Raw genomic sequence first — 142,466 nt, 5'->3', positions numbered from 1 at the left:
CCTCCATTGTTTTCATACCAGTATCTTGTATGTGATTGTTGCATTGTTTTCATATGTGTAACTTGTCTGCGATGATAAGTACCTCCGTTGGCCAGCAGGTTCTCCTGGACTTTGTCTCGGCTGTCCTCCAACACATCAGCCATGTACTGAGACACCTTCTTCACCACACTGTGAACAGCCAGGAGACATTCACACAGTCAGGCCACAGTCAGCAAGCCCTCATCAAAAGGAGATTATAAATTGGATGATTCGAGCCCTGAATGCTGATTGGCTGACAGCCGTGCTATATCAGACCGTATACCACAGGTATGACAAAACAGTTATTTTTACTGCTCTAATTACATTGGAAACCAGTTTATAATAGCAATAAGGCACCTCGGGGGTTTGTGATATATGGCCAATATATCACGGCTAAGGGCTGTATCCAGGCACTCCGCGCTGTGTCGTGTGTAAGAACAAATCAAACTTTGTTTGCCACATGCGCAGAATACAACAAGTGTAGACTTTACCGTGAAATGCTTACTTACAAGCCCTTAACCAACAGTGCCATTCAAGAAGAAGAAAATATTAACCAAGTAGACTAAAATATAAATGTAACAATAAAAAGTAACAAAATAAGAATAACGAGGCAAGGCCTCCCGGGTGGCGCAGTGGTCTAGGGCACTGCATCACAGTGCTAGCTGTGCCACCAGAGACTCGGTTCGCGCCCAGATGTAAATTGTCCGGTGGTGATTTTTATTAATTGTTCAGCAGTCTAATGGCTTGCAGGTAGCAGCTGTTGAGGAGCCTTCTGGTCCTAGACTTGGTGCTCCGGTATAGTTGGTTGGCGATGTGGACACCAAGGAACTTGAAACTCTCGACCCGCTCCACTACAGCCCCGTCGATGTTAACGGGGGCCTATTTGGCCCGCCTTTTCCTGTAGTCCTCGATCAGCTCCTTTGTCTTGCTGATGTTGAGGGAGAGGTTGTTGTCCTGGCACCACACTGCCAGTTCTCTGACCCTATAGGCCGTGTCATCGTTGTCGGTGATCAGGCCTACCACCGTTGTGTCGTCTGCAAACTTAATGATGGTGTTGGAGTCGTGTTTGGCCATGCAGTCGTGGGTGAACAGGGAATACAGGAGGGGACTAAGTCCACACCCTTGAGGGGCCCCAGTGTTAAGGATCAGCGTGGCAGACGTGTTGTTTCCTACTCTTACCACCTGGGGGCGGCCTGTCAGGAAGTCCAGGATCAAGTTGCAGAGGGAGGTGTTAAGTCCCAGAGTCCTTAGCTTAGTGATGAGCTTCATGGGCACTATGGTGTTGAACGCTGAGCTGTAGTCAATGAACAGCAGTCTCACCTGGTGTTCCCTTTGTCCAGGTGAGAAAGGGCAGTTTGGAGTGCGATTGAGATTGCATCATCTGTGGATCTGTTGGGGCAGTATGCGATTTGGAGTGGGTCTACGGTGTCCGAGAGGATGCTGTTGATGTGAGCCATGAGCAGCCTTTCGAAGCACTTCATGGCTACCGACATGAGTGCCATGGGGCGGTAATCATTTAGGCAGGTTACCTTCGCATCCTTGGGCACAGAGACTATATGGTGGTCTGCTTGAAACAAATAGGTATTACAGACTCGGTCAGGGAGAGGTTGAAAATTTCAGTGAAGACACTTGGCAGTTGGTCCGCGCATGCTTTGAGTACATGTCCTGGTAATCCGTCTGGCTCAGCGGCTTTGTGAATGTTGACCTGTTTGAGGTTTTGTTCACATCGGCTACCGAGAGCGTTATCACACAGTCATCCAGAACAGCTGGTGCTCTCATGCATGCTTCAGTGTTGCTTGCCTCGAAGCGAGCATAAAAGGCATTTAGCTCATCTGGTAGGCTCGCGTCCCTGGGCAGCTCGCGTCTGGGTTTCCCTTTGTAGACCGTAATAGTTTTCAAGCCCTGCCACATCCGACGAGCCGGTGTAGTAGGATTCAATCTTAATCCTGTATTGACGCTTTGCGGAATTTGATGGTTCGCCATAGCCCTTAGCCATGATATATTGGCTATATACCACAACTCCTCTGGCCTTATTGCTTAAATACACCATGCTTTCACATAGCAAGACATAAAAGTCTAAGCAGACTGTTCATTGGGCAGGGTATGAGTGTTTATCCATCTATATTCTACAGCACCAGACCAACAACTGTGCACATTATACAGTATACATTTGAAATACCTTTTTAACGGAAAATGGACCTGTAGGCCAACTACTTATTATTCACAGAAATAGATTGTAACTTTTTTTTAGCACTGTAGTTGCCTTCACTGAACCAAAATGATGCGGATAATACTTGATATGATTACATTCCAATTGATGTGTGATCAGTGGATGACGGAGAAAAACTAAATTCCATGCAATGACAGAATGCTTGATGTCAATAAGCCTCAGGCATGTTTGCCTACACAACTGACACCTAAAAACTCTGTCAGATTAAGCAAATCCAAAATCAGTCTGTAAAAGGTGTTACTTCGGCATGAGATTTCTCATCTTCAAATTTCCTACAGACGAGTTCCAGAACAAGGCCGATATTGCCCTATGAGAGGTAACTGGGTTGCTAATGTTGGTCTTTTTTGAGAGTAAATGTCTACAGAGGAAGCAGGGCTTGTTTAGTATGTGTGAAAATTTGGACGTCAAGATATTCCAAGGATTATAAATAACTTCAAACCAACAGTAACACACAAGTCATGAGCCATAAATATGACTGAGTAAAGAGATGCTGGTGTGTCACCAAACTGTAAATTGCTAACTTTAGTCTGTGGGCCTGCTAGCCTCACGTTGGTATGAAATTCCTTACTGTAGCAAGGTTAGGGCCACGGAGGGATTACAGAATTGACTGGACTCTGAAGACATCAGACTCACACTGGTTTGTGAGGCACTTTGACAAAAATAATATGTCTATCACAACACATTCACAATGGACAAGGTGTATAAATAGTAATGAATTTGATATTTTGTACAGTAAATCCTGAAGTGATACTTAATGTTCAAAGGGGAAATTGCAGTGTAGTAAAAAGCCTACCCTTCAATAAAGGAGTCCAGTTTGGCCAGGTCATCTGACAGCCCAACTAACACATCTAGCGTCCCCACCTGTTAATGCAAAAAGGAAAAAAGGCCAAACATGTCAAAGCTTTAATTCAAACAATATTTCCCCTTCCATCATATACCCAGGGTGAGCCCATTTTATAGATGGGGTGAGCCCATCGGTTCATTGGCTTAATGCCAGAGGCCTAAATGTTGCTTTGAGGGCCTTTGATCAAACTAGGGCCAACTCAAACTAGGGCAAAGACTGGATGAGAGTCCTGAGGTCAGGGGTCTGGTTGTGCTGCCTGCCTGTGTTATTTTCTCAGTGACATCTGAGAGTCAGTCACCCAGCAGTGACGTTCAGGGGCCTGCGTGCTTTGGATGGCGGCGCTTTTGTCGGGACCCCTTCATGTGTTTCAAAATGTTCCGTCGCGTGCCGTGTACCCCAAGTGGCAAAGGGGTCAGCAGGGTCACAGAGGATAACCATCAACCATCCTCTAGGGACTCTGGATACTTTCCCTGGAATATAATGGCCATTGAATCATTTTGGATGGATGGCACTTCTGGAGTAATGAAAGGAGAAAGCCTTGACCCATAGCATTATTAACAGATCACTTACTGGGAGTAGTGAGCGGGGAATACTTATTTCTCTATAGTTGCTTTTGGAGTAATATTGGGAATATGATTTCATTTGTGAGTAAACTATGGCAATGTTTTGTGGAAGCCTTGACCCACATAGGAAAGTATACTGAACAAAAATATAAACACAACATGCAACAATTTCAAAGATTTTACTATAGTTCATATAAGGAAATCAGTCAACTGAAATAAATTCATTATCTATGAATTTCACATGACTGGGCAGGGGCGCAGCCATGGGTTGGGGAGCCAGGCCCAGCCAATCAGAATTTGTTTTCTAAAGACAGAAATACTGCTCTGCATACCCCCTTCCCTTCCTCAGATGATCCCGCAGGTGAAGAAGACGGATGTGGAGGTCCTGGGCTGGCTTCATTACACATGGTCTGCAGTTGAGAGGGCAGTTGGATGTACTGCCAAATTCTCTAAAACGGCAGCTTATGGTAGAGAAATTTAAATTAAATTATCTGGCAGCAGGTTTGTTGGACACTCCTGCAGTCAGCATGCCAATTGCACAACACAATGTGGCATTGTGTGTGGACAAAACTGCACATTTTAGAGTGGCATTTTATTGTCCCCAGCACAAGGTGCACCTGTGTAATGATCATGCCGTTTAATCAGCTTCTTGATATGCCATACCGATTTGGTGGATGGATGGATTATCTTGGCAGAAGAGAAATTCTCAGTAACAGGGATGAGAGAAATAAGCTTTTTTTTTTGCATATGGAACATTTCTGGGATCTTTTATTTCACCTCATGAAACATGGGACCAACACTTAACATGTTGCGTTTATATATTTGTTCAGTATAAGTTAGTTGGGCGATATGGCCATTTTCATTCAATCATTTTCTCAATTTTGATGGTATATTTGAGTAGTGCATGCAGGATAGCAACAAGTGAATTCTAAGTTTAAAAAAAAATTCAACCAAACTAGGAGAACTGACAGTGAAGTAGTAAGTTATTTATTTAGCACTGTCAACATATTGTTATAGACGGTATTGTAAAAATCCATACCGGTATTCACAATCTATTGCCCAGCCCTACAAGTTAGTATGGTAATGTAGTAGCTACTATTTATGGCTACTGCTGCATGCTAACCTTGAGGTCTGGGATGTTGAACTTGTTGTTGGTGGACAGGTTGTTGTTGCGGGTGGTGGCCACCATCATCTGGTCCCATGTCTGCTGGCAGGTCTTCTCTCCAGGAGCTGAGATCAACCAGAACTCTGTCATGGCTACACACGGATTATTACTACAGCCTCACAACAAAATGCACAGAGATGGGTGCTGTAAGACAAGAAAAAAACGGGTTTATTTGTTAAACAGGACTTCATTTGTAGTACAATATTATCAATCGCAACGTTATTTTCTATTTCATGTTGATACATCAATAAATAAATGGTAGCTATTTAATCAATCTCTGTCTCCCCAGACCTGTCTTATCTACGTGTTGCTGATGTATCTGGTTAGCTAGCGAGCATGCGAGATAAAGGATATTTGTCTTCTTATGCTTTACATCAAAAGTTAGCTAAACCTCCCTAACGTTGCTGCAAGTGACATTCTCAGTTGATTGAAACATGACCCATAGCTAGCTAGTTAGCATCACATGATATCAAGTAACGTTAGATTTACAGTAATAATTATAATACAGTTTTCACATTTCTTACCTGAGATCTAATGACAAAACTATTCGAACACTAATCAATTACTACCGTACAATTCCTATGGTTCAATATTCATAATTGCCAATCAAATCGTCAGTCTTGAGGTCTTTCCAGCAGCATCACATTCATGTCAGCTGATCAGATGAGGAACAGAAAGGCCCTCTCGTGGGGGAGGGGAACTTTTTGACGTCACGATATTTGACAGACGACCCCAGCTGGTTTGGAGGAGGTACTACAGCCTCGACGTTTCAAAACAGAGTAGGACGATTTCTTTCTGACAGAAATCGTTTACAAAAAGAAGCAGGGTTGGGGTCAGTTGATCCATTTAAATTTAGGAGTGCTATTTATTTACAATTAGTCATTTTAACCATTGAATTGGAGTTGCATGATCCCCTCAATAATGTACTGTACTCCTTTTGTTGGGTTACAGGCTTTGTAATTTCATAATCTCAGTGACATTCTTGCTATCTTAGTTCTGAGGACACAGACAGTCTCAAATGCCCAGTCAGCTGGAATTTGGGGTGTAGACGTTCTATATCTGGACAAGAGTCCAGCCGTTTCCTGACTCTGGGTGTCTCCCTGCGCAGAATTCAAGGAAAACCCCACAAAGGGACATGTTTATAGTTCAGTAGGTCTGGGGTGCATTGTTTGGGATACAATGCCTGGTCTGGCTGGAGCCAGCCGACCAGCCAACCCCTCAGATCAAACGACAGGCCAAGGACCAGGGTGGGCTGCCCACTGTTGGCCGCAGGCCAGTCTACAAGGACATTTCTGGGCACACGGACTGTAATCACTCTCATTTGGGCTACCGACATGCAGACTGGGTCTTTGAGTGGGGATGATGATGTGAGGAGAGGTATTAACTGAGTGTGTCCTCAACAAACTTCCTCTAATACAAGTTAGTCATACAGTGTGAGAGCTCTGAAAAACCTATGGATGAAGGTCATTGTTGCAACTTTGTGTATTTCAAAGATGAATGTCAACATTCTCTATCATTCCCATCTCAGTTACATGGTTTAATATATCCAAAGCACTACACAAAAATAGAGCACCAAGTTTGTTGTTGAGTCCTACCAACAGAAACATGTGTCACATGCTCCCTCTAGTTCTAATGCTTTGTATACAGTGCTTAACTTTACATATCACATGTTTGAACTTTTACCCGGGAGTTTGAGTGACCATGACACTGACAATACATCTTAGTACAAAAACATGACATGGTTAAACTGTAAATGACACAAAAATATACAACTACACATTCCTTATACTGTGTACAAACTTTCAAGACCCATATAGTGTCCTCAGTATCTTTCACTGTATTCAGGTTAGTTCTATTTTCCCAGCTAGTTATTCTGAGCCTTCTGAGGGACATTACAGTAAATCTAATCTAGTATGTCTGAATTATTATGGACTGCCTAGGGCAGAAAGGGGGAGGAAGGTTTTAAAGAGGAAATTGTGTGAGATAAGCATTATCTTGTATTATTGTTTCAGTGGCAGATTGGATCTATTTGTCAACCTCTCTGATACTAGTGTTACAAGGCCAACATGTCCAAGGCTCGAGTCCAGAATCAGACTAATTGACTTCAGGAAAATGTTAGAGAGACTTGAGAAGAGAGGGATACTGGAGTGCTTTTACAGTTTCCTTTTCAATGTGTCTATTCAGAGTTGTAACATGTAAAACACTTTTTATATATAGAATAAAATAGAATAGAATATTGGTATTTTATAGTAAATTAGCAGAATGCAGTAGCTTTTATTTACTATTATTTACTGGATTTACACAGTTTGACCCTTCTCAAAATTCAGCTCAGAGAAAAGGTCTGTGTTGAGGTAGTTTTACTTATCAACATTCTTTGGCAAATGCGTAAGGCTGAAACACCATGGTGTAACTCACAGCATTAGAAACAAGTACTAGATCAAGACCCATTGTATAATGCAGGGACTAATGATTGACTATATTCATTTGGATTTAGCCATTTCAACCTCCCCATACCTCTTCTACACAACAAAGAATGGAGGGATTCACATGAACTATCAAAGGCCATGCGCTTAGACAACCACTGTGATACCAGTTATTCAATGAAGAATTGAGTTTTCCACTAGGTTCACTAGTCTTGTGATGTTGTGCTTTGTTGCAGCATAACATAACACTATCTGAGAACTGTGAGGAATACCTTAATTTGTCCTCAAATGTAACTATTATATTTTTGTTGGAGGTGTAGTGATTTGAAAAGGCAAATAGGATGGATACTAATTACACAAATAGGTTTCCCTTTTATAGGAACAATAACAATAACATACATTGGTTATTGATTATTTTAAGTTCCACTATGATTTATTATCACAATTCATAGAGTCCTCTGATGAAAGAACATGGAGCTTTCATTGTGTGTAAAATATGTGGTGTTTGCTCATGCAACAGTAATTGTGTTCATATCATCTGGCTGTTGGTCATACTAAATAACTCTGTGTATATAATGTAGGCTTCAGTAGGGTGATATTTTGATGTAATCTGGCCCTGTTTGCAAATGAGAATTCCAGTTGCACAATGCACGCCACTGGAGTGTTTTCACTCACTGTGGGCGGTACACACTACGACAGCAAGTGTGCTCTGTGTCCCGGGCTATTATGATCACAACAATGGAAATCAAACATGATGTTTTTCTGGAAGCCACTTTAGATGCTATGTGTGATTATGATTAGACTCAATGCATACCCTCATCTACAGTCTTGGAGAACAGACACAAAGCTCGGAACAGATTCTTTTGTGTTGTGGTCCATAGGATAAACTTTTGCTCTCAAGTCTTGACAATTGGCCAAGAAACATTTATGTTTGAGCAAAACAAACAGAACCATTGTGTATTTTTCCCTTACCAATACACATAGCTCATCTGACATTATGAGTTCACACTCCTCTAACCACCGTCTATCTTAGATAAACAGGCCACATGTGTGGGTTTGGACTTTGCACATAAGCTATGTACCGGTGGCTATTCATAGGAGCTAAATGCATATCCTAAGCTTACGCCATCATTATATAATAAGGAATTGAAATCATATTTGGTCCTTTGCAGCTAAATACAAAGTGATCAGGGCCAATTGAAAATCATACGGGACCAATAATAGTCTCATAATTGTTCTTAGATATAAAGAAATGATGTACATTATTACAGTTTGAATTGCAATGTAATGTTTGAATTGTAATGCATAAAGAGACATAGTTATCCATATATTTCATTTCAATGTTCATTGTTCCCACCCTGGATGCCTCCAATTTTGACCATAGGAACATGTACTGTGGACATCTACTGTGGTTGCTGAAAATGGACATTGGCTACAAAACAAGACAGCTGATATGGATTCCTGTAAGACAACGTGTATGAAAATAAGAAAGGGTACAATGACAGTAGCCTGTTTTTATATATTCTAAATATAATATAAAAAAACAGTTCCCTGAATATACAATTTCATGAAGTGCTATTTTCATTCTCACATGCTCTTAGCCTATCAACCACTTGTGAAACCCTGTATGTGTGGTATGATGGTGGTGTCTAAGCCTTAGGAGCCATGACTAACTTCTAAAGGTGATCATAGCCCATACCACAATGTAAATGCATGCAATCTCTGTACGCAGAGAGCAGCATAGGTTTGTGGCTGCAGGAGAAGCAAGTGGATGGCTGTTCAGACAGATCCCTGAGGACTACACTCACTAATTACTCTATGAATCCCATTGTCTGTAAATAAATAGAAAATACATCACAACAAAATGTAACATTACCTACATAACCAAGTTATCATTGAGACAACAGTCAACAGGTAGATAAAAAAACTGTCAAATTAGTCAATTTGCAGGTACCCAGTCCTCCTGTCTGAAATAAAATTCATTTAATTTTTCCAATTTGGAATAGACCTCCTTCTCCACCAATAGGCAAGAAGGGTGGCGTGTAAATTCATCTGTGGGAAATATACTCCTTTGCGTCTTCAGAGGGAAGCAAAACTTCACAAACTCTCGGCAGACAAGGCTGAGGTTGTTAAAACATCTGCAATCTAATTCCACACTGTTGAACTTCAAGCATGTGTTGCCAGAATACAAGAGAGGAGTACCAGTGACAATTTGTGGACAACATTTACATTTATCGCGGTGCCATGGGAAAAAGCATGACGACGTAACCAAGGTAACTATACTATCTGATTGAGACTTTACATTCTCAGAACCGTAGTAGTCTATTCTGGCAATAATTTAATATAATATCAAATAATATAAATAATATAATATTAAAGGGGAAATCTGCATTTCAAACAATAACAATTCACCTATCCCGCCACTGTTTTGGTAAATAGCTGAGAAATGGGGCTGGAGAAATCAAATTCATAGACAGAGCTATGGATGAAATAAATGGTCTGACCATATAAAATTACTTTTGAGGCTTTACAGTGTTTGTTTACAAAACATGTGGTAAACAAGCTTATATTTCGGGTTAAGATAGGGTACGGCAGTTGAACTAAGCTCATGAGGCATTTATGAGTTATTTTTCAATAATCGATGGGTCGAGATCGTTCATTTAAAAGTACACTTTTTTTAATGTAGCAATCGCAGATTGCTCATTTCAACTGCTTATCCTTAATAAATACAAATGATAAATAATGAGTTTTATTAAACATAATTCTCAGCATATCAATAGCATAGGTATAATTGTATATATTATCACAAAAACTAGATATCACACATGAAGAGAATAAAATAATGCTTAGAAATAAAATACAAGCCAAACAATTTAGCTATCACTCTCATTTGCTTTGACAGCTCGAAAACCCCGCCCATCTGACGTTATTTTCCGCTCCCCTTTCTTTCCAAAGATTTTTATAACCAAACCAAGATAGACCACAGCGTGTCGTTTCCAATAGGAACAAATGAGTCCTAGTGGGCAGAGCAAGCAAGGAGGTGGGCAGAGCCAAGCACGAGCTAGCAAGATCCTTTTTCCCCGTTCTAGCTACATCTGCATATTTCCGTTAGGGAACTCCTACTATATGAAGTGCGCGTGTTCAATAACTCAATTCGCCGTTGCACTCCTTATAAGCAACGCGATTTTTAAAAACTTTTACAAAGGGAAAAGTCTACCAAACTTAGTCCACTCTGTTCAAAACAGATTCTAGTTTTGGGAACAGAAAACTGTATTGAGATCAAATGTTTAATCGATGAGAAAATTAGCAGAATTTAGGCCCAAATCCATCTCCATCCATCTTCTCCCACTGCTGGCCACTGGGCTTCCTCTCACTACCAAATTTGGTAGTCAGTGGAAACGCCAAGCGAATGCTTCACATTTATACATCCGGTAAAATATCTGTCTCATTGTTCTATCTGTGTTTCTTTCTCTCTGTCGACTTCGGCAGTTTTGCTCGCTGCGTAGCTACGAAAGGGTTCGATTTAGCTTCAAATCTCGATCTGCACCTCCGCTTTGATGTCATTTTTTCTTTCCTATAGTGCCCCCGCCACTCTTTGAAAATTCCACCTAAAAGGAAAAAACGATCCACCCCAAATATTGGGTTTTATTCTCACGTAAGTACCTTCTAGCTACCTAGCTTGCTTGCTAACTGGCTAGGTAAGTTGCTAACGTTAACTGTTTAAGGAGGGAAATTAGCTAGCGTTAGCCGCAGATAGCTACGTTAGGTAATGAACGAACTAGCTAACGACTGACAGTCATTATTGTCGTCATTCATCAAAGTTATTTAGCTAGCTATTTTAGTTTATTATATATTATCATAGCTAGCTAGCTGTGCTAGCTATATAATTAGCATTAGCTATGATTACTTTGAAAACGTTATCGGGTTGTTTCTAGTGAATCCCTAGACGCCATATAACTAGCATTCGCAATCTTATTTAAAGCCATTTATCACACAGGGTTAGCTAATGTTCGCCTGCTGAGTTGGAATGTAATATAAGTTAACTGGCTAGTTATGGACGTTTTGTTTTGACATTTTATTGTTGTTATTTTGAAAACCACAGTACTACAATCAATAGCTATTTAGTTAAGGTTGGAACTTCGTCAGGTCGCAATTGTAAATGAGAACTTGTTCTCAACTTGCCTACCTGGTTAAATAAAGGTGAGAAAAAAAAACATTTAGCATATTCGACAACATAAGGTATAACGTGGCACTTGAATTCATTAAAAACTGAGAAATTATTTAGGATTATGAAAACCATAACAACCTAAAAAAAACACACCTGTTATAGCTGTGAAAACCACCAGTCCCTAACGATCAATAAACCTATGTCTTGCTTTCCCATTCAATATTTTTTTTGATCTCATCTAATCCTCTGAGCCAGCTTTGCCTCTCCTTCCTCTTGACTCAACTGTATCTTGTCTTCTGTGCAGGTGTACAATTACTACCCAGAGGGCTTAGGGGCGGCTCTCCGCCGAGAGCCGTTCGACTTCAACGCGGAGCCACCTTGGGATCCTAGCTGATAGTGGGGGAGCTCCATCTCCTAACTCGTCCATGTGAGTAGACATCAGGTCGAGTAGGAGGAGTAATGATCTCTGTTCAGTTTAGCCTCTTAGATCATAATAATTATAAAACACTATGGACAGGGAGACCTTGATCCTAGATCAGCACCCCTACTCTGAGACGCTTTGTGAATATGGGTCCAAGTCACGCTGACACCATAATAACCCAAACATGTCCTTGTGGTGACTGTTGAAATAACAATAGCATAGTGTTGTGCTACTTTTATCTGATGCTCTCTGTCCCTGTTTTTACTGGTGACTGGTTAGATCCAGTAACAGAGAGGAGGGGCCACTCAGCCATAGTTGAAACACAATGTTTCCCGTCTTCACATGTAACCTAAATGTTATGATTTCTTTGTGTATGTCATGTTGTAAGCCTACTGTTAGATTTGTGATATGCTTTTATTTCCTCCCAAGTCTTTACCCCAATGAAGTTGGATTGTAAAGTTAAGCATTTTTCAGTCACACACACATTTTTGTCCATTAACCAAACGAGACCATAATTTGTGACCTTTGATCTTTTGTGTTAATTGTAGTGGGTTGTTGTCAGTGTTTTCAGACTGCTGAGATGTTGTTTTAGTCATGTCACTGCTGTCCTGTTTCTTAGAGCCATTCCAGCTTGCTATCATGAAGCTGTCTCTGTGTTTTTGAACTGCCAATACAAGGCTCCCAGCCACAGAACAGAGACAGGTATACAAGGCACCCTTATGATCACAATAGTCCAACCTGGCTGTGCGACACACCCAGGCCCACAGACCCAGGCCCACAATGCTCTACTGACTGACGTATTATGTAACATTATTGAATGCAGTGATCTGACATCCCATGCCGCTGGTATTGTACCCAGATAATGCCATCAAAAGAAACCTTAATGGGTCACTGCCAGTGGGATTAATCCTAATTGTCAGGAGTAATTGATGGTAAGGTAAACAAACTCCATGCCCCAGAGGTCTTGTTTTCACAGTGGCTGTCCAGACTCCCAGACCTTCCCATACGCAGCCCCATAATGTGATTTCCACCTCGACCTCTGATTGGCTGCCCTCACAACTATCTTGGTTCACAGCCGGTTGACAAACCATCCTAAAGGCTTAACTGGTCAAACTAAGTGTAACATGTAGACCAACTGCTTTAGCCTTTTTCTGTCAAATAATTCCTTTTTTTCTTTCCCTCCATTTTTGTAATGATTAGATGTAACTAATTTCCCCCATCCACTTCAATAGTTAGGGCTATATTTCACGCTTCTCTCTTCCTGTGTTTTCCAGTTTGCTGCATACTATCAAGGACCCCAGGGGCTCAGAGAGGGACCACTTCACCCAGGGGCTCAGAGAGGGACCACTTCACCCAGGGGCTCAGAGAGGGACCACTTCACCCAGGGGCTCAGAGGGACCACTTCACCCAGGGGCTCAGAGAGGGACCACTTCACCCAGGGGCTCAGAGAGGGACCACTTCACCCAGGGGCTCAGAGAGGGACCACTTCACCCAGGGGCTCAGAGAGGGACCACTTCACCCAGGGGCTCAGAGAGAGACCACTTCACCCAGGGGCTCAGAGAGAGACCACTTCACCCAGGGGCTCAGAGAGAGACCACTTCACCCAGGGGCTCAGAGAGAGACCACTTCACACAGGCATAATTCTTTATGACTGGCAGATTAGCAGACAGCAGTTGAGATGAAGGGACTAGCTGACGAACCAAACTATTCCGTCGCCCTGCTGGAGGGAGCCACGGCCCTCAGCGATGTGGTTGAGAATCACATTTATGAACAAACACTGGTAAGTACTGTGAAGAGACATTCTCTGTACATTAAAATACATGCACATTTTGAAGTCTAGCTACTTTATAGCGTATTAAAGTTGTGCCCTTGGAAATGAGATTAGTTGATTGCCTAATCCGGAAATAGATTGATAAATTGTAGCAATCACCACATAAATAAATTGTTTGAGTATGTGACAAAGTACAATGCTGCTGTGTAAAACTGTGTGCCAGTCTCGCCCCACTTGGTTGAAGTGGCAAGTTAATGAGTCATTAACGCTGACCACACTCTGTATGCTTTCAATTCACACCAGTGGAAAAATGAGGTTGCAGATCGCTCTTATGTAATTGTATGGTGTTTGATGAGAGACAGTAAGAATAATCAGTCATGGTGTACTTGACAGATTCAGGTGAATGATGTCATAGCATGCCAGACAGCCAGTAAACCTGTCGTGTCGTGTTTTTCTTCCCTCAGGCTGAGAAGAATGCGTTCTTCGTGGCAGACTTGGGGATCCTTATGAGGCAACATGTTCGCTGGCGAACCCACATGCCCCAGATGCGTCCCTTCTACGCTGTCCAAGCCAACAGCAGCCTGGCTGTCATTGAGATCCTAGCTGCTCTCGGCACTGGCTTCATCTGCACCAGCAAGGTGCCCGCAGCGCTCTCTTCCACTACTACTGTTATAACACTGTATAACAAACAACCTGTCCAGATCAAATTGCATTTTAGTGTAGACTAACTTACTGGTCCTTTTCCACAGCTTTAGGATGTTTTTCAGTTAAATACATTTTTATAGATTCTTGGCTTACATCAGTTGCAGCTTCTCACAGCTCTGATTACCATAATTTTGTTGGGCCAATTACTGCTTTATAACGGCTTCATAGTCAACTGGCCTCTACTCACAGAAAATAGGGAGGAGCGCCATCTAGTGGAGAAATGTTTCGCTGCAACAGCGCATTGCTCCTTCACAACTTAGAGCTGTAATATCAACGTTGATGTTTTTGTGTCTTTTCAGTATGAGTTGGAGCTTGTGCAGGGATATGGCGTTCCCTCTGAAGACATTATCTACAGCGGTGTGTGTAAACAGCTCTCCCAGATCAAGTATGCCGCTAAGAACGGCATCGACTTCCTGGTGTGTGACAACGAGGCCGAGCTACGCAAGATCGCTCGCTGCCATCCCTGTGCCAAGTAGGTGTCCATGTAACTGTTATTATACCGTTATTTTAAAAGTCTATATTTCATACTCTACAATACAACTACAATGGGTATGAATATGAAATACCTGAAAACGCTAATCTCCCTCCATCTCTGCTCAGACTGCTGCTGCAGGTGGCCACAGAGGCTTCCAGCGAGGGTGATGAGATGGGCATGGCGTTTGGCTCCAAGCTGAAGGACTGCAGACACCTGCTGGAGAGTGCCAAAGAGCAGGGCCTGCAGGTGGTGGGGGTCAGGTGAGTCCTTCTGCAACGTCACCCTTCCTCTCGAGTTCATTATTATATTCTAGGTTTTTCTCTCTTTTTATTGTCTTTTAATTAAGTGCTAAGAAATTAAACTGTATGCTAACAGCAGAATTGTATGCCTGTCCAGTACTATTTTCACCATGAGGAGAAAATATTTTAGTGTATCATTGGGGATTGACCATTGGACAATTCGGCAGTATTTTTTGTTTGCCTGAAGAATATGGTCACTTGCCCGAAAATGTGAAAATATTTGTTTACACCCAAATTGCCTTAACTTGTCGGTCACGTAACAATAGGGAGGAAGTAGAGAGATCTGTTTTACGGGCCTGCTACATTGGACGTATAATTTCAGCAGAGTGTGAGACACTTATTAATTTCAACAAAACCCTGGGTGTAAGCATGTTGGCTCCCTAAGAGGTTTGCACTGATCTACGTTCTGGTTCTATTTTCAAGATTTCAACGTGCAACTCACAGCCGAGATCAATAGGCCATAGTGGCTGGCGCTCTGACCACACGTTAAACTTCCAGTTAATCAGGTCAGAATCGCCAGTGTCGCCCCTATGCTTGGCTACTGGAATTCAGTTTTTTTTTTTTTATCACCTGCCTAATGAAGCTGCCGTATATTTTCCGTCTTTCACTTAAACAATGGAGATAAACTAATTGTCTGGTTCTAGGTTTACTGGAGTTTTTAGCAGTTTTGTTTCACTTTTTTTCTCACTTTGGGTGACCTCCAAGCACGCTCAACTTGCCCGACTGCTCAGTTTCCGTTCCTCAGTCAATCCCTGATTTATATGGTATTCTCATGACATCATCATTATCCCCATGATGCAGGTTCCACATTCCCAGCTCCTGTGACGACCCTCAGGCCTACAGCCATGCAGTGTCTGACGCTCGCTGTGTCTTTGACATGGGGGTGAGTTAGCTAGTGCTTACGTTATGGGACATTGAATGTGCATAATATGTGAAGGAGACAGACATAAATATTCACCACCCTGCTGTTATATTTTGAAGTTTACTTTTTATTTTAATGTTGTTTTCAGGAGGATATTGGCTTTAGTATGACAATCCTGGATATTGGAGGTGGATTCAACGGCTCAGAGACTCAGCTGAAACAGGTCATTATTGTATGATAGTTAGCTCGTTACATAATACTGATTTAGATGGTTTACTTCAGCTGAATTAATACGTGACTCAGTCAGTCAAAGGTCACAAACCACTTCACCCTCTTTCTGATGTCAGGCCTGTACTAGTAATGTATTTTTCAAAGGAAAGCCTTCACCCAGCTTATCTTTGAATTTGAACATTTACATTTCAGTCATTTAGCAGACGCTCTTATCCAGAGCGACTTACAAATTGGTGAATTCACCTTCTGACATCCAGTGGAACAGCCACTTTACAATAGTGCATCTAAATCATTTAAGGGGGGGGGTGAGAAGGATTACTTATCCTATAACACACTCTACACACTCTATAGAATGCCTGTTAGGCTGAAGGTGCTGACTGTTTTTTCCTCTGGTAACAGATTAACAGTGCAGTCAGGCCGTTGTTGGACCTGTACTTCCCTGCATCGTCTGGCGTCTCCATCATGGCAGAGCCTGGCAGTTACTACGTGTCCTCCTCCTTCACCCTGGCTGTCAACATCATCGCTAAGGAAGTAGGCGCCCGGGATCTTCATGGCATTCTCGGTCAGTGGCAGTACCTTCTCAATACCTAGCATATGAAGCTGGTCAAAATCAGTGATCATGGTTCAGCAGACCTAGATGCTCCAGCAGACCAGCACACACCTTTTCTACTATTTTTGTCTCATGACTCTTGTCTGCCATACCTCTTTACAGATGAACCATCTCCCAACGATGAGCCAGAGTTCCTGTACTACATGAACGATGGGGTGTACGGCTCGTTCACTAGCAAGCTAGCAGACAATGTGATTCCAGCTCCGGCTCTGCCCAAGGTGAGTTTTGGCTTCAGGGCTTAGTAAACTACATTTACCAAGCTATGCGTCCTCCGAAACACAACCCAACAAAGCCGCACAGCGCGCATCCAACCCGGAAGCCAGCCGCACCAATGTGTCGGAGGAAACACCGTGCACCTGGCGACCTGGTTAGCGTGCACTGTGCCGCCACAGGAGTTGCTAGTGCGCAATGAGACAAGGATATCCCTACCGGCCAAACCCTCCCTAACCCGGACGACGCTGGGCCAATTGTGTGCTGTTGTGTGCCATGGGCCTCCCGGCTGCGACAGAGCCTGGGCTTGAACCCAGAGTCTCAGGTGGCACAGTTACCATTTCCCTAGACCACTGCGCCACCCGTGAGGCCCTAACAAACTACATTTTAAATAAACAAAATTACTAGTGAAATGCATGAAATGACAACGATTCTGCATTTTTGTGAATTTTGCATCACCAAGCAAAGTTAGGACGTTTAATTAAACTTATCTCAAGCACCCTGGAGTGAATATTAGGTTGCATCCCAAATGGAAACCCTATTCCCTATTTACTCATAAGCATGGCCCATAAGTCTCTCTAAATGACTCTCTGTGTCCCTGGATGTCCCAGAGCGGTGTGTCTGAGGAACCGGTGTTTGCCAGCAGTCTGTGGGGTCCGTCGGGTGATGAGCTGGACCAGGTGGTGGATCAGTGTCTGCTGCCAGAGCTCAGTGTGGGAGACTGGCTGATCTTCAACAACGCTGGGGCCTATAGCCTGGGCCCTCCGTCCACTTTCACAGATTCACCCAGACCCCCCGTCTACTACACCATCTCTACTGGAGACTGGTAAGAGACAGGCGAATGTCAGGCTGGCACTGTCACTGTTTGAAATGGGGAGCTGTTGAGGATTTGATTTGATTTATTGTTTGAGGTGAGTTTCCCCCATTTAATGTATGTAAAGTGCTTTCACCACCTGGAAAAGTGTTATTCATATTTATTTGGGACCTACTGATTTTTATTTTAACAGTTGTGTGCTGCCATCGACCTTTTGCTGCTGTTGTTTTTCTATATTGTTTTGGTAGTCCTTTGAAGATAATTATTTTCAACAAGTTTTGTTATTTTGTTGTTGACAGGTTTGAGATGCAGGATGCTGGTATCACCCAGGACATCAGCATGAAGAACTTCTCTCTGGTCCCCTACTTCCTCCACTCCAGCCAATCAGATGAAGCCCTGTCGGTCCCAGCTTAGGCTAGCTGAACCAATCCCATGTCCCTGCTGTGCTGATCTCACCTGGTCAACATTCCAATGGGAGGAAAATATTGAATGGTGCTTGCTGGCTAAAAGCTTTTTATTATTCATTTCATAAGGAATTGAGCTTTTGGGATGGGGGGGGGGGGGGTGAAAAGCCCTATACAATATGTTGTTGGCTCTCTCAAGGAATAGCACAGGTGTTCCTTCCTTTCCACATTCAGTAAAATAGTATGCAACAAAATGGATGAGTCTGTAGGGATGGAACTCCCACCTGTGTGGGTATCCCATGCGGTTACAGTTTACATACAGTAAATACATACAATGGAATTTAAAGTTAATATTTGAAACATGTATTATATTGCCTATATGTCTCCTTTTGCCAGTCTTGTAAATTCAATTGTCTACCTATTCAAAGTGGAGCAGTTAACAAAACCTGATGTTTTAAAGCCATTTTTGGATGCTTTGCTAAAACATATTTATGTCTATTTATGGTTTTGTTGGTTGTCGTTTTTTTTGTTTTGTGTGCTATGAATATCTGGTCCCCTGGCACTTATGATCAGTCAGTATTTAAAAGGCAGCCAATGATGCATCCCCCTATTCCCTATTTAGTGCAATACTTTTGACCAGATCCCTATCTAGGGAATAGTGTCATTTGGGATGCATATAACAGTGCAGTGCCTCAGATGAAGGGGAACTCTTTGATTCAAGCAATATGAGTACAGAATATCATTCACTTAACATCTCGTTGATAGGGAGCTTGTGCTCACACTAAATATAAACCGTCTTGAGACTATTATCATAATGCAACATTGATGTTTCATTTGTTTTTTAAATCCCTCTTCCTTACACGTCTCTGTGGAAAGAATTGTCCAACATCTGTGAATTGGTCTCCAGTTTTGTCTAAAGTAAATTAATATAAAAGCTCTCTGAATCATAATGTGTATATGTTGTTCTTGCTGGTAAAATGTGAATTTTCACCCACCGCTTATTAACAGCACTGTAACATGAGCCACTATACTCAAACATACTCAGTGGACAGTTTATTAGGTACACTCATCTGGTACTGGGTCGGACCCCTTTTGCCTCTAGAACAGCCTGAATTCTTTGGGGCATGGACACATTGATCAATTGGTATCAAAATAAAATGTTATTGGTCACATACACATTTAGCAGATACTATTGTGGGTGTAGCGAAATGCTTGTGTTCCTAGCTCCAACAGTGTAGTCGTATCTAACAATACACACACTGGGTGAACAGGCCGTGGCTTGGGTGCTTGATGATCTTTTTGCCTTCCTGTGACATCGGGTGCTGTAGGTGTCCTGGAGGGCAGGTAGTTTGCCCTCTGTGATACATTGGGCAGACTGCCCCTCCCTCTGGAGAGCCATGATGGCGTAGCAATTGCCATACCAGGCGGTGATACAGCCCGAAAGGATACTCTCAATTGTGCATCTGTAAAAGTTTGTGAGGGTTTTATGGGTGAAGCCAAATTTCTTCAGCCTCCTGAGGTTGAAGAGGTGCTGTTGCGCCTTCTTCGCTGCATTGTCTGTGGGTGGACCATTTCAGATCGACAGTGATGAGTACGCCTGGGAACTTGAAGCTTTACACCTTCTCCACTGCGGTCCTGTTGGTGTGGATAGGGGCGTGCTCACTCTGCTGTTTCCTGAAGTCCAAAATCAGCTCCTTGGTTTTGATGACGTGAGAGGTTATTTTCCTGGCACCACTCCCAGGGCCCTCACCTCCTCCCTTTAGGCTGTCTTGTCATTGTTGGTAATCAGACCTACTAATGTTATCATCTGCAAACTTTATTGAGTTGGAGGTGTGCACGGCCACGCAGTCATTGGTGAACAGGGAGTACAGGAGGGGGCTGAGCACGCAACCTTGTGGGGCCCCTGTGTTGAGGATCAGTGAAGTGGAGGTGTTGTTTCCTACCTTCACCACCTGGGGGCGGCCCGTCAGGAAGTCCAGGACCCAGTTGCAAAGGGCGGGGTTCAGACCCAGGGCCCCGAGCTTAATTATGAGCTTGGAGGGTACTATGGTGTTGAATGCTGAGCTATAGTCACTGAACAGCATTCTTACATAGGTATTCCACTTGTGAAGATGGGATAGTGAAGTGCGATGGCATCGTCTCTGTGGATCTATTGGAACGGTAAGAAAATTGAAGTGGGTCTTGGTGTAAGGTAGAAGTGATATGATCCTTAACTAGCCTCTCAAAGCACTTCATGGAACAATGGTGGACATCTTGAAGCAAGTGGGGACAGCAGACAGGAATCGGGAGAGATTGAATATGTCTGTAAACACTCCAGTCAGCTGGTCTGCACATGCTCTGAGGACATGGCTAAGGATGCCGTCTGGGCCTGCAGCCTTGGGAGGGTTAACACGCTTAAATGTCTTACTCATGTCGGCAATGGAGAAGGAGGACCCACAGTCCTTGGTAGCGGATCGCGTCGGGGCAATGTTTTATCCTCAAAGCGGGCGAAGGTGTTTAGCTTGTCCAGAAGCAAGATCAAGAGACCTTACGTGTGCCAAGAAAACATTCCCCACACCATTCCGCCACCATCCTGTACCATTGACACAGAGCCATAGACTTGTGCGGCTTACTCGAAATCCTGACTCTGCCATCAGGATGTCGCAACAGGAACCGGGATTCGTCAGACCAGGCAAAGTTTTTCCACTCTTCAATCGTCCAGTGTTGGTGATTGCATGCCCAGTGGAGCCTCTTCTTCTTGTTTTTAGCGGATAGGAAAGCTGCTATAGCCCATTCGTGACAAGGACCGACGAGTTGTATGTTCCGAGATGCGTCCTGCACACCACTGTTGTACGCTGTTATTTGCCTGTTTGTGGCCCACCTTCTATCTTGCACGATTCTTGCCATTCTCCTTCGACCTCTCATCAACGAGCAGTTTTCGCCCACAGGACTGCAGCTGACTGGATATTTTTTGTTTGTCGCTCCATTCTTGGAAAGCCTTAGACACTGTCGTGCATGAAAAGCCGAGGAGGACAGCTGTTTCTGAGATACTGGAACAGGTCGCCTGGCACCGACGATCATAACATGCTCAAAGTCGCTTAAGGCCACTCGTTTTGCTCAATGGAACTGTGACTGGATGCCTGTCGGCCTGCTTTATATAGCAGGCCACATGAATCAGTCTGTGTAGGAGCAAACCAATTTCGGAAATGTGTTGATGTACCTAATAAACTGTCCACTGTGTGCATATTCCAATAGAACAGGATGTGTTGTCTATTTTTCACTGAGGATAGCAATGTTGAGTAAATGGTTGTATGTTTACACTACACAGAAAGTGAATGCCTTTCAATGGAAGGAAACTCTGTTGACCTCTCACCTACTATTCAACACTGTCTTGAACTGACACAGATATGTGCCCAGAGAGAGGGGTATACTACAAAGCAGGATCAATGAGCTTAGGGCAGCTAACTTTAATAAACAACCAGAAATAACAGGTGATTTTCTGGTTCATTAAGAAAGCTAAAAATAGATACTTATGTATATAAGGTGTATGTGGACACCACTTCAAATTAGTGGATTTGGCTATTTCAGCCACACCTGTTTCTGACAGGTGTATAAAATCGAGCACACAGTTATGCATTCTCCATAGACAAACATTGGCAGTAGAATGGCCTTACTGAAGAGTTCAGTGACTTTCAATGTGGCACAGTCATAGGATGTCACCTTTCCAACAAGTCACTTTGTCAAATTTCTGCCTTGATAGAGCTGCGCCGATCAACTGTAAGTGCTGTTATTGTGAAGTGGAAACGTCTAAGAGCAACAACGGTTCAGTAGCGAAGTGGTAGGCCACACAAGCTCACAGAACAGGACTGCCAAGTGCTGAAACGTGTAGCGAATAAAAAAAAAAATATCTGTCCTCTGTTGCAGCACTCCCTATCGAGATCCAAACTGCCTCTGGAAGCAACAACAGCACAATAAGTGTTCGTCAGGAGCTTCATGAAATGGGTTTCCAGCCTCACACAAGCCTAAGATCACAATGCGCAATGCCAAGCATCGGCTGGAGTTGTGTAAAGCTCGCTGTCTCCATCTGGCAGTATAACGGACAAATCTGGGTTTGGCAGATGCCAGGAGAATGCAACCTGCCCCAATACATAGTGCCGACTGTAAAGTTTTTTGGAGGAGGAATAATGGTCTGGGGCTGTTTTTCATGTTTCGGGCTAGGCCCCTTAGTTCCAGTGAATGGAAATCTTAGTGCTACAGCATACACTGAATCTAGACGATTCTGTGCTTCCAACTTTGTGGCAACAGTTCGGAGAAGGTCCTTTCCTGTTTCAGAATGACAATGCCCCCGTGTACAAAGCGAGGTCCATACAGAAATAGTTTGTCGAGATCGTTGTGGAAGAACTTGACTGGCCTGCACAGAGCCCTGACTTCAACCTCATCTAACATTTTTGGGATGAATTGGAACGCCGACTGCAAGCCAGGCCTAATCGCCCAACATCAATGTCCGACCTCACTAGCGCCCGTGGCTGAGTGAAAGCAAGTCCCCGCAGCAATGTTCTAACATCTAGTGCATTGGTATTCAACTCTTACTCTATGAGGTCCGCTGCGTGCTGGTTTTCTGTTTTACCTAATAATCAATCGCACACACCTGGTGTCTCAGGTCTAAATCAGTCCCTGATTAAAGGGGAACAATGAAAATAAACCAGTGGAAGTGGCTGCGAGGTTGAGATTTGAGTTTGAGGGATCAATTGTAAAGCCTTCCCAGAAGACTGGAGGCTGTTTTAGCAGCAAAGGGGGGACCAACTCCATATCAATGCCCCTGATTTTAGAATGAGATGTTCGACAAGCAGGTGTCCACATTCTTTTGGTCATGTAGTGTATGTGTTATTGGTTGTTGAGTCAATTAGACCATGGCCATTTCAAGTTTATTTTTCTAGCTGGCTAACTCCTTTATCTTGCTTTGTAGTTTACCCCTCAGTTCAGTAACACAACACATTTCCTCTCACAGTGTGGTGCCAGGGCAACAACCTCGCCCTCAATGTGAGTAAGACAAAGGAGATGATCATGGACTGCAGGAAAAGGAGTGCCGCACGCCCCCATTCACATTGACGGGGCTGTAGTGGAGCGGGTTGAGAATTTCAAGTTCCTTGGTGTCCACATCACCAACAAACTATCATGGTCCAGACACACTAAGAAAGTCATGAAGAGGGCATGACAACGCCCTTTCCCTCTCAGGAGAAAGAAAAGATTTGGCATGGGTCCCCAGAACCTCAAAACGTTCTACAGCTGCACCATCGAGAGCATCCTGATCGTTTGCTTCACCACCTGGTATGGCAACTGCTTGGCATCCGACTGTAAGGCCCTACATTGTGTACAGTCCAGTACAATTTTTACGCTGCTGCTACTTGCTGTTAATTATCTATGCAGTCACTTTACCTCTACCTACTTGTAAAAATGATCTCTTTAGTAAATATTTTGTTAACTATTTCTTAAACTGCATTGTTGGTTAAGGGCTTGTAAGTAAGCATTTCAATGTAAGGTCTACACCGGTTGTATTTGGCACGTGTGACAAAAACATTTGATTTGAATTCAACACAAATACAACAAACTAGTAAAGTTTTACACATTTTATTTCACCTGTAACATCACAATGAAAATGTATGTAATTTCGTCAAGTTAAATATACAAACTTTTCTCTAACATTCTTTCTTTGGCCAAACAATTCTCATGAATATTAAATATACAGTGTATTGAACACATTCACTAGGTAGAAAAACAATTAATGTACAAGATCTAATAGTTAAGCATAGTTTTGCAATCCATAAGAGTAAATGACTTATTTGGTAGGCTCAGAGATTCAGAAAGAGTCTATCCAAGCCTCTAGTTGTTCACAGATTTGACTTCTTCATTTCTGTACCTTGCTCCACACTTTGGAGGTTGCCACAGAAAGAGCGGACAGTTGCCACCACTACAACCACATGCAAAGAGGTTGATCTTGTCTTGTCAGTAGTTTAAAGCACAGTTGTAAACAATAATATTAGTATAATCTTCAACAAGTAAGAGTTGATCAAACGTAATGTAAATGAGTAAAAACCCTGCTATCATTCATCACACATTAAACTGCCAACAACAACGTAATCTCAAGTGGACCTGAATGAAATATGAATCTGTAAGTCAAGGATCTTTAAACATGTCAAACAACTTTAGTTTTTAAAGAATTCAACATGTAATTAATTGCATTGATGTGCATTGAAGTCTTCAGTGAACAGTATCACAGTGAATGAGTTCCCATCTAATGACGAAATAGCCTATTCTACAGTGTCTTTAAGGCAAGAGTTTATTCTGGGCAGAGGATGAAGGAACGGTGCCGAAAACACTGCATGTGTAACATCACCGCTGTGACAGACTCCTATCTGCCAACAGGGCACCTTCTTGGTGGCCAGGTGTCGACGGGCGTGCTTGGCCAGGTGGTCGCTACGCATGAAGCGGCTGTGGCACATGGGGCAGGCGAAACGCTTCTCTCCCGTGTGGGTTCTACGGTGGCGTGATAGCTCATCGGATCGAGCGAAGCGTCTCTCACAGCCTTCCCACCTGCATTTGAAAGGTTTCTCACCTGAGCAGAACACATAGAGGAAAGACTAGTGTTACAGCAGGACACACACACACAGTCAGCCATACAGGCTAAGAGGGTGATTACCTGACCTTGTTGTTACGGTATGTAAGGAGGTCTTTGAACGTTGTTGCTTTAGTGCAATTACAGCACCAATAAGGTAGCAAGAGGAAGCCAAAGAAAAGAACACTAACTTTAAAAACCTGAGATAAACTCTGTTGTTATTCCTACAATATGTAATGCTTGTGTTACTTGTAAACAAAAAGGCCACTACCTGAATTTGTAACATTTAAACCACACTCCCCACAAGCCCTGTCTTACCTGTGTGAGTTCTCATGTGAGCCTTGAGGTGGGAGCTCTTAAAGTAGGTCTTGCCACAGTCCTCGTGGGGGCAGATATGGCTGCGGACTCTGGACACCTCAGCAGGCTGCAGGCTGCTCCGCTGGACCACTGAGGTGAAGCCTGGCGCTGGGGCGATGGCTGGCAGCTTGGTGCCACCAGATGTCAGCACTGATGGCTGGATCCCGACAAGTGTCCGGGGAACCAAGAAGACGATAGGGCCCTTTGTCACCTGGTCACCCATGAAGAAGACTGAAGGAGGACCAACTGCTGCTGACTGTTGTTGGTGACTGGTTGCCGCCACCATGGTGGTGGTAACCATTGGAATATGACTGTTCGTTGCAATTGGCACAGCAGGTAGTATCTGGCAATTAACCGGAACAGGAGAAACCCTACAGTTGACAGGGGACACCGATGTAGGTTGGTGGAATTTACCAACAGAGGCTGGCAGAGTTACAGTAACCGGAGCCTGGATGGCAGCCGGTTCAGCAGACGAGTCAAGGGGTGTCATGTTCCCTTTGGAGCCCCTGCCAGATAGCCTATCTGCCAGGGGGTTGTTGATGCTGTCTGGGCTTGGCTGGGGCTGGGGAGGCAGGGGTTGGTTTAGTCTCTGCTCCAGGGGGGTGGCTGGACAGATGCTCCAGCTGCAGTGCTGTGCGTCTGCAGTGTGACGGATCACACTGGTGGCCTGTGATCGGGGCTGGCTGACCATCTGTGGCTGTGTCAAGCCCTGCTGTGCTGGCTGTGGGTTATGTCTCTGGCACCAGGAGGTCTGTACTGTCTCTGGAGCAGGATGACTGTGAATGGCCTCAAAGTTTGGCGGGCTGTATGGTGGGGTCATACACTGAGACAGAGGGGGGGAAAAACCTGAAGTGGTTACGAAACGATATAATCTCTACATTGTGTGAGGTTATATTTATTACATTTCACTTAGTATGGAGGATTATCACAGTGAATGCATGTGACAGAACTTGAGAGAACACACACAAGTAACACAGGAAATTTACCAGAGACTCACAAACCTCAGCCGGGTCAAATGAGAGATGAGAGTCATCCTCTGAGAAATCAGGGGAAGGGGTCAGAGGTCGGAACTGTCTATGCTTGAAGCTCCTGGAAGTTCTGGCTTTCCAGTGGGTGTTCATTAACATAAGAGCCTCCACCGCCTCCATGTCTCCCACGGCCATAGGGTAACACTGGGACTCTTCATGGTTCTGACTGCCAGGATAGTACAGCTCATCAACTTCCACGGTGTCACTCTGTTAACAGATAAAGGAAAATACACTGAGTGTACAAAACATTAAGAACACCTGCTCTTTCCATGATATTGACTGATTAGGTGAATCCAAGTGAAAGCTATGCTCTCTTATTAATGTCACTTGTTAAATCCACTTCAATCAGTATAGAAGAAGGGGAGGAGACAGGTTAAAGAAGGTTTTTTAAGCCTTGAGACAATTGAGACATGGATTGTTTATATGTGCCATTCAGAGGGTAAGTGGGCAAGACAAAATATTTCAGTGCCTTTGAACGGGGTATGGTAGTAGGTGCCAGGCGCACCGGTTTGTGTCAAGAAATGCAACGCTGCTGGGTTTTTCACGCTCAACAGTTTCCCGTGTATTAAGAATGGTCCACCATCCAATGGACATCCAGCCAACTTGACACAATTGTGGGAAGCATTGGAGGCAACATGGGCCAGCATCCCTGATACAGGACCATTGAGGCCCAGTTCGCTACTTTTGTGGGAAAATTATATATATTTGTTTTATTCTGATTTTTCAGGCAGTGCTGCAGCACCCCTACTTACCGCGACTTTGGTTGTGAGGGGAAAAGGGGGGGGTGCAACTCAATATTAGGAAGGTGTTCCTAATGTTTGGTATACTCATGTATCTCATCATAATGTCATGTACCTAGTCCCTGTGATCCATAATTATCCTTTTTCCAAAGACATACAAGCTCATTAGACATTAGTTGAAAGGTGATATTATAAATATCAAAAGTTTAAAGTGAAATATGAAATTATTTTTGTCAATTACTTTTCCATCCATAAAGAAGCAAAGAAAATTATGATTGGAACAACTGTCATTATTCTTCAGCTGGTTAATAAACAATGCTCATGATGTGTCAGTAGCTTTTCTCTATACACTTCAGTAAATCTTTAGATACCTTAAATAATTGATTTACTTGTCAACCAATACTAACAGAATATGTCAATCAGGGATTGTCAACTGGCATATTTGTAGGCTTCAGGATCATGGTAAAATTTCTAAATTTGGTTGTGCATCAGCAGTTTTTCTCTTGATATGTCAGTCACTGACAGTCACTCAATTAGCAATGTCAGCTAACAATTTTTTGAATGTTATGTTAGTCTTGCCAACTATCTAAACATAGTAATCATGGCCGAATACCAACTGGGTACAGAAGGCACGTGCCCAGGGGCCCTAACCTCCAAGGGGCCCCCATTGATTTTGTTAGTCACTCTCACTCAGATATATATATATATATATAAGCATAGCATTAGTCATTGCAAACTTTAAAATTGCTCAAATCTCTCTCCGCCCCATTGAAAAATAAGTAGAATTGCATGAAATTTGTTAGAAAATGTTGACATTTTCTCTCTGCCCTATGACAAATGTGTTGCAGAAAACTTGCTTTAAAACTGCAACATTTACTCTGTTTTTATTTAACTAGGCATCTCAGTTAAAAACAAATTCTTATTTTACAATGACCGCTGGGCCAATTGTGCGCCACTGACCCAAATTAACTTTAAAACTAAAAAAATATATCTCTGCTGTCAAGTAAACAAGTAACATGTTTTGCTCGCATAGGGCCCGAAAAGCCTAGGGCCAGCCCTGGCTACTGGTATAATACATTTAATATAGTGAAGAGAGTTCAGTCATTTAACTTCACAAATGGATTGATTGCTCAAATCAGTTGACTGCATGTGTGGGTATGGATGTGGTTACACAGACCCGCCAGCCACTGCGGCCCCTCATGAGGAGTTCAGAATTTGTGCCCCCCCTCCAACAAATTCAACTAAATCTCAACATCCACTTATTATTACTAAACATATCTCAAAAAGTTCTGTTTACATTCTAAACGTATTTCAAAGAGATAGATACTTATTTTTTAAATTAAACAACATTTTATCATCTAACATCACCCTAACGTTAGTGATTTCCTAAAAGTCTTCAGTGAGAATGAGGATTGTAGCTACTTACATTGTTGTGGCGCTTGACAAAGGACGACATACATTTTCTCATATTCGAAGACAATGTATCGAATGTAACTTCACTGTGTTAATGAAGTGGTGTGTGACAGTCGGACTTGTGGTAAATGTTACAATATATGTTTCTCTTTTTCTTTTTCGAGTTCCATTCAGCCATAATTTCCAATAAAGTGGATACAGAGGGGCCGGTCTCTACTTTCAGCCAATCAGACACAAAGGTGTGCAAGACAGGAACCAATAGGAGAAGAATCAACGCGTGATCAGGGGCTGATGTGGTCCGTGGAAACAGCGTGGTACACAACAGCATCAGCGTGTGAAAATAATGCTGCGAATCCTCCTATCCGGAGTTGAGTGAGGGACATAAAACCCCTAACATGACGAATTGCCGAATTTTGAAAGATCTCAGTTTTTCAAGTCTACTGAACTACATCTGATGATACTTTTGTTGTTATATTATATTACATCCGCTTACACACATTATATTGTTATTACTTTCTTTTTTTGAAACATTCATTTTTTTAAAGTCAAGAAGACTTTACTTTTAAAGACTAAATGCAATATTATATTGCAGACTGTTCTCATAGACTAGACATAATATAGTAAACGTAAATCCGGGATACCAAATTTGTATGATATATTACATGGTATGGTTGCATAAAACAGAAGGAGGGTGGTTGGGTAGGTGTATAACATGAACATCTAGCAACTCAAAGATTGTGTGTTCAAAAACCATCATGGATCTCTTCAGCATTTTAGCTAATTACCAACTTTGCAACTACTTACTACTTTTTAGCTACTTTGCAACTACTCAACATGTTAGCTAACCATTCCCTAACCACAACCCTTTTAGCTAACCCTTTCCCAAACCATAACCCTTTTAGCTAACTCCTAACCTTAACCCCTAACCCCTAGAGCTAACGTTAGCCAGCTAGCTAACGTTGGCCTTAGTACCCACCTAGCTAACTTTAGCCACAACAAATTGGAATTCGTAACATATCATACGTTAAGCAAATTCCAAACATTGTACATTTTTCAAATTCGGAACATGTATGAATTGCAATTCATAACATTACATATGAAGTGTAATTCATAACATATCGTTTGAAATGGATGATGGACATCCACAAATTAACACATAATTAATTTGTGGATGTAAGATATCATACTAAATGGATTGTCTCTGATTTACAAACAGATACAGAATAATACTAAATGCTCTGAGACCACATTGCATATACAATATCTGATTTGGATATCTGGTTTCCGACAAAATGAGAGAGTTGCTGGTTTGAATTCCAGCTGACAAGAACAATCTGGTGGGAGTTCAAGTGTTCCTGTCATTGTCCCCTTGAGCAAGGCACTTAACTCTACCTGCTACAGACAACAGCTCTTTTACATTATTCCTTTTAACCTCAAGGGATTTTAACATGGATAGATAAAGGCTAAATTGTATTTATCTAGGCAAGTCAGTTAAGAAACATTTTTATTTACAATGACAGCCTACCAGGGAAGGTTAACTGCCTTGTTCAGGGGCAGAACGATAGATTTTTACCTTGTCAGCTCAGGGATTTGATTCAGCAACCTTTTGGTTACTGGCCCAGCACTCTAACCACTAGGCTACCTGCCACCCCAACGTGGCTGTGTACAGAGAGAGACATCACCCCATTAAGTGTCTGTGGTTTTTGGACTGCTGCCCTCAGTAGGTCTGGTAGAGTGTTCTATCCTGCCAACAGAGATGGGGGGGGGGGGGTTATCTGTTCCCTGTATGGATAAGGTAAGTGTCAGATGTCTAGACGTTCCTCCACGGGTCAGAGACTGGGAACAATGGGAGGCTGCAGGGAGAGACAATTGTGAAACATACACACAGACTGCCTCCCAAAAGGCCCCATGTTCCCTTAATGCACAACTTTTGACCAGGGCCCATAGGCTAGTGCACTATATAGAAAATAGGGAGCTATTTGGTACACAACCACAGCCAGGCTTCACGGCATCTCCAGGCCTCTGGGTGGTGGTACTGTCTATCTGACACTGAATTATACATTTGAACATCTTACCTCCATTAAAATAACTGACTATAAATCAAATAATAAAATATTTGATTCAGTCCAGTCAGTTGTGACTCACTGAACTCTTTCCATCAAGTACAGTGTTCCTTAAAAGAGTTAACTCCATTACCAGTTCACTGTATCACAGTATCATGTAGTGTCAATGCACGGTCTCCAGACGGCCAGCGGTCTCTAGCTCTGGGTGCCAAGCTTATGTACTGTACATCTCGGCCAAATAGTGTGTCCTAGATTCAAGTTGTAATGCATATAGATGGGGTCGTATCTGGAGTGTTGGGCTAACTTTGAGGCTTGAGGCAACTGTGCCAGTACAGTATCTTGTGATCAGAACCTTATAGGCTATCTGAGCTGCTGCTGTTCATCTGAGATTATTGCTGGAATGGAGGTGTGGCAAGAGGGCCTGGGCACAGTCCCTGAATTTATCCCTTTTTCTCAGAAGAAGAGACCAGGAAAAGCCCAGCAGCGTCCATCCCTCCCCCTTTCTCACGTATATGCCAGTAGTCACATTACCCTGAACTCTGAAGCTGGGTTGCTTGTGAGATCGTAATGCATGGGGGTAGAGTAGTGAGAGGTGGTTGCATGCCTCTAGACCTAGACAGACCCATACTAGATTACTAACATTAACACTAGATGCAGACTTATTCCAGTTTATCCCACACTGACCGGTCCTAAACTAAATATTTTTTTAAAAGTCCCAGCGAGCAGTACAGATCAGTTATTTTAAAGCCTCACTCCTTAGTGAGCTATCTTGTTACTGAGCTGGAAATAACCCATATTTGTGCTGGCCTGAGTGACAAGAGCTGGTGTCGTCACAGCTGATGTGGGCTGTTTAGTGGTGGTGAAATAGCAGTGGAGAGAGGCTCAGGGTTTGGTCTTCAGAGTGTGCATTGGAGGACTGTAAAATGTAAATCCTGGTGTCACGAATTCCGCCGAGGTTGGCTCTCCTGCCTGTTCGGGCGGTGCTCGGCGGTCGTCGTCACCGTCCTACTAGAAACTACCGATCCCTTTTCATTTGTCTGTTGGTTTTGTCTGATTGGTTTCACCTGTGTGTATTTTAGTTAATTAGTGTCTGTATATGTAGTAGGTTGTCCCGCCCTTGTTTTGTGCGGGATTGTTTTGTCTTCATGTCATTTTGGTGGAGTACTTGTGGTTTTTATTCTCCGGTCATTTTATGATCCTGTGTTGGATCATTCACCCGGTGTGTTGGGTTGACCGTCGTTTTTGTACATCGGAGAATAAACTGTCTATTACTGTACCTGCTCTCTGCGCCTGATTCCACTCACCTTAGTACACCGTAACAGAATCCCGCACCACCATGGAATCAGCAGGAGCAGCCGCATCCCCTCTCCCATCGATGGAAGAGAGGGTTCTCCATCACACCAGCGTGATTCACAGGATTGGTTCTGCCATGGACCAAATGATGGAGAGGATGGATCGATGGGAGAGGAGTGGCCTTCCCACCTCATCTACAAAAACCCCTTCTTCAGCACCTCCTGTTCCTGCGATCACATCTGGCTCCGGGGCTCTTCGGCTGACGCTCCCACGGGAGTATGACTGAACGGCGGCTGGGTGCCAGGGTTTCCTCCTTCAACTAGAACTATACCTGGCTACCGTGCGTCCTGCTCCCTCCGGAGAGGAGAGCGTGAGCGCCCTCGTCTCCTGCTTGACTGGGCGAGCCCTCGAGTGGGCCAACGCAGTGTGGAATGGTCCAGACTCGGCGAGGGATAATTACCCAGAGTTCACCCGCCGATTCCGAGCTGTTTTTGACCATCCACCAGAGGGTCGGGCAGCGGGTGAACGGCTGTTCCACCTGCGTCAGGAGACGAGGAGCGTACGGGACTTTGCTCTGGAGTTCAGGACCTTGGCCGCAGGAGCAGGATGGAACGACAGGGCCTTAATCGACCATTTCAGATGCAGTCTCAGGGAGGACGTCCGCAGGGAGCTGGCATGTCGGGACACCACATTCACACTGGATGAACTCATTGACTTGGCTATTCGTCTCGACAACCTGCTGGCTGCCCGCGGGCGTTCGGATCAGGCCCTGTCGTTTCCACTTCCCAGCCCTCCTGCCCCTATACCTATGGATTTAGGAGGAGCGGCTTCGAGGGGGACCGGAGGAGGAGTGTCCTCCTGCAGCAGTTGTGGTCGACGAAGGCACACGTCTGACTGGTGCTGGAGGAACTCTTCTGGGAGTCAGGAGGGCAGGCGGAGCACTGTTCGATCACCCCAGGTGAGTAAGCACCAGACTCACCCAGAGCTTCCTGTCGGTCATGTGTATGTGTTGACTTCTTTCCCTGTTTTTTTCCCCTCTCTCCAGCATAAGGCGCTAGTCGATTCAGGCGCAGCTGGGAATTTCATGGAATGTGGGCTTGCGTTAAGGCTAGGGATTCCCTTGGTGTCGTTAGACCTACCTTTCTCCGTGCACTCCTTAGATAGCCGACCATTAGGGTCAGGAGTAATTAGGGAGGCTACGGTGCCGCTGGACATGGTAACGCAGGGGGATCATAAGGAGCAGATTAGTCTGTTCCTTATAGATTCACCTGCGTTTCCAGTGGTGTTGGGGGTTCCCTGGTTAGCTAAACACAACCCGGTGATTTCCTGGCGACAGGGGGCTCTTAGGGGGTGGTCAGAGGAGTGTTCAGGTAGGTGTATAGGAGTTGCCATTGGTGCAACTACGGTGGAGAGTCCAGACCAAGTTTCCACCGTGCGCATTCCCTCTGAATATGCCGATTTGGCTATCGCCTTCAGTAAAAGGAAGGCGACCCAATTACCACCCCATCGTAGAGAGGACTGCATGATAAACCTTCTGGAGAACGCTGAACTTCCTAGGAGTCACGTGTATCCATTGTCCCAGGAGGAGACGGTAGCGATGGATACATACGTTACCGAATCGCTGGGACAGGGGTACATTTGGCCCTCCGCATCACCCGTCTCCTCAAGCTTCTTTTTTGTGAAGAAGAAGGATGGAGGTCTGCGTCCGTGCGTTGATTATAGAGGTCTAAATTCCATCACAGTGGGGTTTAGTTACCCACTACCTCTCATCACTACGGCGATGGAATCATTTCACAGGGTGCGCTTCTTCACAAAACTGGACCTGAAGAGCGCGTATAATCTGGTGCGTATCCGGAGAGGAGATGAGTGGAAAACCGCATTTAGTACTACATCTGGTCATTATGAGTACTGCGTCATGCCATACGGGTTGAAGAATGCTCCAGCCGTTTTCCAATCCTTCGTAGATGAGATTCTCCGAGACCTGCTCGGGCAGGGAGTGGTAGTGTATATCGATGACATCTTGATCTATTCTGCCACACGCGCGGAGCATGTATCTCTGGTGCGTAAGGTACTTGGGCGACTGCTGGAGCATGACCTGTATTGCAAGGCGGGGAAATGTGAGTTTTTCAAACAGTCCGTTTCATTCCTGGGGTATTGTATTTCCACCTCCGGGGTGGTGATGGAGGATGACCGCGTTACAGCCGTGCGTAATTGGCCGACTCCGACCACGGTGAAAGAAGTGCAGCGGTTTTTAGGGTTTGCCAATTACTACAGGAGGTTTATCCGGGGTTTTGGTCAGGTGTCTGCTCCCATCACCTCACTGCTGAAGGGAGGACCGGTGCGCTTGCGTTGGTCAGCAGAGGCGGGCAGAGCTTTCAGTCGTTTGAAAGAGCTGTTCACCAATGCGCCCGTGTTGGTGCATCCGGACCCCTCTTTAGCTTTCATAGTGGAGGTGGATGCGTCCGAGGCTGGGGTCGGAGCCGTGCTGTCCCAGCGCTCGGGCGTACCACCCAAGCTCCGTCCGTGTGCCTTCTTTTCGAGCAAGCTCAGCCCAGCGGAGCAAAACTATGATGTGGGGGACCGGGAGTTGTTAGCTGGAGTCAAGGCTCTGAAGGTGTGGAGACATTGGCTTGAGGGGGCTAAACACCCTTTTCTCATCTGGACTGACCATCGTAATCTCGAGTATATCCGGGCAGCCAGGAGACTAAATCCACGTCAGGCTAGATGGGCCATGTTTTTTACCAGGCTCCGGTTTACCCTCTCATACCGGCCAGGCTCCCAAAACACCAAAGCCGACGCTCTGTCCCGCCTCTATGATACCGAGGAGCGGTCCGTTGAGCCAACTCTCATCATTTCACCGTCATGTCTCGTGGCCCCGGTGGTATGGGAGGTGGACGCGGAGATAGAGGAGGCCTCACGGTCAGAGCCGGCCCCCCCAAACTGTCCAGTGGGGACTCAGTACGTGCCGAGGGGGGTCCGGGACAAGCTGATCCGGTGGGCTCATACTCTCCCCTCCTCGGGTCATCCGGGCATCGAGAGGACAGTGCGGAGTCTGAGAGGGAAATACTGGTGGCCCACACTGGCTAAAGACGTGAGATTTTATGTCTCCTCCTGCTCAGTGTGTGCTCAGAGCAAGGCTCCTCGGCACCTGCCTAGAGGGAAATTACAACCCCTCCCCGTTCCACAACGAACGTGGACACACTTATCGGTGGATTTTCTTACCGACCTTCCCCCGTCCCAGGGAAGTACTACGATCCTGGTCGTTGTGGATCGGTTTTCTAAGTCCTGTCGTCTCATCCCGTTGCCTGGTCTCCCTATGGCCCTGCAGACTGCAAAGGCCTTGTTTACCCATGTCTTCCGGCACAATGGGGTGCCTGAGGACATCGTTTCTGATCGGGGTCCCCAATTCACGTCCAGAGTGTGGAGGGCGTTTATGGAGAGACTGGGGGTCTCGGTCAGCTTAACCTCAGGTTTTCACCCCGAGAGTAATGGGCAGGTGGAGCGCGTAAACCAGGATGTGGGCAGGTTTCTGCGGTCCTATTGCCGGGACCGGTCTGGTGAGTGGGCAAGGTATGTTCCCTGGGCTGAACTAGCTCAGAACTCCCTACGCCACTCCTCAACTAACTTGTCCCCTTTTGAGTGTGTGTTAGGTTACCAGCCAGTCCTGGCCCCATGGCATCAGAGCCAGACCGAAGCTCCTGCGGTAGAGGAATGGGTACAGCGCTCCAAGGACAACCTGGAAAGCAGTTCAGGACTCACTACGGTTAGCGGGAGAACAGCAGAAGAGGAGCGCTGACCAGCACCGCAGTGAGGCCCCCGTGTTTGCACCAGGGGACAGGGTCTGGCACTCGATCCGAAACCTGCCCCTCCGCCTGCCCTGTCGGAAGCTGGGGCCGCAGTGTGTGGGGCCGTTTAAAGTCCTGAGGAGAATAAACGAGGTGTGTTACAGATTACAACTTCCTAGGTATTACCGTATTAACACCTCGTTTCATGTGTCTCTCCTCAGGCCGGTGGTGGCTGATCCCCTGCAAGAAGGTGAGGTGCCTGAGGTCCCTCCGCCCCCTGTGGACATCGAGGGGTCCCCGGAGTACACAGTTCGGGGCATTCTGGATTTGAGACGCCGGGTGGGGGGCCTACAGTACCTCGTGGACTGGGAGGGGTACGGTCCGGAGGAGAGATGCTGGGTTCCGGTGGGGGACATTTTGGACCCTTCTCTCCTGATAGATTTCCACCGCCTCCACCCGGATCACCCAGCACCTCGTCCTCCGGGTCGTCCTCAAGGACGGTGGCGGCGCGCTGCGGGGGCCGCGCGTCAGGGGGGGGCTACTGTCACGACTTCCGCCGAGGTTGGCTCTCCTGCCTGTTCGGGCGGTGCTCGGCGGTCGTCGTCACCGTCCTACTAGCCACGACCGATCCCTTTTCGTTTGTCTGTTGGTTGTGTCTGATTGGTTTCACCTGTGTGTATTTTAGTTAATTAGTGTCTGTATATGTAGTAGGTTGTCCCGCCCTTGTTTTGTGCGGGATTGTCTTCATGTCATTTTGGTGGATTACTTGTGGTTTTTATTCTCCGGTCATTTTATGATCCTGTGTTGGATCATTCACCCGGTGTGTTGGGTTGACCGTCGTTTTTGTACATCGGAGAATAAACTGTCTTACTGTACCTGCTCTCTGCGCCTGATTCCACTCACCTTAGTACATCGTGACACCTGGAGACATTTGCACTGTTTACTGATGCCTTCCCCCTGTGTGAATGCGCGAGACCTCATTTCAAATAGTATTAGTTTTCTTTCAAATACTTTTGAGCATTTCAATTAGTCCACCTGGAATGCCAGATGGGTGACGTTTGTAATTTTGGGGCTATTCTATTGGTTCCATTGTGCAAGGCAAGCTCAATCAAGTGCAGCTAAAGTTGTTGTCTATCATTGTAAACAAATTATTTGAAACCAGGTGTGGTGTGGATTACTTTAAGTAAAGGACACCAGGGTTTTACTCCAAACACTACCCACACAATATGGCTCTAACTACAGTATTCCTCCACTTCTTTACTGCCCCATCAAATTAAGCTTTAAAGTGGCTAGGTTGTAATCTGATCTAAATTGTATAACCAATGTGAATATGTGAGGTGAAAGTTGAAGGATGTGCACTACATTACTGCATTGTATAATGCAGTGCATCCATTGCAGTGACACAGCAAGTTTCCTGCTGTTTATTTTATTATCAGGGTAGCCTAGTGGTTAGAGCGTTGGACTAGTAATCGAAAGGTTGCAAGTTAAAATCCCCGAGCTGACAAGGTACAAATCTGTCGTTCTGCCCCTGAACAGGCAGTTAACCCACTGTTCCTAGGCCGTCATTGAAAATAAGAATTTGTTCTTAACTGACTTGCCTAGTAAAATAAAGGTAAAATTAAAATTAAATCAGTATGTCCATATTGATCCCCATTTTAGGCCATTTGATAACACATTGACCTGTAATCTAAAAATAACAGTGATATTTCTATGTTCTTGTTTGACTTGGCTCTGATAAAGGGTTACATTTAGGATTTTGACTTGGCTCTGATAAAGGGTTACATTTAGGATTAGTGGCAACAGAGTGGTACTGGCATGGAGTTCAACCACCTCAGGATAGGAATACACAGAGGCACACAGTGGATTTCTGGAAGAGCAACATGTTTTGACGACAGTTCCACCAGTTATACAATCTCAGTTAAACTCCTAGTAATGATCCTGCAGGTGACATTTTTAGGAAAATGTCTTGTCCAACAGTTAGCAAGCTATATACACTACCGTTCAAAAGTTTGGGGTCACTTAGAAAATGTCCTGGTTTTTGAAAGAAAAGCATGTTTTTTTGTCCATTACAATAACGTAAAATTGATCCGAAATACAGTGTAGACTGTCACGGTTGTCGTAATGAGTAGACCAAGGCGCAGCGTGGTATGCGTACATTCTCTTTTAATGAATGCGCATTGAACAAACCAACAAAATTAACAACCAAAACACTATACAAACTAGTGCTGACAGGCAACTACACATAGTCAAGATCCCACAAACACAAAGGAGGAAATGGCTACCTAAATATGATCCCCAGTCAGAGGCAACGACAAACAGCTGCCTCTGATTGGGAACCATATCAGGCCACCATAGAAATACAATTCACCTAGATGACCCACCCTAGTCACAATCACGCCCCAACCAACATAGAAAATAAACAGCTTTCTTTGGTCAGGGCGTGACAGTAGACATAGTTAATTTTGTAAATGACTATTGTAGCTGGAAATGGCATATTTTTTATGGAATATCTACACAGGCGTACAGAGGCCCATTATCAGCAACCATCACTCCTGTGTTCCAATGGCACGTTGTGTTAGCTAATCCAAGTTGACCATTTTAAAAGGCTAATTGATCATTAGAAAACCCTTCAGCTGTGCTAACATAATTGCAAAAGGGTTTTCTAATGATCAATTAGCCTTTTAAAATTATAAACTTGGATTAGCTAACACCACGTACCATTGGAACACAGGAGTGATGGTTGCTGATAATGGGCCTCTGTACGCCTATGTAGATATTCCATAAGAAATCAGCCGTTCCAGCTACAATAGTTATTTACAACATTAACAATGTCTACACTGTATTTCTGATCAATTTGATGTTATTTTAATGGACAAAAATGTGCTTTTCTTTAAAAAACAAGGATATTTCTAAGTGACTGCAAACTTTTGAAAGGTAGTGTACATCATCTGAAGAATCAGTGTTTGCCTTTTTTCTGTCATCCAACTATTTTAACAACATCTTAATAATGTATTTAATAATTTAAACTAAGCCCCCATATATAATGTGGCTTGCCACTGACAATTCAGAATACAAAAATGCAGATTACCTGAAGTGAAAGTTTAAAAAAACGGTATATTTGTTATTTACATTTACATTTAAGTCATTTAGCAGACGCTCTTATCCAGAGCGACTTACAAATTATATAAACCTGTTATAACCATAGACCATAGAGGTTATAACACTACATAAGAAACTAAAACATGTTCACCTCACATTTACTTTATGTGTATGCCTAGTACCAGACCAATGGCCACATGAACCAAATTTGTCCTCATGTTTTTCTTTTTTGTAGAAACATTGCGCAATACCGCTGGGAGAATTGTCAACCAGCTGTACCAAATCTAACTTCACTGAAGAAAGCAAGTGAGTGTGAAGCAGATCACAGCAGCTGACTCTCTGGGAATTTTGTAGTTTATGTTGATCCTGAGAGAATGAGAGAGTCTGTCAGATGAAGGAGTTTCTCTCCACTCATTCACCTCAGGGGCAGGCAGAGAGAAGTGGAGCTCTCTATTCCCTTCTTTTACACTCCTATACTCTAAGGGGCTGTACGGTCATAAATTTCAGAGTATTAGTAATTTCCTCTACTGTATATGCTGATGATGAAGAAGAAAGTGATGACGAACAGACAAACCTGTAGCATTACCTATGTGCCTCTCTTTGTCATTCAAACGAGGTCTCTAGGTTTCTTCCTAGGTTTTGGCCTTTCTAGAGAGTTTTTCCTAGCCACCGTGCTTCTACATCTGCATTGCTTGCTGTTTGGGGTTTTAGGCTGGTTTTCTGTACAGCACTTTGAGATATCAGCTGATGTACGAAGGGCTATATAAATACATTTGATTTGATTTGAAACGAGCAGTTGTATACAGTTTAGATCATTTTATACCCTGAGAACACAGATGTATCCTTTTCCATTTGTGTTGATTTTTAACACAGAGCATATACTGTATCTTTTCTTTTTGGAGAAATATAGAAATCTTTATTTTTTGTATTAAATGCCTTCATAAATAAATTCTTCTTCTGAAACTGTGATCACAAAAGACAATATTTCTTGAAAAGGTACTATTTTTTAAGAAACAGGCAAATACGTGTGATTTGACAAAGCGTACTAATCAAAAGGGTATGATTTGGGCCCTGTCTCTGGGATACTCAATCAGCAGCCAACAGCACACTTGTCAAAATGTGAAAAAATAAATAAAATAAAAGGTGAAGGACAAAGCCTGCCATCTGCTGGTATAAAAATCTAACTTAAAGACCATAGGTCTGTCTATAGTTCTGAAGCTGTCAAAGCTGTTTCTAGATGAGTATGTATATGCAATCAATGCTTCTGCTACATAATAGAGTTATCTAAAAAAACTACAGCAGGTCTATCAAAATGTTTTAATTATTTTTCTTCAAAAATATGTACTTTAACATATAACAACACTGGAGGCGTAGCGAAAGACGGTCATCATGTTTTATTGCTGTGTGGAAATGTAAAAACAGGCTAAAATAATTATACCATTGGTTCCTGCTGCCATGCTTCTTTTTGGGATTCTGCCATAATTAGGCCAACACAGCACTCATATCCAGGGAAACATGAATCAAGCAACACAGGACTGACTTTTACTGTAGCGAGGCTGGCTTAAGGTTACTCTGCTTTTCTATTGTCAATTTCCCTAATTTCCAATTATTTCAGGAAGAGGAATTGCATTTATAATCTGTATTGTATTTTTAACTTACCATATCCAGTGTCCCTTTGGTTATTCTGGCTCTTTAAAATATTACATTTTCATGTATAGATATTTAAATATTAATAGGGCCGGATTACTGAACAGGAATGCAGGGCTCCGACCCCCAGGGGGCCCCCAACCCCCACCAAAAAAAATAAAAAATAATGGGTTGTGGGCCCCCTGTAGGTCGGGGGGCCACCCAGATAACTTATGATAGCAAAATGTGTAGAATTTAGAACTTCAAAATTCTCTCTCAACCTCATGGTAAATTGTGAGCAATAGCACATTTTTCTCTCTGACCCATAGAAAAATGTGTAGACATGCAGGAAATTAGCTTTAAAACTACAGCGTTTTCTCATAGCTTCCTGACAAAATGTCTAGAATAGCATTATCAACAGCAAATGTTTTCAATGTGTTTAAATGGAGGAAGTAATAAATAAATAAATGCATTAAAATAGAAAACACTTTTGAAAGAAAATTGGACACGTATGAATTTGACAGTGGTTACTGAAGGTCTATAGACAGGTGCTATATCTGTGGACATTTTTCATTACGCCACTATACCCACTGGGCAAAAACTGGTTGAATCAACATTGTTTCCACATCATTTCAACCCCCAAAAATTATGTGATGACTGAATCAATGTAGAAAACTGATTGGATTTGCAAAAAGTCATCAATATAAGAGAATTTCGTATTTTATTCACACAACTTTTAACTTAAATCCTATGATAGGGTGAAATGTTGCTTGATTTCACGTTGAATTCATCTTAGTTGACAACTCAACCAAATGTAATTCAAAACTAGGCGTTTAATTGAAGTCTGTGCCCAGTATGTAATTCCTCTCTTGAGCTGTGGGGATGTCAACCAGCAGAGGGAGCATGGGGATTATACATGGAATGGGATACAGTCATTGGTTAATATACACCTCCACAAAATTCATATTGGACAGTGATCCTCAATCTCCATGTTATAGTATCCACATACCAGATTGCATAACGGAGAATGTTAATTTTTCAGAAAAGTAATGACAGAGTGGAAAGGAAATGTCTGAATGTAAGACAAGATTTTGTTTGCTCTATTGACCCAGTTTTGTCATTGTCAGAGGAATCACCTGTTATCATTGTTTGCTAAATCCCCACAGAGCTCCCAATTTATTATGGATTACCTCAAACATCCTTGGATTTGTTGGCAGCGTTCCTTTGTGTATCCTTATCTTGTACCTGGAGGCATTGTGTATAATCTTCCTTCTTCTGGAGGAGGTCAGAGACCTGGCCGGGTGGTGCCAGAATAACAATTTATCCCTCAACGTAACCAAGACTAAGGAGATGATTGTGGACTACAGGAAAAGGAGGACCAAGCACGACCCCATTCTCATCGATGGGGCTGTAGTGGAGCAGGTTGAGAGCTTCAAGTTCCTTGGTGTCCACATCAGCAACAAATTAGAATGGTCCAAACACACCAGTCGTGAAGAGGGCATGACAAAGCCTATTCTCCCCCAGGAAACTAAAAAGATTTGGCATGGGTCCTGAGATCCTCAAAAGGTTCTACAGCTGCAAGATCGAGAGCATCCTGACTGGTTGCATCACTGCATGGTAAGGCAATTGCTCGGCCTCTGACCGCAAGGCACTACAGAGGGTAGTGCGTGCGGCCCAGTACATCACTGGGGCTAAGATGCCTGCCATTGAGGACCTCTACACCAGGCGGCGTCAGAGGAAGACCCTAAAAATTGTCAAAGACCCCAGCCACCCCAGTCATAGACTGTTCTCTCTACTACCGCATGACAAGTGGTAACGGAGTGCCAAGTCTAGGACAAAAAGGCTTCTCAACAATTTTCACCCCCAAGCCATAAGACTCCTGAACAGGTAATCAAATGGCTACCCGGACTATTTGCATTGTGTGCCCCCAACCCCTATTTTTTACGCTGCTACTACTCTCTGTTTATCATATATGCATAGATACTTTAACTATACATTCATGTACATACTACCTCAATTGGGCCGACCAGCCAGTGCTCCCAGACATTGGCTACCTACACCTGTTGTATTCAGCGCACGTGACAAATAAACTTTGATTTGATTCTAGGAGAGGAGACTGCCATAATTATCCTATCTCTTGAGTCACTGGCTTACTGGGGCTCTCTCATGCTGTCCCTGGAAGGGGTGCGTCACCTGAGTGGGTTGATTCACTGATGTGGTCATCCTGTCTGGGTTGGCGCCCCCGTTGGGTTGTGCCATGGCGGAGATCTTTGCGGGCTATACTCAGCTTTGTCTCAGGATGGTAAGTTGGTGGTTGAAGATATCCCTCTTGTGGTGTGGGGGCTGTGCTTTGGAAAAGTGGTGGGGTTATATCCTTCCTGTTTGGCCCTGTCCGGGGGTGTCCTCGGTGGGGCCACAGTGTCTCCTGACCCCTCCTGTCTCAGCCTCCAGTATTTATGCTGCAGTAGTTTATGTGTCGGGGGGCTGGGGTCAGTTTGTTATATCTGCTGCTGCTCCAGTTTCAACTGTTCTGCCTTATTATTATTCGACCATGCTGGTCATTTATGAACATTTGAACATCTTGGCCATGTTCTGTTATAATCTCCACCCGGCACAGCCGGAAGAGGACTGGCCACCCCACATATGCTCTCTCTAATTCTCTTTCTTTCTCTCTCTCGGAGGACCTGAGCCCGAGGACCAAGCCCCAGGACTACCTGACATGATGACTCCTTGCTGTCCCCAGTCCACCTGGCCGTGCTGCTGCACCAGTTTCAACTGTTCTGCCTTATTATTATTCGACCATGCTGGTCATGTATGAACATTTGAACATCTTGGCCATGTTCTGTTATAATCTCTACCCGGCACAGCCAGAAGAGGACTGGCCACCCCACATAGCCTGGTTCCTCTCTAGGTTTATTCCTAGGTTTTGGCCTTTCTAGGGAGTTTTTCCTAACCACCGTGCTTCTACACCTGCATTGCTTGCTGTTTGGGGTTTTAGGCTGGGTTTCTGTACAGCACTTTGAGATATCAGCTGATGTACGAAGGGCTATATAAATAAATTTGATTTGATTTGATCAGGACCAATTAAAAAAAAACAGTAGCAATTTCCTTTAAACTGTAGTCTACTAATCCTAGACATCATATATGAACACATTCTTGTCTATTGATGTTTTGTATTATGTCATTCTGTGTTACGTTTCATGTTTTGTTTGGACCCCCAGGAAGAGTAGTTCCTGCTTTCGCAACAGCTAATGGGGATCCTAATAAAATACCCAAATAACACACACTCAAACTCTGAGTGAACCCTTGCTGTTATTTTATTGTTCATTTTTATTTAGGGTAGATTTAGAGACCTATAATAGGGAGAGGCTCCAGACAGTGTCCCTGGGGGAACTCTTTTTGTCTTACTTGATAGACTGTTGGCAAAATTGGCAACCAATGTATATAAAAATGTTATTGAGACCATGTCTGTAACAAAACATAGATCATGAAACTATTGCTTTCTATCCAATAGACTTATCACAATCCAATAAAAATGTTAAAATAGCAAGAGCTTGACGCCAAGAAATGTTCATTTCCTTTCTCTTCATTGCCTTTCTTCTTTAAACCAATCCCGTTCCGTTTAACATATTCCCTGTTTCTGTTCAGGTCCAACCAGCGTCCAGTTTTCGTGTGTGCTAAGGTTAATCAACATACAGAACGAAAAAGCTTGGTAGAGTTAAGATGGCGGCATGTGGGTGAGGAGGCTGTAGTTCTAAGCTCGGGATTTTTTTGTCATAAAATATTTACATGAATCCTTACATATACAGATATCGAGAAAATAACATTTCCTACACACTTGACACATTTGTGTGTTAATTTGGATTGGATCCATGACATCCATACACTTCGTGGTTCACCCGTTGCCCGGGACTGAGGACCAGCTCAATGACAGGTATTTGTTGCGGGCGTGGAAAATAAGGGTTTAAATCAATATATATGTGTATGGTGTGGTACCCGACGATTATCTATTTGTTTCGAAGCAATATTCATATTGTCATGTGTATTTCAATCAAACAATTTTCGACCACATTACCGTACTTGAAGCAAGGCCCGGCATCTTGAACAAGCCTCTTCAACGTATAGCTAACGACGTTAAGCTAACAAGCTAGTTAGCCATAGCTAGCAGCAGTTAACGGAGCTGTTTCGTTCGTTCTCTGACTCTGCCTGGAATGATTGGCCGATGGTCAAAGTTGAGACGGACAATGCGGGTTGGGGGATGGGGAAAAAAATAAGTAACGTCAGTGATTAATGCATTGTAATGATCCGTCATTGTTTTTGTTTTTTTGCATTTGACATTGTATGTCATGTCAACTACCCTTTGGATATCTTATTGTCGACTATCCAGCTGGCTAGCTCAATGGAACCATTGAAGATGTAGCTAGTTAGTTAAGTGGCTAATAAGCTAGCTAATGTATTAGCTAGTCATTGCTAGATAACGTTAGCTAAGCTAGCCACACTTGTGCTAATATGTTTGCTTGCTAGTTAGATACGGTTATCCAGCCAACCAATTGTAAGCTAACATTGGATTGCTTATTTGCTTCGATTTAGTAATCTAGCCAACCAACGACGATAGTTAGCTAACTAACGTTAGTCGTCCAACTAACATTGTTCCTCGTGAATAAACATAAGCTCGTTTCAACCTCATATTCTTAATCTACGGTATGAGAAAACAGCGCTTTTCTATGATCTGTGGTTTAAAAGTATAACGGTCCTAAAAATGCGTCTCTGTGACCATTGCAGGTAAGATTAAAAGTAAAAAATAATGATTTTCAAAACCTGCAACGAGTTTCTAGGCCATGGGGGTATTTTATTGGTCCCCATGTCACAATGAATCACTGTTGAAGATGTCATCGGGTAGCTAGAACTTTTTAACTTTATTATTTTATAAGTACAAAACTTAGAAATGTGCCGTTTTCACATATATGCTGGACAAATTAAAAAAAAGTGGTGGAGTTGGCCTTTAAGTTACAACACATTTTTGCAGACGTTAGTTTAAGAGGCAAGGACTAGCTATGAACAGTTGACTGTGTATTGTGACCTGCATTTTGCTCTGCAGGTGATTTATAGTAAACCAATTTATATCATCAATTGATATTGAACTGATTAATGGGCCATTCTACTTTAAGACAGAGATTGGGACGTTGGAAAAGCACATCTTGAATGACCTTGAATGAAAATCCAGGATATGACATTTGAAGCAAGGATTTTGTACTTGTCGAGAGTCCAGGGTCTGTACTGTTGACCACCTGCTTGGGCCTCATTGACCAAGATGGTTCAGTGGACTTGACTGGTTCGTAATACAATCATGTTCACTCATCTTGCGATAGAATTGGCTAATGTGTAATGACAATCAATCCCCAAGTAAGCCATATCTTTTACAAGCTGCTAGCACAGGCAATGGCATGCATTCACATTTGCTATATGGTCATCATGTGCTAATATATCCTCCTAATGCTCAACTGCAGTTGTTTGTCTTACCAAAGAGGTGTTTCTTACCTTAGTTGTCAAGAGGCAAACTTTTATCCCAAATAAATAAGATATTTGCTTACAAGATTAGGTTGTGACTCACAATATGCCAGTCTTATGGACTGCTCGTGCCTCGACTGTTTAGGATGTCTTTTCATGACCCGGCTGAGGACACATTCTTCTCTGACTCACATGGCTATAACTATTTATTATTTTTGTAGAGGTTAGGAGGGGAAGTTAGGTTTAGTATACACAAACACATTTATTGCAGACTAAAAGAGCCCTTCTGTCCTGTTGATGTTGGTTATTAATGGCTCTGGATGGTGTGCCTCATATCAAGACAGTGTTGCTGGCTCGTTGTTTATCTTCTGCAGAGGGACTGGTTACTGTCGCTGGACAACCGGCCGGGCCATGCTTTTTAAGTCATTGCCATCCATTGGCTTGTCCATTGGGCTTGCTTGACAGGAAATGTCATTTGGCGTAGGCCTATTACTTACATTTTCACCCCTTACAGCTTGCATGCAACTGTCTGATATCCTTTCCTCCCTTTGCAACAGGTAATATTGCATCTTTGAAAAGATTTGTCCACTTTCTGTGGCAGACTTTTTGTACGATAACAGCCTTTGTGTATTGACTTGCGCCCTTGAGTATATGGATTAATTAAATGTTTGTTCACTTCACCTGTTTCCTGTCACCAACCATTGTTGTACTTAAGCCATTAGAATCAATGCTTTTAGTAGTGTAGCCAATAGCAGTTGAAGCTCTGTTTAAAAAAATTGTTGACCCTATTTGACCCGTCATTTCATAGCAGGCAAAACAAGTAAGGCATGCGCCTAGTTCACTCATTGAGAGAATAGATGCTAGAGCTGAAACAAGAAGTAAAGCTGTCAGCCTGTCATGTTTTACGTGACATGTTTTTTAAACATTGCTACAATCAAAGATTTTGCTGGTCTAGGATGGTGACAGTTATGGACTTGGAGTTGTACTAAATACTAACTGCTCAACTTGTACTAAAAAGAATGGTCACAATAGTACCGATGTCTCCTCTGTTGGATGTAGCTCCGCACATGCCCTGTTTCTTTGACTGGGGGAATGACCTGCCCACTAGTATCCTCTGCGTGAGTGAAGGCAACAGTGCCAATGCAGTGCAGATGGTTTTACACACCATGCTCTAACTGTTTAGCTTTACTGTTATTTAATGTGTTTTTTTTTATGCAGCTGGTGAGTAATTTTGATACTGTTGTCATCAGCATTCATGTATTTGAGATTCTCATTGGACTTCTTACTAACGTCATGTAAGCAGATGCCATGCTCCTTATAGTCTACACAGAGTACAGACTAGTAGAAATGTCCTTATTGGCCATGGATTTCCAGACCATTAATTGCACAAATTCACACCGTCAACGGAAATGAACGATCTCACTGTCAATGTTTTTTATTGAATTTTTATACTTAACAGACTTCGTGAAGTGTCGGAGAAACTCAACAAATACAACTTTAACAGGTAAGACATTAATATTTTTAAAATTTTAACTGGAATTATCAGCAAATGTATTATTCAGCTATGTCTTTCAGCAGGGGCCACACTCCACAGATATATAGCGATCTTATAGCTTTTCTATATGTAAACATTCACTACATTGTCTGTCTCCAATGCAGTCATCCACACCTCAACCTGCTGGAGCAGGCCACCTTAAAACAGTGTGTAGTTGGACCAAACCATGCTGGCTTTCTGCTTGAGGTAACGTCGAAGGATTTATGTATATTACAATCAATAACATTTGAGCTGTACTGCCTCTACATTTTTGACAGAGATTGTGACTTCAAATGGCACCCTATTTCCTATACAATGCACTACTTTTGGAGGAAAAAAGTAGTTTCCGCTTATTTTTTTTTTTTAAATGAATAGGAGCGCCATGAATTAATAAAAAAAACCTTTTTTTTTAGTGCAGTCTTTTGTGTGACATGCCATAACCTTTTCTGTTTTGATAATATGGAATAATGTCTTTCTTTCCAGGATGGACGTGTGTGTCGGATCAGCTTTGCTGTCCAGCCTGATCGTCTGGAGCTGACCAAACCAGATGGCAACGATGGGTGAGACTGTTTACACTAGGGAAATAGTTTCATCCTAATGGAGTTTAAGAGAACTTTCAACACCAGGGGTTGCATTAGCTTTCAGAAATCGGCATTTTCAAAACATATAATACCATAACAAAATCTGCGTTTTAAACCATTTCACCTGTGTTTTTATATTAAAAGTCTAGTGTTTTTTTTTGCTTCGGTAGAGTGATAAGGGGTGTGCAACTACGTAGTTTTCCTTCACACAAAATACATTATTGCAACACATTCTGTATAATTTTTTCATCATATGACCACAGAAGTGCAAAGCTATTTGGCTAGTGAATTAGTTTTCAATGAAAAAGCAAGCAAAAACGATGGGTGGCCATCATATTTGTAATGTTTGTCATAGAAAGAATGTAGCCAGCTACATTTCCTAATGTTTTGCTTGATGTTAATCTTGCTTTGTAACTTGTTACTGTAAATACTACACCGGAGGAAAGTACCGATCACATCAGTCATATCGCTGTCTGGCGATCCAATGAGAGAGCAAAGATATTTCATCCGAGTGGAGAAGTGCAACTGAAGCACAAAATGAGTCCTTTTACATTCTTGATTTTGAGCGAACTGAAGCCGAGCAGAATTGACAATAAGAACTGTTTTAGATCTGCATTTACAAAACACGGCAAGATATTTTGTCTGCCTTGACTCCTGTATGCTGAAGCCTTGCAATGGTGAGCCCTGCGAGTTGAGTTCCACTGAGGTCTTACTAAGTACTTAGGCCTACTAGTAGAACTGTTTCATGATGTTATTACTTGGTCACTTAACACACTATGACAAATGAAAGACCAGAAAGTGTTGACTGTGTTAAGGTGTTTTGCATCATGGGAAATGTATGTTTTATAGATAAGTCATTTGTATTTTTATTCCCTTTCTGCAATTAAATGTACACCAGAAAACTAGGCAAAACAATGCTCGCAATGGTATCTTAGCATTTAGGAAATCTAGGCCGCTTTCTGAAAGCCAATTGCATTTATGAATCTGCTCTTTGCTTTTCTTTGTTTTATTTTGTATGAGCAATAATGCCTTTTTAGCTGTTGCTAGGGTTTGTGTTGGTGGCCAGCTTGCATTTGTGAGTTTCATTGATACCATATGTCTTACCAGTAGAACAGCGTCAGACCGTGAACTAGGCCCTCTAGTTGCAAAGCATGCAAGTGATTCAGTCTGAGAAAGACTGGTGAATGTGACTGGTTTACTTTAAGATTTTCTGCAGAGCACATGCTTTGTTGCCTGGCACGGTGAAATAAGCTGAACTTTTCAAAAGAAAATGAGATGGTTTCAGATGGTAATAGCTTTGCAGTCAGCTGCATTTTGGGTTACTGGAAAGCCTTACTGTGGAAAAAGCACTGCACATTTTCAATCAGTAACTTTGACAGCTGACTGAACAAAGCTTCCACTCGGAATACTATCCAGTCACACTGCACTATGTATTTCAAGTTTTTACAGTGTCATACTTGTGTAATAAATGGTAAACAAATTTACATTTTTACAGGTTATATTTTATTTCTGCAGAAGTCTACACAATTAATTGTTAGGTTTACTATACTCAGTTGCTAAATAAAACACTTCTATATTTTGTGTGTTGCTAAAATGCCTAATAGTAAAATCTATCTGCATTCTTTCATTGGGAAGCAATTCACAATATATTGAGATACTGTGTACAAAAGAGTCATGGGTTTGAATCTCAGACAGGACAATGCTATTATGGTCAGTCTCAGGTGTTGTTCATGATTTGCTGGCAAGTATGTAATGCAATTTACTTAATTAAAGTAGACTGCGGCAAATTCAAACATCTATGTACAATAGACATCACATTTAACACAATACATTCCGATCATATCATTATCTTATTGTAGGAGTTAGCAATCGCAGCCCTAAAAAAAACAAGAAACTTTAAAAATGAAGTCTTGAAGGGGGAACGAGTTGCAGCCAATTCTGATTCCTGAGGGTGTTGCCCTGCTAGCCTCTATTCCCCTGTTGTTTTTAACCTTAAACATAAAAATGTAAAAGCCCTAGACATGGGCCACAACCTGGGATTTCCACTTCCAGGTTGTCTTCTTAATCTTTGGCCCCATGTGGGACTACTAGGTTTGTAGTAACTGATCTGATCTCCCGTCTTCCCGTCTTTTGTTTCCAGTTCAAAGTTGAGTGGCAGTGGTTCAGGGACAGGAAGGAGCTCCAGGCCAGGCAGGACTAGTGATCCTCCCTGGTTCCTGTCTGGCTCTGACACACTGGGCAGACTGGCAGGCAACACCCTTGGGTAAGTTCTGGCAGTAAGGGCCCTCAGGAAAAACCTCCCCTAGACACTCTCGGGTGAAGTCGTTATACAGCTTCATGTGCATTAGTGCCACTTAGGCCTAGACAAAGACGGCTGCAGGAGGACAGCTGAAGGCATTATTACTATCCAGGATTCTGGTATTGTCCATGTAAAATGAGATGGTGCAGTCAGAATCAGACCATGTACCACAGAGTTGTCCTGGAAATTGGGACCTTCAAACCAAGGCAGCAGCAGCTCTGAGGTTAAAGGCATAAACACAAAATGCCTTTTGAGCTTTGATAGAAATGTGCTGTGGGCTGATTTTGAATGACAGTAGGTGAAGGCAATCTACCATCCTCCATTGTTTTTTCCACCTTATTTTTTCTTACTTTACTGGCCCCTTAATTATGAGATTAAATGTGGTCAAATTCATCTCTCTAAAATGACAAAAGACATTTGCTACCAACCTATCGCTTCCAAATTGCTGTATGCATAAATACCCTAGGACCTCTGCACTCTCTGTGAAAGCCAGCTGTCCCACGGTTAATTGCTAATCCAGTGCGCAGGCAGGCAGCCGTGTGTTGATTTGAGAGAGTTTCTGCTGTGTGGCTGACTGCTGTGCCTGACCTTCGTCTTGTGCTATAACAGGAGTCGCTGGAGCTCCGGGGTGAACGGTGGATCAGGTGGTGGTGGTGGTGGCGGCGGTGGCAGCAGCAGCAGTGTAGGAGGTGCGGGGGGAGGCGGTGTAGGAGGAGCTGTCAGTGGAGGTGGTGGTGGAGGCTCCTCTGGGAGGTCGTCTACAGCTGCCAGGGACTCGAGACGTCAGACCAGGGTGATCCGCACAGGGAGGGACCGGGGCTCTGGTCTCCTGGGCAGCCAGCCCCAGCCTGTCATCCCTGCCTCGGTCATCCCAGAGGAACTCATCTCCCAGGTTAGACCCAGTGTCTGTCCTCAACTACATTGATTTAAATTCTGGTAGTGACCCCACCGTATGAGTTTCTTATCACTGAATATACCATTTTAAAGAAACACTTAACAAATCAGATTTGACCGATTTTATTGCATGACCAGAGCCCCTCGTTAATTATAACAAGGTCCTCAACACATGGCCTTTTCTTCTCTCTGGTGTTCAGTCACCACCGCCACAACATGGTTGATTTCTGGGTGGTGATCTTCATGTTGCCTCCCCTCTTCCCCAGGCTCAGGTGGTCCTTCAGGGGAAGTCTAGGAGTGTGATCATCCGGGAGCTCCAGAGGACCAACCTGGATGTCAACCTGGCCGTCAACAACCTACTGAGCAGAGACGATGAGGACGGTGACGATGGCGATGACACAGCCAGCGAGTCCTACCTCCCTGGAGGTACCACTTTATTTCACCTTGATGTGTATTCTATAGCTTTGTCTCATTAAGAAAATCTCTATTGCAAGAGACTCAGAATTGCAGCTTTGTATGAATGAGCAGAGGGCTCTTAAACAGTTTGGTCTGGTTAAGGGGGTTATGCGTAATCTTTATGTAGATGGTATTTGCTACATTTGTGGAACCAATGGAGTTGTCCCAAAAATTCTAAATGCAAAAGTCTCTATTGATCTATGGGTTGGACCCTTGCCTGAATGGACAGTAATAGTCATGTCATAAATATGCCTCTCTTTTGTGTTGGACCTTACAGAGGACCTGATGTCCTTGCTGGACGCTGACATCCACTCAGCCCACCCCAGTGTCATCATCGATGCTGACGCCATGTTCTCTGAGGACATCAGCTACTTTGGCTACCCCTCCTTCAGACGCTCCTCCCTGTCCCGCCTGGGTTCCTCGCGAGGTAACTGACCACACGGCAACTCAGAGCTGCTGCCTAGGGACCATCATCCTCTTCTGTAGTCAGGAGGTTGAGATTGAAATCACATTACTCTTCCTATATAATAATAGTTGTAGTAACAAGTTACCTGAATGGAAGTAAGATTACTTTTCACCATATATAGTATATGGCTTTAGTTCTCTGATAGTTGAGGTATATCGTTAAAGTCAATGCTAGTCTTTCCTTTTCAATCTGTCGGCAAAGCCCATGTGGATGTGGTGTTGTGAATGTGTGTGGTGTTGTGAATGTGTGCTGCATGGCCATAATACCTGTTCTTCAGTGAGCCCTCTGAGAAAGGCCCGCTAGACCCTGTCATTACAGGCACCACTTTCAACTGCAGCCGTATGCTGTAGGATAAACCCTCTCCCTTGTAATGCATGTCTATCTCTAATCTATCCTGACCTGTCTTCCTACCTCACATTTTAACATGTGAGTGTGCAGACTACACCGCTATTAACTAACTTTCACCTTTTACTGCCAAAACCCTCTTATTTGCATAATTCTAAAAATAAATCTCTTTAATTTGTTGACGGGTCTTCCCCAGAGAGTGGCTTACTTTTATCCCACTGGTGTGACCCCATTGCCATACCAGTTCTCCTTCTTCCCTTAGAGCGTGACTCAGAGCTGTTGCGTGAGCGTGAGTCTGTGTTGAGGTTGCGGGAGCGAAGGTGGCTGGATGGGGCCTCATTTGACACAGAGAGGGGCTCCACCAGCCGCGAGGGGGAGCCCAGCCTGGACAAGAAGAACATCCCCGTCCAGAGCCCTGTCTCTCTGGGCGAGGAGCTGCAGTGGTGGCCTGACAAGGTGGGAGAATAGGGACATTGATTGATTGGTTGATAGAATAATTTGATTAATGGGAAGGTCCACTCTTTTTGGTGTTCATTCAGATGTGATGTCAATAAAGCTTGTTCAGGGAACATGACAGCATTCATTATCACGTTAATGGATTTCCCACTTGGTTTATTTCTATCGATATGTTTTAATAGTTTTCGCTAGGTCTATATGCTCAATATCGTTTTGGGTTAATGTGCACAGATCAGGTTAGCAAATATTTCTAATTCATGTTTCTGTTGGTGTTTTGGTCCAGGATGGTGTAAAGTTTGTGAGCATTGGGTCCTTGTTCTCTGAGCTGGTGGCAGTGAGCTCTAAGGGGGAACTCTACCAGTGGAAGTGGAGTGAACCAGAACCATACAGAAACACACAGGTAAACAGCAGTACTGTACAACAAGCCAACAGGACTGATTGCATGAAAAATGTGAAGGATTCAGCAGCAGCCTTTATCAAATAAAATTCAAATGATTTATCAGAGACCAGTGCTGTACACTAAGAACACTAACTCTCCTCCTGAGGACTACTTAGCAAATAAGTGTTGAAATTCAAACACACGTTTTATTTGCAAACCCACCTTAATGTGTGTGTATATGTATGTGTCTGTGTGTGTGTGTATATATATATTTTTATATATATATATTTTTTTATATTTTTATATATATATATATATAAAATGAATGAATGAGGTTGACCGATTATGATTTTAACGCCGATCCTGGTTTTTGGGAGGACCAAAAAAAGCAGACACCGATTTGATTTATTTGTAATAATGACAATTACAACAATACTGAATTAACTTATTTTGACTTAATATAATACATCAATAAAATCAATTTAGCCTCAAATAAATAATTAAACATGTTCAATTTGGTTTAAATAATGCAAATAACAGTGTTGGTGAAGAAAGTAAAAGTGCCATATGTGCCATGTAAGAAAGATAACATTTCAGTTTCTTGCTCAGAACATGAGAACATATGAAAGCTGGTGGTTCCTTTTAACATGAGTCTTCAATATTCCCGGATAAGAAGTTTTAGGTTGTAGTTATTATAGGATTTATAGGACTATTTCTTTCTATACCATTTGAATTTGATATACCTTTCACTATTGGATTTTCTTATAGGCACTTTAGTATTTCTAGTGTAACAGTATAGCTTCCGTCCCTCTCCTCACCCCTACCTGGGCTCGAACCAGGGACACATCGACAACAGCCACCCTCGAAGCATCGTTACAGCCACTCTCGAAGCATCGTTACCCATCGCCCCAAAAAGCCGCGGCCCTTGCAGAGCAAGGGGAACAACTACTTCAAGGTCTCAGAGCGAGTGACGTCTCCGATTGAAATGCTATTAGCGCGCACCCCGCTAACTAGCTAGCTATTTCACATCGGTTACACCAACCTAATCTCGGGAGTTGATAGGCTTGAAGTCATAAACAGCTCAATGCTTGAAGCACAGCAAAGAGCTGCTGGCAAACGCACAAAAGTGCTGTTTGAATGAATGCTTATGAGCCTGCTGCTGCCTACCACCGCTCAGTCAGACTGCTCTATCAAATCATATACTTAATTATAACATAACACACAGAAATACGAGCCTTAGGTCATTAATATGGTAAAATCTGGAAACTGTCATTTCGAAAACAAAACGTTTATTCTTTCAGTGAAATACGGAACCGTTCTGTATTGTATCTAACTGGTGGCATCCCTAAGTCTAAATATTGCTGTTACATTGTACAACCTTCAATGTAATGTCATAATTATGTAAAATTCTGGCAAATTAATTAGTCTTTGTTAGGAAGAAATGGTCTTCAAACAGTTAGCAACGAGCCAGGCAGCTCAAACTGCTGCTTGCCAGATAAGTGACACAATTTCCCTAGTTAATAGAAATTCATGTTACCAGGCAATCGCTGGTGCGCAATGAGACAAGCCCTCCCAAACCCGGACGACGCTAGGCCAATTGTGCGTCGCCCCACGAACCTCCCGGTCGTGACCGTGTTACGACAGAGCCTGGGTGCAAACCCAGGGTCTCTGGTGGCAGAGCTGGCGCTGCAGCCCTTAACCACTGCGCCACCCGGGAGGCCTGTAAGCAGGCAATATTAACCAAATATGCAGGTTTAAAAATATATACACTTGTGTATTGATCTTAACCTCTCTGGGATATGTGGGACGGTAGCGTCCCACTTGGCCAAAAGCCATAGAAATTGCAGAGTGCCAAATTCAAATAAATTCCTATAAATCAAAATTTCATGAAATCACACATGTATCTAACAGTACACATGAAGTGACACTTGTTCAAGATGGCCGTACTTCTTCATTACACAAAGGAATAACCTCAACCAATTTCTAAAGACTCGTGACATCCAGTGGAAGCGGTAGGAACTGCAAGCAAGTCCCTTAAAAATCTGGAATCCCAATGAAAACTCATTGAAAAGAGGGTGACCTGAAAAGAATAAAAAATCTGAAGGGTTTGTCCTCGGGGTTTTGCCTGCTACATAAGTTCTGTTATACTCAGACATGATTCAAACAGTTTTAGAAACTTCAGTGTTTTCTACCCAAATCTACTAATAATATGCATATCTTATCTTCTGGGGATGAGTAGCAGGCAGTTTAAATTGGGCATGCTTTTCATCCAAAATTCCAAATGCTGCCTATCCTAGAGAAGTTAAAGCCATTGATGTTTATGGTTAGGTACACATTGGTGCAACGACAGTGCTTTTTTTTGCGAATGCGCTTGCTAAATCATCACCCGTTTGGCAAAGTAGGCTGTGATTCGATGAGAAATTAACAGGCAGTGCATCGATTACGCAACGCAGGACACGCTAGATAAACAAGTAATATCATCAACCATGTGTAGTTAACTAGTGATTATGTTAAGATTGATTGATTTTTATAAGTTTAATGCTAGCTAGCAACTTACCTTGGCCTCTTGCTGCAGTCGCGTAACAGGTAGTCAGCCTGCCATAAAGGCTCCTCGTGGAGTGTAATGTAAGGCAGGTGGTTAGTGCGTTGGACTTGTAACCGGAAGGTTGCAAGATCCTCGAGCTGACAAGGTAATAATGTCATTCTGCCCCCGAACAAGGCAGTTAACCCACCATTCCTAGGCCATCATTGAAAATAAGAATGTGTTCATAACTGACTTGCCTAGTTTAATTAAAGTTTTTTTTTTTTTTAATCGGCCACAATCGGTATCCAAAAATACAGATAGTTATGAACCTGAAATCGGCCCTAATTAATCGGCCATTCTGATTAATCGGTCGACCTCTAAAATGTGTGTGTGTGTGTGTGTATATGTATATATATATATATATATACAGTTGAAGTCGGAAGTTTACATACACTTAGGTTGAAGTCAATAACACAAGTTTTTCAACCACTCCACAAATTTCTTGTTAACAAACTATATAGTTTTTGCAAGTCGGTTAAGACCTCTACTTTGTGCATGACACAAGTCATTTTTCCAACAATTGTTTACAGACACTGTAACGCAATTCCAGTGGGTCAGAAGTTTACATACACTAAGTTGACTGCCTTTAAACAGCTTGGAAAATTCCAGAAAATGATGTCATGGCTTTAGTAGCTTCTTATAGGCTAATTGACATCATTTGAGTAAATTGGAGTTATACCTGTGGATGTATTTCAAGGCCTACCTTCAAACTCAGTGCCTCTTTGATTGACATCATGGGAAAATCAAAAGAAATCAGCCAAGACCTCTTGTAGAAAAATTGTAGATCTCCACAAGTCTGGTTCACCCTTGAGAGCAATTTCCAAACACCTGAAGGTACCATGTTCATCTGTACAAACAATAGTACAGAAGTATAAACACCATGGGACCACGCAGCCGTCATATCGCTCAGGAAGGAGACGCGTTCTGTCTCCTAGAGATGAACGTACTTTGGTGCGAAAAGTGCAAATCAATCCCAGAACAACATCAAAGGACCTTGTGAAGATGCTGGAGAAAACGGGTACAAAAATGTCTTATCTACAGTAAAACGTGTCCTATATCGACAAACCTGAAAGGCCGCTCAGCAAGGAAGAATCCACTGCTCCAAAACCGCCATAAAATAGCCAGACTACGGCAGACTACAAAAATCTAACTGTTTGTGCATAACGACCATTGTTATGTTTGGAGGAAAAAGGGGCAGGGTTGCAAGCCAAAGGACACCATCCCAACCATGAAGCAAGGGAGTGGCAGTATCATGTTGTGGGGTTGCTTTGCTGCAAGAGGGACTGGTACACGTTACAAAATAGATGGCATTATTAGGAGGGGAAATTATGTGGATATATTGAAGCAACATCTCAAGACATCAGTCAGGAAGTTAAAACTTGGTCGCAAATGGGTCTTTCAAATGGACAATGACACCAAGCATACTTCCAAAGTTGTGGCAAAATGGCTTAAGGATAACAAAGTCAAGGTATTGGAGTGGCCATCCACAGAGCCCAGTCCTAGAGAAATTTGTGGACTGAACTGAAAAAGCGTTTGCGAGCAAGTAGGCCTACAAACCTGACTCGGTTACACCAGCTTTGTCAGGAGGAATGGGCCAAAATTCACCCAACTTATTGTGGAAGGCTACCCAAAATGTTTGACCCAAGTTAAACAACTTAAAGGCAATGCTACCAAATACTAATTGAGTGTATGTAAACTTCTTACCCACTGGGAATGTGATGAAAGAAATTAAAGCTGAAATATATCATTCTCTCTACTATTATTCTGACATTTCACATTCTTAAAATAATGTGGTGATCTTAACTGACCTAAGGGAATTTTTACTTGGATTTAATGTCAAGAATTGTGAAACTGAGTTTAAAGGGATTTGGCTAAGGTTTATGTAAACTTCTGACTTAAACTGTATGTGTGTATATTTCTATATATATTTTTAAATCAACTCTTCCAATCAGAACCCTTCTATCCGCCACCCCCGAGTGTCCTTCCTGGGCCTGACCAATGAGAAGATCACCCTGCTGTCTGCTAACAGCATCAGAGCCACCGTGGCCACGGAGACCAATAAGGTGGCGACCTGGATGGATGACACCTTGAGCAGCGTGGCGTCCAAGCTGGAACACAGTGCCCAGGCCTACCCTGAGCTGCAGGGGGAGCGCATTGTGTCTTTGCACTGCTGTGCCCTCTACACCTGCGCCCAGTTGGAGAGCAGCCTGTACTGGTGGTGAGTTACAGTAGTTAATCCTCTCCTCTCGGACAATGGCACACCTGGGTTCAAATGGTATTTGTTTTTCCTGAAATAGTATGTGCATTTTGATTGAGCTTTCCTGAAGTGCCAGATTGGCTAGATTTGGACTGGGATTGTGCCAAGCAAGCTCAATCAAGTGCAGCTAAAGTATTTGAAAAATACCAATTACCGGTTGAACTCAGACAGTGGCTGGCCAGAGGCCCTCGCTCTACTCAGATGTCCAGTGCAAATGTAGAACTCGGTCCTTGAGAGATCTATGCGTACAAGAAGGTTAAGCTGGCTGGTAGTGGTTTATGTTTTGAAATGTTTGTGTTTCCTCAGGGGTGTGGTGCCTTTTAGTCAACGGAAAAAGATGCTTGAAAAGGCTAGAGCCAAGAACAAGAAGCCAAAGTCGAGTGCCGGCATCTCCTCAATACCCAACATCACCGTGGGAACGCAGGTAACATAACATTAAACCAAGACTATGGGACCATTAGAACCCTGTGTATAAATGTTCCTTTCTTCATCCTGAAATGTTTTTGTTCTCTGCACCTGTGAATCCGGTTGGATGTCTGTTGCGTACACTCGTACACTGCTTTTGAACGAATGTGAACAGGTGTTTGTGTCCTCTCTCCAGGTGTGCCTGAGGAATAACCCCCTCTACCACGCCGGTGCCGTTGCCTTTTCTGTTAACGCTGGGATCCCCAAGGTGGGACTGCTCCTCGAGTCTGTCTGGAACATGAACGATAGCTGCAGGTTCCAGCTGCGATCACCAGAGAGCCTCAAGAACATGGACAAGACCATCAAGACACAGGAGATCAAGTGAGTTTGCTTCCATTTCAGAGAGCAGCTGGTCTCAATTCACTCCCTGCCCCTTTTCTTTTGCCCTAACCCTTCTATGTTTGCAGATTTGCAAATATCAAAGGGTTAGGCCCAACGGGAAGGGGTAGGGAGCGAATTGGGTCTAGCTGTTCCCTTTTTAAGCCACTACAAATGTAAATCAATGGCCCTCGTCTCCAACACTCATGAACTCAGTCCTACCCATTCTCTCCTTAGAACGGAGAGCAAGCCGGAGTTGGTAAAGACTGAGATGGGCCCCCCTCCTTCCCCAGCCTCCACCTGCAGTGACACCTCCTCCATCGCTAGCAGTGCCTCGCTGCCCTACAGTATGTCACATTACTAGCTATTATACTAACCTCTGTCTTGCTCCAGTATTATCATGACTCATTTGCCTTTGAAATGGATGGTGTGGCAATTGCAGGTCTCTTATTTATTTACATTTTTAAAAAAGTTTCTTGTTTGTCTCTAGTTGTCTGATAATGGAATCTGCCATATCGGCTTACGAGACCAGGGTTGAATACTATTTTTAGCTTGCCTGGTACAATGGAACCCCAATAGATTAGTGCTGAAAGTGCAAACCCTGCCCATCTTGCACAGCGGACAAGCTAAATCAAGCACACCAAGTATTTTACTTGTTTGTTAAACCAGGTCTGCTGTTGTATAAATATCCTAACGTGTCGTCTGCCCTTACAGAACGAAGACGCTCGACCCCGGCTCCCAAAGAGGAGGAGAAGGTGAACGAGGAGCAGTGGCCTCTTCGGGAAGTGGTGTTTGTGGAGGATGTTAAAAACGTCCCTGTGGGAAAGGTGGGTGTGGCTACAGGAAGGGACCAGACCCTAACACACTCTGGCAGGCTGGGGGATAGATGCCATTGTTTTGTTTTTATTAACACTGTAAAATATTTAGTTTTATCACATATTTGTTATTTCTTGAATCTTCCAGTCTATTTTTCAGAGTAATTTAATATTTCTGTTTTCATTGACATTTAAAGAAATGCCGAAGAGCAGAACTCAAAGCTGTAGTATCATGTTTTGTATCCTGTGGATTGTCTGTTCGTTGTTATTTTGGTGTCTTCACGACGGCCCTATTTGCAACAGCTCCGTCTTTTAACTTCAGGTGCTGAAAGTGGACGGTGCGTATGTAGCTGTGAAGTTTCCAGGGACGTCAAGCAGCGTGAGCACACAGCCGAGTCAGACGAGTGCTCCAGCTCCCATCACTGACTCTGACCCCTCCTCACTGCTGCAGGACTGTAGGCTGCTCAGAATAGATGAGTTACAGGTACGACTATTGGACGGTCACTTACACTCACATACTTATAACTGTATAGTGTAGTTATTATTACTCCCATGCAAATGTGTTATTTCAGTGATGGTTTAATGTTTGTGCAATTGTTTAATGAATCTAAGCACAATTTTACAATAAAAGTATCTGTCATTGTAGTATTACATCTGTTGTATAAATGTTGTTTGTCTAAAAGCTGGTGCCTCTCTTTATCAACAGGTGGTAAAAACTGGTGGAACTCCTAAAGTTCCAGATTGCTTCCAGCGTACACCTAAAAAACTCTGCATCCCAGAGAAGGCTGAGATTCTGGCTGTGAATGTTGACTCCAAAGGTAAGACATTGGATAACAATACAATGTAGTAATTCATGTTGGTGCCGATAATGTTTAATTGCGGCTATTAATGAATTCTATGTATATTTCTAACTTGATGTGTTGTCCGCCCCTTCAGGAGTTCACGCAGTGCTGAAGACTGGTAACTGGGTGAGGTACTGTATCTTTGACCTGGCCACAGGCAAAGCAGAGCAGGAGAATAACTTCCCCACCAGTAACCTGGCCTTCCTGGGGCAGAGTGAACGCAATGTAGCGATCTTCACCGCCGGACAGGTCAGCACTTCTCCAGTACTCAATACAACCTTTTCTAATATAGCCATGCTTCATGTATTGCGAAAAGGTTGTGTAGGCAATTGCATATCCAACAATTTCCCCATTTTTCTAAGCACATTTAGATTTATCATTTTATTACCAGGACTCTCCAGTCATCCTTCGGGATGGAAACGGCACAATTTACCCAATGGCCAAAGACTGTATGGGCGGGATCCGAGACCCTGAGTGGTTGGACCTGCCGCCCATCGCCAGCCTGGGCATGGGGGTACACTCCTTGGCCAACCTCCCAACCAACTCAACCATCAAGAAGAAAGCTGCTATTATCATATTAGCTGTGGAGGTTAGCAAAATCATTTATAGGTCAATGGGGATTGTTTAGTTGATGGTCAATTTGTTACTGTAGGATCATAACTTTCACAGGTTTCCCTAGATTGAGCTTACTTCTAGACAAAAACATGCTCAATATAGGATCTACATTGAAAATGCTTTTTAGCCAAGTAAAATACTGTTTTTAACCCAAGAAACTGTCCCTTATTGTGTTCTTTTGATAACTAAATGCTTTTGTATTTTGCATGTTTTTATTCCCGCTGTAAAGTGTATTGATACGCTGTGCTGATGCGCTTTAAATAACATTGTTCAACTTGTTTCCAGAAGCAGACGTTGATGCAGCACGTGCTGCGTTGTGACTTTGATGCCTGTCGTCAGTACCTGGTCAACCTGGAGCAGGCTGTTCTCCTGGAGCAGAGTCCCCACGTTCTCCACTCCTTCCTGGGCCACCGCTGCGACGGCAACCGCAACATCCTCCACGCCTGCGTCTCCGTCTGCTTCCCCGTCAGCAACAAGGAGACCAAGGAGGAGGAAGGTAAACCACGGCTAGTGTGCTGGGTGGTGTATACAGCGAGATGAAACCTTGCAAAGTCAAACAAATGGAGTTCGACCTGAAAGACAATCATATCTGTTTTACGTAAAATGTTCCAATCTGAATGTTCTGTGCTGTTAACCCAGCGTCAAGACTCCTGAACTCTCCAAAGTCGCAGTGTCAGTTTTGAGCCATCCTCTGTTATCTTTCCCGTCTCCTGTTTGCCTTCCATTATTTCATCATTCTCTGTCTCCCTGTGTCTGTATATGTGTGGTAACTGTTTGGCTGGTGTTTTCCAGAAGCTGAACGGTCTGAGAGGAATACGTTTGCAGAGAGACTGTCAGCAGTGGAGGCCATCGCCAATGCAATCTCCGTGGTGTCTAGCAACAGCTCTGGGAACAGGACGGGCTCTTCTAGCAGCAGAGGGTAACTAACTTATACAAATCTAAGTGTACTGTTTTTAAGTTGACTATTTTATGTACATGTTCACGATGAAAAACACTAAAGAACTGGATTATATTGATTGTTCCATAATGCACAAGAAGTGAAATATTACTGAGCCTATTGGCTTTTTTTATTAGAAAATTAGAAAATCTGTCAGAATTCCTGTCAGGATGACACTTGAGACCAAGAACACTATCTCGGTGCTCATTTATGTCTACATGTCAGTCTCATTGTCTTTCCACCACTCATGTAACCTGTTAAGTGTGTTTTGTCTGGCGCAGGCTGCGTCTGAGGGAGATGATGAGGCGCTCTCTGAGAGCAGCGGGACTTGGCCGTCACGAGTCTGGCCCCTCCTCCAGCGACCACCAGGACCCTGTGTCCCCACCTATCGCCCCTCCCAGCTGGGTGCCTGACCCCCCTCCCATGGACCCAGATGGTGACATAGACTTCATCCTGGCCCCTGCAGTGGGATCTCTCACCACAGCCTCAACAGGGACCAGCCAGGGCCCCAGCACCTCCACTATACCAGGTCAGGTACCTATTTTGATACAGGCACACCTAGATAGCTACTCCACCACTATACCAGGTCAAATACCTAGCCTGTGTGATACTAAATGTCACCCAATTCTCTGTTTCTCCCCCTGCCCCAGGCCCCTCCTCTGAGCCTTCAGTGGTGGAGTCTAAAGACCGCAAGGCCAACGCCCACCTCATCCTCAAACTGATGTGTGACAGCATGGTTCTCAGGCCACACCTCCGCGAGCTGCTATCCGCCAAGTAAAGACACATTGTTTTTTTCTTTCTTTAAAAAAACGGAAGGAGCATTCCATTCTTCTTTAGTTTTGTTTATGATAGAGGCAGGTGTGATTTGAAGGGGAGATTTGGATGAGATTGTGAGATAAGGCCAGTGGGTCTGGGCAAGCCTTTTTAATTCTATACCACAGTAATGCCTTGTTTCGTTAAAATACTGAACTAAACTATTGCTCTCAAATTCAAAAGATGCTTTCTCTTGTTTGTCCCCCTTCCCCCCTTTCTGTTGCTAAACTGTGTGTTTGACAGGGATGCCCGTGGAATGACCCCGTTCATGCTGGCAGTCAGCGGGAGAGCTTACCCAGCTGCCATTACTGTTCTGGAGGCTGCTCAGAAAATGGCCAAGGGTACATCAGGACACTGTTCATGTCTTTAGTTGAGAAAGAGGAGACTTTGACAGCACTACTAATGAATATAAACGCTGACATGTTAATGTAATGCCATCTGCAGTCATTAATTTATACATGAAGAAGTGATTTATATATGTGCTGTGTTTAAGGAGAGCAGAATTTTTTTTTTTTTTTAAATTGCGGAGATACTACCAGAATCCAGATTTTAATATTCCGTTGCAAAACCTGTTGTGTAGTGGGAGACCCCAGCATGACTGAGAAGGTGGAAGCAGACTCTGTGTTCATGGAGATGATTTGTCCCACGGGGACCAACCCTGACGACTCTCCTCTCTACGTCCTCTGCTGCAATGACACCTGCAGCTTCACCTGGACAGGAGCTGAACACATCAACCAGGTGAGGGACACACACACACACACACGCCAAGTGGGTCACTTGGGAGGACAATGCAACACGCACAACAAACGAGTCAGCCGTTCACACTGGTTTGCCTTTTCACAGATGGGAATCTTTGCTGACCATTTACTCTCTGTCCCATCTAGGATATCTTTGAGTGCCGGACCTGCGGCCTGTTGGAGTCTCTCTGCTGCTGCACTGAGTGCGCCAGGGTGTGTCACAAAGGACACGACTGCAAGTATGTACTTCACTCTTCATCCTGGTGTTAGTGGATTTTATTACTTACATCCCGGTTTTATACTGTTGTAATGCATCACTGCATCTGATACAGGGGATTTGCACAAGGCCTTTAATGTCTTTCTCCCCAGACTCAAGAGGACCTCTCCCACTGCGTACTGTGACTGCTGGGAGAAGTGTAAGTGTAAGACGCTAATTGCTGGACAGAAAGCTGCTCGCCTGGACCTACTGTACAGACTGCTCACCACCACTAACCTGGTCACCAGTCCAAACAGCCGGTAAACACACACACCGACTGACTGTAGGCTGTATTTTCTGTTCATTGTTAACACGTTTTGTTTTTAAATCCAATGTTGTTTCTCTTCATTCAATATGTAAGGTGTTCTTTCGGGGGCTTTAGTAACGTGTTTTTCCTTTCCTCTCTGGCTGGCCAACAGGGGGGAGCATATCCTTCTGTTCCTGGTGCAGACTGTTGCTCGGCAGAGTGTGGAGCACTGCCAATACCGGCCCCCTCGCATCAGAGAGGACAGGAACCGCAAGGCTGCCAATGCTGAAGGTGGGTGGAGGTTTACTACTGTTGTCAGGCCTGGTTTCACTTCAAGGAACACTGAAAGTCTAGCATGATGGCTCAATGTTTATTTTCATTTGCATCAATTCTCTATTCTAAGAGACAATTCTAATGGTTTGTTGTCCTCCCTGTGTGTCAGACTCTGACATGCCGGACCATGACCTGGAACCTCCACGCTTCGCCCAGCTGGCCCTGGAGAGGGTGCTGCAGGACTGGAATGCTCTCAAGTCCATGATAATGTTCGGATCCCAGGAGAATAAAGACCCGTGAGTTCTCTAGCCCTGTCTGCCTTGACCAGCTCAGTGTCACCTCTCAAACGTCTCTGTCCAACCCTCCAACCTCTCCAACCTCTTCTATTGGATGAGCAGCTGTTTTACCAGTTACGAGTCCTCTTAGTAGTGTCACCTTTAACTCTGGCGTCCTGGTTGTGTGTTCTAGGTTGAGTGCCAGCAGCCGTATCGCCCATCTCCTTCCGGAGGAGCAGGTGTACCTGAACCAGCAGAGTGGCACCATCCGCCTGGACTGCTTCACACACTGTCTCATTGTCAAGTGTGCCCCTGACATTACAGTAAGTTGGGTCAGTCTATCCCCCCTTAAATTACTCAGAGCTTCAGGAGTCAGTCAACTACAGTTGTAACACCTACAGAAGTCCTCTTTCTGGGTCGGATTCTCACACAGATTAAGCCTAGTCCTGGACTCTACCTATTTCATTGGAATTTAATTTGTGTCAGAGAAACTTGCCCAGAGAGTACACCACCTCCTATCTATGTGGCAAGTGCAACATGATCCTTCTAGGTGTTCTAACTATGTGGAGTGAACCTGAAGGTCGTCTGTGTGCCTTAGTTAACCGTCTCTGAATCTTCTGTCTCCTGTAGTTTATTGACACCCTACTGGGGACCTTGGTGAAAGAGCTGCAGAACAAGTACACTCCTGGCCGGAGAGAGGAGGCCGTCGTCGTCACCAGGAGGTTCCTGCGCTCCGTGGCCAGGGTGTTTGTCATCCTCAGCGTCGAGATGGCTTCATCCAAAAAGAAAAAGTATGAGTGCCAAATCCAGATTGAGTTCATTTTCCTGTTGTATAAGGCTAGTGGTTGGTTTTAAAGGACTGGACTCGCCCTTTAGTGGATTTAAACACATTTTATTTGTTTTGTACTGCTCCCTACTCCGAGGTGACTATCAACATAGCAGCAAGGACTGATTTGATACTTCCAGTTGACATCTAATTTCTTTTCTCGTTATTTCTTCCAGTAACTTCATCCCCCAGCCCATTGGGAAGTGCAGGCGTGTGTTCCAGGCCCTGCTGCCCTATGCGGTGGAGGAGCTGTGCAACGTGGCGGAGTCTCTCATCGTGCCTGTGAGGATGGGCATTGCCCGGCCCACTGCCCCCTTCACCCTGGCCAGCACCAGCATCGACGCCGTGCAGGGCAGCGAGGAACTCTTCTCTGTGGAACCCTTGCCACCGAGACCCTCCCCAGACCAGTCCAGCAAGTGAGTGGTTTTACTCTGCATTCGCACAGACCGACATGCAGACTGTGTTTTCACCACAGCTCTGTTGATTTGGAGGTCTTTGTGACCTTCCTCTGGGGAAAATATTATCTAGGGAAACACTTCTGCCGTGTATAAATTGGCTTGGATTTAAACATTGCATTGTTAACTCAAATGATCTTGTTTGCCTGTATGTGTCAGTTCTAGTCAGACTGCATCGTCCTACATCATCAGGAACCCCCAGCCTCGCCGCAGCAGCCAGTCCCAGCCGGTCAGAGGGCGAGACGAGGAGCAGGATGACATTGTGTCTGCTGACGTTGAAGAGGTGAAGAGTCTCACTAGAATATGAACATATCACTTGGGGGGGGGGGCAGCAAAGATCAAAGTGTTGGGTGTAATCAGGGTTGCTGTCAGTTTAATTGGAATTTCAATTTACTTCTGAAATTGACTGAATTGAAATGGAATTGAACCCAACACTTGATTGTCATGTGCTTTCTCTGTACTAATTCCCAGCTGTCTACCTCTTGTCTATGGCAGGTAGAGGTTGTCGAGGGCGTTGCCGGGGAGGAGGATCACCATGAAGACCAAGAGGAACAGGGAGAGGAGAACGCTGAGGCAGAGGGACAGCATGATGAACATGATGAGGATGGTGAGAACCTAGACTGGACTCCATCTTTTTTTTCTACCACGAATGTGGTAGAATATTACAATCTTTCTACAAATGATTAATAATGATGAGGATGGTGGTTGAAGAGGGGGATGTCCTTTCCTCTCTAGGAAGCGACATGGAGTTGGATCTGCTGGCTGCTGCGGAGACGGAGAGTGACAGCGAGAGTAACCATAGCAACCAGGACAATGCCAGCGGTCGGAGGAGTGTTGTCACCGCAGCAACTGCCGGCTCTGAAGCAGGTATTAATAATTCACACCATTCTTTTGTTTTCACATTTTAGATTAAGTCCTGGTCATTTTATTTGAATTGAATTCCCTGATTAATTTTATTCTGTGATGTGGCCACTGGCCAGCCACCCGTCTAAATGACCTCATTTAACGATTCTACCGGAGTTCCAGAGACTGCTAAATGGAAATTGCTTTCTGCCTCACCACCCTCTTTAATATTCAGTTGCTGTTCAGGCAAACTATTTTTCGGTCACGTTATCACCAGTCTTGATTGGTCCTCACACTAGCCAGTAACAGGGAAGAGGCCCTTTTGATATAAAAAAAATAAAGTTCCTTTTAGGTCACATTGTTCTTACCACTGTTGACAACATGGCATAAGACTGCGGACAAACTCGTCTACTACTATTACTCCATGAATATCATTACTCAATACTCAATGTATTTCATTTGCAGGAAGTAGAATGTCCCTGGCTTTTCAAAGTGTTGGTATGGGCTGTTTTTTACTACAATGCATAATATGTCAGGGCCAGAGTGACATTTGAGGTGCACACAGCTTATCCTAAGGAGTTCTCACAGTATTGCCCTCCTCCATCCTTACACATCACCATGGTTCTCATCAACTAATAATGTCTTACTCCCAAGTCTCTTGTTGGTGTTTCCCCCTGAATAACAAACTAATCACTATATCTTTAGTCTTGCTAACTGGTGTGGGGTTCCTCCCTGGTGTCCATCTCCATTTTCCCTTTCATTCTTTGTGGTTGTAATTGCGTTTGAAATGGCAGGAAATATTTATAATTATGGTGTCTCTTCCCCTCAGACACTAAAATCACTCAGAAATTAGACAAACAATAGAAATAAAACCTATGATGGAACCAATGCCCTGGGCCCAGTTTTTCAGCTTGATCGATCTGGATTTAGCCTATCAGATTGGATTAAATGCATAGCTGGAAACGGAATGAATAAAACAAGAGTCCCCATTAAAGTCAATGATTAATCTCTTCACTTAATTCTATGTGGTTATTCCTGTCCTATAGGTGAAAAACTGCACCCTGGTGTAACTGGTACTTTAGCCTAATTTGAACAACAAGAAACAGCGTTGTTTGAGTTGAGCCTCTCAATGTAGCTTGCATGTGGTGGTGTGGAACACTAACCTGCACTCCCGCTACCTGGCAAGGTGAGCAGCCGTTTAAAGTGCTCTCTCCTCTGTTTCCCCATCCCTCCTCTCCTGTTCCTCTTCCCATCCCTCTCTTCCAAGGTGCCAGCAGTGTCCCTGCCTTCTTTTCAGAGGACGACTCCCAGTCCAACGACTCGAGCGACTCGGACAGCAGCAGCAGCCAGAGCGACGACGTGGACCAGGAGACCTTCCTTTTGGATGAGCCTTTGGAGAGGACCACCACCGCCTCGCACGTCAACAGTGCTGCCCAGGCGCCACGCTCCATGCAGTGGGCTGTACGTAACACCCCCAGCCAGAGAGCCACGGGCAGCGCCCCCTCCAGCTCCTCCACCCCCGCTGGTCAGTACTAATACTACTACATGCACAATCTAGGCTGTACTCACAAGCACTTTCATATTGACACATCCAAGATGGACTACATTAGGACAGTCTTGCAATGATTTAAAATGTCCTTTGTTTATCATTCTATCACGAGCTTATTGGACTGACTCAGTGGGATGTTTTTTGGTGTCATGTTCTGTTGGGTACTATGTTGGTGAGGTCTGTCTGTGCTGACGCTCATGTCTCTGCCCAGCAGCGAGCTCCACAGGTCTGATCTACATCGACCCGTCCAACCTGCGGCGCAGCAGTGCCATCAGCACTAGCGCGGCCGCTGCTGCTGCAGCTCTGGAGGCCTCCAACTCGTCCAGCTACCTGACGTCAGCCTCCAGCTTAGCCCGGGCCTACAGCATCGTCATCAGACAGATCTCTGACCTGATGAGCCTCATCCCCAAGTACAACCATCTGGTCTACTCCCAGTACCCTGCTGCAGTCAAACTCACCTACCAGGATGCTGTCAACCTGCAGGTGACACAGACCCACACACAGATCAAATTGAGGGGCGGCAGGTAACCTAGTGGTTAGTGCGTTGGACTAGTAGCTGAAAGGTCAGCTCGGGGATTTGATCTTGCAACAAGGTAAAAATCTGTCGTTCTGCCCCTGAACAAGGCAATTAACCCACCGTTCCTAGGCCGTCATTGTAAATAAGAATTTGTTCTTAACTGACTTGCCTAGTAAAAAAAAAAAAAAAAAAAAATGTAATACATATTTGCATTGTTACCTACCAATTTTTTATTTTTACCTTTTATTTAACTAGGCAAATCAGTTTAAAACAAATTCTTATTTTCAATGACAATTGAAACATGTTGGTGTCAATAAAGTGGTTCTGGAATTGTGTTATATGGTATTTATTATGTTGTACCTATGGGATAAGAAGCAATACAGACACCTTTCTGAATAAAGTGAATCAAACTTTTGATGAGATGCACATTTTGACTTTTACACTACACAAGTGTTATTGACGTTCTGACTGAAACAAGCTTATTTGTGTGTTAAACCACCAGAACTTTGTTGAGGAGAAGCTGATCCCTACGTGGAACTGGATGGTGTCCATCATGGACTCTACAGAGGCTCAGCTGCGTTACGGCTCGGCCCTGTCCTCAGCAGGTGACCCCGGTCACCCATCCCACCCCCTCCACGCCTCGCAGCACTCTGCCCGCAGGGAGCGCATGACCGCCCGCGAGGAAGCCAGCCTCCGCACCTTGGAGGGACGCAGGTCTGGGTAAATTAAGTGTAACCCAAAATAGGGGAATCGAATGCTTTATTTGCAATCAGCAGTGTTTCATAGGCCGCCACTCGTTTCTAATTGTTTATGGATTATATTTCAAGTCACTGTGTTTCTTCCTTCCAGACGTGCTGCCACTCTGCTGACAGTGCGTCAAGGGATGATGTCAGCACGGGGAGACTTCCTGAACTACGCCCTGTCTCTGATGCGTTCCCATAATGACGAGCACTCTGACGTTCTGCCTGTGCTGGATGTGTGTTCTCTCAAACACGTGGCCTACGTCTTCCAGGCCCTCATCTACTGGATCAAAGCCATGAACCAGCAGACAACTCTGGACACAACACAGATGGACCGCAAGAGGTACTGACTCCCCTGGAATGGATGGACATGTTTTCACTGACTCTTTCTCTGTCTTTACTCCATTCCTCACCTCTGACCTTGGCTTCTTCTGCAATGCTTTTTGAGAAGGACGTGAGGAATCAAGGAAAGCCTAATTGAGATGGAGCCACTGACTCACTTGAGAAAATGACCTGCATGTCAAATATTCAATGTGATTTAACTCTATTCGTTTACCCCACAGGAGCCGAGAGATTCTGGAACTGGGACTGGACAATGAAGATTCTGAACATGAGAATGATGAGGACACCAATCAAAGTAAGTTAATCGAATAATGAAAAATATTCTTTGATATTTGTGTGTTCTGTTTGAAGTGTTCTCATACAGGTGTCTTAACCTATTCTTTTTCACCTCAGTTTGATTGACAGCCATTTTAAGAGTGAGTTACTAGTCCATTGACATGTGGAGCACTGTTAGGTTGTTTTCTGGTATTGGAAGGCAGACAAGCCAGAAGAAAGGCAGTTAGGCAGAAACGTGGCAAAAAGAAGAGGGCAGCTCCCAAAGGTATAGTTAAGTTCAGATTAGACAAACAGTTTTGCCCTTTTTGAGTCACTTAAATCTGACAAACGACACTTAAACTGTTTGCTCAATCAGCCACCTTTAGTCACTGTTAGTGAATATACAGTGCTGTGAAAAAGTATTTGCCCCTTTTATAATTTTCTCTGCTTTTGCATATTTTTGATACCGAATGTTATCAGATCTTCAATCAAAACCTAATATTAGATAAAGGGAACCTGAGTGAAAAAAAAATAACACAATTACATATTTTATAAACAAAGTTATGGAACACCCAATGCCCCTGTGTGAAAAACTAATTGCCCCTTACACTCAATAACTGGTTGTGCCACCTTTAGCTTCAATGACTCCAACCAAACGCTTCCTGTAGTAGTTGATCAGTCTCTCACGTCACTGTGGAGGAGTTTTGTCACACTCTTCCATGCAGAACTGCTTTAGCTCAGTGACATTTGTAGGGTTTCAAGCATGAACTGCTTGTTTCAAGTCCTGCCACATCTCAATTGAGATTAGGTCTGGACTTTGACTATTCCAGGTATTCCCAAACTGGGGTATGTGTACCCCCAGGGGTATATGCAATGCCATCAGGGGTATCATTTAACACCAAAAAATATATAAATTCTTCACATTTCCAAACAGTACATTTTATATTTTCCAACGGGGCTATACAATTTGGTGAGGTTTTCTCACCGGAGTAGCCTCGTTTCACTGCCAAAAAAGACTTAAACCATTAAGTGTTCAGCGAAATAACCAAATGTTAAATACAGGTCACCTAGTCAAATAATTAACATCCAATCACATTTACCATTACTCTCTCACAGGAAACCTTCACTCTTGCGCAGACATTTAGAAATGAAACATGGCAATTTGAACAATAAGCCAAGTTTACTTGAGTGAGAATAAAAATGACTTTCGAGTCGTAAGACATCAACATATACCATTAATAAGAAGGGGCTAGAAGCGTCTTATATGGTGAGCTACTGAGTGGCAAGGACAGGCAAGCACCACCCTATTGTGGAGGACTTAATTCTTCCTGCTGCCATGGATATGGCTGGGACAATGCTGGGGGAAAAGGCCCAAAAAAACTATACAGACAATGCCTTCATCAAACACTGGTTCACAACGCATCAGTGACATGGCAGGAGATGTTTTGAAACAATTACTCCGTTTACAAGCCAGTGAATTATATGCGTTACAGCTGGATGAGTCAACAGACGTGATGGGCCTGGCTCAGCTCCTGGTATTTGTCCATTACATTTATGGGGGGTCAATTAAGGCAGACGTCCTGGTTTCCAGAAGAGGATATCGGGAGAGGATATTTTTAAGGTACTGGACAACTCTGTGACATCAAATGTACTTTGGGGATCAAGATGTGTTGGTATCTGTACAGATGGCGCAAAGGCTATGACAGGAGTGGAGTGGTAATGCGCGGGCGACGCAGTTGCTCCCGACACCACTTGGGTACACTGCAGCATCCACCGAGAGGCTCTTGCTACCAAGAGAATGCCTGACAGCTTGAAATATGTTTTGGACACTACAGTGAAAATGGGTAACTTTGTTAAAGCAAGGCTCCTGAACTCTCGTATTTTCTGCACTATGGAATGATATGGGCAGTGACCATGTAACACTTTTACAACATACAGAAGTGCGCTGGTTATCAAGGGTCAAAGTATTGACACGTTTTTTTGGAAATGAGACTAGCTTAGTTTTATTTACTGACCGTAATTTTCACTTGTCTGACCGCTTGCATGAGGCCAATCGTGTTAGAAACTCGTCATATCTGGGTGATGTTTTTTCTGGCCTGATTGATCAGAATCTAGGATTACAGGGGGACTACTCATCTATATTCAATGTGCGGGACAAAATTGAGGCTATGATTTAGAAGTTGGCGCTCTCTTCTGTCTGCATTAACAAGGACCACACACAGGTCTTTCAATCATTGTACGAGTTTTGAGTGCAAATGAACTCCAGCTTATGGAAAATGTTGAATATTATGTAGCGGAGCACCTGAGTGAGCTGGGTGCCCAGTTATGCAGGTACTTTCCCGAAACAGACGACTCAAACTGGATTCTTTTCCCTTTCATGGCTTGCCTCCAGTCCACTTACTGATATCTGAACAAGAGAACCTCATTGAAATTGCAACAAGTGATTCTGTGTAAATTTAATTTAATCAGTATCTGAATAGGGCTGCACTCAAGAGTTTCTTGCCTTGGCAAATTGTGCTGTTAAAACACTGATGCCCTTTGCAACTATGTACCTCTGAGAGTGGATTCTCGGCCCTCACTAGCTTAAACTAAATACAGGCATAGATTGTGAAAAATGATTTAATACTGACTCTCTCCAATACAATCTAACATTGCAGAGTTATGTCCAACCTTTCAAGCACAGTCTTCACATTAACCTGTGGTGAGTTAGTCACAATTTTTTATGAATAAGGTTTTATGTAAGATGGTTAAATAAAGAGCAAAATTATTGATATTATTTGTGCCCTGGTCCTGTAAGAGCTCTTTGTCACAACCCGGCTAGTGGGAAGTGACAAACTGACTCATTCTTATATTTAATAAATGTATTGTATAGTGTGTGTGTGTGGGTGGCATGCTTAAAATGATAGCAAAAACCAACATTTTGAGAGTGCCCTGTCCCTGATGCTAGAGGGGGTACATGGCTGGAGGTTGAATGTTTGAAGGGGTACGGGACTATAAAAAGTTTGAGAACCACTGGACTAGACTATTCCAAAACTTAAAATGTGTTGCTTTTTTGCCACTTTCATGTTGACATGATTGTGTGTTTTGGATCATTATCTTGCTGCGTGACCCAGCTGCCCTTCAGCTCACAGACGGATGGCCTGACATTCTGCTGTAGAATTCTCTGATGCAGAGCAGAATTCATGGTTCCTTCTATTAAGGCAAGTCGTCTAGGTCCTGAGGCAGCAAAGCATCCCCAAACTATCACACTACCACCACATGCTGTGCTTCTACCCTGCATCCCACTAAGAGCTTGCTTCTGAAGCTTAGCAGGGTTGGTCCTGATCGGTCCCTGGATTGGGAGCCCAGATGCCCCTGGAAGTGGTGTTGGAGGGCCAATAGGAGGCACCATTTCCTCTCATCTAAAAAAAATGTAACATCCCATTGCCCTGTGTAAGGTGCAGTCTTTCAGATGGGATGTTAAACGGGTGTCCTGACATTCTGGTCACTGAAGATCCCATGGCACTTATCGTAAGAGTCCTGGCTAAATTCCAAAGTCTGGCCCTCAGAGTTGCTGTATATATTCAGAGCCGTATCCCTGTAATGCTTAGAGAAGATCTTATGTCAAGTGTTATTTAAGTGTTGTAGTTGCAAGTTCACTTTGCACATCTTCAGCCTTTTCTTTTGGCGTGTTGCTATAGGCCACCAAGTGCTAACAGTCAGTATTTAAATTAGAGGTAGACCGATTATGATTTTTCAACACTGATACTGATTTATTGGAGGACCAAGAAAAGCAGATACCGATTAATCGGGCGATTTTTATTTTATAAATATATTGTTATGACAATTACAACAATACTGAATGAACACGTATTTTAACTTAATACATAAATAAAAATAAATTTAGTCTCAAATAAATAAACATGTTAAATTTGGTTTAAATAATGCAAAAAGTGTTGGAGAAGAAAGTAAAAGTGCAATATGTGCCATGTAAAAAAAGCTCATGTTTAAGTTCCTTGCTCAGAACATGAGAACATATGAAAGCTGGTGGTTCAATATTCCCAGTTCTTCAATATTCCCAGTTAAGAAGTTTGTAGGAATTATATGACTATTTCTCTCTATACCGTTTGTATTTCATTATCTTTGACTATTGGATGTTCTTATAGGCACTATAGCATTGCCAGCCTAATCTCGGGAGTTGATAGGCTTGAAGTCATAAACAGCACTGTGCTTCAAGCATTGCGACGAGCTGCTGGCAAATGCAGGAAAGTGCTGTTTGAATGCTTATGTGCCTGCTGCTGCCGACCACCGCTCAGTCAGACTGCTCTATCAAATATCAAATCATAGATGTTATTAGAATATATTAAACACACAGAAATACGGGCCTTAGTTTCTGGATTTGACTATATTAATGACTTATCATTTCGAAAGTAAAATGTTTATTCTTTCAGTGAAATATGGAACCGTTCCGTATTTTATCGGACAGGTGGCATCCCAAAGTCTAAATATTGCTGTTACATTGCACAACCTTCAATGTTATGTCATAATTATGTACAATTCTGGCAAATTAATCACGGTCTTTGTTGGAAGGAAATAGTCTTCACACAGTTCGCAATGAGCCCGGCAGTCCAAAGGGCTGCATATACCCTGACTCTGCTTGCACCAGAACGCAAGAGAAGTGACACAATTTCCTTAGTTAATATTCCCTGCTAACATGAATTTAACTAAATATGCAGGTTTGAAAATATATACTTGTGTATTGATTTTAGGAAAGGCATTGATGTTTATGGTTAGGTTCATTGGTGCAACGGCAGTGCTTCTTTTCACGAATGTGCTTGTTAAATGATCACCCGTGTGGCAAAGTAGGCTGTGATTCGATGATAAATTAACAGGCACCGCATTGATTATTTGCAACACAGGACAAGCTAGTTAGACTTGTAATATCATCAACCATGTGTAGTTAACTAGTGATTATGTTTAGAATGTTTTTTTTAATGTAAGATATGTTTAATTCTAGCTTGCAACTTACCTTGGCTCCTTGCTGCACTCGCATAACAGGTGGTCAGCCTGCCACAGTCTCCTTGTGGAGTGCAATGTAATCTGCCATAATCGGCGTCCAAAAATGCAGATTACCGATTGTTAGAACTTTAATTAGGGCCGATTTCAATCTGCCATACTGGTTTTTAATTAGTTGACCTCTAATCTAAATATTATGTGTGAAATGCTAGATTGTTTATATCACATACACTGAGGTCTACTTTCTTGGGGGCCTGAATATTGACTGGTTTTCATCAAGCTGTCTGTTCAAGAGGAAGCTTCTTATTGTAACCAGTGCCTGTTGTCTGGTTCAGGTTATTAATCAACCTACCAGGGTGTTTACAAACACTACAGGAACAAGATCATCCACATGTATCGTTCACATTTTTACTAATGCCGTGGAACTTTGTTCTAAAGCTATATCCGTGCCCATTGAATGCAGTGATATTGTGGCTATATCCAGGAAAGCCAAAGTTCCAACAGCTGGGCCAAAAATAGTGTATAAGAGATCATCCACATAAGAATCACAGCAAAATCTTTTGTATGATGTTAAAAAATATTTGTTGGTCTGATGTGATTAATGAGGAGCATCCAGACGCTGCACTTGATGAATTTATTATATTGCTACTTCCAATTATTGATAAACATGCACCTGTTAAGAAACTGACTGTTAGAACTGTTACCCATAATTTCCATTTAAAAGTACTCCAAAGTACTCAAGTTTTTTCCATCATTCTTTATATCATTGATCTTGACTTCATAACAAAGTTTCCCCTCTTTGTTAAGTTCAGTCACAATTTCTCAATTTGCAGTAAGTAAGCAAGTCAGATCTACAGTCAGAAATTATGGGTAGAAAGACAAATTAAACTCCCATCTTTCATCCAATCAGATGGCTTATTCATCACAACCATCTGATGTTGCCAATTATTTTAATGATTTCGTCATTGGCAAAGTGGACACACTTAGGCAGGAAATGCCCACATCAGTGAGCAATTATATTCATGCAAAAAAAAAATGATGAAAGAAAAGCAGTGCAAGTTTGGATTTTGTAACGTTAGTTTGGGAGAGGTGGAACAATTATTGTTAATGGTCAATAATGACAAACCTCCTGGCATTGACAATTTAGATGGAAAGCTACTGAGGATGGTAGAAATGGCTATAGTCAGCTATCAGTCATATTTTTAATCTGAGCCTAGAGGAAAGTCTTTGTCCTCCGGCCTGGAGGGAAGCCAAAGTAATTACGCTATCCAAGAGTGGTGAAGCGGCCTTTACTTGTTCTAACAGACCTATAAGCTTGCTGCCAGAAATTGTTTGACCAAATAAAATGCTATTTCTCTGTAAACAAATTAACAACAGACTTTCAGCATGCTTATAGAGAAGGGCACTCAACATGTACTGCACTGCCACTGATTAGTTGAAAGAAATTGATAAGAAGATTGTGGGAGCTGTACTATTAGATTTCAGTGCAGCCTTTGATATTATTGACCATAACCTGTTGAAAAACTTAAGTGCTATGGCTTTTCAACCTCTGTCATATTGTGGATTCAGAGCTATCTATTTAATAGAACTCAAAGGGTTTTCTTCAATGGAAGAGTCTCTGTCAAAAGTGGTGTACCGCAGGGCAGCTCTCTAGGCCCTCTACTCTATTTTTATCAATGACCTGCCACTGGCATTAAACAAAGATATGTGTGTCCATGTATGCTGATGATCCAACCATATACGCATCAGCAACCACAGCTAATGAAGCCACTGAAACCCTTAACTTCTTGACGCTACCCATCCCTTTAGTGGGATAATTGTCATCAACAACTGCTGAATTGCATAGCGCCACATACAAATAAGATTACTAAAAATATTTATATTCGTGAAATCACAAGTGCAATATAGCAAAACACAGCTTAGCATTTTGTTAATCCACCTGTCGTGTCAGATTTTGAAAATATGTTTTACAGCGAAAGCAATCCAAGCGTTTAAGTTTATCGACCGCTCGACAAAACATTATGTACACCTAGCATCAAGTAGCTTGGTCACGAATCAGAAAATCAATCAAATTAATCGTTTACCTTTGATCTTCGGATGTTTTCACTCGCGAGACTCCCAGTTACACAATAAATGTTCCTTTTGTTCCATAAAGATAATTTTTATATCCAAGATACCTCCGTTTATTTGGCACGTTATGTTCAGAAATCCACAGGAAAGAGCGGTCACGACAATGCAGACAAATTCTGTTGTACCAAGCAAAACGCCGCTGGCATCCGGCCATACAATGACATGTTGTCTTTCTCGCTAATTTTTCAAAATAAAAAGCCTGAAACTGTCAAAAGACTGACACCTTGAGGAAGCGATAGGAAAAGGAATCTAGTTGATATCCCTTTAAATGGATCAAAGGCAGGCTATGGAACATCATGGAGTTTTCAAAATAGAAGCCACTTCCTGATTTGATTTTCCTCAGGGGCTCGCCTGCAATATCAGTTCTGTTATACTCACAGACAATATTTTGACAGTTTTGGAAACGTCAGTGTTTTCTTTCCAAAGCTGTCAATTATATGCAGTCGAGCATCTTTTTGTGACAAAATATCTTGTTTAAAACGGGAACCACAAGTTCTGCAGGCTCTAGTTTTGTCTTATCTTGATTATTGTCCAGTTGCATGGTCATGTGCTGCAAGGAAAGACCTAGTTAAGCTGTAGCTGGCCCAGAACAGAGTGGCATGTCTTGCTCTTCATTGTAATCAGAGGGCTGATGTATAAATACTATGTATGCCAGTCTCTCTTGGCAACGAGTTGAGGAGAGACTGACTGCATCACTTATTTTTATAAGAAACGTGTTGAAAATCACATTGTTTGCCTAGTCAATTTACACACAGCTCTGATGCGTGCACACACTTACGCCACATGGGGTCTTTTCATAGTGCCCAAATCCAGAACAAATTCAAGAAAACGTAGTTATATAGACCCCTTATTGCACGGAACTTCCATCTCATATTGCTCAAATAAACAGCAAACCTGGTTTTAAAACCCAGAAAAAGCAACAACTCTCGGCACAATGCCACTCCCCTATTTGACCAAGAGTTTGTGTGCATTTATATGTGGGATACGTGTGCCTTTATAAAAACGTATGTAGTTCTGTGTAATGTTCTTCTGTATCATGTTTTGTGTGGACCCCAGGAAGAGTTGCTGCTGCTTTTTCAACAGCTAATGGGGGATCCTAATAAAATACCAAATACCATCACGGTAACCTAATCATGCCCAGCTTACAATTGGCTCATTCACCCCCCGTAACTATTCCACAGGTCATTGCTGTAAATGAGTGTTTTCAGTCAACTTAACTGATAAGATAAGGGTTAAATAACAAACATGCTTGACCATTGCATTCCACAGTAAGAACTTTAACCAATCTTTGGTTTTCGCCAGGCATAATGGGACCCATGTCGTCCAAAAAGTTTTACTTATCTGTCCATAGAACATTCATTCTTCAGGTGCTTTTTGGCAAAATTGAGAACTTTTTGGATGAGATGGGTCCCATTTATGTCTGGTGAAAACGAAACTGCATTGCACAGTAAGAAACTCCAACGGTCAAGCATGGTGATGGTTTGGGGATGCTTTGCTGCCTCATGACCTGGATGACTTGCCTTAATAGAAGGAACCATGAATTCTGTTCTGTATCAGAGAATTCTACAGGAGAATGTCAGGCCATCCGTCTGAGCTGAAGCTCAGCTGGGTCAAACGGCAAGAAAATGATCCAAAACACACAATCAATTCGACATGAAAATGGTTAAAAAGCAACAAATTGTACGTTTTGGAATGGCCTAGTCAAAGTCCAGACCTAATCCCAATTTAAATTACATTGTGGCAGGACTTGAAACGAGCAGTTCATGGAGCCACAAATGTTGAGTAAAAGCAGTTCTGCATGCAAGAATTGGCCAAAATTCCTCCACAGGTACGTGAGAGACTTAACAACTACAGGAAGCATTTGATTGCAGTCATTGCAGTTCAAGGTGGCAAAACCAGTTATTGAGTTTAAGGGGGCAATTACTTTTTCACACAGGGGAATTGGGTGTTGCATCACTTTGTTAACCAAAATGTGTACTTTAATTATTTGTAAGCACAGGTTCACTTTATCTAATATGTTTTAGTTGAAGATCTGATAACATTCAATAGCAAAAATAGAGAAAATCAGAAAGGGGGCAAATATTTTTTCACGTCACTGTAGGTCATGGCTCTCCAAACCTGTTCACGGAGAGCCACCCTCATAGGTTTTCACTCCAACCCCAGTTATGTAACCTGATTTCAGATTATCAACCAGCTTATTATTAGAATCCAGTGCGTGTGATTTCAGTTGCCGTGAAGCTCTCCAGGAACTGGGTTGAAGAGCCCTGATGTTGGTGATAGGTAGTTTGAACTATGTACAGTCATTTTTTTGGTCAGTCTTTCCCAGTGGTCTTTTACAGTGTGAAGGAAGCAGTGCTGACCTCTCTTCCTCTCAGGTTCCACGCTCCAGGATAAGGAGGATGACACGGTCCCTGCTGAGATGGGACAGAACCACCCATTCTTCCGGCGCTCTGACTCCATGACCTTCTTGGGCTGTATCCCCCCCAACCCCTTCGAGGTCCCCCTGGCTGAGGCCATCCCCCTGGCAGACCAGCCTCACCTCTTGCAGGTTAGCACATTTCTTTAATTTGCACTGACCAGTAAGTAATTGCATGCTTTCATGATCAGTCAACATCAATTGATCATGTATTTTCAGATTCGCGAGGGTAGCCTATCATTTGGCATATAGCTAGCTAGCTAAGTTTCACTTAGCTTGCTTCATCAGAGGTTATGCTTTTGAAAGAGCTTGACATCGGCAAGTCCTTGTCATATTGACATTCGGACTACTGTCTTCGCCTCTATAGATGCCAAACAAATGAAACAATATAGACTTTTAGTTTATCCTCTGAAAGTTAGCTTAACTGGCCATATTGATGTCACCGGTTATTGGTTTGCCAATTTGACATGGCTCATAAATCATGTCCGTCAGCAGCAATTGCGATTAAATACCAAAACATGTTAAAGGTTTAATGTCACTAAGTAGGTTTGTGTTGGTTGGAGAAAAAAGTACATTAGCACTACGTTTAGCCAACTGTACAAAGTTTCTACCGGTAACTTGCAAAGTAAGCCATTATCAGCTAACAATGGGCTTACATCGGCAAATGCGCCCTTCTGCTGCTTGACAGGCAGAGCCCACAAAGGATGGTGAAGTGAACCTAAACCACTCAAACTAATCAGGTGTAGTTCACTTATAATTCAATTATATAATTAATGGTGGCCAATATTGAGATATTGTGAGTCTACCTTCACATATCTGAAATTACATGATCAATTGTTTACTGATCATGACAAGCATGCAGTTACTTGCTGTATAACTCTGATGACAGAGCTAAATGTAGCGTAACCTGAACTGTGTAGTTCTGACTATGCTCTTCAAGGTGACGGTATTAAAACCAAATAGTTATAACATTTAATTAACAACCCCTTAACTGGATTTTAGTTGTCAGTGGTTTTAACGGACCTCGGGGTCTCCTTGCGCCCCAGCAGGCAAATGTAACTTTTTTATTTTATTGATATTGATAACTACCTATAAGAGAAATTCTATTAACAAAGTGGAATTCAAGTGACATGTGCAGGTGAAGTCCTAACGGGCTCCCAAAACAGCTTGTTCTGTACAATCCTTAATGCAGTGTTCCGACAGTAATTATGTTAAAACACAGCTATAGAGCTTCTTTGCCTACTTATAGCTTTATGGAGCAAGCTGTGTAATCTACTCTAGAAGTCAATAGATCCACCACTACCAATACATTGCTAATCTCTGTTTTTTTAGTTTGTTTCAATAATATGACACTGCAACTTATTTTAAATTTTTTTCTACCTCCCAGCCAAATGCAAGGAAGGAGGATCTGTTTGGCCGTCCTAGTCAGGGCCTGTACTCGTCCTCGTACACAGCAAGCAAAGGCCTGGCCGAGGCCACCCTGGACCGCAGCTGCATGGAGGTTAACATGGGCTCCTCTCAGGTACACATAACACACTGCGCGCCCTGACAACACACCAGCCCTGCTCTAATACTCTTATCATGCATCCTTCCTTTATCCCTCATCCCTTCAATCAACATGCATCCCCCCCTCCTTTCTTGAAAGAATCCATGGTCTCACATGACTGGATTGGTGAAAGCAATGCAATGGAAACTGGAAAGCTTGCTAACGCCAATCCATGTTAGATCAGTGATTAGCACTTCATGGAAGGAAAAAAAGGAAGGAAAGATGATTCAAATTTTTGGAGCAGGGCCACAGTCTTCACAGTACTTTTCCATCCTAAAAAAACATTAATTATAGCACCATTCACTATAACCACAGCTGTGTTGTGTCCCCGTGGATCCCACAGATCCTACCCACTAAGATGTCCTACTCCGCCAACTTGAAGAACGTGATGAGTATGGAGACTAGTCAGCGCGGCCGAGAGGACCAGCCCATGGACCAGGAGCTAGTGGCTCCAAAGCCAGGCCCCTCACCCCACGACCTAGCTGCCCAGCTGAAGAGCAGCCTCCTGGCTGAAATAGGTCTCACTGAGAGTGATGGCCCCCCGCTCCCTTCCTTTAGGTATGGTCCACGTGGCTAGTAAATAAATGAAAATTCCATCTAAGTTTGGTTTCTGTTTGATTTGCTTCAGTAAGGAAACAATGAATATAGTTAGGTTATATAAATAAATAAATAAAAATGTTCCCACTCAATTCTCTCCCTCTTTGCCTATTACAACTGCATATGTAAATGCCCCTTACTCTCCTGTCTTTTGTATTAACAAGGATGTAACATTGTTGTGCCTTCTCCTGTCTTCTCCAGACCCCACTGTAATATTAACCAGGAAGTATATCATATCTCTGTCCTCTCCAGACCCCACTGTAGTTTCATGGGGATGGTGATATCCCATGACATGCTGCTGGGCCGCTGGCGTCTGTCTCTGGAGCTGTTCGGGCGCGTCTTCATGGAGGATGTTGGAGCAGAGCCTGGATCGGTATGCACACTCAGAGATTGATGTTTAAACATTTATATTTACAGTATTTCTCCAACCTCAAACCATTAATACAATGAAATCCACAAAAATATACAGCTAGACACAAAATAAAAAAAGTACCATTACCAAGATGATGGGCTAGAAAGTTTGAATTGCCTGGCTGGGCTGTTGAACAGTGCATTGATAATTCAAATGGAACTGTTAAAATGCTTTACCTGTGGATTATTGTGAATAACTAATGGCTATCAACCAATCAGAATCCCGAATCCAAATGTAAGTTTTTATTACAGTAGACGAGTCACTAAGGCACTACAAAGCTTTCTGTCCCCAGATCTTGACAGACAAACATGTAATGAAGAAAAGTACAATTACCAAGATGAGATCAGGACTAAAAAAAACAATCTGTTAAACATTAAAAACAGTTGCAGATCTAAGCAGACATTTAATCCTGTCTGTCTGACCCCGTCCCCAGATTCTGACCGAGCTGGGGGGTTTTGAGGTGAAGGAGTCGAAGTTCCGCCGGGAGATGGAGAAACTCCGTAACCTCCAGTCCCGTGACCTGGCCCTGGAGGTGGACCGTGATCGTGACCAGTTGATCCAGCAGACCATGAGGCAGCTCAACACCCACTTTGGACGGCGCTGCACCACCACACCCATGGCTGTGCACCGCGTCAAGGTCACCTTCAAGGACGAGCCGGGCGAGGGTAGTGGCGTGGCCCGTAGCTTCTACACGGCCATCGCCCTGGCCTTCCTGTCCAATGACAAGCTGCCCAACCTGGACTGTGTGCAGAGCGTCAGCAAGGGCATGCAGGCCAGCAGTACGTGTCATCACGATTACAACTCAAGTATGACATTGAGTATGAAACTACTAGCGTCAATTTATGAATTACTTAACTCAAATGGCAGTTAAACATGGTGGTGGTGATAACTTACTACTACCACCACTCTGGGGGAAGCAAGAGGAATTTCAGAAGAGAACAGAGATATATAGATCTTTCCTAAAGTCTCCCTCTGTGTGTAGATCTGATGCAGCGGCTGAGGAACAGAGACCGGGAGAGGGAGCGGAGGAGTGGAGGGCTCCGAGCCGGCTCTAGGAGAGACCGAGACAGGTGAGACATACCTCCCTGCCCACCAACCCTGTGGTTGTAGTGTGCTTTGGGCTATTAGGACATGTTGCCTTTCAGAAAACATTTGACCATCTGTTAATGTGTTAGGCTGGAGTTACACAAAGCAACCTTTAAGCAAATTTAGTTGCAGTTAGAGGTTGCAAGTGACATCTCAAGCAACTTTGCTGATACACGAAGTAACTCAAACGTGATTGAAATTGTGTGCAACAGCCAATCAAATTGAATCTGCATTGTCATATGGTTTGAGAAGGCGTAACTCACCTAATGTCATCTGCTGCAGTACATCAGGATTTCACGAATTGTTTATCCAACCGCATGGTTATTGTATAAGAATGGATTTGGACAAAATGCTGGCTGTACAATTTAGCTAGTCAAAATGAAAATGTTATTTAGCTAGCTAGCAACGAGCTAACCAAGCTCGCAATGACCTAAGCTAGCTAGTGCAGTTCATGTTGGACATTTTTAGTTGAAACTGGTCTGAGGTCTGGGTTCACTTCAAAAATTACATTTATTGACTACCAAACCATGTACCTTAACCATGACTTCCCATAATGCCAATATTTATTTACAGCTCCCGTTTGGCTAATGTCTCTTCTACCAACCTTGATCGCGGTTCCCGCAGCACTGACAGCTGTGTTGACATGACAACTGGGTCGGAGTTCCGAACCTTCAAATGGATCATGTGCGAAGCATTCATTTTGATTGGCTGTTGCTTGCAACTAGTGCACAAAGTTGAATTTTTTGGAACTTGATGCAACCACGTTGTAGATTAATTACTTATCAGTTGCTGGGGGTATTACACAAAGCAATCCAAATGCAACATAGTTTGAAAGTTTTAACTATAGCCTTATACTTCTCACCACTGAAAAAATAAAAATGTTTACACTACTGAGCTGAGCCGAGCCTAGCTGACCTGGTTACGCATCCACCATAGTTTCTGGCCTGCGCTGCATTGTCTGATCTCGCAAACACTCATGGGATAGCTAAAAAGAAGTCCGGCTACAATATGCTGTCCTAACATTCAAAAATGTTACCAAGGTGACATCGTTCACTGAACCCCCTTTCATCCTCGAGTCAGTTAATCTTACCAAAAACTATAAACCTGTAGTTAATGTTTAACAAAAATGTAATGAGTAAGTCTTCACCACCTAATTCTATATCTAGGGAAGGTGTATTGTGGTGGTAGAATCTGTATTTATGAAATTCTATATGTGCACGAACATTTCTAATCAATCCATATGACAAGACAAGGATTCTGACACCAGTTCACACACTCAATGCTGAATACTCCCTTTAGCTCTAGCAATACACATGAGTTTTCATGATATCTGTTCTGCTGTGATTAGCATGCCGAGTTCTACAGCACAGCTGACTGCTCTCTACCACGTTATCGCGTTGGCCAAATGTTATAAAGTAGCGAGGCACAATGGCAGCTGTCAATCAGATGCATGGTGATTTCTTTGAACAGTTTATTAACTTTGGTTCCGTACTTCATCAAGAAGCTGTTAAACTAGCTACCGTATGACCATTCAAACAAGCTTGTACTTGGCTGTAAGCTGGAGCATGGTTTGCTGTAGTAGCCAGTGCGTCATAGCTACCGAGAGCGGAGTGATTTTCACAATTAGGAACTACTGTTTGGCGGATGAGCAAAATCCAAATTGTATAGATGAGTTCCACGTCCAACAAGACTGATCGGTTGAGGGACTGGCATTGCGTAGGAGTGACGCGATCTGGCGTAAGACAATGGCCTGCACTGGCCAGTTTGGTTCGGGTCGGCACGATGGTGTAGAATGTTTGAGGGCGCTAGCTAACCTTCCCTTCTGTGTGTGTGTGTGTGTGTTCCAGGGACTCGAGGAGACAGCTGTCCATTGACACCCGGCCCTTCAGGCCAGCCTCGGAGGGAAACCCCAGTGATGAACCTGACCCCCTGCCTGCCCACAGACAGGCCCTGGGAGAGAGGCTGTACCCCCGCGTCCACGCTATGCAGCCGGTACCTACCAGCTTTACAGTCAAATTATCTATAATCTGTAAATGCAGTATCCATTCATTATCTAATTTATTTATATATATATATTGCTCAAAAAAATAAAGGGAACACTTAAACAACACAATGTAACTCCAAGTCAATCACACTTCTGTGAAATCAAACTGTCCACTTAGGAAGCAACACTGATTGACAATACATTTCACATGCTGTTGTGCAAATGGAATAGACCACAGGTGGAAATTATAGGCAATTAGCAAGACACCCCCAATAAAGGAGTGGTTCTGCAGGTGATAACCACGGACCACTTCTCAGTTCCTATGCTTCCTGGTTGATGTTTTGGTCAATTTGAATGCTGGCGGTGCTCTCACTCTAGTGGTAGCATGAGACGGAGTCTACAACCCACACAAGTGGCTCAGGTAGTGCAGCTCATCCAGGATGGCACATCAATGCGAGCTGTGGCAAGAAGGTTTGCTGCGTCTGTCAGCGTAGTGTCCAGAGCATGGAGGCGCTACCAGGAGACAGGCCAGTACATCAGGAGATGTGGAGAAGGCCATAGGAGGGCAACAACCCAGCAGCAGGACCACTACCTCCGCCTTTGTGCAAGGAGGAGCAGGAGGAGCACTGCCAGAGCCCTGCAAAATGACCTCCAGCAGGCCACAAATGTGCATGTCTGCTCAAATGGTCAGAAACCGACTCCATGAGGGTGGTATGAGGGCCCGATGTCCACAGGTGGGCGTTGTGCTATCAGCCCAACACCGTGCAGGACGTTTGGCATTTGCCAGAGAACACCAAGATAGGCAAATTCGCCACTGGCGCCCTGTGCTCTTCACAGATGAAAGCAGGTTCACACTGAGCACATGTGACAGTCTGGAGACGCCGTGGAGAATGTTCTGCTGCCTGCAACATCCTCCAGCATGACCGGTTTGGCGGTGGGTCAGTCATGGTGTGGGATGGCATTTTTTGGGGGCCGCACAGCCCTCCATGTGCTCGCCAGAGGTAGCCTGACTGCCATTAGGTACCGAGAGGAGATCCTCAGACCCCTTGTGAGACCATATGCTGGTGCAGTTGGCCCTGGGTTCCTCCTAATGCAAGACAATGCTAGACCTCATGTGGCTGGAGTGTGTCAGCAGCTCCTGCAAGAGGAAGGCATTGATGCTATGGACTGGCCCGCCCGTTCCCCTGACCTGAATCCAATTGAGCACATCTGGGACATCATGTCTCGCTCCATCCACCAAGGCCACGTTGCACCACAGACTGTCCAGGAGTTGGCGGATGCTTTAGTCCAGGTCTGGGAGGAGATCCCTCAGGAGACCATCCACCACCTTATCAGGAGCATGCCCAGGCGTTGTAGGGAAGTCATACAGGCACGTGGAGGCCACACACACTACTGAGCCTCATTTTGACTTGCTTTAAGGACATTACATCAAAGTTGGATTAGCCTGTAGTGTGGTTTTCCACTTTAATTTTGAGTGTGACTCCAAATCCAGACCTCCAGGGGTTGATCAATTTGATTTCCATTGATAATTTTTGTGTGATTTCGTTGTCAGCACATTCCATAATGTGACTGACTGCTGTTGGTCCTTCCTCTCCAGGCGTTTGCCAGTAAGATCACTGGGATGCTGCTGGAGCTCTCCCCAGCCCAGCTGCTGTTGCTCCTGGCCAGTGAGGACTCTCTCAGGGCCAGGGTGGAGGAGGCCATGGAGCTGCTCATTGCACATGGAAGGTATAGTGTCCTTTTCACCACTCTATCGTTTTGTTCTCAAAATGGCACCCTACTCACAGTGCACTACTTTTGACCAGTGCCCCAAATGCTATATAGGGAATAAGGTGCCATTTGGGACACATCGTCAACCTCCACAATTTCAAGGATGCCCTCTTGGCCAGGTCTCCCTTGTGAAAGTGTTTTTATTTTTTACCTCCAATAGGACAACCTGGTTTGATTAAAAAATAAAGGATACACTGACTAAAACCCCCCTCTCCTTCCACAGGGAAAATGGTGCTGACAGCATACTGGACCTGGGTCTCCTGGAGGCTCCTGAGAAAGCACAGGTAAGCTTCAGCTCTCCATCTCTGGTCCCAGCATGCCCCAGCTCTGTGGTCCAGGAACATAAGTCATTAGACATGTCTGAAAGAAAGTTGTATGAAGAATAAAAGGAATTTGGCCTTCAGCCTTATGACATTAATTTACTGGTTAGATTTCTCTGAAAGTGGCTGTTTTTTAGAGGTTTACTACAGCATAATACAAATATTCACCTCATGATCATGCACTGATATTATGCTCTAATAGTAAGAGGTTATATAGGAGACTGTTTAATGTCAACATTTCAGCCTTAGCAACCTTTCTCAAGACCAGTCACTTATTTTACTGGGTGGCACTGATTTTCATTATTTTACACTGTAATAACAATAGAATTAGTCAATTATTGTCAATTGCAAGTGCCTAATTTTCCTGGTTGTAGCAGCAGGAGAACCGTAAGCGTCATGGCTCCACGCGCAGTGTGGTGGACATGGAGCTGGACGACCCTGAAGACGGAGATGACAACGCTCCCCTGTTCTACCAGCCCGGGAAGAGAGGCTTCTACTCTCCCCGGCCCGGCAAGAACACTGAGGCCAGGCTCAACTGCTTCAGGAACATCGGCAGGTAAGTCCTAGCATCCCATTCCCTTTATAGTGCAACCAGGACCCATAGGAAACAGGGGGCCATCTGGAGTGCAGACAGTATTTACTTGTATTCAGGGATAAAACAACAATAATATGTAACCTACCTCAATTTCCAAGTATTTAAAAAAAAAAAAAAAAAAAAAATTTTTTTTTTTTTTTTTTTTTTTCTTCTCCAGAATACTAGGGCTGTGTCTGCTGCAGAATGAGCTCTGTCCAATTACTTTGAACAGACATGTCATCAAGGTGCTGCTCGGCAGAAAGGTAATGAGTTCCACTGTTATATGGGCACTGTTGTACACTGCTATATGGAAACCGCTAAATGTGGACTTGTACACGGATAGAGTTCTCATCAGTATGTGTGTCTGTGAGCAGGTGAACTGGCATGACTTTGCCTTCTTTGACCCGGTAATGTACGAGAGCCTGCGGCAGTTGATCCGTCACTCTCAGGCTGGAGAGGCGGACGCTGTGTTTGCAGCCATGGACCTGGCCTTTGCCATAGACCTGTGTAAGGAGGAAGGGGCTGGACAGGTAAAGAGAACTCACGGGGAGAATGTTTCACATAGTCAACTCAGGAAGTTCATTTGGGATGAATTTTCAGTCCCGATTTTTATTTCCATTTCGTTATATTTTTGCAATTGCCTCTGACTGCATGCTCTGGTTTTAATGCACTCTGTCACAACTGGCATTTCACTGTACTTGTGCATGCGACATTTGAAACTGCAAAGTTTTGCATTTATCAGGAGTTTACTGTTTTTTTTAAAACCCTTCTATTCTGCTGTCTAATTGTGACAGTGAATGTTATGAAACATCACATTACATTGTTAACATGTCTGTTGTCCATGGCTATATCAGGTGGAGCTGCTGTCAGGTGGGGTCAACATGCCTGTGACTCCTCTCAACGTTTACGAATATGTGAGAAAGTACGCCGAACACAGGATGCTGGTGGTTGCCGAGCAACCTCTTCATGTGAGTTGTACAGTAATGTCTCATGTGGCACTGTATACAAGTGAATTACCATTTTCTATAATAAGGGGAACCAAGTGGGGCATTCTGTATTGCGTTAGGTTTAAAGTTAGCCGGGTCCCAGATCTGTTTTTATTTTTGGCATGACAATGGCCAAAACAGAAAATTGGACACCAGTCCAGTCTAAAGATGGAGAATGGATAAACCAAGATGTGTACAGAGACAATTTTGTAGTATGTACATGTATGTGAGATTAATACCTTGTTCTCTCTCAGCTGATAAGAAAGGGAGGGGTGTGTACTGTAATGTTGACGTTTTAATGTTAATACTGTTTTGTGTCTCTCAGGCAATGAGGAAGGGTCTGTTGGATGTCCTTCCTAAGAACGCCCTGGAGGACTTGACAGCTGAGGACTTCAGGCTGCTGGTCAATGGCTGTGGAGAGGTCAACGTGCAGATGCTCATCAGCTTCACTTCCTTCAATGATGAATCTGGTACAAAGACCTTGGCCCGTATTCACAAAGAATCTCAGAGTATGAGTGCTGATGTAGGATCAGTTTTGCCTTTTTGATCACAATGGATAAGATTATATGGACAGGGACCTGATCCTAGAACTGTGAAACCTGGATCTTTTTAGTTTTCCTTTGGTTATTGATCCCTCGCCCTTACACTTTTTTTCAGCTTTGCAGTTGGAAGTCTTGTAACAAAAAGTTTGTAGTTTTACATGACTTAAATGTGTTTGAGTTTATGGTTGATGATTGAGTCACTTATTTTTGTTAACCTACTCTGAATCTCAACAGGGGAAAATGCTGATAAGTTGTTGCAGTTCAAACGCTGGTTTTGGTCCATTGTGGAGAAGATGAGCATGACTGAGAGGCAAGATCTGGTGAGAAATTATTTTCACTACCTGATACACAGTCCCAGTTTATTACATGCAATTTTTATCTGTACAATCTGTAATATTAATTCCAATACAATCTGATTCCTTTCCCTCTCTGCAGGTGTACTTCTGGACCTCCAGTCCGTCTTTGCCAGCCAGTGAGGAAGGCTTCCAGCCCATGCCCTCCATCACCATCAGGCCTCCGGATGACCAGCACCTGCCCACGGCCAACACCTGCATCTCGCGTCTCTACGTGCCACTCTACTCCTCCAAACAGATTCTAAAACAGAAACTCTTACTAGCCATTAAGACCAAGAACTTTGGTTTTGTGTAGAGGTTGACAAACATGTTTACCTGTTGTGTAATATTTACCTAGTTCCATTTTTGTAGATTTGTTTTTTGTCTATACAATTTTATGGAAATCGAAGAAAATACAAAAATGCTGTCGCTCCCCTGGCGGTTATTTTGTTTGTGTTGTGAACACAGACGGCTTGTTCTTATTTTATTTTATTATTATTTTTTAGTTCTGAAGGTAATATACATTCCTGCATTGGCTTTGTAAAGTTGAAGCCCTCTGCTCTATTGGCTTAAACCTTTTACTTCCCAGGAATTTGGCTTGACAGCAAACTGTGTGCCGAAGCTCAGCCAAAGAGGACCGCAGTAGAAGTATTTAAAAAGTAAAAGTATAATAAATAAAAAAACACTGTGATTATGATTTTGTTCCTTGCCCTAAACAGAATACTTACTATCACTGACAGTTTGCTGCTGCCTTGGTGGAAAGTTATTATTTTTCTTGTATAAGGGGAGTAGGGAATTTCAAAATAAACTTGGATGCAAATTATCTTTTTAGTCCCTTGATTGTTGTAGAATGTATTTCTGAATATGGTTTAAATCGATGCCCTCACAATAAGTGCTCGGCATGCTGATAACCTGGCTTTGAGAATTTTAGACTGCAAAGATTTAGAATGTGCAAATACATCCAAGCATACAATACAACAGGCCACAAATTCCACTTTTCCAGGTGGACAGTTATGGTTCAGTTTGGTGCAAGATATGTGATTCACCATTGAGCATAGCTTTAAATCAAATATACTGATAACTAACCCCAATTAATCTTGTTCTAGTCCAGGACCACCATTTTCGTCTTTGTATTCGTCATGACTTCAGAGGGACTCCTCCTTCCGTGACGTTGCACCAATCGTAGAGCGGACTGCTGCTAAGCACTACCTTTTTTCTGTTGCTCCTTAAAAATCAACCTTCTTGCTTTATCAGTGGGCAAGAAATCGGTTCATCAGTCACACGAGCTGGACAAACAGCTAGCTATACGAGGCTAACCCATTTTGACGGACTCAAATGTTACATGAGTGACAGCTAGCTAACGCGTAAGCGGCTAGGTGGCTGACAAGCTAGCGATGATCGTGGTTTTATTGTTTGCCCTGTCAAAACCGTTATTTTTAGCCGGCTAACGTTAACTTTTGCATATTCTGTCAATCATCGAGATCAACCCAAATGGCAGAGAACTGGCAGGACGCGACCTGTCAACAGGTCAAGTTGATAGCAGGTCGCCTGAATGAGCTTCTTTCCACTGGCCTAGACCTCTTGCACTCAGAACTCGGGGTGGATTTTGGAGTGAAGCCCGAGATTCCGCCATGGTTGATTTTCTTAGCAGCGTTCATTGGGCTCGTGCTAATGGTGGCTATGTGGGCCTCCGCATGTCGCGGGCTCTTCAAGAAGCGACCGACCATAGTTGAAGTTGAGACCGTTGAAAGCACTAAACCAGCTCCTATCAAGGTGGCAAAAACAGAGGAACCGAAAAAAACGAAAAGGAAAACTACAGAAAAGGTAACGTTTTCAATGTTTGCTTACTAACTAATTTTGACAGCTCTGTCACAGTAGCTAGCAGCCGACATTAGCATGATTAGGCTAGCTAGATTAACGTTAACGTGTCACATGAGCCAAGCTAATATTTGTTTTTAAATTCAGCCTTGTCTAATCTTTTGCCCCACAGAAATCACAGCCAAATGGTAGTGTAGTTGCTGAGCTACAAGAGGACGTCAGAGTGACTGAAGACAACCTGCCAGTAGTGCCACATCATTCTCCTCAAATCAAGACAGAAAAGGCGTCTGAGGTAGGCCTAATGTTGCTTTTTGAGACATGCTTGTATGCTATCCTGGGAGACTGTACTGAAAGTTGAATCTGTTGTATACAAAACAAATTCCTTTGTATGCAAAATAATTTCAGATCTGCTTGGTTATAGCTAGCTACATTATATCCCAACTACTGCACTAAACATGCCTTGAAGATGAGAACCGGCCTTATGGCGTTTGTAGGGGAGTTTTACTAGTGATGATGTGGCTTTTAGACTAGAGGCCTGCCTCCCTTCGGGCGCCTAGGAGGCCTGCCTCCCTTCGGGCGCCTACTGTCCTGTGGCGTGCGGTGTCTGGTTGCCAGATATTAATGTGCAGATGTAGCAAATCCTAAAGGATGGGACAGATGGCTTTCTTACCTAGCTAGTGTCAAATGTGGCTCCTCTGTGATCAAATACAGCTCTCAACCAAGTTGACTGTCAGTCAATGCTCTTTATTGTTATTTTTGGCATCAATCTGCTTTTGAGGGGCTGACATTTAAAATATAATACTTTTTATTTGATTTATAGCATTTGAGATTGTAAGGACTGTATAGCCTATACATTACATGTCAAAAGGCTCTTGGTAGATTTGTGATTTCATATGTATATATATTTTTTAGACCTAGCTTGACAGTGTTGACTTGATTGAGTGACTTTAATAACATGGGGTTTCTGTTCTAATGGTGCAGGGGGCGATGAGTCTGTTACCACTTTCCCTTTCTTTGCCTTGTAGCATTAATCCACCATGTTGAATTCTATATGTTTAGGTAAAGAAGACCAAGAAGAAGCAGAAACAGGCAGTAAAGGAGGCTAAGACTGCTTCTTCTCATGGCAAGGAATCAGAGGAAGGTATGCCATAAAGCACCACCACTAATATCACCAAGTGTTTCAATCATTTGTGCCTAGCAAAGCGCAGTGGGGGCTTACATTTACAGATAAATATTACATCCTTGGTGAGAAATTGAAATGATTCATATTTGAATGTGTTAGATGAAATCAATCATTCATGCATTCATAGACTATTTGACCAGGATTTTCTTTGTGTGTGTGGGGTGGGGGGGCTGCACTGCCCTAGGATCAGTGTTCTCCCTTTCCAAACTTTCCTAAACATTAGAATTATTCCACAAGACTGAAGATGGATCAGCTCCAAGAGAGATCACCTATGGTTACAAATATTGAGGCAGCTTATTCTAACGCTTACCCTATAATAATGCACTAAATTCAGATTGTGCACGTTACACCATGAAATATATATTAAAATGTATGGGTAGCTTGCAAATAGTGAACTCAATTGCATTAACATTAAATTGATTTCCATATCATTAAAATATATACAGTTGAAGTCGGAAGTTTACATACACCTTTGCCAAATTCATTTAAACTCAGTTTTTCATAATTCCTGACATTTAATCCTAGTAAAAAGTCCCTGTTTTAGGTCAGTTAGGATCACCACTTTATTTTAAGAATGTGAAATGTCAGAAAAATATTAGAGAATTATTTCAGCTTTTACTTCATCACATTCCCAGTGGGTCAGAGTTTACATGCACTCAATCGGTATTTGGTAGCATTGCATTTAAATTGTTTAACTTGGGTCAAACATTTTGGGTAGCCTTCCACAAGATTCCCACAATAAGTTGTGTGAATTTTGGCCCATTCCTTCTGAGAGAGCTGGTGTAACTGAGTCAGGTTTGTAGACCTCCTTGCTCGCACACACTTTTTCAGTTCTGCCCACACATTTTTCTATAGGATTGAGGTCAGGGCTTTGTGATGGCCACTCTAATGCCTTGACTTTGTTGTCCTTAACCTGTTGAGTGTAGGGGGCAGTATTTTGATGTTTGGATGAAAAACGTACCCAAATGAAACTGCCTACTTCTCAGGCCCAGAATCTAGAATATGCATATAATTGCATCAGATTAGGATAGAAAATACGTTTCCAAAACGGTCAAAATATTGTCTGAGTATAACAGAACTGATATTGCAGGTGAAAACCTGAGGAAAATCCAACCAGGAAGTGCCTAAGAGAAACAAATCTCCCTGTTCCATTGCATGCCTTCTCTCCAGTTAAATGGACATCAACCCTATTCTTGTCCACATGGTGTGAACAGTCTTCAGACATAGTTTCAGGCTTTTATTCTGAAAAATAAGCAAACAATCACATCGTGTCAGTGGATGGCTGGGTGCCAGCAGAGTTTTGCATGCGCAACAGCTTGGAGCAGACATTTTCTCTCTCCTATTGAAAAAGCTACGGTCCGGTTGAAATATTATCGATTATTTATTGTAAAAACGGTGTCCTAACATAAACACTTGGATAGCTTTTTCTGTAAAGCTTTTTTGAAATCTGACACGCCAGGTGGATTAACAACAAGCTAAGCTGTGTTTGGCTATATTGCACTTGTGATTTCATGAAAATGTATTGTCTTTAGTAATTGAATTTGAATTTGGCGCTCTGCAATTCAGCGGATGTTGACAAATGATCCTGCTAACGGGATCGATGCGCCAAGAAGTGAAGTCATTTTGCCACAACTTTGGAAGCATGCTTGGGGTCGTTGTCCATTTGGAAGACCCATTTTCGACCAAGCTTTAACTTCCTGACTGATATTTTGAGATGTTGCTTCAATATATCCACATAATTTTCCTCATGATGTCTTCTTTTTTTGTGAAGTGCACCAGTCCCTCCTGCAGCAAAGCACCCCCACATCATGATGCTGCCACCCCCGTGCTTCATGGTTGTGACGGTGTTCTTCAGCTTGCAAGCATCCCCCTTTTTCCTCCAAACATAACGTTGGTCATTATGGCCTAACAGTTCTGTGTTTGTTTCATCAGACCAGAGGACATTTCTCCAAAAAGTACGATCTTTGTCCCCATGTTCAGTTGCAAACCGTAGTCTGGCTTTTTTATGGTGGTAATTGGAGCAGTGGTTGCTTCCTTGCTGGGCAGCCTTTCAGGTTATGTCGATATTGGACTCGTTTTACTGTGGATATAGATACTTTTGTACCTGTTTCCTCCAGCTTCACAAGGTCCTTTGCTGTTGTTCTGGGATTGATTTGCCCTTTATGCACCAAAGTGCGTTCATCTCCAGGAGACAGAACACGTCTCCTTCCTGAGCGGTATGACGGCTGCGTGGTCCCATGGTGTCTAAACTTGCGTACTATCGTTTGTACAGATGAACGTGGTACCTTCAGGCATTTGGAAATTGCTCCCAATGATGAACCAGACTTGTGGGGTCTACAATTTTTTTCTGAGATCTTTGCTGATTTCTTTTGATTTTCCCATGATGTCAAGCAAAGAGGCACTGAGTTTGAGGGTAGGCCTTGAAATACATCCACATGCACACCTCCAATTGACTCAGGCTAGATGACATCATTTATCAAAAGTTTCTAAAGCCATGATGTAATTTTCTGGAGTTTTCCAAGCTGTTTATAGGCACAGTCAATTTAGTGTATGTAAACTTCTGACCCACTGGAATTGTGATACACTGAATTATAAGTGAGTGGTCTGAGGCAGTTGTTAAATGACAAGTTTTTAAGAGCAACTTTAGATATGACGGTTTTGGGAAACAGCTCGGAGATGTAACGGTGTTCCTAAGAAGGTTCTAACGATGAACGTAGTCTTGAGATGGTTTTGGGAAACCGGACTCAAAGCCTTGACATTCTAACAGTGGATTTGAACACGAGATGTAGGCCTATTTAAATTCCTCCAACTAACCTTCCATGTCTATCAGTATCAGGCACCTGGGAGACCAAGATCAGTAACAAGGAGAAGCGTGAGCAGCGCCGTAAAGACAAGACCTCCGGTGACGGGTCAGGGAGCCCTGGAGGAGTGGATCCTCTGCCTAGTACTCCTCCCACAGAGTCAACCAAGGCCAGCCCCAAAGCTGCAGCCCCTGGGTTTGTTTCTGAGAAGAAGGAAAAGAAGAAGAAAGGTAAAGCTAGCTTTACCTATCTCCTTATGGTATAACTCTCTGCTGGCAAAAGGCTGCAGCTGAGCAGGCCTGAGCTTGGTTAAAGACTCACACTTTCACAAACTTTCTGTAAACACCAGTGGTGTAAAGAATACTTTAAAGTACAACTTAAGTAGTTTTTTGGGTTATCTGTACTTTACTTTACTATTTATATTTTTGACTACTATTACTTCACTATGTTCTTTAAGAAAATATTGTACTTTTTACATTTTCCTTGACACCCAAAAGTACTTGTTACATTTTTGAATGCTTAGCAGGACAGGAAAATTGTCAAATTCACACACTTATCAACCGAACATCCCTGGTCATCCCTACTGCCTCTGATCTGGCGGACTCACTAAACACGCATGCTTTGTTTGTAAATGATGTCTTAGTGTTGGAGTGTTCCTGGCTTTCTGTAAATTAAAAAAACAAGATAAAGGTGCCATCTGGTTTGCTTAATATAAGGAATTTATACTTTTTCACTTAAGTATATTTTAAACCAAATACTTTTAGACATTTACTCAAGTAGAATTTTACTGGGTATTTTTTTTTTTACTTGAGTCATTTCTTTTAAGGTTTCTTTACTTTCACTCAAGTATGGCAGTTGACCAGGTGGACAGCTAAGGTACTTTTTCCACCACTGGTAAACAGACTAATTTGGCATCCAGGGAGACTGCTACTCTGTCTTCTCCTGTTATTGAGTTCTGCTGGTTCCCTGTTGGTCAGACCTGCTGTAAGTACATACCCTGGAGGACTCTGAGCCCAGAGAGAGAGGTGCTGCTTGTCAACTGCTCTGTTAGCCTAGAATCCAAACTGACATTTGTTTTCCCGCTGTAACAGTAGAGAAACTGAGCATATCCGTTTGGATTCCAGGCTACTGCTCTTTTTGTGTTGACCTGCTCTCCCTTTGCAAATAGGAAATATAAATGTATATGGAAATATAGCTACAGCCTTGCCTTCAAACACTGTTATTTCCCAAGGAGAATCCTCCAAAACCAAAGCTGAGAAAGCAGATGCTGTCGCTGCTGTTGCTGTAGTCAGACCTCAAGGTAAAAAATACACATTCATTAAAATTAGCATCTGATTAAGGGTAAGGAGAGAAGTTCATGAAAGGGAGAAATCAAATCATGTCCCATTTTAAGAAAACAAATGAGCTACATGCTCTTACTTGTACAGTACTTGGTTGGAGTCATTTTCTTTGACAAACTATTTAAAGTGGTGCCAATGTGTGGATGTTCTTGAAGGTTAAATGCGTGTGTGTTGGTGTCAGCTATCAGCAGTGAGGAGGCTCCGGTAGTGACTGAAGAACGGCCTGACCTGGCTGTGACAGCCCAAGAGGCCCCAGCCCTTACCATTTTTCCTGATGAGGGGCACTGGACCACTCCTGAGAGCAACCAAGACACCGCTGTCTGGGGGCAGGAGACTGAAGGTAATGATAATAGTAATATTTCCCAGGAGTATGCACTGCATATATACAGTTGTGGCCAAAAGTTTTGAGAATGACACAAATATTAATTTCCACAAAGTTTGCTGCTTCAGTGTCTAGATATTTTTGTCAGATGTTACCACTGAACACTGAAGTATAATTACAAGCGTTTCATAAGTGCCAAAGGCTTTTATTGGCAATTACATGAAGTTGATGCAAAGTCAATATTTGCAGTGTTGACCCTTCATTTTCAAGACCTCTGCAATCCGCCCTGGCATGCTGTCAATTAACTTCTGGGCCACATCCTGACTGATGGCAGACCATTCTTGCATAATCAATGCTTGGAGTTTGTCAGAATTTGTGGGTTTTTGTTTGTCCACCTGCTTCTTGAGGATTGACCACAAGTTCTCAATGGGATTAAGGTCTGGGGAGTTTCCTGGCCATGGACCCAAAATATCGATGTTTTGTTCTCCAAGCCACTTTTTCCTTATGGCAAGGTGCTCCATCATGCTGGAAAAGGCATTGTTCGTCACCAAAGTTGCTCTCGGAGGATGTGTTGGTACCATTCTTTATTCATGTCTGTGTTCTTAAGCAAAATTGTGAGTGAGCCCACTCCCTTGGCTGAGAAGCAACCCCACACATGAATGGTCTCAGAATGCTTTACTGTTGGCATGACCCAGGACTGATGGTAGCGCTCACATTGTCTTCTTTGGACAAGCTTTTTTCCGGATGCCCCCAAACAATCAGAAAGGGGATTCATCAGAGAAAATGACTTTACCCCAGTCCTCAGCAGTCCAATCCCTGTACCTTTTGCAGGATTTTTCTCTGTCCCTGATGTTTTTTCTGGAGAGAAGTGGCTTATTTGCTGCCCTTCTTGACACCATGCCATCCTCCAAAAGTCTTTGCCTCACTGCATGCAGATGTACTCACACCTGCCTGCTGCCATTCCTGAGCAAGCTCTGTACTGGTGGTGCCCCAATCCCGCAGCTGAATCAACTTTAGGAGATGGTCCTGGCGCTTGCTGGACTTTCTTGGGCATCCTGAAGCCTTCACAACAATTGAACCGCTCTCCTTGAAGTTATTGATGATCTAATAAATAGTTGATTTAGGTGCAATCTTACTGGCAGCAATATCCTTGCCTGTGAAGCCCTTTTTGTGCAAAGCAATGATGACGGTACATGTTTCCTTGCAGGTAACCATGGTTGACAGAGGAAGAACAATGATTCCAAGCACCACCCTCCTTTTTGAAGCTTCCAGCTTCCAACTCAATCAGCATATTAGGTTTTGGCCTTTCTTGGGAGTTTTTCCTAACCACCGTGCTTCTACACCTGCATTGCTTGCTGTTTGGGGTTTTAGGCTGGGTTTCTGTACAACACTTTGAGATATCAGCTGATGTAGGAAGGGCTATATAAATAAATTTGATTTGATCTCCAGCCTTTTCCTCGTCAACACTCACACCTGTGTTAACGAGAGAATCACTGACATGTCAGCTGGTCCTTTTGTGGCAGGGCTGAAATGCAGTGCAAATGAACTGAATCCCCCAAAAAACATTTCCATGGCAAACAGGGATTTCGCAATTAATTGTAAGTCGCTCTGGATAAGAGCGTCTGCTAAATGACTTAAATGTAAATGTAATTGCAATTCATCTAATCACTCTTCATAACATTCTGGAGTATATGCAAATTGCCATCATAAAAACTGAGGCAGCAGACTTTGTGAAAGTTCATATTTGTGTCACTCATAACTTTTGTCCACGTCTGTACATATAATCAAATCAAACTTTATTAGTCATATGCAGGGGATACAGAAAAGTTTACACAGTACAATTAAATTTTTACTGGCAGGAGTTTTCTTTTGCGATGTGTTATTAGGAGGATGCACTGTCATTGATGTGGGGATAACATCAGGTAATGGACTGAATGTTCGTTGTGTACTCCTGGTGTAGGATCACCTTTTGGCCTCTAGATGGCATGGTTTACAGTACAGACAAGTATACTGCCCTAAAAAGGCAAAATGCACAAACTATCAATTTGGTCAAAATATTTGATCTGTTGTAATGGCCAGGTATAGTATCTGATTAATATGGTATTTAGCTTCCTGACACAAGAACAAGCCAGTTAATCAGAGTATATCATGGAGTATCAGAAATTGCTGTCTGTCAAGACAGAAAAATACAAGTCAGATTTTTCAGTAAAAAAAATACTTAGTTACTGCGTTTTGCCTTTGTAGGGCAGTATAGATATTTAATCAGATTGTATAATATGAAAAAAATTACCTATTAAAACGATTTAAAAAATCATATGGCAATATTAGTTTGAGTGTATTGTTGATAGTCCGCCATGAAGCCAAGTCGATGTATGCTCGGTCTAAAAACCCATTAGGTGTTCAAGGAATTAGGTGTTAGGAATTAGCTGTTAGGTGTTCAAAGGTTAGGGGGTGGGATGACCTGAAATTCTGCTTTCACAAAATGTTATGTTTTCAAATTAAACACACTACCTTGCTCTTGTTAAAGCTTTTAGACGTGATTTGTTTTTAGAACCCCAGCTGCTGTGTCCCAGCCAGCCTAAGCCCCAAGTGGAAGACAAGTGGTCTGGTCTGAGTAAGTAAAACAACTTTACACTGGCAATAAAAGTCATATAGCAGGGATTATAGAACAGGTCGTGGCACATAATTGGTTTTATCTTGATCACATAATGAGTAGCTATACGGGTTGCAAGGTGATCAGTAATTCTGCACAGTCCAACTGTATTTTTGTCAGGAGACTGCTGTAGGAGTGAAAATCATCATCTCTGTCTGTACCATGTGTTGTAAAGGTTGTGTATTTGTGATGTGTTATAACTAGAGCTTTCCTCTGGATTTGTTTTCAGATGGTGATGGGTCTGCTGCTGCAGCAGATGGGTGCTCTGACTGGAATGCCCCAGCGGAGGGGTGGGAGAACTATGGGGAACTCCCTGCTCCAGTAGAGGCTGTCCCCCCTGCCCTCGAGGAGCCCCTGCCAGAGACTGTCAAGGTTAGTCGCCAGTTGTGACATCACTTTTTAGGTGCCCCTCACGAGAGGTTTCTAACATAACATAAAAGGCCTGTTCCTGGTTAAATAAATAACATGAGTTATATTTAAATACTCTAAATATAATCTTGGGAAGTTGAGGAGAGAAAGAAACCATCTCCAGCAATTTTCCTGGTTTCATCATGGAGAGAGATGTCAGGGATTTAATTTAAATGTTGCATTTAAAAACCTCTAACCTTATGCATATGTGAGGATAGACTGACTGCTAGTGTGCACTACATTCTTGAAATGGGACTAGTTTGACAGCAGTGCAACAGTTGCTTGCAAAGAGACCATGCTCTATCCTCTACAAGGTTCTGCACGTAGTAGTAGTAGGGATTTGGGGATTTTTGTTTTAAAAGCCTCTGACGAACAAAACTGCACATTTACATTTCAGGAGCCTTCGCATGTATAAAAAAGATCTGCTGCTTACTGTACGCACTCCCCTTGTTATTATTTTGACTTTCTAAGCTCAAGTTGGGGAAAGGTTGTCAGGTTAAGTTGATTTGGGTTGAGCAGTCGAGATCTGTCAAATATTTGATTTAGTTTTGTACTTTGAATGTTGTTTCACAGCAGGTATCTGATGAAGAGAGAGAAAAGGCAGAGACTGCTGCTGATGGAACTGGTAAATTGAAAAAGAAGAAAAAGAAGAAGAAGAAGCAAGCTGAAGATGCTGTAGTTAGTGGCCAGGTAACACCGTAGATTAAGCACTTACTGGATTCCTCCTTAACATTATTACGATGTTACTATAGCAATTAGTCTTATTACACAGGAATAGAGCAACTTAATTTAAACTGTTACCATCAATCATTAGAACTATATTGCTGAGTCCCTCATTGGGTCATTGCTACCTGTGACCTTCCTGATTGGTTCAAATTTGGTCTGTCTGTGATTGACAGGAGTCAGAGGAGCCAAGTAAAAAGGTTGTTACTGAGGCCAAGGTGAAGAAGCAGCCAATCCAGGAGCCTGCTGCTCCTACTGTCCAGGCTGTCAACGCTGCTGCTGTGAAGGTTGGTGACACTGTTCTATTGACCTCAATGTTTGCGTCTCAAATGGCACCCTATTCCCTAATGGTGTACTACTTTTGACTTGGGCTCGTAAGGACAATAAAGGAAATAGGGTGCCATTTAGGACACAATTTCTGTCTGTTTAGTGGATCCGTGTTGGCCCAAGAGCACCCCCAGAGGCAGAGGTTCTTTACAGCCTCTTTAATCCCAAGGTTTCTTCTTCCCGCAGGCAGGAGTGGAGCAACCAGTGGTGGTTCAGAACACAGCCCCCATCGCACAAGTGCCACCCCAACCCGCAGAGACAAAGCCTACTGCCAAGCAGAACAGTCTACCTGCTCCAACACATAGTACGTGTATCAGAACTAAGTGTGAATCACACTGGAGTCTGGGCTAGTGGTTGTGCTGCAGACCCTGGACTACGTATCTCTGCCAGTAGCTGGGGTCCGATCCCTGCATACATCTTACTTCACTTTATACTTTCCTCTTCTGTATCCCCACTCATTTCTTGCTATACTATGATCACAATAGAAACACATTCATATTAAAGAAGGAATAGCTTTATCTTGCCCTCAAACTATTCAGATCTAGAAAAATTAGTGGGGTTGTTCCTGGGCAGGGCTGCCATGTTGTGTGAATGATTGGGCCACCAAGCTGCCTGCTCACCTTCTTCCTAACCAGATGTCGTCCCCTAGTTGTGGCAACATGTAGCTATTCATTTCTGGAGGCGTAGGAAGGAGCAAGGCCAGGCTATTACTACCAGATGTCCCCTCCCTCTATTCAGTCTGATTGGCTATCCCAGCTCTGAACTAGTGCATCAGCCCTTTTCTTTAATGTATCAATCATACAGTAGCAAAAATTTCTGTAAATTTCCCAAAATTCTCAGGTTTTTCCTGAAATCCTATTTAGAAGATTCCTGGAATTAATTTTGGAATAAGAAGGAAGTCCGGGAATCCTCAGAGGGAAAGTTACTGAAATGTTGCAACCCTAAAAACACAAGGCTGTATACAGGCAGGGCTGCAGTTCTCTCTCTCAGCCTCCACTCAAACTTCACTACACTGTGCATTGTTTCTCAATCCACTCTCCCACGGGGTTGCACCTTTTTGTTACACTCCAGTTAATATCCAAGCTAGAGGTCGACCGATTAATCGGAATGGATGATTAATTAGGGCCGATTTCTGTATTTTTGGACACCGATTATGGCCGATTGCACTCCACGGGGAGACTGCGTGGCAGGCTGACCACCTGTTACGCGAGTGCAGCAAGAAGCCAAGGTAAGTTGCTAGCTAGCATTAACTTATCTTATAAAAAACAATCAATCTTAACATAATCGCTAGTTAACTACACATGGTTGATATTACTAGTTTATCTAGCTTGTCCTGCGTTGCATATAATCTATGCGGTGCCTGTTAATTTATCATCGAATCACAGCCTACTTTGCCAAACGTGGGGTGATTTAACAAGCGCATTTGTGAAATTAAAAGCACTGTCGTTGCACCAATGTGTACCTAACCATAAACATCAATACCTTTTTTTTAATCAGTACACAAGTATATAGGGTAGCCGGCAGGGTAGCCTAGTGGTTAGAGCGTTGGACTAGTAACCGGAAGGTAACCGGAAGGTTGCGAGTTCAAACCCCCGAGCTGACAAGGTACAAATCTGTCGTTCTGCCCCTGAACAGGCAGTTAACCCACTGTTCCCAGGCCGTCATTGAAAATAACAATTTGTTCTTAACTGACTTGCCTGGTTAAATAAAAAAATATTTTTTAAACTGCATATTTAGTTAATATTGCCTGCTGACATGAATTTCTTTTAGCGAGGGAAATTGTCACTTCTCTTGCGTTCTGTGCCAGCAGAGTCGGAGTATATGCAGCAGTTTGGGCCGCCTGGCTCCTTGTGAACTGTGTGAAAACCATTTCTTCCTAACAAAGACCGTAATTAATTTTCCAGAATTGTACATAATTATGACATAACATTGAATGTTGTGCAATGTAACAGCAATTTTTAGATTTAGGGATGCCACCCGTTTGATAAAATACGGAACGGTTCCGTATTTCACTGAAAGAATAAACATTTTGTTTTCTAAATGATAGTTTCCGGATTTGGCTTAATGACCTAAGGCTCGTATTTCTGTTTATTATAATTATATCTGATTTGATAGAGCAGTCTGACTGAGCGGTGGTAGGCAGCAGCAGGCTCGTAAACATTAATTCAAACAGCACTTTCCTGCATTTGCCAACAGCTCTTCGCTGTGCTTCAAGCATTGAGCTGTTTATGACTTCAAGCTATGAACTCTGTGATTAGGCTGGCAATACTATAGTGCCTATAAGAACATCCAATAGTCAAAGGTATATGAAATACAAATGTTATAGAGAGAAGTCCTATAATAACTATAACCTAAAACTTCTTACTTGGGAATATTGAAGACTCATGTTAAAAGGAACCACCAGCTTTCATTTGTTCTCATGTTCTGAGCAAAGAACTTAAACGTTAGCTTTTTTCCATGGCACACATTGCACTTTTATTTTCTCCTCCAACACTTTTTTCCATTATTTAAACCACATTGAACATGTTTAATTATTTATTTGAGACTAAATTGATTTTATTGATGTATTAAATGAAGTTAAAATAAGTGTTCATTCAGTATTGTTGTAATCGTCATTATTATATATATATATATATATATATATATATATATATATAATAAATAAATAAAATTGCCCAATTTAATCGCTACCGGCTGTATTTGCTCCTCCAATAATCGGTATCGGCGTTAAAAAAATCATAATCGGTCGACCTCTAATCCAAGCCCTTGATTGGATGATTTAGGTGGTAGTACTGGGCTAGAACAAAAATGTTCACTCTGGTGATCCTTCTGGAATGGATTCTACACACTTCCTTGTTCTAAAGTCTTATTTGTTTGTTTTATTTTTTACAACCTGCATCTTGTCTTAGGAGTCCTGTATTGTAAGACTTATCTCCCTGTGTTTTTACCCATAGAAGAGAGCCAGCCTTCCAAACCAGTGATGAAGAAGAAGCGGGCAAGAAGAGAAACCTGAATTGGAGTCATGAACATGAAGTGTTATGCAAAATACTTTGGATAAAACAGCTGTTCATCCTGTTTGTGCAACATTTAAATACTTGCTCTTTTAAAAAAACGGAAATATCAAACTTCTAAGTTCTGACCGGCCAGCTTCATGTCCAAAATGCAGCCTGTCAAGCAGACTGGATCTAGATTAACTGTAAAGCTACATTCTGCGATTCTGATCAATATCGTAGTGTGGGCACACATATGAAAACTGTTTTCCAATTCCAATGAATCTTTCGAACGATCATGTTTGATTAGACATCTAGAAAATGACTAATAAATACTGATTTAATAGTGATTGGGATGTTGTGGCTTTGAGATTAATATTATAGAGGAAGGTTCAGCTGAGTCACGTTAACATTACTGGCCTTTATTCTGCAGTCTTTGTTTGCTGTTTAGATCGTTAACCATATTGGTGCAGTGACTCATGCTCAAAAGTTAAAGTCCAACACTATAGGGTCGTGTTCAATAGGACACATGGTAGAAAACCGTTTTGAAAGGGAAAAACTAAATAAGCGATTGCTATCTGACAAGTTCAGGTAGTCCTCCCCGTTTCAGTCCATGTTGTATTGTTTGGTGCCTAATGAACACGACCCAAGGGAATCATGTTTAGCATTTGGATGCAGGTGGTGTTAGTGGTATCTTTGCTGTACATGGAAAAGAGACATACTTTCAGTTACTTGCTGTTATTTTGACCATCAGTGTTGTGCTCAGATGTGTAGTTGCTTCTACCATTGATGGCTGTGTTGTCCTGTCCACCTGTGGTTGATGATTCAAAAGTCCTTTACCTTTTGTAACCTCTTTGTAATAAAAACGCTTCAAGCCATATGTAAAAAATAATACAAAATAAAGGCCCTTTTCTATATTTGATTTGTCCATTTTGTATTTCTGTTTTTCCTATTAATCAGTTAACTATTTTTCAGGTTTTTTTTAGCAACTGACTGATGTGTAGTGAAAAGTTATGTTTAGTCCTGCTGTAGACAGGATGGTTTCAAACTGCTTTAATCAATGATGTACTTGTAATGATGCAGTAATCAGGAATACAATTTGATGCCTTAATTGGTTGGGTAATGTAGGCATGTGCCCTACCAACAGTTTTGATGTATTGTCTTATGTTGGACCATGTTTATTCTGCACCCTGAACCTTTCTCCACTTGTCTTTCTTCCTGTGGAAATGTGAATTGCTTCCATTTCTCCTGATTGTGGACAGTAATGTCTGTTGAATTATTTAAATTGTGTTTAATACTTGTCCTTTAACTCTGTCTTTTTGTCAGAATGTTCCAAATGCAATAGATTCAAATATGCCCTTCATGTTAATTTCTACCATAAAGATCATAAAGAAAGGCATTATTGTGACGTGTGAATATTCTCATTCAACATATCCCAGTAAACATAGCAGGCAGCTACAGTATAACTATTTAAATTTCCCGGCTTTGGTGAGGGATGATGGGAACATTATTCTCGAAACAACTAGTTACATCACCGGCTCTTGATCCTATCCAGCTCAGGTCACATGCTCCGATGTTTGCTACTTGCCTGAGTTGAGCACTCGAGCCGGCGTGAGGGTGTTACCGCTAATTGCAGACGACACCGCGCTTGCCGGAGAGAAATTCACTTCGATCTATTTGGATTGTTTATCATTAACAGTTAGATATAGATATCTGTGAAGTGCCTCATCCTTGGATTGTAAAATATGATTTCCCCGTGGGACCGATGGCATTCCACCAGATGCTGCCTGTGCTGTCATGTCCGCACGGGCACCGTTATCCTGGGGGTTTGGTATATGGTGAGCATTCAAGTCGCTATTATTCACAACACTATTTAGATTGGCACAAAAACAGTGTTATTATTTGTAGGACGTTTTTCCATGTGCAATGTTAATTTTTATCCAGCAGAAAGTAGTCTCATTGTGCTTGGCTGCAAGTGATAACATTTAGTTAATGGATTGTTTTAATTATGGACGAACAAGTTATTCCGCTAAGGTGTCCAAGAAGGGGTTAACGTAACCAAACACCAGTGGGTAAAAAACAGGACAGGTTACAGGTCTTGTGTCAGGTAGACGCCTTTAGGCTATGGCAATAATTATTTTTCCATTGTGCACTTATGTAGAATTAATTCAAAAGTTAATGCACCGTTACTATCCTTGTGGAGTCGTTCCATCATGTTGACATTAAATTGAATGTCAGCCTACACTGCTGAGTTAGAGGTGGTTCACTCAAATTATAAAATGACTATTTCCTTACCTGGAACACAGCCAAATAGTTCCTAAGTAATGAATCCTATAATGAAGTAATTTGGGTTAGCAAGTTATCCCTTTATAATAAAGGCTGAGCGATTCTGTATCTGTATCCTCCTGTCAGTCAGACTGGTCCTGATGTCTTTGTGTTTAGCTGATCAATGCCATCAAATGCTTGTGGAGCCTTCCTTCATGTTGAAGTTGAACCTTTCCCCAACGTTGATCTATTAATGTGTATCCTATTCCTATCTTGTTTGTCAGTCTAAATGTCCTTATGTCTTAATGTCCTTTAGCTGATCAATGCGGTGGTGTTGCTCATCCTCGTCACGGCCCTGGGTGATCCTGACCAGTACCATCTGACCAGCGCTGAGCTGGCTAACGACTTAGATGACATGGATGACGCCAGTAAGTAGCCTATAGCTTTATGCTGGGATAAATGTGTGTGACGTTGCATAGGCCTGCCCACGCCTCCTTAGTAGCCTGACGGGCCAGTGTGTTTGTGCTCTCGCCAACTCCTCTGTCTGTTGTGTATGTGATGACAATGATGGAAACTACTATGGCGTTACGTATCAATGCCAAAACTACTGGTTTTATAAGTCACTTGATATCATTGAAAGCAGCCAATAGTCAGTATTTCTCTCACTTCACAATAAAGCCAATCTAATCTCTGTCCGTGGGCACGCATGTCTAATGTTCAGTTGTGTTGGGTATTTTCACAAACTTGCTAAATCGGCTAGGTTTTGCCCAGGTTGGAAGAGAACTGTAGCAGCATATGCTGGCCAAATTAACATGTCTGCCATTGGTTGTCTGTACAGTAGTGTCTGATTGAAACTGACTGAGTTGACCCAGTTCCGGTCAGATTAAGCGGTCCTGTGATCTCTTTTGCCATTGGTCCAACTGGCCCTGCATTAGGCAGGCCATAGAAATATAATTACTAGAACGGCCATCCCTGTTCAAATCAATGTGCCATGATAGGTGGAACTGCACATTTCTATGAGGCAGGCAGTGATTCAGTTCAGGCTAGTTACAGAACTAAAGCAGACTGGCTTTTGTTCTGTTCTGTTGGAGCGGACTACTGTGTTCTCTGGGCTGTGCACAGATGGACAGGATTACTGTGACGCTGACAGTCGGTGACATAGTATTTTTGTTTTCTGTGAAATCCACTCAATGTCATAGTATCAAGATCAGGTTACATCTACTCAGAGCAAGTTGGGTCATTTTCACATAATCAGTGTCAAACTAGGAATGAGCTGAGTTTATTATAAGCTTATAAATTACTGTGAGATTAATTCAATCACCACCCAAGGGCAAACACCAAGTGATTTTTCTCATCATTTGCTACAGTTATTCATTTATTTGAATGCAGACCTTGTATACAGTGATTCCCTTCTATTCCAGACATGTGTATTGCTTCAGCGATCTCGTTGCTGATGATACTAATTTCTGGGATGGCGACATACGGTGCGTATAAGGTAAGTAAGCGTCACATCAATAGCGTTCTGATGTTGCTTGTACTGGTATACTATGTCTGCTCTCGTAAGAATGAATACAGATGAAGACACTAGGAGGATCGTCCAAATATAGTTTAAACATTATTGTCCAAATGTAGTTTGGTTTTAAACTTTCAAATCTAGATTTACAGACATGGTCTTGAATGGCTGGGTCCCACTGGAGTAAGTTTACCAAACCTCCCACCAGAAACACATTGATTTACGTTTAATGCGTCGTTCAGAACGTTTTGTTTGAATCATAGTTTTTTCAGATAGATATATTAGTCTTTCCTGCAGCTGCAGCTCTTCAGATGCTATTCCCTCGTGGCTAACATAAAACTGTTTTCCCTGTTTCAGCAACATGCTGCTTGGATCATCCCATTCTTCTGCTACCAAGTCTTTGACTGTGCACTAAACACCCTGGTGGCTGTTAGTATTGTGGTCTACCCCAACACCATACAAGATTACCTCCAACAGCTGGTAAGAAGGACTCCAAAGTCAAACTCTTATTCTAATAAAGTCCCTGAAATGACACTCTATTGCCTGTATAATGCACTAGATAGTGCACCATATAAGGAATTGGGTGCCATTTTGGATGTAGCCACCACACTCTTTACCCCCAATCTCACTGCAGCTGATTTTGTCCGTCTGACTATCTGGTGTCACCCTCACAGCCTGAGAACTTCCCCTACAAAGAGGACATCATGGCCATGAGCAACGTGTGCTTGGTCTTCATCGTGCTCCTCTTCATCGGATGCATTCTCACCTTCAAGGTAACTGCTACTGAACTGACAGGCAAATGTCCCTACTACAGATTCCTAACACATTGTATACGTTTTGTTACTTACTGTATGAGTGACAAAACAGTGCTTATGCTGTGTGAGAGGAAAATAGTGTTCATCTGGGGAAGTTATTCAGGTTATTTTTTGGCAGAAACCTTTGCCGGACGGACAGAGGATTCTGCAGAGGTTCATACATCTGGCAGGAGCCATTTCACAAGGCTGTTTTCATAACACCATAAAGGGAGCCATTGAGGCAGTGCCCTCGTCAGTGTTGCTCTTGGCCCATCCAAGTTAGAAAGCTTTCACATTAGCTCTGACAAACTGTCAGATGATGCCAACTACCAATGTCCCACCACACTATACAACTCTGTTTTAATGGCATTGTAAAAGCCCCTCTAAATGGCCTGCTAGCTCTATTGGGCTGCTGCTACAGAGCTCCTGTGTCGTACAAAGACCATCCAGATGGAGGGAAACAGATTGAGAGAAAGAGGATGTGTTTTATTTTTATAGACTTCAGTAAGGCTCTGTGTCACCATGTAAAACTGTGGAGATACCTTACTGAGAGCATCTTAATGCAAACATGCTATGATAATGAGGATGACCACATGTTTCTATTACTTCTGGTCCAATCCAAAGGTAGGGGTTGATACATAGCTCTGCTGTCAGTGAGTGATAAGTGTTCTGTATAGATGTTGCTACCTCTACCAGCATATCATCCACAGGCGACTGACGATTGTATGTGAGTTTAGCATGTTGAGGAATGTCTTTTGGAATTTCTTACAGAATGTCTATAGACAGTATATACCATATGGAGGTCTACAGTTTTTACTGCACATTGTTGAAGAGACCGTAAAATTGACAGAGGTGTCAATTCATTTAAGTGGTATGTGCAGTGGGATATATATAGAGCATTCGGAAAGTATTCCAACCCCTTCACTATTTCCATATTTTATTCTAAAATTGATTTAATAAATAATTTTCTACACACAATACCCCATAATTGCAAAGAGAAAACAGGTTTTTATGAATGTTTGCACACTCACTTCGCTATGAGACTCTAAATGGAGCTGAGGTGCATCCTGTTTCTATTGACCATCCTTGAGATGTTTCTACTATTTGATTGGAGTCCACCTGTGGTCAATTCAATTGAATGGACATGATTTGGAAAATCACACACCTCTCTATTAAAGGTCCCACAGTTGACAGTGCATGTCAGAGCAAAAACCAAGCCATGAGGTTGAAGTAATTGTCCGTAGAGCTCCGAGACAGGATTGTGTCGAGGCACAGGTCTGGGGAAGGGTTCCAAACATTTCTGTAGTATTGAAGGTTCCCAAGAACACAGTGGCCTCCACCATTCTCAATTGGAAGAAGTTTGGAACCACCATGACTCTTCCTAGAGCTGGTCGCCCGGCCAAACTGAGCAATCGGGGGAGAAGGGCCTTGGTCAGGGAGGTGACCAAGAACCAAATGGTCACTTTGACAGCGCTCCAGAGTTTCTCTGTGGAGATGGGAGAACCTTCCAGAAGGAGAACCATCTCTGCAGCACTCCACCAATCAGGCCTTTATGGTAGAGTGGCTAGATGGAAACCACTCCTCAGTAAAAGGCACATGACAGCCCACTTTGAGTTTGCCAAAAGGCACATAATGAACTCAAACCATGAGAAACAAGATTCTAAAGGTCTGATCAAACCAAGATTGAATTCTATGGCCTGAATGCCAAGCGTCACGTCTGGAGGAAACCTGGCATGGTGGTGGCAGCATCTTGCTGTGGGGATGTTTTTCAGTGGCAGGGACTGAGAGACTAGTCAGGATCGAGGAACCAAGTACAGAGGTCCTTGATGAAAACCTGCTCCAGAGCGCTCAGGGGCGAAGGTTCACCTTCCAACAGGACAATGACTCTAAGCACACAGTCAAGACAACGCGGGAATGGCTTTGGGAAAGTCTCTGAATGTCATTGAGTTGCCCAGCCAGAACCCGGTCTTGAACCCGACCTGAAAATAGCTGAGCAGCGACGCTGCTTATCCAACTTGAGAGAGCTTGAGAGAATCTGCAGAGAAAAATGGGAGAAACTCCCCAAAATGTAGGTGTGCCAAGCTTGTAGCGCCATACCCAAGAAGACTCAAGGCTTTAATCGCTGCCAAAGGTGCTTCAACAAAGTAATCAGTAATGGGTCTGAAACCATTTGTAAATGTTATATATAGAAAAACCTGTTTTGGCTCTGTCATTATGGGGTACTGTGTGTAGATTGATGGGGAGGGGGCAATTTAATCAATTTTAGAATAAGGCTGTAACGTAACAAAATGTGGAACAAATCAAGGGGTTTGAATACTTGCCGAATGCACTGTGTATACATACAGCTGAGCTCAGTCCTAGACTGTTTTATAGTTGCCTACTGCTTTACCAGATGATGTTGTTTGGCTGGACAGGACAGAACCACAGAAAGCTACCTGAGCTTGTTTTTGTGCCACTCTCCTGAATGAGCTGTACTATACTATACCTTTCTGCAATGGACTGGACATTGAGTCTTGTAATTTTGTGAATGAATGAAACCTCTCTGCATTGGGCTGGAGATTGAATCTGAATGCTTTCTGAATTAATTTTACAGTACCCCTTTGGTTTAAGATTAATATTTAGCCTTTGACAGATACTGTACCTTAACTTTATCAGCAGCTGACATTTCTTTTCTTTTATGTCTTTGATAATGGTTTTCCCTTTGCAGGCGTACCTGATAGCGTGTGTGTGGAACTGCTACCGGTATGTGCGTGCAAGAAGCACCACAGAAGTCCTGATATACGTCACTACTAATGACACCACGGTAAGTCCCAGGATACAAGCATCTATTTCAATTGCTGTACAGTACATAAATGACAATTCCTACATTATGACATGGTGGGTTTTTTTTTTATTTTCTACCAGTCTGTTTTAGTTACTACAGGGTAATACAATGTAGTATATTTCCTCGGTTCAGTTAGTTGGGTTTGAAAGACACTGATATATACTCAAGACAAACCACCTCTGTGAATGCAAATATTGACATTGCATTTACTCCTACAATAATAGGTTGTAATTTCCAACCCAAACAGCAGCTGAAAAAATATACTGTTTCTGTTATTCACTCTAACCTTTTGCTTGCAGAGTTGAAAACAATCTAGATGTTTACCAGTGCTGTATTATCATAATATATCTCTTTGTATTCATATGATACATCTCATCTACTCTATAATTACCCTCCCTTCCTCATAAACTCCCTCTGCTTTGTGCTTTTCATTCTGGAGAAATCTTTAGATGTTTTTTTATGACAGATTTATCTCGGTGTGATGCTATTGTGTGTTTACAAAGAAAACATAGAAACGTCACATCCAATGGTAAAAGGATGAACTTATTCCAGGTCATGGAACAGGTTCATATTATAGGTTAGGTTCCCCTCAAGACGGTGAGGGAGAGCACATTCCAACAGTTAAGCCATCATGTCAGTATAGGACGGAAGTATAAAGTTGTATTAAGGGGCTTTACGTGGATGAGGCTCCAGTCCACACTGGCAAACTCATTAATATGGCTACAGTACATTGGCCACCTACTCATTGAAAAGATCTCGGTCTGTCTCTCTCTTTCTCCTACTGGTATCATATAGCCCAAGCTTGGCCACCTGGCTGCTTATCCTCTGCTTCCGCTGCAGATATTACAACACGTTATCCACTGTTGAACCAGGGGAGGGGAGAAATACAGCCTGAAAACATGGCAAGGATCTAGTTTAGCGATCAGACCGTTGCAGCACTGCTCATCCAGCTAGCCTGGGGGAAGAGGATTACTGTGTGATGTCACAATGCAGGTGTAGGAGTGGAGAGTGAGGAGTTGTCAGAACAGTGTTTGCACCTCAACGATGAGTCAGAACAATACCATTATCAGGACTTTTTGTTCTACCAGTAGAATGTGTCACTATATAATGTTGTAATTGACAAGAGTTTGATAACTAAAAGGGATGGAGTAGGCTTATGTAAATTAGATTTTTATTTGTCCCCAGAATATAAACCTTAAATTCCAAGCCACTACGAATGGTTCATGATGCTCATGGTTTGTTTTGAACATGGAGAGCACGGGCCGGCTATAGATGGCCCGCAAGTTTTTAATGTTTCAGTTTAAAATGGACATGTGTGATACAATCTCTCTTTGGCTTAGTTGTGGTCAATTTACAGCGTACAAACTATTTTTATGTACCGGCCCCCAGACCATCCCCTCCGACCAAAAATCGAAATCTAGTTTTTGTACCATGTTGTGTTGCTACTGTGTTGTTGTTGTGTTGCTACCATGCTGTGTTGTCATGTTGCTGCCATGTTGTGTTGTTGTCTTAGGTCTCTATTTATGTAGCAGTGTCTCTTGTCATGATGTGTGTTTTGTCCTACATTATTATTATTTTTCTCCCAGCCCCCATCCCCGCAGGAGGCCTTTTGCCTCTTGTTAGGCCATCATTGTAAATAAGTATTTGTTCTTAATTGACTTGCCTATTTAAAGAAAAAAGAATTGCCTACCCCTGATGGAGAGGAATGACGTGATGTTTTGGTCTAGAGAAGCTGAGTCCTTTCAGGTCCTCTGTGTGAAACACCTTAGCTATGAAGGGACTGGACGAGACTTCTCTTTTTAACCATTCAAATCATTAGTCAAATGTGCTAGAAAAACAACATACTGCCTGCCATGCTTTCCGTAGGTCTAGGCTTTTCAATTAAGGCTTCAAGTGGTCAGACAATATTCTGGTAGACCACCAGTCTACGGGAGTGTTCTGATTCCCTACTTCTCTCCTGAAGTGTGCACTCCCTTACTCCCCTCCTGAACTTAAATGCTGTTGATTGAGGGATTTAGAGGGAGTTTCCTACACCAGTCCATTCCTTTTAAATCTATCGTGGGGATTGACCGACTGCACACTTCATGTATGAAGGTAGACTGCAGCCGTCTGTGTATTACTGGCAGGTTATTATAATCAGAGACACTGCGTTGCCTTCCGACAGGTGGCGTCACTCCTACACGACGCTAAGCCCTCGAACAGAGCAGATGGAGTCGCGCTATCTGACGTAAGACAATAATGGGGATAGCCTACTGTAGATGTGATGTCTTCCACATTTCTGAAAGTCGGTATGTCTGGACTGAGCGGAGCCACCGAGGGGGCGGTTTTCCAGACACACATTGCTTTTTAGTCCAGGACTAGACCTAATCTGTGTCCGGGAAACCACCCCGTGAAGTATAGCTTCAGGACATCAAGCACAATGTGTAGTGTTAAATCAGAAAGGTCCACCATGACATGGACTCCAGTCTGGACTGTAATGCCATTATGCCCCTAACCAGTGCCTTACTGTTGTGTGTGAGGATGACAATGGCATTCTCTAACCATATTTTACAGTATCCTCTGACGGTGTTGTCCATCGAAAATGCATTGAATCATAGATGTTGCTTACAGTATGTCTCTGTGTCAGTAGGAAAACCAGGATGGGTTACATACATCTGAGACACACACACACACACACACACACACGGCCAGCCATTTCCCATGATAGTATTTGGTTGGTTCCCCAGAGAGAGAGAGAGTGTAGTAGTCTGAAGAGAGGACATCTGAGACGGAGTTCTACTTTGCCTCGTCAAAGACACAGAGGAATTGGCTGACTGAACCTGACTCGTGTCAGTCAGATAGGATGTGAATGTGGTCTACAGTGGACGTGACTTGCTGTCTGAGAACCACAGTCACAGCCTGGAATCCAAACTGAATATCACTCTGTTTCACTTCACTGATTTCAGTCTGGACCCGCTCCAATTAACTTGTACCACATTCATTCATGACCCTCTCTATAGATTTGGCCTCTCAATAAACTTGTACCATATTCATTCATTCACCACTTCATTCAAGTCTATGGGGCGGCAGGGTAGCCTAGTGGTTAGAGCGTTGGACTCGTAACCGAAAGGTTGAGAGTTCAAACCCCCGAGCTGACAAGGTACAAATCTGTCGTTCTGCCCCTGAACAGGCAGTTAACCCACTGTTCCCAGGCCGTCATTGAAAATAAGAATTTGTTCTAACCTGACTTGCCTGGTTAAATAAAGGTAAAATAAAAAAACAATTCATGACCCTCTCTATAGATTTGGCCTCTCAATAAACTTGTACCACATTCATTCATGACCCTCTCTATAGATTTGGCCTCTCAATAAACTTGTACCATATTCATTCATGACCTTCTCTATAGATTTGGCCTCTCAATAAACTTGTACCACATTCATTCATGACCCTCTCTATAGATTTGGCCTCTCAATAAACTTGTACCATATTCATGACCCTCTCTATAGATTTGGCCTCTCAATAAACTTGTACCATATTCATTCACGACCCTCTCTATAGATTTGGCCTCTCAATAAACTTGTACCACATTCATTCACGACCCTCTCTATAGATTTGGCCTCTCAATAAACTTGTACCATATTCATTCACCCCCTCTATAGATTTGGCCTCTCAATAAACTTGTACTATAGATTTGGCCTCTCAATAAACTTGTACCATATTCATTCCTCAATAAACTTGTACCACTCCAATAAACTTGTACCACATTCATTCATGACCCTCTCTATAGATTTGGCCTCTCAATAAACTTGTACCATATTCATTCATGACCCTCTCTATAGATTTGGCCTCAATAAACTTGTACCATATTCATTCATGACCCTCTCTATAGATTTGGCCTCTCAATAAACTTGTACCATATTCATTCATGACCCTCTCTATAGATTTGGCCTCAATAAACTTGTACCATATTCATTCATGACCCTCTCTATAGATTTGGCCTCTCAATAAACTTGTACCACATTCATTCATGACCCTCTCTATAGATTTGGCCTCTCAATAAACTTGTACCACATTCATTCATGACCCTCTCTATAGATTTGGCCTCTCAATAAACTTGTACCATATTCATTCATGACCCTCTCTATATATTTGGCCTCAATAAACTTGTACCACATTCATTCATGACCCTCTATAGATTTGGCCTCTCAATAAACTTGTACCACATTCATTCATGACCCTCTCTATAGATTTGGCCTCTCAATAAACTTGTACCATAAGATTTGGCTTTGTACCATATTCATTCATGACCCTCTCTATAGATTTGGCCTCTCAATAAACTTGTACCATATTCATTCATGACCCTCTCTATAGATTTGGCCTCTCAATAAACTTGTACATGACCCTCTCTATAGATTTGGCCTCTCAATAAACATTCATGACCCTCTCTATAGATTTGGCCTCTCAATAAACTTGTACCACATTCATTCATGACCCTCTCTATAGATTTGGCCTCTCAATAAACTCTTCATTCATGACCCTCTCTATAGATTTGGCCTCTCAATAAACTTGTACCACATTCATTCATGACCCTCTCTATAGATTTGGCCTCTCAATAAACTTGTACCACATTCATTCATGACCCCCTCTCTATAGATTTGGCCTCTCAATAAACTTGTACCATATTCATTCATTCATAGATTTGGCCTCTCTAAACTACCACATTCATTCATGATTTGGCCTCTCAATAAACTTGTACCATATTCATTCATGACCCTCTCTATAGATTTGGCCTCTCAATAAACTTGTACCACATTCATTCATGACCCTCTCTATTTGGCCTCTCAATAAACTTGTACCACATTCATTCATGACCCTTGGCCTCTCAATAAACTTGTACCATATTCATTCATGACCCTCTCTATAGATTTGGCCTCTCAATAAACTTGTACCATATTCATTCATGACCCTCTCTATAGATTTGGCCTCTCAATAAACTTGTACCATATTCATTCATGACCCTCTCTATAGATTTGGCCTCTCAATAAACTTGTACCATATTCATTCACGACCCTCTCTATAGATTTGGCCTCTCAATAAACTTGTACCATATTCATTCACGACCCTCTCTATAGATTTGGCCTCTCAATAAACTTGTACCATATTCATTCATAGACCTCTCAATTCTCTATAGATTTGGCCTCTCAATAAACTTGTACCATATTCATTCATGACCCTTATAGATTTGGCCTCTCAATAAACTTGTACCATATTCATTCATGACCCTCTCTATAGATTTGGCCTCTCAATAAACTTGTACCACATTCATTCACCTCTCAATAAACTTGACCCTCTCTATAGATTTGGCCTCTCAATAAACTTGTACCATATTCATTCACGACCCTCTCTATAGATTTGGCCTCTCAATAAACTTGTACCATATTCATTCACGACCCCCTCTATAGATTTGGCCTCTCAATAAACTTGTACCACATTCATTCATGACCCTCTCTATAGATTTGGCCTCTCAATAAACTTGTACCATATTCATTCATGACCCTCTCTATAGATTTGGCCTCAATAAACTTGTACCATATTCATTCATGACCCTCTCTATAGATTTGGCCTCTCAATAAACTTGTACCATATTCATTCATGACCCTCTCTATAGATTTGGCCTCAATAAACTTGTACCATATTCATTCATGACCCTCTCTATAGATTTGGCCTCTCAATAAACTTGTACCACATTCATTCATGACCCTCTCTATAGATTTGGCCTCTCAATAAACTTGTACCACATTCATTCATGACCCTCTCTATAGATTTGGCCTCTCAATAAACTTGTACCATATTCATTCATGACCCTCTCTATATATTTGGCCTCAATAAACTTGTACCACATTCATTCATGACCCTCTATAGATTTGGCCTCTCAATAAACTTGTACCACATTCATTCATGACCCTCTCTATAGATTTGGCCTCTCAATAAACTTGTACCATATTCATTCATGACCCTCTCTATAGATTTGGCCTCGATAAACTTGTACCATATTCATTCATGACCCTCTCTATAGATTTGGCCTCTCAATAAACTTGTACCACATTCATTCATGACCCTCTCTATAGATTTGGCCTCTCAATAAACTTGTACCACATTCATTCATGACCCTCTCTATAGATTTGGCCTCTCAATAAACTTGTACCATATTCATTCATGACCCTCTCTATATATTTGGCCTCAATAAACTTGTACCACATTCATTCATGACCCTCTCTATAGATTTGGCCTCTCAATAAACTTGTACCACATTCATTCATGACCCCCTCTATAGATTTGGCCTCTCAATAAACTTGTACCACATTCATTCATGACCCTCTCTATAGATTTGGCCTCTCAATAAACTTGTACCATATTCATTCATGACCCTCTCTATAGATTTGGCCTCTCAATAAACTTGTACCACATTCATTCATGACCCTCTCTATAGATTTGGCCTCAATAAACTTGTACCATATTCATTCATGACCCTCTCTATAGATTTGGCCTCTCAATAAACTTGTACCACATTCATTCATGACCCTCTCTATAGATTTGGCCTCTCAATAAACTTGTACCACATTCATTCATGACCCTCTCTATAGATTTGGCCTCTCAATAAACTTGTACCACATTCATTCATGACCCTCTCTATAGATTTGGCCTCTCAATAAACTTGTACCATATTCATTCACGACCCTCTCTATAGATTTGGCCTCTCAATAAACTTGTACCACATTCATTCACGACCCTCTCTATAGATTTGGCCTCTCAATAAACTTGTACCATATTCATTCATGACCCTCTCTATAGATTTGGCCTCTCAATAAACTTGTACCATATTCATTCACGACCCTCTCTATAGATTTGGCCTCTCAATAAACTTGTACCATATTCATTCACGACCCTCTCTATAGATTTGGCCTCTCAATAAACTTGTACCATATTCATTCACGACCCTCTCTATAGATTTGGCCTCTCAATAAACTTGTACCATATTCATTCACGACCCCCTCTATAGATTTGGCCTCTCAATAAACTTGTACCATTCATTCATGATTTGGCCTCTCAATAAACTTGTACCATATTCATTCATGACCCTCTCTATAGATTTGGCCTCGATAAACTTGTACCATATTCATTCATGACCCTCTCTATAGATTTGGCCTCTCAATAAACTTGTACCACATTCATTCATGACCCTCTCTATAGATTTGGCCTCTCAATAAACTTGTACCACATTCATTCATGACCCTCTCTATAGATTTGGCCTCTCAATAAACTTGTACCATATTCATTCATGACCCTCTCTATATATTTGGCCTCAATAAACTTGTACCACATTCATTCATGACCCTCTCTATAGATTTGGCCTCTCAATAAACTTGTACCACATTCATTCATTACCCTCTCTATAGATTTGGCCTCTCAATAAACTTGTACCACATTCATTCATGACCCTCTCTATAGATTTGGCCTCTCAATAAACTTGTACCATATTCATTCATGACCCTCTCTATAGATTTGGCCTCTCAATAAACTTGTACCACATTCATTCATGACCCTCTCTATAGATTTGGCCTCAATAAACTTGTACCATATTCATTCATGACCCTCTCTATAGATTTGGCCTCTCAATAAACTTGTACCATATTCATTCATGACCCTCTCTATAGATTTGGCCTCTCAATAAACTTGTACCATATTCATTCACGACCCTCTCTATAGATTTGGCCTCTCAATAAACTTGTACCACATTCATTCACGACCCTCTCTATAGATTTGGCCTCTCAATAAACTTGTACCATATTCATTCACGACCCTCTCTATAGATTTGGCCTCTCAATAAACTTGTACCATATTCATTCACGACCCTCTCTATAGATTTGGCCTCTCAATAAACTTGTACCATATTCATTCACGACCCTCTCTATAGATTTGGCCTCTCAATAAACTTGTACCATATTCATTCACGACCCTCTCTATAGATTTGGCCTCTCAATAAACTTGTACCATATTCATTCACGACCCTCTCTATAGATTTGGCCTCTCAATAAACTTGTACCATATTCATTCACGACCCTCTCTATAGATTTGGCCTCTCAATAAACTTGTACCATATTCATTCACGACCCCCTCTATAGATTTGGCCACTCAATAAACTTGTACCACATTCATTCATGACCCTCTCTATAGATTTGGCCTCTCAATAAACTTGTACCATATTCATTCACGGTCTCCCTTTCTCTCTCTTTGTCTTCTCTCATTTCTCTCTGTTCTCCCATCCAGACTATTATATAATCATTACAGATCTGTTTTGAAATCCTGTTATCCTCTCTATATATGACAATTGTGTCACTTCTGAGAGCTCACACTATTTTCACTTTATCCTCAAAAGAGTATATTTGACCAATTGCTGTTTGACCCACTACCAATATTACTGCTTGTAGTCTTTGCCAGTCACTAAATATATTATAACCATGTCAAACAGTTTTGAACACTTTGTGTTCTGTTGTCAGACACACGTTAGAGGAGTCTGGTCTTGATCACCCTTTATTCTGTATTCCCAGGTACTGTTACCCCCATATGATGACACCATGGCTATTCCATCCAAGAACGCTCCTCCCCCCTATGGGGCACCCTACATAGCATGAAGAACCTGGGCCGCTGTTCTGCTGACCAACTGGACCCCTTGTTACTACAGCAACCTGACATTCCAACCAGACCTGGGTCAACAAATAATATTTGTTTTCTTTCCAATACACTATGCATTTTATAGTTGGCATTTGATAACTGTCACACTGGGTGTGTGATGTTAGCAGTATTTTAATAAAGTTTATAAATATATATATACTTTGACCCAGGCCCCAATACCACTGATTCTTTCCAAAACATTTAACCTACACACATTGACTTACTTACCTGTTACTGTGATACTGTTTAACATTATACTGTTTATTTGGAGTTATTTATTTTCACTGATCTACAGTTGAAACATCGAGCAGGAAAGAGTTAAAATGTGAGCACGCTAGTAGTGTGTGTAATAGCAGATATATATTTTCTTGCTTGTACTAAACTGTACATGTTCTCTACTGTCAGTCCTAGTCCAAAGGCCACCCACCAGAAACGTTTTTCCATGGTCTATGAAGCAAGTACTTGTGAGAGACCTACACAAATCAAATCAGGCACTGAGACCCCCCCCCCACAAAAAAATAATAATAATATATATATATATATATATATATATATATTGCCCATGATTTAGGCTGGTCCCAGATCTGTATGTGCGTTGTCATGTATGGCATGACGATTACAGTCAGAGAATTTGGCTAAAGCACACACAGATCTGAAAACAGGCAAGTAGGGATTGTATCCTCGACTCAAAATATTTATTTGTTCTGCCCATGATCACTGTTCGTTGTTGGATTTCCTTTACAAACAACTTCCTTTCTGATAGGGTGCACTGAGAGAATGTATGGAGCGTTGCTATGCACGGAAGGATTCCAAAGATTTAAAGCACCTGCCTGTAATCTAACTGATGATCGAAGAGCAGAAGTCATATCACCAAGTTACTCGTACGTTATTGTTTAGTGTGTGTAGAAAACCGTCATTATCCTGAATTATTACAAGAGGACAGTGTTGAGTTGACCTTTATTTATAGGTGGAGTTTTAGGACTTGTACATTTGATCTTATATCTGTGTTGATTCCAATAAAGTAAAAAGTGGTGGTCCTGTTTTTTGAATTAAGCCAATGTAAGACTGGTCTGCTCTGCCAGATGCAGTTATTGGCAAGCTGTTCCCCAGACGGGGGACGTCCTCTGAGGACTCTGTCACATTTAACCATCTGCTGCTGCAGCATAAAAAGACACTGAAGTTATATTTATTTGTCCATTAAAAACACATTTAATTGACGGACAGATCTTGTGTTTTTATTTTGGATTCTTAAGTGTCGTGCTGTGTGTTGTATTTACTGTGCATTTCATTTTAATATGTTGTACACTTTATCAGTTCTAGGGCAGGGGCTACGGTTCTGTTTTTTAAAAGTGGTTTGAGACAAATCCACCATAGTATTATTGTGTTACATTACATCACTGCTTGTTAGGCCTATGAGATGACAACCACAGGGAAAAGTCAAGGACTAAAAGGCCTAGTTCTTTCTTCGACTGGCACTAATTCTGTGATCCTTTCCTTACCTCATAAACCTGAAAAACGGAAATTCTCTAGGAAACTTGGAAACGATTTGGCCATTGACTTTAAGAGCTGTTAGGGCCATAATGTTGTCATTGTAAGACAGGTAGTCTATTTTCAGGATGATTGCAGTTAAGAGCACTGAAAGCACTGCTTTAGACCCCTTTTCCATAAACTGCTGCCTTACTGTTACCTTCTGTTCAATGTGGAGAGTTCATCCAGATGTCTTCCAGGTACAGTAACCTCCTTACACTGTAGCTTGGACCACCATTGGACCAGGACAGTAGTTGGCAAAACCAATAGACTTGTCATTTACTTTGAATAATGTACAGTTGAGTTGAGTTGTAGACACACTTATCGCCTTTGTCAGATGTAAGATGTAAGAACAATAGATGGGATATCTGTTTGATTATTGGTCACTATTTCTGATCAAAGATCATGTGGTTACCAAAATGCTTGGTCGGCTCAGTTGAAGATGTCTTGATTGTGATTCACACACTGAAATGATAGTTTAAACTGATAACCTACTGTATGAAAACATGAAGATTTGATCCATTACTTTTTTTTCTCCAAATGTCTCCAATAGGAGGCTTCCTTCCCCAGGTTAGAGCCAGACTGAGGTAAGGCAGCTAAGAGTAAATACAGAATCAGTCAGTCCCAGAGGAGAGGGGGCAAGTCTAATGCATAGAGAGAGCGAGAGAGCGAGAAAGCTAAAGAACATCTGCATATTCTCTGACTGACTGCAGGACCACAAGTCACCAGCTTGACTCACTCACCCAGGTGGATTTCCTTTTCCTGCTTTACTTATTTTTTACAACATTTAATTTAGATATACTGACAGATCTTTTCACAAAACTTTATTTTGATATTAAGGTAAGGAGACTTTTGATATTTTGATGTTATTTTCAATAGTTAGTGTTGTCACACTGCAGCATGAAACCCCATGACAGATGTCGTGTTTACCACACAGAATCTAAGCCCGAAGATGACAATTTATTTTTTTAATAGAAGTAAACATATAGTAAACATGATTCAGATTCCACATTAGACTGTGTTTGATTGAGATTCAACATAAGATGACAAGGTACAATATGGCCATGACAAAAATGTTTTAAAAAATACTGTAGTTTGTAATTTTGATGTTTTTGTATATGGTCCATCTTCATTTTCAATTACAGACTGAATGAGTAATAGTAACAACTGCTGTATCCATCTCTGGCATGTGCAGGCTCTTGTTTTCACTTGTTTTTCACTTACCTAATGTTTGTGCAGCTGTGGTAGTTGAACAGGATGTTCCATGAGTGTGTGACCCTGCTTGCTTCTGGTCACTGACAGTCATCATAAACATGTCTGGTACACCTATGCAGCTCAAACCTGTGAACAGACTAAGGAACAACTCAGTGTAATCAGCTTGTCACTCGGGCTCCCGAGTGGCACAGCAGTCTAAGGCACTGCATCTCAGGCCCTAAGGCATCACTACAGATACACTGGTTTAAATCCAGGTTGTATCACAACCGGTTGTGATTGGGAGTCCCATAGGGCAGTGCACAATCTGGGTTTGGCCAGGTGTAGCCCGTCATTGTAAATAAGAATTTGTTCCTAACTGACTTAGTTAAATGGAACAAAGGTATACGTGTTCTAGAATGGGCATGGCTATGTCTCTTAAAGCCATGGAACACAACTACTGTATGTCTGTCAGAATGGCCCGTACAGTCAACAGCTGCCTGAGTGTTGTGTGTAGCAGCAGGGTGTATGGAGCGGTCTAAATGGGAGCAATAACAGATGGCTGACAAAGGAACAGTCTGCTGTGTATTATAGACCATTTTAAATCACTGCAAACCATCTGTAACATCTCAACTCAGAGTGGAGTTTTGTTCCATGTATTAATAACTCTATGGGAAGACACTCAGTTACATTTCAGTTCATAAACTGAAGGGAACTGGTGCATGTTTTATATTAGATTGTGGACCTCCCTCACTGGTAGCTTAGGTCAGGAATGTGTTGTATACATTGTAGCTCTAGGCTGCGTCTTAAATGACACCGTTTTCCCTATAAAGTGCACTACTTTTGACCATTATAGACAATAGAGGGCCATTTGGGACACAGCGCTAATCGTACTGTACGGCTGTGACATCAAATCAAATCAAATCATGGCAATCATTCTGGGTTAATGAGGTGAAATCTGAAGCTGTGGTTTCAGGCAGGCAGGAGGTGAAAGTGCTTCCTATTTATAATTCCTCTAGAGTCTGACTGACATCCCATCCCCAGTCTCCTGTCAGTGACTGGCAGTGTTTGTGTTTGTTGATGTGCACTCATCCTCAGGACTGGAGGTTGAGTTGGTTGTCTCTGCAATTGTTTTACCAGCTGCTGTCTGTCTGTCCACCCATTTGTCCGTGGGTTCCCCTGGTCAAGGATGAGGACTCTGGCCTTCGGGCTCTTTTGCCTGCTCTGCTGCGATGCAGTCAGAGTGGACCACAGAGACAGACGCCATCCCAGACCATCCATCCTGTCCAGAGGACGCAACGACTCGGCCGTCCAGTCCAACTCAGTGGGTAAGACCAGCAGAGATTACTGGTACTCAAGGAAATGTGGTGCTGGCTAAATACTGTGGTTTGTGTCACAATCAACACTATCAACAAGGCAGGTCCTACAGGTTCTGGTTTTGTCACACCTGGACTACTGTTCAGTCGTGTGGCCAGGTGCCACAAAGAGGGACCTCAGAAAATTACAATTCTCTCAGAACAGGGCAGCACGGCTGGCCCTTAAATGTACACTGGGTGCTAACATGAATAATATGCATGTACATCTCTCATGGCTCAAAGTGGAGGAGAGATTGACTTCATCACTACTTGTTTTTGTAAGAAGTGTTGACAAGCTGAATGTACGAACTGTCTGTTTAAACTACTAGCAAACAGCTCGGACACCCATGCATACCCCACAAGACATGCCACCAGAGGTCTCTTCACAATCCCCAAGTCCAGAACAGACTATTGGAGGCGCACAGTACTACATAGAGCCATGACTACATGGGACTCTATCCACATCAGGTAACTGATGCAAGCAGTAGAATCAGATTTAAAAAACAGATAAAAATACACTGTGAACAGACACGCACAGGCATAGACACACATACACATGATAAGACATGCACTCTACATACATGTAAACATGGATGTTGTAGTGTAAATATGTGATAGCGGAGTAGTGGCCTGAGGGAACGCACTAAATGTATTGGGTAAAGAGTTATGTAATGTCTTGTAATATTTTTAATTGTATATAACTGCCTTCATGTTGCTGGACCCGAGGAAGAGTATTAAATACAATTACAAATACAATGGAATGTAGTGGAATGCATGGAATATAATGGAAAATACAGTACAATATAATGGGACAGTACAATATAATGGGACATATAACACAAAATAATGGGACATATAGCGCAATATAATGGGACATACAATATAATGGGACATACAATATAATGGAATATACAGTACAATATAATGGAATATAGAGTACAATATGATGGAATATACAGTACAATATGATGGAATATACAGTACAATATAATGGAATATACAGTACAATATAATGGAATATACAGTACAATATAATGGGATATACATTATAATATAATGGGTTATACAGTACAATATAATGGAATATACAGTACAATATAATGGAATATACAGTACAATATAATGGGATATACATTATAATATAATGGGTTATACAGTACAATATAATGTAATATAGAGTACAATATAATGGAATATACAGTACAATATAATGGGATATACAATACAATATAATGGAACATACAGTACAATATGATGGAATATACAGACCATATATGTGTGCACAAGTACAGTATGTATATTCATAATTGGTCTGTATTTCCCGTTACAGTAAAGATCAAGTAAAATCGATGTCTGACCAGGGGAACTGGTCCTCTCCAGAGGGATATATGGAGCATGTAGAAGTTTTTCTTCTTGTCTTTTCCCAGGCTTAGTTTAGTGTTGATTGATTTACAGATTATTACTGGAGACTAGAGAACTCAGAATCTTTCCCCTGCTCTCAGGCTGACTAACTGAGCACACAAAGTAATAATCACTGTCCAAACTCAACCAGACAGTGTCAGAATTATGTACTACAGTACTTTAAGTAAGACCCAGTCTGTACCCAGAAACTTTTGGTTTCTTCATACAGAGAGCCCATGTAAATATCAGTTATATACCGTAAAGTAAGACTACTTCCAGTCAGATTACTGTATGTTCCTCAGAGAGCCCCTGTAAATAATATATTAGAGTTACAGTAAGCCTATATACAGTACAATACTTCCATTAAGGCTTTCTTTGTGTTCTCCCCCTGTAAATACTATATTAGAGTTAGAGTAAGCCTATATACAGTACAATACTTCCATTACTTCCAGTACATTACTTCCATTTATTTGTGTTCTCCCCCAGAGAGCCTGTGTAATTATCACATATAGTATGCCTGGCCTACTGTACCTCCAGTAATGTCTGTGTCTTTCCCCAGAGAGCCTGTGTAATTATCACATATAGTATGCCTGGCCTACTGTACCTCCAGTAATGTATGTGTCTTTCCCCAGAGAGTCTGTGTAACTATCACATATAGTATGCCTGGCCTACTGTACCTCCAGTAATGTCTGTGTCTTTCCCCAGAGAGCCTGTGTAATTATCACATATAGTATGCCTGGCCTACTGTACCTCCAGTAATGTCTGTGTCTTTCCCCAGAGAGCCTGTGTAATTATCACATATAGTATGCCTGGCCTACTGTATCTCCAGTAATGTCTGTGTCTTTCCCCAGAGAGCCTGTGTAATTATCACATATAGTATGCCTGTAATGCCTGTGTAATTATCACATATAGTAGCTCCAGTAATGTCTGTGTCTTTCCCCAGAGAGCCTGTGTAATTATCACATATAGTATGCCTGGCCTACTGTATCTCCAGTAATGTATGTGTCTTTCCCCAGAGAGCCTCTGTAATTATCACATATAGTATGCCTGGCCTACTGTAGCTCCAGTAATGTCTGTGTCTTTCCCCAGAGAGCCTGTATAACTATCACATATAGTATGCCTGGCCTACTGTACCTCCAGTAATGTCTGTGTAATTATCACATATAGTATGCCTGGCCTACTGTATCTCCAGTAATGTATGTGTCTTTCCCCAGAGAGCCTCTGTAATTATCACATATAGTATGCCTGGCCTACTGTAGCTCCAGTAATGTCTGTGTCTTTCCCCAGAGAGCCTGTGTAATTATCACATATAGTATGACTGGCCTACTGTACCTCCATGTAATGCCTGTGTAATTATCACATATAGTATGCCTGGCCTACTGTATCTCCAGTAATGTCTGTGTCTTTCCCCAGAGAGCCTGTGTAACTATCACATATAGTATGCCTGGCCTACTGTACCTCCAGTAATGCCTGTGTAACTATCACAAATAGTATGTCTGGCCTACTGTACCTCCAGTAATGCCTGTGTAATTATCACATATAGTATGCCTGGCCTACTGTATCTCCAGTAATGTCTGTGTCTTTCCCCAGAGAGCCTGTGTAACTATCACAAATAGTATGTCTGGCCTACTGTACCTCCAGTAATGCCTGTGTAATTATCACAAATAGTATGCCTGGCCTACTGTACCTCCAGTAATGCCTGTGTAATTATCACATATAGTATGCCTGGCCTACTGTATCTCCAGTAATGTATGTGTCTTTCCCCAGAGAGCCTGTGTAACTATCACATATAGTATGCCTGGCCTACTGTACCTCCAGTAATGTCTGTGTCTTTCCCGAGAGAGCCTGTATAACTATCACAAATAGTATGCCTGGCCTACTGTACCTCCAGTAATGCCTGTGTAATTATCACATATAGTATGCCTGGCCTACTGTACCTCCAGTAATGCCTGTGTAATTATCACATATAGTATGCCTGGCCTACTGTACCTCCAGTAATGCCTGTGTAATTATCACATATAGTATGCCTGGCCTACTGTACCTCCAGTAATGCCTGTGTAATTATCACATATAGTATGCCTGGCCTACTGTACCTCCAGTAATGCCTGTGTAATTATCACATATAGTATGCCTGGCCTACTGTACCTCCAGTAATGCCTGTGTAATTATCACATATAGTATGCCTGGCCTACTGTACCTCCAGTAACGCCTGTGTATTTCCCCAGAGAGCCTGTGTAAAGGGAAGCCCCTGGATTTTGTGTTCATCATCGATAGCTCCCGCAGCGTGCGTCCCAGCGACTACGAGAAGGTCAAGATCTTCATCACCAACATCCTGGCCTTCCTCGACGTGGGACCGGAGGCGACGCGCGTCGGGCTGCTGCAGTACGGCAGCGTGGTGCAGAACGAGTTCTCCCTCAACACCTACAGCAGCAAGGTACACTCTTAGAAAACAGGTACTATCTGGAACCCAAAAGGGTTCTTCAGCTGTTCCCATAGAAGAAGCCTTTGAAGAACCCTTTCTCCACAAACTACACTCTTAGAAGAAAAGGGTTCCATGGCTGTCCCTTTTTGGTTCCAGGTAAAACCCTTTTTGGCTCCAAGTAGAACCATTTTGGGTTCCATATAAAACCCTTTCCACAGATGGTTCTACATGGAACTCAAAATGGTTCTACATTGAGACAAAAATAGTTTTTTACTAGGAACCAAAAAGGGTTATCCTATGGGGACAGCTGAAGAACACTTCTGAAACCATCCCCCCCCCCCCCCCCTAAGAATATAGTTTGGGTAACAAGTTCTGTCTCGACACCAACAACAACAAGGTAGCCTAGAGAACAGGTTCTCTCTCGATGCACTTAGCTGAATAGCCGTTGTGCACTTGAGCAAAGTACTTCTACCCACAGGGATGTTGCAATGTGGCTGAACTTCCTTCCTCCCCAATGTGTGCCGTGTGGTGAGACTGGGAGCAGAAGAAACAGATGGACTATTCAGTACTGTTCTATTCTTTTTACAATATGCAATATGGTTTTCCAAGTACAGTTGCTCAGAAACAGTCTGTAACAAGAATCCCCAAAAAACTAACCCACCCACATTAACAAACACATAACTGTTGTATTCAAGGCAGATGTGGAGCGGGCGGTGAAGGCCATGGACCACCTGGCCACCGGCACCATGACCGGCCTGGCTATCCAGTACACCATGGAGACGGCCTTCACCGAGCCAGAGGGCGCCCGACCCGCCGACATGCACATCCCCCGCATCGCCATGATCATTACGGACGGGCGCCCCCAGGACACGGTGGAAGAGGTGGCGGCACAGGCCCGACAGGCAGGCATCCAGATATTCGCCATCGGAGTGGGCAGGGTGGATATGAACACGCTGCGGGTCATCGGGAGTGAGCCCCACTCGGAGCATGTGTACCTGGTGGCCAACTTCAGCCAGATAGAGACCCTCACCTCCGTCTTCCAGTCCAATCTGTGTGGAGGTGTTTTCTCTCTGTTCATCTCTCAACACACTCATGTGCTTTATTCATTATATTGATGGAGATTCTAAGGATGTATTATTTGTATGTATGTGTATGTGTGTATGTATTAGGTACAGATCTGTGCTCTGTGATGGACCATCCGTGTGATCACCTCTGTGTGAGCACCCCAGCCTCCTACATGTGCCGGTGTAGAAAGGGTTACACCCTTAACTCTGATGGCAAGACCTGCCACGGTGAGTGAGCAACTTAGTCAACTGTGCTCAACTCTATTATAACAGGCTTGACCACATCATTTGACTAAGAACATGGAAAATATGTTGCTTTTGGACAGACAAATTCACTAGAGGGGAACAAGGAAAAAAGTCAGTGGTGTAAATCAGAATCAGTGGGGCCTAGCTGGCTGGGTTAGGGTTTGCCTGTGGGACGGTGCAGTGCTAGGGCTGGTGAGATAGCAGGAGGCATAGGGTAAGGGTTAGCTACAGCAGTAGCATTAAATCCTGTCTTTGCCTATGTTGTGGTCCTCCTGGTTCTGTAGCGGAAGACCCGTGTGATGTGGTGGACCATGGCTGTGCCCACATCTGTGCCAAGGCGCCAGGGGTACTTGGCTACGAGTGTCGCTGCCGGCTTGGGTATGAACTCAACGAGGACGAGAGGACGTGCCGAAGTGAGATTCTTAGTTTTTCCTCTTTCGTTCGTTCATTTATTTATTTATTGTGGTTATGACTACAGTTAGCATAGAAAAAACTATGAATTTACTCTGGGAAAAAAAGTAATTTATCTGCTTGTGAAGGTTAACCTGAATTCCAGATTTCCATCTGTCCTTTCATTGCTCAAATCTGATGGTCTATTATACTGAAAACAATAAATAATTTGTTTTGGGCTACATTTCAGTCCATGGACTGGCTCAGTGATGCAACTATGCTTGACTATAGTAGTGTTCACAATCAGTTCTTTAAGCAGTTGAAGGGATGAATGTCCCAGATCAGTCCAACTCTAATACAGTATTTGGTCTCTTGTTGCCAGACGGAGGTCCAAGTCCACCCACATTTGGACGTGCCTCTAGTTCTCTAGTGGAACTTCAGACTTCAGAGTAGCATAGGGGAGATCTCCAAGAGGAAGTGTGCTTTTTGAATCATCTCACTGGCTGCTGACATATGGGGGAGTGTGTCCAGGGTGTTAGAATACAAAGAGATCATAACACAGCCAGGGTTCCATCTGTGGAAAGGTTTCTATATGGAACCCAAAAGGGGTTCTTCAAAGGGTTCTCCTATGGGGACAGCCGAACAACCCTTTCTGGTTCTAGATAGCACCTTTTTTCCTAAGAGTGTATGTTCCGATGCAAATTGCACAATAAACATTTTAGTTAACTAAAGAAAGCACCCTGTGGGTTAATTAAAACGGTAAGTGCTTAAAAGAAATAGGCAGAAACAACTGGTGTTACATGAAAAAAATTAAATTCCAAATTATAGGCACATATTCCCTCCTTTATCTCTTGTTAACATCCTGAGAATAATGTATGAATTCAAGCCAATCTATGTGTGTCTCTACCTTCCCCCCCCCAGGAATAGATTACTGTGACCTGGGGAACCATGGCTGTCAGCATGACTGTGTCAGCTCTCCTGAGTCCTACGTCTGTAGATGCACGAGGGGCTATGTTCTCAACCGCGATGGCAAGACCTGCAGCAGTAAGTTCATCACTCCTCTGGTTGTATGAACTGTGTAACTGTGCTATTAACAACACTGTACTCAACCTCCCCCTCCTGAGATGGCAGTGCCAGTACACCTCTAAAAATAGTTTAAAATATATTAAATCTAACAAATAAAGCAATCGTAAACTGTTCATTCAAAATATCAGTCACTGGAGGACTCAGCAACAGAGTGCTGTGCTCACTGTGTGGGCAGTGTTGAGGAAAACATTTGTAATGTATTTATTTGTTGAATGTAGTGAATATGTGAGTCACTGTTATATTTCTATATAACAGTGTAAAAGTGTTACTTCCCTGAAAGAATATTAGCATGCGTTGTCCCTTTCTCTCTCCTGCCTTGTTTCTATCTCTGTACCCGATGTGACTAACACCTCTCAGAGATTGACCACTGTGCTCTTGGCGACCACGGGTGTGAACATGAGTGTGTGAACACTGAAGATGTGTTTTTCTGTAAATGCCATGAAGGCTACATACTCAGACCTGATAATAAAGCCTGCAAAAGTAAGTCTCACCTGCTTCACACTAGAATAGTGTATGCTCTCAGTCTCACCTGCTTCACACTAGAATAGTGTATGCTCTCAGTCTCACCTGCTTCACACTAGAATAGTGTATGCTCTGTCTCACTTGCTTCACACTAGAATAGTGTATGCTCTCAGTCTCACCTGCTTCACACAAGAATAGTGTATGCTCTCAGTCTCACCTGCTTCACACAAGAATAGTGTATGCTCTCAGTCTCACCTGCTTCACACTAGAATAGTGTATGCTCTCAGTCTCACCTGCTTCACACTAGAATAGTGTATGCTCTCAGTCTCACCTGCTTCACACTAGAATAGTGTATGCTCTGTCTCACTTGCTTCACACTAGAATAGTGTATGCTCTCAGTCTCACCTGCTTCACACAAGAATAGTGTATGCTCTCAGTCTCACCTGCTTCACACAAGAATAGTGTATGCTCTCAGTCTCACCTGCTTCACACTATAATAGTGTATGCCCTCAGTCTCACCTGCTTGACACTAGAATAGTGTATGCTCTGTCTCACCTGCTTCACACTAGAATAGTGTATGCTCTGTCTCACCTGCTTCACACTAGAATAGTGTATGCTCTCAGTCTCACCTGCTTCACACTATAATAGTGTATGCTCTCAGTCTCACCTAATACACAGAAATATAACTTGTATTCAATTTTTTACTTAGATTTCAACATACTAGCAGGTCTTGCTTATTGACCTCAACAACTGGGTCTGATCACTTTTACTTACTGCAGGGCTTGATCCATGTTCCCTTGGTAACCATGGCTGTGAGCATGACTGTGTGAACACTGAAGATTCATTTGTGTGTCGATGTCGAGAAGGCTACAAACTCAGACCTGATAACAGAACCTGCCAGAGTAAGTCCATGGCCTGCTTCCATGTCTTACTATCAGCTGTGTGGTAACAGATCTTTTGGACATGGCACAGTAATAAGAGGATCTTCTCTATGCATCATGCTGTTTTGGCCCAATGGATTCACATCCCTTTGAATTGGTATGTTAGAATGAATGTTACGCATTAATGCTTATATGACTGAGGGAAGTTGGACTGCCTTCAAATATACACCTAATTGCCTCTTTTGTAATGGGTCTGACTGTGACTGAGTGTTTTTCCATCCTGGTATTTATATGTTACATAATTTGGATGAGTGTGATTATGAGGTCATGGTTAATCCTGATGCTCCCTCTAGTCCAGGGTGTTATTTTCCTGGATTAAGAGGAATATTCCATACCGTTTGACAGTGACAGGCACATGTCGTGAAGGAAGAAAGAGTAGTTCTCGATAGGTAGATAGATGGATATTCTTGCACATTATTACCCAATGTTGCATTGAAATGACTGTCTTTGGAACCATGAAGCCTGGAGTAGAGAACACACATTTCCATTATTAATAAAAATTATCCTTATACTATTATACAATATGACCTGCACCAGGGGCGCAACTTTCACTGGGGAGACATGTCCCCCCCCACATTCTGAAATTGCATTTTTGTCCCCACCCCCAGTTTTGTCATTGGAATGTGATACAAAACGAGGCAACTGTGTGCTTTAGGACCATGCTGACGCCTCGAGCGGTCGGGTAGGCTGTTGGGAGTGTTTATCGGAATGGATAAAAAAATGTAAAAGATAAATATGTCCCCGCCACTTCTAAAACCAAAGTTGCGCCCCTGACCTGCACACAGGCCTTCATAATGTTGGGCCATTATTGTAGAATGAGACAGTTATTAGCCTATCAGTGACCTCATTTAAGTAATGTAGGCTAGTACTTTCTGCTGCTGTCTTGCCATGGTATAGTTGATTTGGGGAGTCATGACTTGACTCAACACTATTTGTCTCTACTATGGCAGAGGCAGTGTGTGGAGATGGAGTGATGGATCTGGTATTTGTAATTGACGGCTCTAAGAGCCTGGGACCGGCCAACTTTGAGCTGGTCAAGCAGTTTGTGAACGGCATCGTGTACTCTCTGGACGTGTCCGGCACGGGCACCCACGTGGGGCTGCTGCAGTACTCCAGTAAGGTCCGCACAGAGTTCACCCTGGGTCAGTATACCTCAGGCCGGGACATCAACAGGGCCGTGTTGCAGATGCAATACATGGGCAGAGGATCCATGACGGGTGCTGCCCTGCGTCACATGTTTGAGTACAGCTTCTCTGCCAAGGAGGGGGCCAGGCCCGACATACCACGGGTCAGCATCGTGTTCACCGACGGACGATCCCAGGATGATGTGTCGAAATGGGCCACAAAGGCAAAGGATGCTGGTACGGTTTCTTTACGTTGTGTTTGCTAAAATTGATCTGATTGCAGAGCCATTTAAAGAGCCTTTAATAGAGTACCATTTTCTCTTAAAGGAGTCATTCATCCACTTCCTTCTGACCTGCTTCTCTGTCCCCAGGTATCACGATATATGCACTTGGTGTTGGTAAAGCCATCGAAGAAGAGCTCAGGGAAATTGCTTCCGAGCCAGATGATAAGCATTTGTACTATGCTGAAGATTTTAGCAACATGGGAGAAATTACAGACAAATTGAAGTCACGGATATGTAAAGGTACCCAATGCATAAAACACACTCTAAAATAACTTTCTTATTAAAGATCCATCACAGCTACACATTATTCATTATTTCTCACACTTTCCTGCACAGTGCACAAATCCTCTCATCTTGAATACATTTTGAATTCTATAAATACAAATAGTGAATCAAAAATGCCCCAAAACCCATCTAAAGTCTTAAAACAAATCAGATTGTTTATGAAGGTGGTGCTTAGACTTCCATATAATGATTTATACTTAAGCAATAAGGCCTGGGGGGGGGGGGGGGGTGGTACATGGCTAATATACCATGGCTAAGGGCTGTTCTTATGCACGGCGCAACGCAGAGTGCCTGTGTACAGCCCTAGGCTGTGGTACATTGGCAAAAAAAACATAAACCCCCGAGGTGCCTTATTGCTATTATCGCACGTCTGTCAGCCAACCAGTATTCAGGGCTCGTACCACCCAGTTTATAATGTGTGTTTGATCGATTTTCTCTCATGCACTGCATTTCAGGAAATATATATTGAGGAGCGTGTAAGGACTTTATGTTCAGGGGGAAAATGCTGTACATCTCTGCCATCTGCAGGTGTTTTTATGAAGTACAACAGAAACCATACCATTGGAGGGCTATCATTGTACAGTATATTGTGAGGCTCTGGGAATTAATAATTGTATTGCACTTGATCTGTGTCAGTCTATTCCTAAAAGACAATTCATACTGTGTCTGTCTGTGAACAGAGAAACCCTCCCCTCAAGATATGTGTAAGTGTGAGAACGTGATGCTCTTCCAGAGGCAGGTCAACGAACAGCTTAGGAGACTGACCCAGAATAATATCCTTTACAGCCCTGTGGTGGTGTACATACTTTAGATAAGGTCTTTAATATTGCCATGACATTGAATGCTTTCCAAATGGTACCCTTTTACCTGTATAGTGTGCTACTTTTGACTAGAGGCCTATCAGCCCTGGTCAAACGTAGTTCACTATAAAGGAAATAGGCTACAGGCCTATCAGCCCTGGTCAAACGTAGTTCACTATAAAGGAAATAGGCTACAGGCCTATCAGCCCTGGTCAAACGTAGTTCACTATAAAGGAAATAGGCTGCCATTTAGGATGCACAGGCCTAGCCCTAAACGTCACTTTAAAACTATAAAGTGTTCACTATAAAGGAAATCAGGAAATTTAAAAGTTCACTATAAAGGAAATAGGCTTCAGACCTTAATGTGTAATAAAGGAAATAGGCTTGAGGTTGTGTCAAAAAGGATGGAGACCCTTGAGAATCAGCTTGGACCCAAATGAAGGACAAAGACATTGTTTATCTGTTCGTCCTCAACTGGCCTGCGGTGCAAGAGCATTACTCAACTTCAAGTGATAACTTTAAGCTATTTCAACAAGCTACACTGAAATATAATACGGGATATTTTCTACAGTAACTGCTATTTATATTCTGAACAAAACTATGCATTTATGCATGTGGCTGTGGACTGGAGTAAGTGAAGCCAAAAATACTGTATATCTTTGCTATATTCAGGTAACAAAATGTGTTTATTTTTAAAAGTAAGATGTTATTTGGCAGATAACTGCAATTTATAGATACAAATATAACTCGTATAAAATACAGTACATTTTATGACAAATCAAAGTAAAATTACTTGTATTTCAAGCTAAATACTTTCTATTGCTGTTGTGAATAAAATCCCTGTTGATCTTGCTTGTATTGTACTTTCTGAAACACCAAGATGTGTCAACGTTTTCAAAGATCGGAAGATCAAATCATCGGTTAGATTCCAACAAGGTTTTTGTATAAAACATTAGAAGCAAACATAGTGGTCTTACTGCTGCAATTTCCAACCACACCCCCAAGACTGAGCCGAACAATAGCACACACACAGAGATAGTGAGAATAACAAGAAGAGGATTCTCTATCCAGCCCACTACAGTTGGGAGTTATCATTCTCCAGTTAAGAGACTAGGTCATACAGACCTATCTATAAATTCATCAAGGGACCTCAATACCACACAAATCTCTACCAACTACAGTAGATGCCCCACTACTTTATTCGTCTCTGATAACTATTTGTAGGCCAGCGGAAGAATTCTCCATCTGTCCTGCTGTTCCAATAAATGTACAATGCCGATGGTGTGTTCTTTTTCAACCAGGGTAGGAGATTCATGTGAATTCTGAATAATCTAACAATGAAACGTTCTGTTTGTCCTGCTGCATAGATCTAGGCTAGAGTCAGTCGCTCCTTTTCCCCTCTCTGATAGATCAAGCTTCACTATGGTGTGAACCTGGCTGGTAGTTCTCTGGTCCCTGGATAACACACCACCAGGGGTACGTCCCAAATGGCACCCTATTCCCTACATAGTGGGCCCTGGTCAAAGGTAGTGCACTAAATAGGGAGCCATTTTGGATGCAACCCACCAGGCCTTTTGTCTTCCTCTCCCGTCCCTTTACAACGGTCATGTGTTTCCTGGACAAACACCAGGCTTTGGTGTTGCTTACAGATACACTGTGATCAGAATATCAAACCAGGGCGTGAGATGAATTCAGAGGGTTGGAACCTGTCTGTTGAAGTAGGTACGCTACCAAGTGGACCTGTGCAGGGCAAGAGCAGCAGGTGCATGGTATTATCAAGTGGTGAGGTACACTACATGATCAAAAGTATGTGGACACCTGCTCGTCAAACATCTCATTCAAAAATCATGGAGTTGGTCCCCCCTTTGCTGTTATAACAGCCTGCACTTTTCTGGGAAGGGTTTCACTATATGTTGGAACATTGCTGCGGGACTTGCTTCCATTCAGCCACAAGAGCATTAGTGAGGTTGGGCGAATCGCCCTGGCTCGCAGTCGGCGTTCCAATTCCTCCCAAAGTTGTTTGATGGAGTTGAGGTCAGGGCTCTGTGCAGGCCAGTCAAGTTATTCCACACTGATCGACAAACCATTTCTGTATGGACTTCGCCTTGTGCACGCACAGGGGCATTGTCATGCTGAAACAGGAAATGGTCTTCCCCAAACTGATCGAAGGCTTGTGTGCTGCTGCTCAGCCATGGAAACCCATTTAATGAAGCTCCCAACTAATCGTTATTGAGCTGACATTGCTTCCAGAGTCAGTATGGAACTCAGTAGTGAGTGTAACAACCTAGGACAGAGGATTTTTACACACTTCAGTGGTCCCGTTCCGTGAGCTTGTGTGGCCTACCACTTCGTGGCTGAGCCGCTGTTACTCCTATACGTTTCCACTTCACAATAACAGCACTTATAGTTGACCTGGGCAGCTCTAGCAGGGTAGACATTTGACCAACTGACTTGTTGGAAAGGTGGCATCCTATGACGGTGCCACGTTAAGTCACTGAGCTGTTCAGTAAGGCGATTCTACTGACAATGTTTGTCTATGGAGAACGCATGGCTGTGTGCCCGATTTTATTCACCTGTCAGCAACTGTTGTGTCCGAAATCCACAAATTTTAAGGGGTGTCCGTAGAGTTGTCACATGAGAAATATCAGGGTAAAAAAATACATTGTGACCAGATTTGATACAAGACAGCTTATTTCTTGCATGACGTCGCTAGTTGTGTTGGCATGTGATCAGCTCGCCTTTTGCTTTCATCAAACAAAAACAATACTTCCAATCAACATTTTGGGTTGATGAAGACACATTTTATTTAAAATCACATACCATGTAAAAGATTACAAACCAAAAATCATTACAGAAAGTAAAGGTTATTATAAAGATAGTAAAATTGAGCTCAACAGATGACAATGACAGTCAGCTGGTAAGAAATATAAAAACAATAACATTTAAAACTTAAAATGTTTTGCAGGAGACAGCCAGCAAGCCACCTAGCAACCGTTGCTCTTCTCTTACTGTCTTAGTAATCACACAATAGAATTTACAACCATAGGAAAACAAAGAAAAAAACAGTTAAACTAAAATCAAAAACATCAGTCCTCTTCACCAGTAGTGTTTAAGAATCCAACCCCTCTCTTAAAACACATGCACACATTATGAAACAGACTAGCATTACAGATGAATAATCAGCAACTGAACACTACGAACATGCTTCGCTTTTGAAACTCAAATGAAAATGTCTACTAACCTTTTTGATCAGAGGTCATGGAGCATGGTGTTAATCACTTTGGAGCAGCCAAGAACTCAACACACAAAGCTGCTGCAGAGAGGGGAAAACAACCACTGATCTGATCAAAACAACTGTTGATTAGCTGATAAGAGGCTGCTACCTGATTCAGTTAAATACATGTCTCTGAAAATAATAAGTCTCCATCTTTCAACACGGCTGCATCACATACTGTCTGCAGGCATGAGGACGTTCAAACAACTTACACGAAACAACAATTCAACGCTCAACTAACAAGTTGTATGGGGAAAGACTGCTCCTAAGGCCCACCAGTAAATTTTGACTATAACTAATTTTCAGGGGGTAATTTTCATCTTTAAAAGTCTAATAATGAGAGTGTGAGAGTCCTTGCCTTGAGACAGTTGTTTGCAGGGGTTGGTTTTAATCTGTTTCAGAGTCCTATGTTAGCTGAGAATGTTAGCTACAGTGCAGAGGATCATGATGAGTTGAGCTCACACTTCAGTACACTGGCCGTCAGGCCTTCGCGACCTCACACTGCTGCTGGAGGCCTCAGCCCCAGGGGGGGACCTGTCCTCTGGGCTCTCCCCCAAATGCAGTCTCTGCTCCCGGGGCTCCACTGCCTCCCCATCCCCCTCATCACTCCAGTCCCCAGACCCATCCACAGAGGTGTTAGGACCAGATGACATGGAGGGTGTGGCGGTGGCCTCCTCTTCTCCCTCCCCGACTTCAGCCCTCTCCGGCGCATCTGTGGGGCTGATGTGGAGCAGGGCCAGGGTGTCTTCCAGGGAGGGGCTGGTGGGGCTGCCAGGCTGGCCCCCCAGAGAGGTGGGAGGCCTGGCAGGAGCAGACAGGACTGTGGAGGTAGCTGGAGCTGCTGCAGCCTGCTGCACTGAGGCTGCTGAAGTATCAGCCCCGTCTGCAGAGTTCCCTCTCCCTGCCGCAGCGGACCCCTGCGTGCCACCCTCGATGTCCAGACGGAGGCCCGCCACCCCTTTCTTGGGGATGTCCACAACGTCCCGTTTTATCTTGCGGCGGCGGCCGTGTTCATTGCGCCGGTACTGCACCATGTTCTCCAGGTCGGCCACGTACAGGAACCCGGCTATCAGCATCTCAGCTGTTTTCTTGCCCTTGGAGAAAGCGTCCTCCAGCTCACGACTGGTCCTCTCGTCATACTGCCACCAGCCATTTCTCCCCTCATAGTACCATGCGTTGTCCCCTGCGGCAGCCCGCCCTCCGGTCTTAAGCTCTTCGGGGGACAGCAGAGTGGGGTGCTCCAGGAAGTCCTCGGGAACCTCCTGTCTACAGAGAGCACAGCGCTTGCTCTGCCAGGACGCCCCTTTCACACACAGGAAACAAAAGACGTGGCGGCAGGGTAGCTGGACAGGGTGGACACAGCTCTGCAGGCAGATGGCACACTCTGGGACAGGCAGGGCAGGTGATGAGCCACTGGAACCAGAGCAGGCAGAGTCACCACTCCCCTTCTTACTGGATGGGAGCGAGCTCACAGAGTGGTCAACCTCACCGCAGCTAGCCATCCTTAGGAAGTACTTTAGGGGGGGACCATTATTGAGACCATTATTGACACAAAAGGATGTAAATGTGAACTACTAGCATCACAGTTGTCAAATTAAATCAACCAATACACTGAACAAGTTAAGGCAGTTTATTTAGATACACACAGGACAGGCAGAGATTCTGTAGTAGCTACTTACTGTAATATCTGCTAATGTTGCCGCTGTAGCATTAGGCTTATTGGTGGTTCTTCAAATGTCTCACTGCCAAAAGGAAACAAAGGTTATAGCACAGATTTTATGCTTTTTTAATCGATAGATGAACTTCCGATTCCGGGAAACACAGTAAACAATACGGGAATGATGATATCAATAGTCGATTATCCAAAACCAATTGAAACACTATTTTCAACTAAACCATGAAAAGAAGACTGGAACAGGGTCCAGATACCCTAGCTAGTTAACAATGACATGGGGCAAGCCTAGCTAGCTAAAATAAAACATGTGGGTATATGCTCCTAAAAACCAATGAGGAGATGGGAGAGGCAGGACTTGAGCATCATAAATAGAACCAATTATTCTATTTTAGCACCTGTCCAAGCAGAACTGCGCGAGCAGTGTGGAAGAAATGATTTAATAACATGCGTCTACATTTATTTTACAACACGAGCAGTGTGGTCAGTATGTGAGCTAGCGAACTGACAATACCTGTATCGCGATACTCGTTAGTATCGTGGCAAGGAAACAAAACGAAGGACCTTTCACTTATTTTGGAAAACAGCCCTAATGTTGAAAACAAAACATTATGTTTTCATCCAGTGACACATTTATTTATTATCCAGTGTAATATTTATTTTCTAAGCTACAGCTAACTATTTTATATACAGCTTGTTAGTAAAGGACCAAAAAGTTGAGTTTACTTCATGTTAATTTTTCACATAGAAAAAATATCGTGATATAGTCCTACCAAAAACTAGCGAACAGTAGGTGTTTTGTTCTTCGAGGGTAAGCCATCGTCAGCAAGGTAGCTAGCTACCGTTGGCTAATCTCCGAGCTAGAAAACTCGACAGCATTCTCCTTTTACATAACATTAATGTAGCTAGCTACGGCCATTATATTTTGATATATTCGGTGTTGTTATTCGCATTGAAACTGCGACAAACTGACGTTAGCTAGTGTGCTAACTTTGATTTGAACTAACGTTACCCACCCCCAGGAGGAATCAAAACAATGAGACCTGTTGTATCCAAGTTTCTAGGATTGACAACATAGCTAGCTAACGTTAGCCTGCCGTCTCAGTCGAGAAAGACAGCGCTAGTCACTTCTCTCTCTTAGCCGATACTGTCATTTCGCATGTTATATTTATCGGTCATTGTGTGTCTCTTGTATTGTTAAATATTACATTGATTATAAATCATACACATGTAACTGAATTAGCTGCATGGCGAGAAATGTTATATTAAACTCACCCGTCTGTTTTCCTCCACAAAAAGCAACGTAGTAAGTTTAGCCTAACGTATGATGACTACGTTTATTGAACGTAATCACGCACATTACAATTTTCTCGAATCAGCGGAGAAGTGCAAAATGAAGAAATTGCAGACCGCAATTCGGGGCGTTTCTTAATGTGGGCTTTCCTTGATATTAGAACACGCCCATTGGTGTAAAACATTGGTCAGTCCACATATTAAAAAAAAAAACTTTATTTAACTAGGCAAGTCAGTTAAGAACAAATTCTTATCTACAATGACAGCCTACCCCAGCCAAAATGGTGGTCACACCAGATGCTGGCTGGTTTTCTGATCCACTCCCCAACTTAAAAAAAAGGTATCTGTGAACAACAGATGTAGATCTGTATTTCCAGTCATGTGAAATCAATAGATTAGGGCCTAATTCATTTATTTCAATTGATTGATTTCCTTATATGAACTGTAAATAATCTTTGAAATTGGTGCATTTATATTTTTGTTCAGTGTAGTTACACACACAGCACTTTTACCATACAATGTTTTCAACTTGCATATTTGATACATGATCAGACTGTGCATGTTAATTTATGTATACCTTATGATCCAGCCATTGGTTCATTGTCTTCTTTAGCTCCATGAATGCGAGAAGATGAATGCTCCATATAACTTACATTCAAAAAAGTGAGGATCGATTGACGGATAGAGAGTGTGTGGAGGCTTCCATCGTGCTGCAATCCTTTTTTTTTTGCAGGCGTTAGGCCAGCGAGAAGAATGCACTTCTGACATAGAGATAAATGAAAAACAGATACATCATTTCAAAGTAAAACAAAGGGAGATGCAGGAATATTTTCTGACAACAGTGGCCAAATTCAAAGCTATTTAATCCAAGAATATAGATACCAGACGGCATTCCCAAACCATGTGTATAAAGGCACCAGGTTCATTAAGATGGCACAATGTACAGGAAGCATCATTAAAATGTTTTATATGATACAGTTTACGAGGAGTTTGTGTACAAAATGATAATGGATCCGTTGGTGATCAGGATACCGAGACGATTGTTGAATATTAGACTACACGGGGTCCCAAATAAAGCATTGATCCAAACCCGGAAAGGCTCTATTCCACTGAGTATAGAGAGGAAGAGGTTTATAAGAAGTTTATAGTAAATAAATTATACATTTTGGCAACCCTTTGTTTCGATCTTAAACTCAAA

General features: G+C 42.8%; 8 protein-coding genes across 38 annotated transcripts in view; 5 read left to right on the top strand and 3 right to left on the bottom strand.

The window, feature by feature from the left end:
- The window catches only part of LOC135522097 (V-type proton ATPase subunit C 1-A), a 9,569-nt gene extending 4,073 nt beyond the window's left edge, over positions 1–5,496 (bottom strand). Inside the window, exons 1-4 of the mRNA XM_064948053.1 lie at positions 5,345–5,496; positions 4,779–4,964; positions 3,042–3,109; positions 83–168 (exon numbers count right to left, since the gene is read on the bottom strand). Of these exons, the coding sequence (XP_064804125.1) occupies positions 83–168; positions 3,042–3,109; positions 4,779–4,910 (286 nt within the window). The 5' untranslated portion in view covers positions 4,911–4,964; positions 5,345–5,496. The remainder of the gene's footprint in view (positions 1–82; positions 169–3,041; positions 3,110–4,778; positions 4,965–5,344) is intronic.
- Positions 5,497–9,326: 3,830 nt separating this feature from the next.
- On the top strand, positions 9,327–19,163 carry LOC135522096 (antizyme inhibitor 1-like). Of its 2 annotated transcripts, none has more exons than XM_064948052.1 (12): positions 9,327–9,516; positions 11,716–11,838; positions 13,107–13,612; positions 14,068–14,241; positions 14,608–14,780; positions 14,909–15,043; positions 15,884–15,965; positions 16,093–16,167; positions 16,575–16,737; positions 16,888–17,003; positions 17,607–17,821; positions 18,109–19,163. In XM_064948052.1, the coding sequence occupies exons 3-12, from the start codon at positions 13,511–13,513 to the stop codon at positions 18,221–18,223; spliced, it is 1,350 nt and encodes a 449-aa protein (XP_064804124.1). In that variant the 5' UTR covers positions 9,327–9,516; positions 11,716–11,838; positions 13,107–13,510; the 3' UTR covers positions 18,224–19,163. The 2 variants fall into 2 exon arrangements, with proteins under 2 accessions (XP_064804124.1, XP_064804123.1); XM_064948051.1 differs by lacking the exon at positions 9,327–9,516 and adding an exon at positions 10,693–10,898.
- Positions 19,164–23,804: 4,641 nt separating this feature from the next.
- LOC135522095 (Krueppel-like factor 10) lies at positions 23,805–28,541 on the bottom strand. Of its 2 annotated transcripts, none has more exons than XM_064948049.1 (4): positions 28,357–28,541; positions 26,149–26,397; positions 25,124–25,985; positions 23,805–24,805 (listed from the first exon to the last, which is right to left on the bottom strand). In XM_064948049.1, the coding sequence occupies exons 1-4, from the start codon at positions 28,396–28,398 to the stop codon at positions 24,501–24,503; spliced, it is 1,458 nt and encodes a 485-aa protein (XP_064804121.1). In that variant the 5' UTR covers positions 28,399–28,541; the 3' UTR covers positions 23,805–24,500. The 2 variants fall into 2 exon arrangements, with proteins under 2 accessions (XP_064804121.1, XP_064804122.1); XM_064948050.1 differs by having other exon boundaries at positions 26,164–26,397.
- A 15,364-nt stretch (positions 28,542–43,905) lies between these two features.
- Positions 43,906–90,601, top strand: LOC135522090 (E3 ubiquitin-protein ligase UBR5). Of its 21 annotated transcripts, none has more exons than XM_064948027.1 (57): positions 43,906–44,143; positions 47,177–47,221; positions 47,377–47,458; positions 47,735–47,811; positions 49,973–50,095; positions 50,741–51,023; positions 51,292–51,451; positions 51,759–51,908; positions 52,555–52,748; positions 53,032–53,148; positions 57,664–57,929; positions 58,275–58,392; positions 58,570–58,754; positions 58,989–59,098; positions 59,466–59,578; positions 59,889–60,050; positions 60,273–60,384; positions 60,503–60,657; positions 60,800–60,997; positions 61,309–61,519; positions 61,816–61,942; positions 62,242–62,489; positions 62,611–62,734; positions 63,017–63,114; positions 63,354–63,511; positions 63,658–63,749; positions 63,880–64,026; positions 64,186–64,304; positions 64,456–64,582; positions 64,755–64,884; positions 65,192–65,352; positions 65,564–65,803; positions 66,002–66,125; positions 66,338–66,449; positions 66,578–66,709; positions 67,953–68,210; positions 68,446–68,717; positions 69,254–69,471; positions 69,601–69,834; positions 70,055–70,128; positions 79,589–79,761; positions 81,017–81,151; positions 81,519–81,733; positions 82,025–82,145; positions 82,618–83,002; positions 83,167–83,254; positions 83,844–83,954; positions 85,118–85,262; positions 86,852–86,982; positions 87,248–87,308; positions 87,719–87,900; positions 88,097–88,181; positions 88,293–88,448; positions 88,773–88,886; positions 89,230–89,413; positions 89,681–89,766; positions 89,882–90,601. In XM_064948027.1, exons 1-57 carry the CDS (start codon positions 44,082–44,084, stop codon positions 90,092–90,094), a joined length of 8,703 nt encoding a protein of 2,900 aa, XP_064804099.1. In that variant the 5' UTR covers positions 43,906–44,081; the 3' UTR covers positions 90,095–90,601. The 21 variants fall into 21 exon arrangements, with proteins under 21 accessions (XP_064804099.1, XP_064804094.1, XP_064804104.1 ...); XM_064948022.1 differs by having other exon boundaries at positions 52,537–52,748; positions 61,819–61,942; XM_064948032.1 differs by having other exon boundaries at positions 52,537–52,748; positions 68,449–68,717; positions 69,254–69,465; positions 82,618–82,990; positions 89,230–89,374.
- Positions 90,602–91,001: 400 nt separating this feature from the next.
- On the top strand, positions 91,002–105,260 carry LOC135522093 (protein LYRIC-like). Of its 2 annotated transcripts, none has more exons than XM_064948043.1 (12): positions 91,002–91,602; positions 91,769–91,888; positions 92,656–92,737; positions 95,610–95,810; positions 96,812–96,880; positions 97,102–97,260; positions 99,794–99,856; positions 100,125–100,267; positions 100,877–100,993; positions 101,203–101,313; positions 101,544–101,657; positions 104,308–105,260. In XM_064948043.1, the coding sequence occupies exons 1-12, from the start codon at positions 91,270–91,272 to the stop codon at positions 104,332–104,334; spliced, it is 1,539 nt and encodes a 512-aa protein (XP_064804115.1). In that variant the 5' UTR covers positions 91,002–91,269; the 3' UTR covers positions 104,335–105,260. The 2 variants fall into 2 exon arrangements, with proteins under 2 accessions (XP_064804115.1, XP_064804114.1); XM_064948042.1 differs by having other exon boundaries at positions 91,004–91,602; positions 101,540–101,657.
- Positions 105,261–105,916: 656 nt separating this feature from the next.
- LOC135522094 (lysosomal-associated transmembrane protein 4B-like) lies at positions 105,917–121,668 on the top strand. Of its 4 annotated transcripts, none has more exons than XM_064948045.1 (8): positions 105,917–106,181; positions 106,925–107,036; positions 108,030–108,103; positions 108,479–108,601; positions 108,796–108,894; positions 111,623–111,718; positions 113,904–113,966; positions 120,328–121,668. In XM_064948045.1, the coding sequence occupies exons 1-8, from the start codon at positions 106,089–106,091 to the stop codon at positions 120,409–120,411; spliced, it is 744 nt and encodes a 247-aa protein (XP_064804117.1). In that variant the 5' UTR covers positions 105,917–106,088; the 3' UTR covers positions 120,412–121,668. The 4 variants fall into 4 exon arrangements, with proteins under 4 accessions (XP_064804117.1, XP_064804118.1, XP_064804119.1 ...); XM_064948046.1 differs by lacking the exon at positions 113,904–113,966 and adding an exon at positions 108,266–108,304; XM_064948047.1 differs by lacking the exon at positions 113,904–113,966.
- A 950-nt stretch (positions 121,669–122,618) lies between these two features.
- LOC135522089 (matrilin-2-like) lies at positions 122,619–135,881 on the top strand. 5 transcript variants are annotated; one of them, XM_064948019.1, is made up of 13 exons: positions 122,619–122,725; positions 124,358–124,497; positions 128,151–128,359; positions 129,043–129,406; positions 129,517–129,639; positions 129,942–130,070; positions 130,969–131,091; positions 131,491–131,613; positions 132,375–132,497; positions 133,487–133,897; positions 134,032–134,184; positions 134,910–135,002; positions 135,414–135,881. In XM_064948019.1, the coding sequence occupies exons 2-13, from the start codon at positions 124,359–124,361 to the stop codon at positions 135,467–135,469; spliced, it is 2,046 nt and encodes a 681-aa protein (XP_064804091.1). In that variant the 5' UTR covers positions 122,619–122,725; position 124,358; the 3' UTR covers positions 135,470–135,881. The 5 variants fall into 5 exon arrangements, with proteins under 5 accessions (XP_064804091.1, XP_064804090.1, XP_064804087.1 ...); XM_064948018.1 differs by having other exon boundaries at positions 124,310–124,497; XM_064948015.1 differs by having other exon boundaries at positions 122,619–122,818.
- A 1,927-nt stretch (positions 135,882–137,808) lies between these two features.
- LOC135522088 (E3 ubiquitin-protein ligase rnf146) lies at positions 137,809–141,342 on the bottom strand. The gene is made up of 3 exons (XM_064948014.1): positions 141,251–141,342; positions 139,983–140,045; positions 137,809–139,817 (listed from the first exon to the last, which is right to left on the bottom strand). Exon 3 carries the CDS (start codon positions 139,803–139,805, stop codon positions 138,762–138,764), a length of 1,044 nt encoding a protein of 347 aa, XP_064804086.1. The 5' UTR covers positions 139,806–139,817; positions 139,983–140,045; positions 141,251–141,342; the 3' UTR covers positions 137,809–138,761.
- Positions 141,343–142,466: the final 1,124 nt, after the last annotated feature.

The sequence above is a fragment of the Oncorhynchus masou genome, chromosome 30 (genome assembly GCF_036934945.1).
Source record: "Oncorhynchus masou masou isolate Uvic2021 chromosome 30, UVic_Omas_1.1, whole genome shotgun sequence".
Taxonomy (NCBI): Eukaryota; Metazoa; Chordata; class Actinopteri; order Salmoniformes; family Salmonidae; genus Oncorhynchus; species Oncorhynchus masou.
Note: the sequence above shows the minus strand (reverse complement) of the source record. Positions and strands in the feature narration are given on the sequence as shown.

Excerpts from the sequence above, each read along its gene's own strand:
- LOC135522088 (XM_064948014.1), bottom strand. The coding sequence starts at position 139,805 with ATGGCTAGCTGCGGTGAGGTTGACCACTCTGTGAGCTCGCTCCCATCC.
- LOC135522090 (XM_064948020.1), top strand. The coding sequence starts at position 44,082 with ATGACATCCATACACTTCGTGGTTCACCCGTTGCCCGGGACTGAGGAC. Across the intron at positions 65,804-66,001 it reads TCCCCAGACCAGTCCAGCAA|TTCTAGTCAGACTGCATCGT; the intron begins GTGAGTGGTTTT and ends TGTATGTGTCAG. Across the intron at positions 89,767-89,881 it reads TGACTGAGAGGCAAGATCTG|GTGTACTTCTGGACCTCCAG; the intron begins GTGAGAAATTAT and ends CCCTCTCTGCAG.
- LOC135522094 (XM_064948045.1), top strand. The coding sequence starts at position 106,089 with ATGATTTCCCCGTGGGACCGATGGCATTCCACCAGATGCTGCCTGTGC. Across the intron at positions 107,037-108,029 it reads AGATGACATGGATGACGCCA|ACATGTGTATTGCTTCAGCG; the intron begins GTAAGTAGCCTA and ends CTTCTATTCCAG. Across the intron at positions 113,967-120,327 it reads ATGGAGTCGCGCTATCTGAC|GTACTGTTACCCCCATATGA; the intron begins GTAAGACAATAA and ends CTGTATTCCCAG.
- LOC135522089 (XM_064948019.1), top strand. The coding sequence starts at position 124,359 with ATGAGGACTCTGGCCTTCGGGCTCTTTTGCCTGCTCTGCTGCGATGCA. Across the intron at positions 133,898-134,031 it reads CACAAAGGCAAAGGATGCTG|GTATCACGATATATGCACTT; the intron begins GTACGGTTTCTT and ends CTCTGTCCCCAG. Across the intron at positions 134,185-134,909 it reads GAAGTCACGGATATGTAAAG|AGAAACCCTCCCCTCAAGAT; the intron begins GTACCCAATGCA and ends GTCTGTGAACAG.
- LOC135522093 (XM_064948042.1), top strand. The coding sequence starts at position 91,270 with ATGGCAGAGAACTGGCAGGACGCGACCTGTCAACAGGTCAAGTTGATA. Across the intron at positions 100,268-100,876 it reads CCCTGCCAGAGACTGTCAAG|CAGGTATCTGATGAAGAGAG; the intron begins GTTAGTCGCCAG and ends GTTGTTTCACAG. Across the intron at positions 101,314-101,539 it reads TCAACGCTGCTGCTGTGAAG|GCAGGAGTGGAGCAACCAGT; the intron begins GTTGGTGACACT and ends TTCTTCCCGCAG.
- LOC135522096 (XM_064948052.1), top strand. The coding sequence starts at position 13,511 with ATGAAGGGACTAGCTGACGAACCAAACTATTCCGTCGCCCTGCTGGAG. Across the intron at positions 14,781-14,908 it reads CGCTGCCATCCCTGTGCCAA|ACTGCTGCTGCAGGTGGCCA; the intron begins GTAGGTGTCCAT and ends ATCTCTGCTCAG. Across the intron at positions 16,168-16,574 it reads CAGAGACTCAGCTGAAACAG|ATTAACAGTGCAGTCAGGCC; the intron begins GTCATTATTGTA and ends CTCTGGTAACAG.
- LOC135522095 (XM_064948049.1), bottom strand. The coding sequence starts at position 28,398 with ATGAGAAAATGTATGTCGTCCTTTGTCAAGCGCCACAACAAT. Across the intron at positions 26,398-28,356 it reads TTGTCAAGCGCCACAACAAT|AGTGACACCGTGGAAGTTGA; the intron begins GTAAGTAGCTAC and ends ATCTGTTAACAG. Across the intron at positions 24,806-25,123 it reads TCACATGAGAACTCACACAG|GTGAGAAACCTTTCAAATGC; the intron begins GTAAGACAGGGC and ends TGTTCTGCTCAG.